At 41.5% G+C, this 144,179-nt stretch overlaps 1 protein-coding gene and 1 non-coding gene across 6 annotated transcripts; one reads left to right on the top strand and one right to left on the bottom strand.

Moving 5' to 3' along the window:
* Positions 1-6,687: 6,687 nt before the first annotated feature.
* On the bottom strand, positions 6,688-6,760 carry TRNAE-UUC. The gene has a single exon. It is a non-coding gene; the product is annotated as a tRNA-Glu (tRNA).
* A 36,897-nt stretch (positions 6,761-43,657) lies between these two features.
* On the top strand, positions 43,658-124,750 carry KATNAL1 (katanin catalytic subunit A1 like 1). 5 transcript variants are annotated; one of them, XR_004346718.1, is made up of 13 exons: positions 43,690-44,050; positions 53,934-54,106; positions 55,924-56,084; positions 74,966-75,134; positions 92,000-92,127; positions 92,524-92,629; positions 97,048-97,206; positions 97,940-98,066; positions 99,336-99,470; positions 114,027-114,153; positions 115,545-115,820; positions 119,823-119,909; positions 120,516-121,231. XR_004346718.1 is itself a non-coding variant. In XM_032611620.1 (11 exons), exons 2-11 carry the CDS (start codon positions 53,945-53,947, stop codon positions 115,741-115,743), a joined length of 1,473 nt encoding a protein of 490 aa, XP_032467511.1. In that variant the 5' UTR covers positions 43,658-44,050; positions 53,934-53,944; the 3' UTR covers positions 115,744-121,231. The 5 variants fall into 5 exon arrangements, 1 of the variants encoding a protein (XP_032467511.1); XR_004346716.1 differs by adding an exon at positions 45,070-45,176 and having other exon boundaries at positions 119,823-121,231; XR_004346715.1 differs by having other exon boundaries at positions 119,823-124,750.
* The last annotated feature ends 19,429 nt before the right edge of the window (positions 124,751-144,179 follow it).

The raw sequence follows: 144,179 nt of genomic DNA, 5'->3' as shown, positions 1-144,179 counted from the left end.
GAGCAGCCGTCCGCGGGGGGCCTCCGCGCCAGCTCCTGGAGGCCCTCTGCTGGGCCGTGTGTTCCCCGCCGGCTGGCTGTGCGGTGGCGGGAGGTGTCGGGCGAGCGGGCTGCGGCTGTTTACCGACCGGTGTGAAGTGTTTGCACACGAACGCGTGGTGTGGCCGCAGCGTCTCACAGCAGCGGAATGTCGGTCTGGGGGGCCCCGCATCAGAGACGCTGGCCCCGAATGCCTGACCGCCGCCTCGAGCTCCCTGGGCGCTTATTCCAAATCACTCCCAGCGTCGGTGGCCTCACCCCGTTCCCTGGCAGAATCGCAGATGTTTGTTTCCCGCCCCCACCCCCCGCGCAGATTCGGGCAGTGCCCGGATGTCCTGGGGAGCAGCTGGGTGCCTCCTGGCCTGTGGGACTCGTGTGCGTGTGGCTGACACTCGAGGAGCCGGCAGCTTTTGCTTTACCGGGAGGGATCTTTCTCTTGTTTCCTCACCCTCTCCTTCCAGGCTGACGTGCAGCTGGTGCCTCATCTCAGCAGGAATCCAGGGTTTTGTCTCTGTGAAGAGGAGGGGCCCACGCTTCCAGAGCCACTGACAGATGTCTGCGGGAAGGGGCCTCCACACCTGCCAAACCGACAGCTTCCTTTCTCAGTCTCAAGGGCTCTGGGGAACGGGAGCATTTGGAAAATGTGTCGTATGCCCTGCAGTTTCCACTTTCTCGGAAGACCGGCTATCTCATCTGAGAGTGAAAAATCAGGCAGCCAGAGTTTCCTGAGATGGGAGGCGAGAGGTGGCGTGTGAGACAATGTGCATGTCACCCGGGAGCCTCCCTTCCTGAGACCAGCCTGGGATGGGGCCCGGGGGTGGTTAGACGCCTTGTCCTGAAAGAGGAGACCGTAAAGATCCGTCTTCATTTTCACGGTCTGAAAACTTCTGGCGAGGCTTGAAATGGAGCGCTGCGTTTTATTCTTATTTCTATACATATTACTTTTTCTTCTAATGTATATAGTTTTAAAATTCACATGTGTATGAGGCTTATAGAAACATCACAACCCAGTGCTTCCTGCCTCACCCATTCTTACCTCCAGTTACTGTTCCCCAGAGCCAACGGCTGGCTGTGCTTTTAGTGGTACTCCTGGTATTGGCAGCAGTCGTTCTAAACAATATGTTTATAAAACTGCATCTTTACTTTCATAATTTTAGAAATGTTCTACTGACATTGCTGTGGAAGATGAGGGTTTAGCTTTCGTCCCCCCTCCTAGACACAGGTGTTCATACTTCTCCCTCACTTCCCCATAGAGTTCTCTTCCCATCTTAGATGCCATCCATTATAAGATGTACCATTATTTATGAGTCACTACAAAAGCATGAACATGCTCCCAGTTAAACTTAGAAACAATACTTTCTTATCACATTGACCATGAGGTGCAGTCTGACTTCCAAGACGTTAAAATGTGAGAAGTATGTGCATGTTAGGATATTATAAATTATGGGACGGCACAATTTTTGATTAAATCACTCTCAGTATTTGCATTATTTTGACTGTCTACATCGTGCGCTATAATTACATTTTGGTTCTTGTACATCTCCCCGCGCCCCCCCCCCCCCGAGTTAATAATTGCCTTATCTATTTAACTGTGTAGTTCTTTGGGTGTTTATGAGTAATGCATCCCCAGACGCTCCTTGGCGTGATGAACACTGATTAGTAATCTCTCAGTTGTGTTTCCCTCCCTGTGGGGATGTCTTCCTTCTCCAAACTCGGGGCTGGTTCCCCCTTGGCCCACTGCAGTTACCAGCTCAGAGCTTCCCTTTAGCATCATCCTGGGAATCCTCTTTCCTTCTCTCCTATGTTGGATCCTCTGTTTCCTGGGGCTTCTCTCTTCTTTCTTAGGTAATTCTTTGTTTTGTTGAAGCACATCCTTCAGTAGATTCCTGAGAAAGGGTTCATGGCAGGTAAATGTCTGGGGACCTTGTAAGTGTCTTTATTCGACTGTTGCACTTGATAGCTTGTCTGGATATAGAATTTGACTCTGCAGATAATTTTTCTTCATGTTAGAGGCTTCCTGCCAATGTCTGGTGATTTAGTGCTCACAGTAAGGGGACGTGTGCCTGGGCGAAGTTTATGAACCAGTGGGCTCCGGGTTGGTGATTCTGCAGCAACCTGGATGTTTCATTAGGGGATCCTGCTAGGCCAGTGTCTGTAAGTCTTTTCTCTTGGACTTGCCAGCTTCCCTAGAGATGAATCATCTGATCTGCCTGTGGGGTATAAGCCTCACTGCCAGCATTCTGGGAGCCAAGAGAGGGGAAGAGACTGCAGGGTGTTATAATCCAAAATACAGACTGTCATTTAATCCTGTTTCAGCAGCGGGTCACATGCCAGCTCCCAGCTGTGCCCACTGTCCAGATGATCTCTGATTCAACCTTTTCTCCCAGGGCTGGGCAGGGGCATGGCCTGGCTGCACAGGTCTGTGGGAAGAAATAGGGAGTCTCCTCGTTCCTTGCACAAATTTTCAACACATTTGTTTTCAGTGCACCCGCACCTATATTCTGCACAAAGGGAACCAATTTCTGTTTCTTTCTAAGGCTCTGTGGAAGCTGGCTTGCTTCTTCCAGGCTCCCTCCCTATGGGCTTGGGTTTTGGCTGTATCTTCTCTGCTAAATTAATTAACTCTCGTTCATCTGCTTGTCTAGTTTCCAGAATATCGTTGACATTGTTTTGTCTCCTGTTGTCTCCATTCCTGTTCTCTCTTTGTCCTTATGGGGCTAGACAAGGTGTGTTGGTCAATGTTTGACAAGTGGCTCCTGGGGGGAGGGGGAGCCCTGATTTGTAGCAGTCCAGTTTCTGCGGTGTAAATGCTCCTACTCTGGCTATTTCAGGCAACCAAGAGGATATCACTGAACAGGCAGATGGGAAGAAATACAGAGAAGCACATCATTACAGATACGATAGACATAAACACTAGCTATACAAAACCTCAAGAGAATATATAATCGTAAAATTACTATGAAGTGATAAGTTTTGAGAAATTATTAGCTTTGTTTTCAATGTAATTTTTAAAATTGTAAGCTTATATAATTTAGCTTCAAAAATAACTGTATTTAACAACTGGTTCAAAAAATTCCTAAAAATTTAACAATCAGTTCTCACAAGTCAGTATCAGCTGGCCCCAGCATACCACTGGGTTAATGCCTTTTTAACAGTTTAACTGTCATTCCAGTACATTATGGAAAAACTGTTTTTCAAATGAAAACACTAATTCAAAAAGATACATGCACCCCAGTGTTCATAGCAGCACTATTTACAGTAGCCAAGACATGGAAGCAACCAAAGTCCCATCAACAGATGATTGGATTAAGAAGATGTGGTATGTATACAGAATGGAATATTACTCAACCACAAAAAAGCATGAAATAATGCCAATTGCAGCAACATGGATGGACCTAGAGAATATTATGCTTAGTGAAATAAGTCAGACAGAGAGAGACAAATACTACATGATATCACTTACATGTGGAATCTAAAAATTAATACAAATGAGTGTATATGCAAAACAGAAACAGACTCACAGATACAGAAAACAAACTAGTGGTTACCAAAGGGGAGAGAGAAGGGAGGATGGTCAAATTAGGGGAATGGGATTAACAAACTACTATATATAAACTATGTAAGCAACATGGATATACTGTATAGCACAGGGAGTTACACCTATTATCTTGTAATAACCTGTAATGGAATATAATCTGCAAAAATACTGAATCACTGTGCTGTACACCTGAAACTAATGCAATATTGTAACTCAACTGTACTTTAATTAAATAAACTGTTTTCAATTTGCTGCTCTGTAGCATACAATTATCTTTCCTCCTATATTGGGGTTTCCCCCCAGTTTTATTGAGATATGATTGACATATAACTCATATGATGTTAACACAATGGTAATTCATCCAAAATTCACATTATCTAACTATAAATCTCCAACTGTGGTGAGGGAAGGATGACGCCTCCGTGGAATGGATGATGCTTGACCTGAGAGTAAATAGAGGAGTTACAATGAGGAGAGGGTACGTAATCAGTACAGGTGGTACTCAGGGGAAAGGGCTGTCAACGAGATCGGGCAGGAGGTCCTACTAGGACAAGGCAGTAACTGGGCCAAACTTTCTGTTTTGATTTAATCTCCGTTTTTAAAAAGACGGTTTAGTGTATCTGTGTTTCTTAGCAGGTCTCTGAAGTAGTGCCAACCAACTTCTCACTCCAGACACACAGGACCATGTAATAGCATTGAGTGACTGCACGGAGGGTTTCATTAGCTAAGCTCAAAGCATTTTACCCAAAGTGCCTCATTAAGTCTCACCACATCCCGGTGTGGGAGTTGAAGGGGAATAGCATTCTCCCCATTTTACAGAAGCAAGAAACAGAGGCCTTGAAGCAAATCAACAATAGCTGAGACTGGCTCGTCAGCCTGCAAATCCAGTATGCTGTCATTTCATAACAGGATCTTAGGCACTAATTTATGTTTTCTGCCTCTATAAGTAAGGGTGCAAGTTTTGTTCTCTGAAATATCAAAAAGTTCTTTTAAGTCTAAATTGTATGATTCTGGTTTTGACCTTTGTTGACCCTCTCACACCTTCCTACATGCATGATTCTATAGTATGTTATGTATATTATTCAGCATTACTCTGGTCTGGCTGTAGGAATAGGGGCAGGTTGGCAAGAGCAGAAGGCTGTGCCATTTGGGTAGCAAGTAGAAGAGCAGATACTGTGGTTTGGTCTCCAGACTGCGCAGATCACAGGGCACTAACAACTGCCAAAAGAGACAATAGACTGTTTGAGCGTTTACTGTGCGCCACGTGTGGAACTGAGCGCTTTACATGTGCTATCTCATTTAAACCCGTTTAATCTTCACAATAGCAAGTTGTGGCTGGTGTTAATATTATCCCTCCTTTACACACGAGGAAAGTGAAGCTTACAGGGTTGAAGGAAACACAGCCAGCTTCTTGGCTACAGTGATTGGTGTAGAGATGGACCTGTCACCCAACAGAGTCCCAACTCAGGGTATACTGAGCTGGACCCAGAAGAAGAACCCTTCCTTCTCTGGTCAAAGGGTCATTTGACTGGGAACCCAGTGAGGTGGGCTCCCATATCCACTGCTGTGTGAAGAAAGGTCTCTGTAGGAGGAGAGAATGAAGTCCACACACAAAAAAGCAGAGACAAAACGGGGAGAAAGAATTACTACGGAATTAAAATCCTTGCCTCTGAGTCCCTGCCTCCCTTATCTAAGCTAGTGTAAGTTCAGTTTGTCACTTGGCCCCTGCGAGAGCCTGACCAACACCAGTGTTTAAGCCCCTGCTATCCCCTTGCTAGACATTACCATATTTACCCCTTTGGATTTACCCCAATCTCTGTCAAACCTGCAAGCAGGTAAACTTTCCTCACAGTACCACCCTCCTTCTACTTCTAGACACATTCCACGTCTCATCCATAAGATTCTTCTCCATCTCTTGTTACTTGGCTCAAGACTCCTAATGCAAATACGCTGTATGCTCAGCTTAAGAGTCCATATGCATGACTTTGTCTTCTGACCTCAAGAGGCAAGAGAAAAGCCATGGTACTAACAGTACAAAGATACGATGGCCCATTGGCCAGAATTTCACAGGCCGGCCTCTTTTTTGATAGGGTGAGGTTTGGGGGAACATAATAGAGTAGTCAGCCTTTCATTCGGCCAGATAAATTTAGAAGGCTGAAATTTTTCCTTCTCCAACTCTTCATTCATGTGTACCTTTATTAACAAGTCTAGTAAATACTCTGCTGTAAGCCCTGAGGGTATAAAGCAACCTTACAGTCAAGTCACTAGATGACTATAAAGGTCACACTAATTCTTCTTCCTAAAATTCCATTCTTCCCTCCACTTGATACCTCTGGTTACCTTCCAAAATTCAGGGCAGAGTATAAGCAGATTGTCAGTCATTCTTGTTGGCAATAATTTAAAAAACGGGTTGGAAGCCAGGAAGGGAAAAGGAGGTGAAGAGGAAGCCCTGGCAGTAGAGACTGAGGCAGTGCAGCCCTGGGCCAGGTGTGGGGAGCAGTGCAGACAAAGGGCACAGCCTGCCCTACAGGGGTGCCAGCCCAGGAGCTAAGGGAGGTGAGAGGCCTCTGTGCTCTGGCTTTGGCATGAAGTAGGTAAGGGTGATGTTGAGGCTTTATAACCCTGATGTTAAGCCTTGAGGGAATGTAATCATTCTCACCTTCATGTAACTGAATAGTAAACTGCATTTGGCCAAAGTTGTGCCTTTAGGACTAGAGCCAAAGCAAGACTCAGAGCAAATCAATGAGAGAGGCACTCACATTGCACCAAGGACCAGACACAGAAAAGGCCTTCTTGGTGTACATAGTATCTGTATCCAACGAAGCAATATAAATTTGTAAGAATCTCCTTAAAATTGCTGGCAAGGGAATCTGCAAAAGATTCTAGTAAGCGAAGCATAGTGAAATGGAAATTAATTGTACAGCACCCATTACTTTTAATGTGCCCTTGATAAGCTCTTTGTATACTATATTGTCTAGTGTTTTATTCAATGAAAGTAAAAATTACCTATTAGAATTTTGTAGATTTTAATTTAATTTTATCTTATCTCATCTTGTTTTATTTTATTTTATTTTATTTTTTGGCCATGCCGCGCAGCTTGTGGGATCTTAGTTCCCCAGCCAGGGATCGAACCCGGGACCACTGCATTGAAAGTGCCGAGTCTTAACCACTGGACCACCAGGGAATTCCCTGTAGATTCATTTTTAACCATGGTCCCCCAACTTTACTTCTTCTAGGTGGCTTTTAGTTTCTGAGCCCCCAGTTCTCTGGCTGAGGGGGTTTCAGTGATGTAGCACTTGGGTTGGGGAGTGTGGTAGGCAGCCTCCAAGAAGACCCTTCCCGTTGTTCACACTCCTGCCTGGTCCCTCCCACAGTATATCAGAGTTGGTCTGTGTGACCAATAGGATACAGAAGTGACTGGAGTTTATTTCCAAGATTAGGTTTTAAAACACACTGCAGCTTCCATGTCAAGTGCTTTCTCGCTCACTCTCTCCTGAATCCCTCGTTCAGGAAGCCGGCTGTCATGTCACGAGGACACACCGTGTACGGAGAGGTGCGTGAGGCAAGGAAATGAGGCTTGTAGCTAAGAGCCAGTGAGGAGCTGAGGTCCCCAGCTGTTACTGACCAGGGTTCTTGGCCTCCTTAATCAATAGAAATTGATCAGAGGCCAGACAAGAAATTCAGGCAGGACTTTATCGGGGCCCCTGCTGCAGCAGGGGGGAGCGAGAACAAGCCACAGGTTTCCTTGCTTGCCTGCTCCCCAAGGGGACGGCATGGGGGGAGGGGAGGGGCGGGTCCAGGGCTTGGGCCGGAGGGCTGGCTTAGGGGGTCTGCCCACCCTTTCGGTGGCGGTGTGTGCAGGGGGCATGCGCAGCCCCCTGCGTTTGCTCCTGGCTCCTCAGGAGTGGCGGTTGGATTTTTGGTCTCTTTGTATCTTGTTGTCCGTAACTTGCCCTAACTGCCTTGCACGCAGTTAGTTTTAGCCTCTGATAGTTTCTTTGCATTTTGTTGCTCAAGGAGACCTTTGTCCGGGTGCAAGTATTGCGGCACTGCCGCAAAGGGCCCCAGGTCCCAGGTCCCAGCCGGTCTCATAACAACTGTGTGGTGCCCTGCAGCGTGGCTCCTCCAGCCCCAGTCGAGCCTCGCGATGACGGCGGTCCTGGCTTGACTACAGTCTCGTGAGGGGCCTGAGTCAGCCACTCTGTGAGCTCACTCCCAGATTCCTGACTCTCAGAAACTGTGAGAGATCATACACGTCTGTTGTTTTAAGTTCCTGAGTCTGGGGGTGATTCGCTGTGCAAGAATTGGATAATTAATACAGCGAGGGGAGACAGTATTTATTCCTGCTACCCTTATTTTCTCAAGGAGTTCCTCCCTCCTTCTGCAGGGAGAGATGTCCAGGTCCCCGATTGTAGGGGTCGAGGCATCCTCATTTCCTTTGCTGTCATTGTTACACCTTTGTTATCCCCTGGATGTTTGGACACGTGGATGAGGAAGTACACACAGAATCTACAGGATGACACAGACAGTTCTTCTTGTCCCTGTCCCAACTGGGAGGAGTATGAAAAGAATTTTTGTGCACATGTAGGCTTTAGAAATGGGTATAAATAAGAAAAAATAAACTTTATTTCTTATTACAAAAGCAATAATATATGTGGTATAAAAATTCTTTAAAAGCAAGACCATTAAGCACCCGTAATTCCAATATGCAGGTATATCCAATAAATGCTGTTAATAATTGAAGCATTTCTATAACTATTTCTATCTCTATACATTTTACACAAATAGAGAATATAATAAGTGCTAGTTTGTGACTCGTTTTTTCATTAAATATATTGTGAACCTGTGTTTATGTCATTAACCTATTAGGTCATCTACAATTATACATTTTTTTTAAAGAAAGGGAATTTATTTATTTTCACTTATTTATTTTTATGGCTGCATCAGGTCTTAGTTGCGGCAGGTGGGATCTTCATTGAGGTGTGGAGGATCTTTTGTTGTGGCGCGCGGGCTTCTCTCTAGTTGTGGCGCATGGGTTTTTCTCGCTCTAGTTGTGGCACATGAGCTCCAGACCACGTGTGCTCTGTAGTTTGTGGCATGCGGGCTCTCTAGTTGAGGCACCCAGGCTCAGTAGTTGTGGCTTGCGGGCTTAGTTGCCCCATGGCGTGTGGGATCTTAGTTTCCTGACCAGGGATGGAAGCTGTATCCCTTGAATTGGAAGGTGGATTCTTTACCACTGGACCGCCAGGGAAGTCCCTACAATTATAATCTAAAATGACTGCATAGCACTCCATTATACAGATACCATAATTTTTTAAGCCAGTTCTTTTTTTTTGCGGTACGCGGGCCTCTCACCGTTGTGGCCTCTCCCGCTGCGGAGCAGAGGCTCCGGACGCGCAGGCTCAGCGGCCATGGCTCACGGGCCCAGCCGCTCCGCGGCATGTGGGATCCTCCCAGACCGGGGCACGGACCCGTGTCCCCTGCATCGGCAGGCAGACTCTCAACCACTGCGCCACCAGGAAAGCCCCTAGCCAGTTCTTTTTGTTGGACATAAATGTGTTTCTACTTTTGCTCTTATACGAAATGCTATAAGGAATATGTTTGTAGCTAAATATTTGTACCTCTCCTTGACTTTTCCCCTGTGGGATTAAATTATTAAAGTAGAATGGCTGGCTTGAACACTTATACATTTTTAGAGCTTTTCCTACATATCGCCAAATTGCCTTCCAGAGAGATCTACCACTTTATAGCTTATTCATGTGTCGAATTCTTCATACCCTTGCCAGCACTGAGCAACTGTTTTTATCTTTCTGGCCTGGTATCTGAATGGGTAACACAAGGATTTCAGGAGAAGTCTAACTCACTTACATCCCGAAATTGTCCGCATCCATGAGTCTGAGCAGGCCCCACCCCAGCCCGATGCCTTGTCAAGGGCGAGGGGAGTGAAGCGATGGGCTGAATGTCTGTCCCCAGCTACGCTTAGAAGGTGAGGAGGGCAATGCTGGGACTCATACGTGTGCGTTCGGGACGTACGGAGGACAGCCAAACATGACATATTCAAACCCTTTGGTCCGGTAATTGTGCTTTTGGGAATTTAGCCTAAAGAAAAATCTCACTGAAAGGAAAAAGGGTATATACTTGAAAACCGTTTATTGTAACATGACTTATAGTAGGGAAACATTATAAACAACTCAGCAGAGGAGAAATGGTTTGAGAAATGGCTTAAGAAATTGGGATCTATCAACTTGACGGAATATTATGCAGTCGTTAAATTAGCAATTATAACAACTATGTAGAAACATGGGAATGTATTCATGATATAATGTTAGATGCAAAAGAAGGTTATACATTTTTCGTATTTAAAACGATACACTAGTTAAGTCTTTCCAGGCAAAGACTGGAAAAAAGCATAGAAACTGAAAATAGTTGTGAGAGAGAGTGGTACCCCACGTTTGGAATTTTTCTTTAAAGTCATCGTTGTGCGATTACAAGGAAAAGTAACAGTTTTGAAAGAGGTGGGAAGAGGTTCATGGAAAGAGGTAAGTGAATGTGCTAGAGGGACAGTCATGGAAAGTGCTGAGTCAATCAAATATGTTACTTAGGGAGGCTTTGCTGAATATTGGAAAGAGCGAGGCGCTGCCGGCCAGCAGAGCTCGGCTGGAAGCCAGGCTCCACTTCATACCAGAAATATGAGTCCAGACAAGTTAACTTCCTGCAGGTTGGTTTACGTGGCTGTAAAAATGGATGAATAATGCCTACTTGTGCAGATGTGGGGGGTGGGAGGGGAGGCTGTATTCTGGAGGCAGGTCCGCGGTAGGGGCTTGATGAGGGGCGATGATTATCAAAAGCGATGCTGCTCTTCTGTATTCATCTTTTCATAATTATTGATACTACAGTAGAGAGAAGGAAGTCCAGCCAAGAGGAAATACTTGCACATCTATTTCTGGCAAATGTAAACCACACGATTCTGTCCAGGACAGAAGGGAGTGAGTGAGTGCAGACTCTTATCTCAGCTGCATGGTTATGGAGCTAACTCAGCAGTGTCTCTACAGCCTCCCTGTTAAGTGATTTATCTGGACACTTTGACTGATGATGACATAGTATAAAAAATACCACAAAACTGCCAACCTTCTGCTGTGTACCGCGGCAGCAAAACTGATCATGAAAAGGTGACGGACAGAAAGAAATTTCGGAAAACCTTACATCGTATCTATCCCTGCGTTATTTTAAAAAAATGGATTATACAGTCTAATTTGGGGTGTGTGGGGGACTCAGTGCCGGCTCTTGTTAACGCAGTGGTTTGAAATCAGCCCCAGAAGAGCAAGCAGCACTGCAGTTTGCTCTCTGTGATGTCAAGACCGTTTGCCAATCACATCTGGATTTGCAGCATCTCTAGCACCAGGGAAAGCTCAGAAGGTGGAGAGAGAATGGCCTGACTTACAGACACTCAGCAGAGAGACTCAGTGGCCACCCGATGCAGAGAAATCTGTGACCTGAAAAGGTCCATCTGTCTCTCTTCGGGGACGGGGACAATTTCTCAACTGTACCCACCCCTTTTGTAGGGAAAAAAATCAGCACCTTGTTTGTACCGAGTCCTTTCCGACAAATTCCTTGTCATCTTGAGAACCCTTTTTCTTCTTCCTCTTCAAAAATCTTTCAGCAGTAACAGCAGCTCAAATAACTGGAGTTATTTCGGCATTAAAATACAGGCTTTGTGGACCTCTGACGCAGACAGATGCAATTTCAAAGGAAACTTCTTCTGCTGGGTATTCAGTGTTACACAGGGATTTGGGGAGTTAATCTTCACTGTTTCTGTTGTTGGAGAAAAGGAAAGAAGAGCTACTCTTTCTAACCACTCTTCCCTGTGGGCCTCTGGCTCCTTTTGTACCCTGGAATTATGGAGATGGAGGAAACCCGGGAGCGGTTATCCCCCCCAGCCCCTTAAGGCGGGCTGGGCTCTCCTTAAACCTCCAAAACAGATGGTTGTTGATCAGAGTTTTAAAGATCCCGGGGTAGACATTCTGCAGCCTCCCTTGTTAACTGGTATCAGTGCTCAACCTGTTTTCATGCGAATAACTTCTTTTTTGTGTGTGTTACACCAACAATAGTGGAAAATTTTTAATTGCAAAAATCTGTGCAGAAGTTCCCATAAATCACCTGCAGCCATGTTGCTACAGTTTACATTTACTGCAGAGACAGCTGGAGTTTAAGAGCCGGGGGTTTTTCTTTGAGAGAGAGTTACAAGTACAAATCAGTCCTATTCCTCCTGGGGCCAGGGCAGCTTCCCCAAGGGTCCTGCCGTCAGAGCCGCAGTGAGGAAGCAGGTCCTTGCCTTACGCCACGTGTGTCCTCAGCCTCCGGAGGACAAATTCCCCGCTGTGCTCTGCTTCTCTGTGGGTTGGGCGGGAAGCCCTGTGGCTCATCAGGTGTCTACTGGGGACCAGGCGCACCAGGGTCTGCAAGACTCTCTTGGATTAAGGGTCGGCAAACTACAGACCAGGGCCCACAACTGGCCCGCCGCCTGTTTTCACAGAGCCTGTGCGATAAGTTTTTTTTTCTGTTTGTTTGTTTTAAACTTTGAAGTGGTTGGGAAAAAATCAGAAGAAGAATACTGTTTTGTGATGTGCGAAAATCATAGGAAATGGAAGCTTGTGTCCATAAATAGCTCTATTAGAACACAGCCTTGCTCCTTCGCGTGTGTCTCCTTCATTACGCCTGTGGCTGCTTTCACTGAAATGGCCGTGTTGAGCAGCTGGGACGGACACCACTCTGTATGCCCAGCAAATCCTACAGTATTTCATCTGGCCCTTCACAGAGAAAGTTCACTGACATCTGTCTCAGAGCCTCCCATATCACCTGCGGATCCATCTCCTCGCTTCCCCCATGGTAACCTGTCCTCCTCGACACTGCAGCTGCCGCTCCAGAGACAGCACACCCCGGACGCCGTGGCTCCTTCCCTAGGCTGCCAGGTTGACATCGGGGCTAGGGGGGAGCACAGAGCAGGAAGTGGGGAGGTGTCTGCCCAGCTGTTTGCCATCATCTTTAGACTGAGATTATCAAGACTTGCTGCTTTTCAGCTGTAGGGTCTAATCCTCATTCTGAAGAATTAAAACCAACAGGACATGGGATGCAGGAGTCAAGGACAGCTCCTCTGTTTCGGCCCTCTGCTGCCGTGTGTGGAGTAGGGGAAGGGTGGGGAAGGAGGGGTTTGGGCAGGGACAAGGAACCCTCGAGACCCCGCTTCCCATGGACCAAGTTTGTGATCCGTCGAGAGGACAGTTAGACTACTGGTCACCTGCGTCTGGGATGGAGGTCTGGATTTGTGAGTCATCAGCAGGCGGATGGTGCGGAAAGCCTGGGTAGCGGACGACATTGCCAAGGGGGTGAGTGCGGAGAGAAAGAAGAGGTGTCAGGACTCATCACAGGCCCATCAACATTTAGAAGTCAGGTGCCCAGCAGCGGATGCAGGGCCTGCACACACCATGTGCTCCACAAATTACGTATTCACTCTGTAAGCGAATTAGAATTCCAGTCGACTAGAATCATCCACTCCCTGTCTCTTTCTCATCCTGCCTCGCCTTCCCTTTCCTTCTGTCTTCTCCTTTCTTCTCTGTCATGTGTTAAACGCATCGGGAGCACCCAGACACCCCAGCCACACTTGGGCATCCTTGCTTCCCTTGCTACAGCTCCGGATAAAACAAGTGATGATCCGGTGAATTAGTCAATAGATAATATCCTCTTTTTTGTCTCCATAGGCTGTTTAAAAAAAATGTCACACGTGTTCGTGTTGAGCCTCACTCACCCTCTTTATGAACTCTGTGCTCGGTTAATGCTATTTTGACTTCTGTTCCTGCCTCTTTACTAATGCCTCACAACTTGGTGTCATCTGTGATCTTAATTCGGAAGTTCTCAGTTACATCACTGGGGTAAAGTTAGAGATGCTCAGCATGAGCTCCAGCTCTGACATGTGTGAGATCACGCAGGATGCTTCCAGGTTGAGGCTGAGTCATCGATAAGCCACTTCTTGGGTGATGTTATTCAGCTCTTAAGAAAGAAAAGAGTCTTATTTCTTTCTACCTCATTGATGAAAAGTCATTGGCAACGGAATCTGAGGTCATACTTCAGGACAGAGCGATTACATCTCCTGCTCATTCCTTACCTACATGGCCTACCTATCATGGAAGAAAATTAAATTGGCCTGCCGAGCTTTGATCTTCACATACCATCGAGGTGAGTGCAAATTGATTGTTTGTTGTTGCTGAACTGACTCTTGACACTGAAGAGAAGTGGACTTGTATTGTGACCTGCGTGGGCGTTGCATGGGGTGGGACCAGGGGAATCAGAGAGACCTAGCAAGGCTCAAGGTCATACTTTGCACCAGGCATTATGCCAAGCGCTTTACAAAGATTTCCTTGTTTAATATTTGCAACAGCCCAGGGAGGCTGGTATGGTTGTTCCTGTTTTCCAGTTAAGGAAGCTGAGGCTCGGAAGGTAGAGGATCTGGTGCAAGGCTACACAGCTGGTTGACAGCATTGAACTTGAACTTGAACTTCAAGTCTTTCACACTGACTCCCAGCAGTTATGGACTTGTGCTCACCTGAACAGGATCACATTGTGGGAAAGACTGTCTTTAAACTCCTAAGGCTTCAAACATTGCCCGGGCACAAACGACTTCAAAGTTTATAATCTGCCCTCTGCGACCTAGCCCCCATCTCCAACTGCCTCCTGGACATCTCCACTTGGATCTCATTCTAAAAACTACAGCTCCACGTGTAAACTCAAGCAATGATCTTCTCTCCAAAACCCAGGACCTCCCCACCCCTCCCATCACTGTCCTGTGCTTTTCAGTGGTACAGTATTCTTTCAGTCTTCTCAGAATCAGAGTTATTCTTAAGCCCCTCCCTGCGGATTCTTTCTCTGAAATATTTCTTGCCTCCATCTCCCGTTTCTATTTCCACCATCCTTTTTGCTGTGATCGCCGAGGGCTTAGATTACTGCAACAGCTAAATACATCTTTCACCAGCTGTTATAGTTAAACTCTGTTTAATCAAGTCAGTTCCTTCCGTGAAAGTATGGCCCTCGACTGTGTTTGCATACTGGAATTACCTGGGGAATTTTAAAAGTACTCAGAATTATATATGTTTTCAGTCTTCAGCATTACAGCGCTGAGATATCAGCATTGCAGGAGCCACATCAGGATTCTATGTATCTCTGAGACCAAGGATGTTGTCCTAAGGTTCTGGGGATCAGACACAGTCCCCAGGCATTAAGGAGTTGTGTGACTCTAATCACACTCTTGTCTCTTTGGACTGGATGAGGGCAAGCAGGCTTGACTGCCAATAAAAAGAGTCACGTAGGTAAAGCTTAGCATTATTGCAGCCCCTGCTTTCCAGTAGTCCCTCCAAAAGGTATTTGCTGTTTTCCAGTGACTGACTCAGGTGAATGGTGCCTCTGTGAGGTCTTGGACCCTCTCATTAAAGGGCCATGCTTCAGACTTGACAGTTTCACAGTTTACATATTACATATTTTCTGACCAACTTTCACAGAATTCTCTGATGGAGGAGAGTTGGTTAGCAAATCTGATCAATTAATCCAGAATATAATGGCTTGATGCAGTGTTTTAAAAGTTGTGTTCCATATAACACTAGTACTATAAGGTGCTCAAAAAAAAAAAAAGAGAGAATTTCATGCCCACATAATCTTAGCAAATCTCTTGAGATGCACTTTAGCATATTAAAGGCTCTGAGAAGGTCTGCATTCAAAACTTTTGTTTGAATTAGTTTATTCATTACTAATAAGTTCCCCAAACTTATTTGACCATGGAACCTTTTTATTTTCAAGTACCATATTCCAAAATTAAGACACCAGTGCCTATAAGATGCATTATGATCTCAGAGATATTAAAGAGAAAAATGATCAATGATGATTATATGGTACATCGATTATAACAAACATCCTGATTTCAGAGATGTTAAAATGTGAAAGACTGTACATCTTAGTCTTAAGTAAATCCAGTAATACATAGTAACTTCGCTTGAGACGAGGGTTTTGTGGAATGCCTTGTGGGGAATTACTGGGCAAGAGAGCTCTATTTTCCCAGGGGTGTTCTGATTATGCTCCAGTGGTAGAACGTGGGCAGTGTGGTGAAGTCCAGTAGAGGAGGCATTTGAGGGGAGAAGGGATTTCCAGAAGCTGCCATTGGTCTATTTTCAGGAAGACCGGCCTGGAAAGAAAGGGACAGGGTCCTCATTGCCAGAAACCTAGGGTCTGACTGACTGGCAGAAGAACACGACGGTCCGGTGCTGAATAGAAGAATGGCAGAGACTCCAGGGGAAGGGAAAATGCCTTTACCACCTGGCTTTCAAACACTGAGAGAGCCTCTGGCTTGCCCAGTGTATCATGGAATTGCAAAATGTTCATTCATTGATAATCAGGTGGCAGGGGACGGGAGTAAGTGCTGGATACCAGCTATGCCTTATTCTGGCTGTGCGAATTGGCTGAGTTTCTTTACCTATCTGAACGTTAGTATCTTAATACGTAAGTCAAATTATCATAATAATAACCACTGTCAGATAGATTACATTCGGGCTGTTTGTAACAGAAGGCTGACTATGGGGGTTTAACCAAGTAAGGCTTTCTTTTTTTCCACTCTCAGGAATTCCAGAGGCAGGCGTCTGGGGGAGGGTTGGTGACACCAGGAAGGTCGCTTTTTTCTTCCTGCTGCGTGATCCTCAGTGTGAGGCTTTCGTCCTCACGTTCGTGTCCTCTCACAGCTACCTACCTCCCACTAAACAGGAAGGTGAAGCAGGGAAAGGAAGGAAGGGCAGCCCCCCAAACTGTCTCAGAAATCCCCAGCTGACTTCCAGCTAGTACCCAGTGGTCAGCATCCATCCACACGGTCACTCCCAGCTACGAGGGCATCTTAGTGAGCGAGTGGTAGCGGGCACTTTGTGAATAAAATTGGGATTCTCTTAGAAAGAAAGAAGGTGAATGCAGATACTGGGTAAGTAGCTAGTAGCGTTTGCCACAGACGCTGACCTCTCAGGTGTGCATTAGATACGCATAACAGAGAAAACACCCCGTGCCCGCCCGGGAGTAGATGTGCAATAGATATTCTTCTTCCTACATTCCCCACAGCAGATGATGGTTGATCTCTTCTTCCCTTTCTTCACAGTTGGAAAATACGTTGTAACGGGTGGTCGTACCACAAGGCAGCACGTGACCTGCAACGAAGAGGGAGTCAGAAACCTGGCCGTGAGTCCTTTGGCCCCTAAAACAGTGGAGAAGGATGGACAGGACGGTTTGCAAAGGAAGCCCGGGGAGGGGGGGATGCCGACTTGTATCTGGGACTACAGAGCTGTCATCGGTACAATGTTCTGTTTCGGTTAGAGAAGCCAGTGTCTGGGTCACAGTCCTTACCTGGTATGTGACTCCTCTGTACCCCCCAGCCGGAGCGCTGCAGGAGCTACCTGTACCACTTTATGACACTTCTTTTATTGTTACTTCCCTGTGCTCACGACAGCCACACTATAAACTCCTTTAGTACAAGGCCTGCCCCTTGTTTACCTTTGTCTGCTGCAGCCGCCACCCTAATCCTCCCGAAAGAAAGCTCAGGGCCTTTGAGAGCCAAGCCAGGTAAACTGTGAAGTGTGAAGCGGGCCTGGGGTAAAAAGGAACAGCACCCTGGCTGGTACCCACCACCTGCCCAAAGGGGCTCATGTTTAAATACAAGCCAAACATTAGATCAAGCAGTGGCTACTCACCTGACTAAAAGAAACACAATTTATCTGGTGCCTGCCTATAGAAGCACTCATCTAAGGAGAATTCTTGTCAGAAAGTCAAACCCGAATCTGATCAAGCTTCTAGATATAACTACCAATTTACAGGAAAGAAAGGAGATAGGGGAACACGTGAAATGATACCACAGGAATGCAGTTAGCAAGATGCAGACTGTGGGAAGCCCTACAGGACAAAATGACTCAGTTTCTGCAACAGAAATGGCAAGCAAAGTAAAACATTGGGAGGGCAAACCTATAGACTAAGAGAGACTTAATCAACCAGTTGCAATACACGTTATATGCTTCCTGATTCAAACACACTGTAAAAAAATATTTGAGACAATTAGAGAAATTTGAACACCGACTTGCTTAGGGAATTATTTTCCAGGTAATGGTATTGTGGTTACGTTTCTGAAAGAGCCCTTATCTTTTAGAGGTGCATACTGAAATGTTTTAGGGATAAAATGATGCTAGAGATTTGCTTCAGAATAACACGGTGCGTGTGGAGGCGGGTGGATGGGACTGTGGATGAACTGATGCTCGCCAAGGACTGATCGTTGTAGAAGCAGGATGGTAGGTGCATAAAGATCATTGTCTTCATTGCTCTAATTTTTGCTTCATTACAAATGTTCATAATAAAAACGGGAAAAAAAGGCTAAAAGAGGAAAAATCACTGGGCCAGCCAGCACAAACACATGGCAGACAGAGGTAGATTTACCATGAAGCTGATGAAACCCCATTTTCAGACCTCTCACCACCCAGGCCCTTCCAAGAGAATTTTGTGTTCATGCTTTTTCTTAAAGAGGGGTCTCCAAATTGTAAGAGCTTCAAGCCTCACAAGACTTGGATCTACCCCTGATAGCAGGCAACCACTTAACCCCTGTTGTAGGCATTCAGTAAATGTTCACTGATAAAATTTTAAAAACACTTCTTAATGAAGACTTTCAGACTTACACAAAAGTAGACATGTCATATAAAGAACCTCACGTTCTGGGGCTTCCCTGGCGGCGCAGTGGTTGAGAGTCCGCCTGCCTATGCAGGGGACACGGGTTCGTGCCCCGGTCCGGGAGGATCCCACATGCCGCGGGGCGGCTGCGCCCGTGAGCCATGGCCGCTGAGCCTGCGCGTCCGGAGCCTGTGCTCCGCAACGGAAGAGGCCCCAGCAGTGAGAGGCCCGCGTACCACAAAAAAAAAAAAAAAAAGAAAGAACCTCATGTTTTTTCCCCAAATTCAAACTATCAACATTTTCCTATATTTGCTTCATATGTCTCCTTTTCTTTCCTCCTCCTCCTTCCCCTCCTCTTCCTCTTCTTTCTCTCTCACCCCTAAACACTTCTCTCTGTTTCTCCATTTTCTTTCGTAGCCAGAATATCATGATCATATTGAACAAAATAACAATAATTCTCTAATGTTTTCTAAGACACAACCCATGTTCCAATTTCCCTAAATGTCTCAAAACGATTGGTTCTTAAGCAGAGATCTCCAATTAATGTCGGAAAGATGAAATCAGAGCCATTAATGACTTATCTGCCTCTTTGCATTTAATGTTTTTTTTTTTTGACTGCACCACTCGGCATGTGGGATCTTCGTTCCCCGACCAGGGATCGAACCCCCGTGCCCCGCGCGGTGGAAGTGCAGAGCCTTAACCACTGGACCGCCAGGGAAGTCCCTGCATTTAATGTTAAAGTCACATATCCCCCTTCTTCATGCGTGGGAGTGTGTGAAAATATCGACTGAGCCTGCCCTTTTTGGGAAATGTATTGTGCTTAGAAAGTTAGCAGTTGTATTTCTCAATGGCCACTAAAGGTGAGTAAGCAAGACATTCACACATCCGCTAAAAGAAGAGCTTATTTAAAATATAAACAAAAGGACCCATGCCTTTGCACTCTGTTCCTTGTTTCTACCAATAACAGCTAGCATTCTGCCTTCAGTGTGACCTTTACTGTTAGCTCTGCCACTCTGTAATTATCTAATGTTTCACATATGCTTTCTATCCTATTGTTATGGACAAAACCCTGTCTCCCCCAATTTATACGTTGAAGTCCTAACTCTCGTGTGACTGTATTTGGAAATGGGACTTTGCAGGAGGTAAGGTTAAAATAGGTCATAAGTGTGGGGCCCTAATTCGATAGGATAGGTGTCCTTATGAAAAGGGGGAGAGACACCAGAGGGCTCGCCCTCCCTCATAGAAGAAAGGCCATGTGAGGACACAGGGAGAAGTCAGCCGTCTGCAAGCCAGGAAGAGAGGTCTCACCAGACCCCAACCCTGCTCGCACCTTGATCTTGGATTTCTAGTCTCTAGAACCGTGAGGAAATAAGTTGCCCCCAGTCTGTAGCGTTTTGTTATGGCAGCCTGAGCAGAACGATACACCGTGTGGACTGCAGTGTGTAGAACAGAATGTGTGTTCTGCACAGAGCCCTAAGCACACCGCACTGGCGTGGCTTCCAGGCGTAAGAAGATTAAGGACCACTAGTAAACGGCACGTGTGTACACATACACATCCTCGAATAGAGGGCAACGAGGAGGAGGGAGGGGGAAAGCCCATCTGATCTGAAATGTAGGCCTTTACGGAGCTTATGCAGCACGCTGCCTCCGTGGCATACAGACAGGAAATACACCTCGGAAACCATTCAGGGGTAGATAGGCTTGTAAGTGGATCACTTCAGGGGGCTGGATCAGAAGGGGAAGGGTCACTGTCAATTTGGGGGGATGTGCCTATTTTGAGGAGAATGAATAAGTGAATGGGGAACGCTGAACGATAGATATCAGATCTGGAAGGAATCTCGGGAAATTATCCGGTTCCACAGTGGAAGATGAGGGTGAATGCTGATGATGAAGGGGAACACTGATTTCCAAGTGGGGACGGGGCTTGCCCCCCGAGATGGGTGACGTGCTGGTCCTGCATAGAAAGGGGTGAGGGAAGGTCACGATTTTAGAGGTGATGAAATTCACGTGAAGATGCTGGCAGGTGTGGGGAACACTCATATGCCCTCAATCGCTTCCAAAGGTGATTCGGTGAGGTGCCCAACGTAAGAGGAGGCGACGCGTGGGCTTGGAGCTTGGACTTGAGGGGTGAAGGGTCTCCCTGGATCCTTTGACCAGGATGACCAATTTACTGTCCACGCGGGGAACACGTGTGAAGCGGGATCGTTCCTGGCGAGTTGGATGGATGGGCGCCCTGCCACTGACCCTCTGCTTTCTGGCTGGAGATTTGTTTAAGGTTTCTCTGACTGTTTGCAGTGTGGACAGGCACTTGTCCTCTCCCTTTCAGAAACCATGAAGGAAATATGCCCTCCTCAGGGCCTCCTGGGGAGCAGTGAACCAGTCAGCCTCTGAAACTGGAGAAGCAGGAGAGGCCCTTGCCCTTGGGTGACACTAGTGAGCTGGGCAGCTGAGGCTGAGTTTGATTCTTTTCTTTGTGATACAGAATCTGAGAGAGTTTTACTGTGTTGGTTCTTAGGATGAAGGGAAGATCTTTTCCCAAATGGTGCCAACAAAATAACTTTCTAAAACAGGCAGGAAAATACTTGCCCCAGGGCCCAGGTTTAGAAATTAACAGTGTATTGAGAAATTTAAAATTTCTTGAACTCTGTTTTTTAAAAATCTCCTGATTTTAGAATTAATTCCCCTTGCTCACAAATTAAACTTTGGAGGAGCGTGGAGGAAGGATTTCTGCTATCATCATTCAAGAAGTTCACACATAATTGTCAAGAAGTTTGAAGAGACTGAGCTTTTACCCCACTTGCACGCTAACAAGTTAGTGGCTACAGTTTCATGGATACGGTAAAGACAGGAGACTCCTGGGTCAGGGAAGGCTGTTTATTATTCACAGCCATAGCGGTAGAGACTATCAGCACGTTTGGGGTACCGATCTCTCAACCCTCAATTCCCAGAGGGCATTGCAAAGAGGGCTGGATTATACCTGCTCCTGCAGTGGGTTGCATTTCAGGAGAGGAATCCTGGGTTGTCAAGTGAATCTTTTATAAAAAGCAATAGGCATATAATGCCCTTTGCTTCAGCGATAGACATTATCTCTATCTTACAAGGATGTGAGCAAACCTGCATTTTGCTCCAGAGGGAGACACTGTCTCTCTTCATCAAGGCTGGTCATTACGTAAACATCCTTCAAAAGATAGTCCAGAACAAAAGGCAGTCAGTTTCTCTGCTCAAGATGTGCAGGAATTTGAAAGATCCGTGAAGAATTATACCCTACAGTAATGTCTTTATAAGCTTAAATTCTTAATAAACGGAGTTGGAATGAATAAAATTATCCAGTACCTTATCTTTGCTTTGACCCCAAATTGTCTACTCATTTCTCCCTTTTAGAAAAAGTGATGTTGGAGAGTTTTATTAATATCTTGTCATTATTGATGTCCCCAGAGCAGAGAAACTTCTTAAACACTGTGGGAGTCTTGGTACACCATTGTCTCTGCTTTAATCGTTTTAACTTTGGCATCTCAGCTTCCTTCTGGCTTTTTCACGCCTCCATCCACATGGCTGCCTGCTGGCACCTCTTCCCCCACCCCCTGGACTCAAGGCTGCCTTCTGTCTTCCTACTCCCAAACTTTTCAGGTCTTTCTTGCCCTTCTGGTTTCACTTAATTTGCTTTTGTCTACAAGATATACACAGAGGGCTTCCCTGGTGGCGCAGTGGTTGAGAGTCCGCCTGCCGATGCGGGGGACGCGGGTTCGTGCCCCGGCCCGGGAGGATCCCACGTGCCGCGGAGCGACTGGGCCCGTGAGCCGTGGCCGCTGAGCCTGCGCGTCCGGAGCCTGTGCCCCGCAACGGGAGAGGCCACAGCAGTGAGAGGCCCGCGTACCGCAAAAAAAAAAAAAAAAAAAAATTATATATATGTATATATATATATATATATATACACACACAGAGAAGACAAAACAATTACACTTCTGAGGCCTTGGCCATATTCTCATAGTGTAAAGCTGGGAGAAATCTTAAAAGCTATCTAATCATACCTGCTCATTTTATAGATGTGCAGGGTTCTGTTGTCAAGTGAATGCAGGAAATACTAAGTTTAAAAAGTGAAACAGGTGCAACCACTTTGGAGAACCATTTTGGCAGTTTTTATGAAGTTAAATATATCTGCCCTGTGACCCAGTCATTTCTCTCTTAAGTATTTATCCACGAAAAATGAAAGCATATGACCACAGAAGAACTTGCACGAGAATGTTCACGCCTGCCTTATTGATAATAGGCAAGGCCCGGAAACAATCCAACTTTTGTCAAAAGGAGGGTGGATAAGCAGACCATGAGATACATGTATTTATCCATACACAACGGAATGCAGCTCAGCAATTACAAAAAAGAGGATGAGCTGATATACACGATAGCTTTGGTGAGAGTAAGAGATCTCGCACTGAGCAAAAGAAGCCAGACCAGCCACCCACACACAGAGAAATAAACACATGCAACATGATTCGATTTTTGTGAGGTCTAAGAAGTAGCAAAGCCAGACTATGGTAATGATGAGAAGTCAGACACTGTTTACGGCTGGACCAGGAGAGGGGATGGACTGGAGCGAGGAGACTTCCTGGGGTGATGGAAGCGTCTTGTATCTTGTTTTGGGTGGTGGTAGATGCATTCAACTTTTACAACTCATTGACCTGAACACTTAAGGTGTGCGCCTATGCTAATGATACCGCAATTAAATCTTTCAAAAAGTGCAACATACTTCTTTATGGTGGGACTTTTCAGAGGAGTTAATCCAGCAAATATGTATCATAAATCTTCAAGAAGGAGACACAGGACAGAGTGCTTCTTAACCATATTTGAAGACGGGCCACACTTTGAAGGCCCATCCAGGGAACAGAACATGCTTTAGAGGACGGTGGGGTTTGCACGTTGACTTGGTGCATCTTATCCGCCGACTCTTTTCTGCTGCTTATTTCCTTCCTCCTCGACCCAGAGCGGGCAGCTCATGCCAGTGCCTGGGGCTGGACGGTGAGTCACCTGCTGTGGTCCGATTCTCCTGCCTCCCCCTGGCCAGACTAAGCCCCTCTGTTAGACCCTTGTCTCTCCTAGGCCACCGGGTCACCACTGCCCATCACCTCCCATCAGTGGCAAGAGACAAGGTTAGATGGGGGAGCTCGGCACCTGATATATTTGCAGGACTTGTCCTCTATCAGCCATGCAAGCCCGTTTATTCCATCATGTTTGTATCCATGACCAGCTTGCAGCCCACATTGATGCGAGCGCCTCTGTCTGTCACTGTGTCCATCACTGGAGACGCAAGACCGAGGAAAGCAGCATTCCTGCCTTAGGAGGAGAGAGTCACATTAAGACAACTTTTAAACAATGTGGTATCCGCAAGGTGCTCAAGACTTTGCTTTCATCTTACTTCTTCCCCTGCAGACGTGCAGATCTCCTCTTCCTCAGGTGGGTCTGTCAAAGGCAAAAATTGTGATACCAACCACCGAACACAAAAGGAGGATCATTACTTTGGCTGAAAGGGCGTGTGTCGTGAGAGAAATACTCTACCCGTCACACCGCAGTGGTGCAGTGGGGGAGGGGCTCCGGGGCCCGCGGGGTTTTGCTGCACTTCAGTGGGTGCAGCTGCTAAGAAGCAGCCCCAGAAGCCTGTGCGCCAACGATGAGGGGTCGTGTAGATCCATACGCCCTGATGCTGATGCAGTGGGTTTTTTCTTGTTTGGGGGCAGGGATGGGGGGAGGTCAGCTTTACAGTTTTCGTAGAACTCTCACGCTGTCAAAATGACTCCTGACTTCTTATTCACTGCCCAGTTCAAGCATGTGATACACTCTTCCCTGGAACTGGGAGCCAGGCAGGTGGGGAGGGTAAATCCAGCTATCGGCTGCACTCAAGGGCAGCAGAAACAGCCTGGCCTTGACCATGGCCATGGCCTTATCAATTGCCCTTGCAAGCGGGCGTCCAAGGGAGGTGGTGAAGCCGCAAGTATTATTCAAAGACCAGGCGGTTCTTAAGGAGCAACATCTCTGTTTGTTGACTTTTTATTATTTATTAATTTAAAAATCTGCATTTTATTAAGGACCACCTACGATGACAATGCCAAGTTTTTTGTTTGTTTTTTGCGGTACGCGGGCCTCTCACTGTTGCGGCCTCTCCCGCTGCGGAGCACAGGCTCCGGACGCGCAGGCTCAGCGGCCATGGCTCACGGGCCCAGCCGCTCCGCGGCACGTGGGATCCTCCCGGCCCGGGGCACGAACCCGCGTCCCCTGCATCGGCAGGCGGACTCTCAACCACTGCGCCACCAGGGAAGCCCTGTTGACTTTTTAAAAGAAATTAATATGGAGCAGTATTGACTTTGTATGTATCTGTCTGCAGAGTCCCATGCGTTTTACTGCATGTAGAGATCTTTATAACCACCGTCACAGTCAGGATACAGACAGCCTGGTCCTTCCAAACTTCTCTCCTGCTATGCCATTTACTCACACCCTCATCCCACCCCTGACTCCTAGCAACCACTGATCGGTTCTCCGTCATCATAGCTTTGTCTCTGAGAGCATCATGAAATCGTTAGAATGCATAACCTTTTGAGTCTGCCTTCTTTCACACAGGGTGATTTTGTCCGAAGATCTTTCTTTAGCCCTTCAGCAATTCTTCCGGAGCAAGTCTGCTTCTGATGAATTCTCTTATTTTTCATTCACCTGAGAAGCTTTTCCTTTCACCTTCATTCCTGAAGGATATTTTCTTGGAATATAGGATTCCAGGATGACAGTGTTTTTTTTTTTCTTTCTGCACATAAACACTTTTGTTCAACTACTTTCTCTCCTCTAGTTGTTTCAGACGAGAATTCCAGTTGTTCAACAGTTGTTCCAACATAATATGTTGTTTTTCTCTGAGTGCTTTTTCAGCAGCTTAATTATGATGTGTCTGGGCATGGATTTCTTGGGTTTATCCTGTTTGGGGTCTGCTGAGATTCTGGAATCTATTGGTTTATGCCTTTTGATAAATTTGGGAAGTTTTCAGTCTATTTTTCATCTGTCTTGCTGCGTCATACGCTTTTTCCTATCCTCTGGGACTCTAATGCCACAAATATTAGACTTTTTGGAATTGTTCCATAGGACTCTGAAGTGCTGTTCGTTTTTGTTTTCAATCTTCATGCTCTCTCTCTTTTCAGTTTTTTATTTTTTCCTGTCTTTAAAAAATGTTTTTTATTGAAGTATAGTTGATTTACAGTGTTATGTTAGTTCCAGGTGGAGTGTACAGTAAACTGATTCAGTTATACATCTCTCTCTCTCTATATATTCATTCTCTCTTGTTAAGACTGGATAATTTCTATTGCTCAATTTTCAAGTTGACCAACTTTTCCCTCTGTTATCTCCATTCTCTTTTTTAGCCCATTCAGTGAAGTTTACATTTTTGTTCATGTATTTTCAGTTCTAAAATACCATTTGGTTCACCTCCTATTTTTTTTTTTTTTTGCTGAGGCTTTCTAGAGTATTTGTTTCTACTTCTTGGAGCATTTTTGTAATTGTTGCTTTAACGTCTTTGTCAGATAACTTTCGCATCTGGATCATCTTGGCACTGATATCCATTGGTTGCAGTTTCCCATGTGAGTTGAGATTTTCCTGGTTCATATGCCAAATAGTTTTGGATCATATCACAGACATTTTGAGTATTATGAGATACTGGGTCTTGTTTAAATCGGGCAGAGAATGTTGTTGTTAGTTTTTTTTAAGCAGACAATCGACACCGTTGGGCTCAGTCTGCAAGTTCTGACCAGATTTCTGTGGGCTGTGGTTTGAATGTCAGTTCCACTTTCAAAGTCTTTGCAGTGCTCTTCACATTTCTCCTGAATGCCCACCATCTCATGGTCAGGCTGGGACCTAGATGGTGAGGTATCTGTTAATTCAGTTCTGGGTCTTTGTTACGCTGTTTGTGATCAAATCCAAGCACGCATGGCGTGGTGGTGAGCCCAGAATTTAGCATATAACGTTATGGTTTGTTTTCCCAAACTCCTTTCTCTCTATAATCTCCCTGGTATTTTCCAGTTTCCTGGGGTTTCCCTTTATGGTTGTCCATCCAGAAAGCTGGGCTTTTATTTTCCCTGTTCTCCTGTGCCATTCTTGTGACTCTGCCCATGTCCAGGGCCAAATGGTGGGGGCACTGAGAGAGGGAAAACCATACTCTTGGGACCACCCCTCCTTTAATTGGAGAGGAAGTGTCCCCTTCCCCAGCATTCTCCATGCTGCGTGCCTTCCATGTTTGTTAGAGGAGGTGATGGAGAGGATGTGACCTCCTGTTGACCCGCGAGCTGGACCGGGGCAGGCAGAGGCTCCTAACCCCCTCCCCTCCCCTGAAGGTACATTCTTCCCACCACTCCCGCAGTGGGAGCTGTTCCAAGGACACAGCCTTGGGAGTCAGGTGTTGTTGAGACCATCTGGACAGTATACGTGACTGGACCCCGGTAGGGCTTCTAATAATCTTTTAAGAGTCTGGCGGGCGGGTGCAGTGATGCGTTTGTCTTGCGGCCGCTCAAGGTGAGCATCTTATGTAAGTCCCCTTGCTTATTAAACCTGCCACCTACCGATCTGGAGGAGTCAGCTTCTTTCCTCTGTCTCTCCCTGCCCTCTCTGTACAGGGGCCGGTTTCAGATTTCACGGCAGGAAGCTCCCGAGGCTGTGAACTTACACTGCTGTCTACACGGCCAGAAGACTCCTTTCTCACACCTGGAGGCTGAACTAGAAGATTTCTGCTGGAGTGTTCTCGGTCCCACTTCTGGGCTTCAGGCTGCCTTGCGTCCCTTCCAGGGAATTCCAGGGGGAAAATGGTGGATCTGCAGACAGCTGATGGTACTATGAATTCATGTTTTCTCTCCCCATCAACCTGCTTGGTCCTCAGATAGCTGGCCCCTGCATTCTGTCCCGGAATTCAGTGGGTGAGCCAGGGTAGAGAGAGGGAGCTTACTCCATCTTACCCAGATCTAGAAGCTGTTCACTGACTTTTGCTGAGCCATTTCTCCAGATCTCTTTGGTGTGAGAACTGGGGACTCCTTCCAAAGGGAGAATGGACATGTCATCATAGGAGTGTATGAGGGCAGTTGTCAAATACGTGAGTTTGTGCTACTGAAGTGCTGAGAAAAGACATTGCAGCTTCTCGTGGGCAACATGGAGCCTCTAAAGAGTGGCCCAATCCTTGTCCCAGGCTGGAGGAGCAGCCACCCTCCTCTTATTCCCACACATGGCTGACGGGAGCACAGCCGGCCCTGCCTGTTTAGCGTGACGGTACCGCAGGCAGCTCTCTTCCTAATGGCCCATGGGGTGCATATCATATTCCAGATGCACAGCCGTCAGCCCTGCATCTCTTCCCAGGTCCCTTAGGAAACTTTCTTTTCTTCGCTTTGCTTTTTAACATGTCTTCTGCCAGCCCCTTTTATGGAATAATGTGACCGTAGGAAGAAATGAGTAGATCCAACGGACCCAAGGGGACGGGTGGAGCGTTTACCGGAAGAAATGAGGTTCTTAGGTGTTAGTAAACATTGTGATCTTGTCTGGGGCAGTCTTTTGTGAGGAAGGAAGCTGTAGTGCAGGACACTCTTGATTGATAAAGATATAGTTGTTCTTGCCAATGTCACCCAAGGGATAAACAGTTTTGCCCGCCATAAAATCTCATTAGTCCTGCCAGGCGAATGAAGAAATGTAAAGATTTGTGGCCCCAGTCTAACTAAAGCCATTATCTCAAGAATGTCTCGGCGATGCCTTAGGGGTCTATTTGAAGATTTCCATTTACCTGTAGTAGGGTTTGCTTTCCTTTCTTCTACTGGAGGAAAACATTCAGCCTGTTTTATTGTTTTGGATTCATTTTTCAGAAGACTGAAACTATCAGAGCTAGCCCTCCCTCCAGAAAAAGTGAAAAGCACCAACCACTTGCCTGTTGCCCCCCAGCAGGCGCAATCATAGAGGAGATTTCTGTTTGTGCAGTGACAGGTGGGGTGTGTTTGGTGCGCGCACAAGTTGGAGAATATGACTGACGCAGTCGTGAATCCCTTTGTGCTTGAAAAACAGGCTGAGAATCTAAGAAAAACTCAGAGTCTCTCTGAAAAAGAGACATTATGAGCATTGCACTATTTTCCTTTTTTATACATAAAAGGAAAATAGTGAGCATAGGAAACGTTAATTCTCTCAATGAATGTTTACTAAGTGTCTCCGTATGAGGTTGTGTGTTAAGAGCTGCAGGAGATGCAAAGAATACGCTAAGAGTCTTGTTCTCCTCGTGAAGACGAGGCGCACTCATAGGTAGTGGTGGCCGAGCATGGGATCCTCCCGGACCAGGGCTCGAACCCGTGTCCCCTGCATTGGCGGGTGGATTCTTAACCACTGCGCCACCAGGGAAGCCCCTTAACAACTTTATTGAGGAACAATTTAGGTACAATAAACTACATCCATTTAAAGTACATACTCTTCTAACCTTTTAAACTACTAACTTACTAATGACTTGTTAATTAAAAATTATTCACCAATTCAAATAAAAAATAATTTTAAAACCCTACACAATTGGGAAATACTATATGACCTTCAGAGGGAGCAAGACGAATATGATTTTATCTTACTGCCTGGAATCTGTGAGACACACACGTACGACAGAAGGGCAAGAGGAAGCAGGTGAGAATCAGGACGAGAGGGTCCACCAGGACGCGGGAATTGTTTCCTGGGGGCACCTGGTGTGCTCCGGTAACACAGTCTAGGGAACACTTTGGCTGCGAGAATGAAGTGAGGGGGACAGTCATGCCTTTCATGACTGTCCCTTTCTGTTCCCAAGGTCCCCACCTTGGTCCAGGACCTCATCGCCTCATGTTTAAATTATTATTAAAAGCCATCCAACGTTTCTCCTTGCTTCTGGTCTCTCCCCACATTAACCTGTCTTGCATGTAACTGTGTTTAGGCCACTTCCCAACTAACACAATTTCAGGAACTCTTGGGGCGAAATCAGACGCTTCAGTCTGGCATTTGAAGCCCTCAGCCATGCAGCCTGTACCTGGAATGGCTTTGTCAACCCATCTCACCTAATTCTAAACACAGGCCGTCTGTTTCAGGTGGGTGGTTCCATTCACTTGCCCACATCTTCATGGCGTCCCTCCTGTGGGAACATCCCTTCATCTTCCTTACCTGTGTTTCGTGCTCCACGTGCTATTCTCTGTCAACTTTATGTACACAATGAAGACTTTGTACCCTCCGAATTCTTGCTCTTCCATATTTTTGTAGCTGTTATGGCCTGAACTACTCACTTTATACAGAATCACGAGCTGCTTTTGATTTTTAATGAGCGTTTCATGAACCTATATTCTCTTTCTTAAATAACCAGTATAAACAGGTTGAGATCAGGGATCACATTATAGAATACTTCCTGGGCTTTAGGATTATATGTAAAAAAAAAAAAAAATCCTCTAAACGTGTAATTCAATGGTGTGTGGAGACTTTCAATGCAAGCAAATCCAAGAATCTGAAAACAATCCTTCGTTAGACCATGCATCTTTTAAAATATACGCATATATCTTAAATATTTTTTGTAAGCACTAAGGAAATGCAAAGTGTGGTGATAACAATAGTAAATATTTATTGAGTTCTGACTGTGTGTCGGACACTTTCCCAAGTGTTTTTCCCATAACTGCTGTAATTCTCCTGACAACCCACTGAGGCTGTTATTCCCATTTTACAGCCAAGGAAACCAAAGCACAAAGTGGGGAAGTCATTGCCAAGGCCAGAGAGTTTGGGCCAAGCAGCTGGGCCCGGTGCCCAAGAGTTTAACCACAACACACAATGCATCTCATTCATATGAGGAGCATATGAAATGTAGACAATGTTGAGGAATAAGAAGCTGAATTGTAATTAGAGGCCAGAGGAAAAGATCTTGACCATGTCAAGATTTATGCCCGAGAGATGGTGAGATGGAACGTACCGCCTGTATGACAGAGGTGTTGGATTCTAACAAACTCTGGACAAAGAACAGCTCATTATCTGTAGAGCCTATTTTTAGATTCTTTTCCTTAGGTCATTGTAGAGAAAATATAAAGTCTCTGATTACTCTGTGTATGATAGGTATGATCTTAATTATTATTATTATTTTTAAAGATGTCATACAAGTCTGCACTTCGCTGAGTTTTTCATTAAAAATCTCCTTTTCGGACTTAGCAGATGCTAATCTTTTCCACTTAAATAGTTGGAAATTCTCCCCTGGGCGTCCTAGCTCTTTAAATATTTTTAGGTTGCCTGATTTCTTCTGTTGACTCTCCAGGAAGCCAGTTTCATTCCTAAACCCCAGAGAGTAGCCCTGCTCCATCTTTTGCACCCTCACTGCATCACGATGAAGTGCTGTCTAATTACTGCTTTTGTGGGGTCACAGAGGCCGGGAGGATTTGTCTCCAGGCCATTGCTCTGGACCGTAAACTCTTCTCAGATGAGGGATAAATCTCTTCAGTATTTAAATCTCCAGGATTTGTAAGAGGCGTTTACTCCAACCAAATTGTTTCAATTCTTGTAAGAGAAGTGATCAAATGAGACAATGTAACTCAGCCTGAGATAGTTTCTAATGGGACCAGTTTAAGGGTAGGGATGTCCCCCCCCACCTGTAAGAGTATAAAAATCTGGTGGCCACATCTAAAGGGGGATCCTGAAAAATCAAATCATTTTATTTACTTTGTTTCTCCATTTCTGGTATGAGAAGGGAATTCAGAAGTGAGTAGTTGAGGAAGTGTTACGTCGTCTCCTATGAAGACACAAAGGCTAAGTTCTAATTATAGTGATACCCTGGCTTTTTGTTGGATATTTTCTTCCAGTAATGGAAATTTCTTTAAGAAATTTGAACCAAACAGCTAAACCTGTGTTTTTACTAGAAACTAAATACTTTAAATAGATATGAAATAAATGACACTTGTAATTTTATGCTTATTTGCTTAACTCTAAAGTGAAACATGCAGAACATGTTAATTTGCAAGTGCGTTGGAATTGAGTGGAAGAAGTTAACATTAAATAACACACGAGTATTTCCTTATTATCGGTGGGAAAAATTATAGGATTGGCCACTTGTAGAATATTTGCTTATTTTCTGAGATTTCTTTTTTAAAATAAATGTATTCACTTTTCCAGTCCTTACGATGTAGGGAAGTTACTGTGGAAGCAGTAAGTTACTGAGAAGCAGACCTTTGATAGAGGAACAGTGATGAGGAAAAGGGTGCTCTGCACTGTTCAGGCTTCTCCCGTGGGTTTAGCATCTTTCCCACCACACACATTACCCATGCTTTCCTCCAAAGGTGCCAGTCCAGAAAGGAGGTCTGCTGCATATGTGATGGTGGGACTTTAGGATCTTTGAGGTCCGAGGTCCAACTTCTGGACCGCTTTCCCAAGTGACCTGAGACATCCTCAGGTTACGTGCTTCCATCTCTGGAACAAGTAGACAGACCTGTAGTCTCTACAGCGGTGGGTCCCAAGCTCAGCAGCAAATTAGAATCTCTTGGGGAACTCTATTTATTTATTATTTTTTAAACTTTTTATTTTATATTGGAGTATAGTTGATTAACAATGTTGTGATACTTTCAGGTGTACAGCAAAGTGATTCAGTTATACGTATACATGGATCTATTCTTTTTTCAATTCTTTCCCCATTTAGGTTGTTGCATAATATGGAGCAGATTTCCCTGTGCTCTACAGTAGGTCCCTGTTGGTTATCCATTTCAAATATAGCGGTGTGCACACGTCAGTCCTCTTGAGGAACTTTAAAAACTCCTGATGCCCAGTTCCTGCCCACCCCCAGATTAAAATTTAATTGGCCGCAGCGTGAGGCCTAGACGCCTGTATATTTAAATTTCTCCAGGTGACACTGCTCTAAATTCATTCTAGAAGAAAGAAACTTCCTCCTCCCTCATTGGCCAGTTGCTGGCATACCTGTAGAGATGGTAGCAACAGGGGTGTTTTATTGGTAATAATATGCCGCAAAATTATCAAAAAGCTGCAATGAAAGGCCCTGTCAAAGTAAAAAGATAACAACTATTACTCTCCTTATTTTGTTAGAAAAGATTGCTGAGACCGGACATCTGTGGAACACCCTGCCAGTTATAAAGCACGTTCAACATACCACCAGCTTTGTCCTCAGAAGGACACTATGAGGCAGCCGAGGAAGGTATTATTATGTACTTCTTTTTTCTTTTTTTTTTTTTTGGGTGGTACACGGGCCTCTCACTGTTGTGGCCTCTCCTGTTGCGGAGCGCAGGCTCCGGACGCGCAGACTCAGCGGCCATGGCTCACGGGCCCAGCCGCTCCACGGCATGTGGGATCTTCCCGGACCGGGGCACGAACCCGTGTCCCCTGCATCGGCAGGTGGACTCTCAACCACTGGGCCACCAGGGAAGCCCATATGTACATTTTTTACAGGTGAGGAAATTAAGTTCAGAAAGGCTGAAAGGCATGTCCAGGATCACACAGCTAAGTAGCTAGCAGCGCTGGGGTTAGAATCCAGGTTTCTGATTGCTATTCCCTTGTAACAAGTGGTCGTATTATGACTTAGAATCCCATATAGTTCTAGTTATTCACTCACTGTGTGACTGCGTGTGGTTGTGTGACCTCTCTTTTTATTCTTCTATAAAATGGGGATACTACGTGGACCTACCTCACAGGGCCGCTCTGGGATGGAACGGGATAAAGCTTCTCACAGACTGTAAAAGTCAGTACAAGTGTAAAGTGCTGCTGTTATTATTACCTACAGGGAAAGAGCAGTGGTTTGAGAGAGGTCAGGTTATTTATAATGCTGTTTTCCTGCACTTGGGACTTAAAATTAACTAGTAAATTAGAAGCTGTTACCTGACAATACTTCATTCTTTCCAATATAGTCTGCATATGTTTTTGGTCTGCTTTGTTCACTGATTTACCAGCCGGGATTGCAGGATTGATCAGAGCAGACTGGGCTTCCCAGGGTCAAAGGAACATCTGAGTGAGACACTGAATCCACATTGGAGTCGCACTTCCCTTCCCGCTGCGTTTCTGAATTTCCTGGCTCACGATGGCATCTGAAGCAGCTGCTGTATGTGTCCTTAACCAAGTTAAGATCTGTAACGTGTCACATTACTTCACTGGGGCTCCCTGGGCCTGTTTTGTTTTGTTTTTTAGATTCTGCATATGAGTGCAATCACATGGTAGTTGAATTTCTCTGTCTGACTTATCTCACTGGGCACAGTATCCTTGAGGTTCATCCATGCTGTCCCGTGAATGGCAAGATCTCATTTCTATTTATGGCTGAGTAACATTCAATCATATACATATATTCCATCATGTGTGTGTACATATATATCACATCTTCTTTATCCATTCATCCATTGATGGACACTGAGGTTGTTTCCGTATCTTGGCTATTGTGAATAAAGCTGCAGTGAACATGGGGGTGCATATATCTTATCTAATCAGTGTTTTCATATTCTTTGGATAAATACCCAGAAGTGGAATAGCTGGATCATATGATGGTTCCGTTCTTAATTTTTTGAGGAACGTCCATCGTGGCTTTACCAATTTACATCCCCACTAGCAGTGCACGAGGGCTCCCCTTTCTCAGCATCCTCGCCAACACGTTTAGATAATAGCCATTCTGACAGGTGTGAGGTGACATCTCACTGTGATTCCTGGGCCTGTATGGAGGGCCCTGAATTAGTCGTGTGGGTACTTGATCAATATCACTTGAACAGCTCTGTTCTTGGCTCAATACTGGGCTTTGCCGTTGGAGAGTAGACCTGGGTTAGGAGAGAGATGTCTGAGGAATGTCTGAGGTTTGTCTCCTAAGAGATAAAAATAGGGAATCAGTTAGGAGAAGGGATAAAAAAATGCGTTCCTTCAGTCCCACTTTGATCGTCCAATGCGCTGTCAGTGAGAAATCTGATGGCACTTCGTTGTATATAGAGACACTTCTTATTTATAAAAACAGGTCATTTTATACCTATTTAAAAAAATTTATCAGTGTCAACTTCCACTGTTTTTTCCATAATTCTCTTCAGCACAATACATGCAATAGATTTTCAGTAAATGTTGGCAGGAACTTTTTTCTCTGTGACATTCATTCATTTATTTATTCATGTAAGAAGCATTTCTTAAGTTTTGACTTGAAGTCAGGCATACAGGAGCGGGGGGGTAAACAGCCGTAAAGACATGGTTCCCATTTTTAAGGAACTGATTGTTTCGTGGGGAAGCAGAGCGTGAACAGTGACTAGAATCAGCATAAGTGTGTGATGGTGGGAGGCACACGGAAGGGGACTGGGGGCCAGGAAATGGGTTCCAGAGGGAATGCCTAAGCCGGTTCTGGAAGAGCAAGAGGGGCTGGGAGGTGAGATGGACAGTTGGGACGACAGGTGACTATAGGCACACTTATAGGAGTTACATAGGCACAGAGGTCAGGGGAGGAGGCTGGAGTGCAGACAGCAAGCAAAAGCAAGCACAGCCGGGTCACCATGTACCCTGGATATCCAGTAGGCCAGTGTTTTCCCACATTCCTTAGTAGTTTATGAATTAAATATAAATGAAACAGAACAGGGACTATCAGAGACTATGATACATAGCAAGGGTGAGTTTTGTTGCATGAAACTTATGTTTCCGTTATAGGTGTGTGTGTGTGTGTGTGTGTGTGTGTGTGTGTGTGTGTACATAAAAATGTATGCCTGTACTGAGTATAGGTAAAAAATGTTTGAGATACTCTGTTGTAGGCTGGGAGTGCCACTGAAAGGTTTTTACCCAGAGGAGCAACATGATTAGGTTTGCATTTTAGCACAACTGTGCTACTGTTATTCTGGCTACAGTATGTAGAATGGATTTGAGTGGTTGGAATGCAGCACAATGGCAAGTGCTGGAGCAGCTCTCTTGTATAATGAGGTAGGAGCCACATGTTGTGAATGGCAGATCAATGAGACAGAAGGAGCATGGTTCCCTGATGATTATGGAGCTGCCATACCAGCCCTATACTGCCTGTCCAGACTTCTAAATTTGAGAGAAATAAAGCTCTAGTCTTGTTTAGCTCACTGTTGTTTGGGTCTGTAATGGTAGGCTAACCAATATCCTTAACCATTATACCTTCCTGTGGCAGATGGAGCCTAAGATGACCTGTAATGATCCCCACCTCTTGGTATCACATTTCTGGGTAATTCCCTCCCCTACAGTATGGGTGGGATCTGTGGCTTGCCTCTAACCAGTAGAATATGCCAAGAATGATATTTTCACGAATAGATCACTTAAGATACTGACTTCCATTTTGTTAGCAAGTCTTACTTTTGCTGGCTTTGATGAAGCAAGTTGGCATGTTATGAGTTGCCCTATGAAAAGGCTCAGAGGGCAGAGAACTGAAGGCAGCTTCTGGCCAACAGCCAGCAAGTAACTAAGGCCCCCAGTCCAGCTGCCTGCAAAGATCTGAATCCTGCCAACAACTAGGTGAGCTTGCAACTGGGTCCTTCCCCAGTTAAGCTTTCAGATGAGACCTGAGCTCTGGCCAACACCTCGATTATAGTCTTGGGAGACACCCTGAAGCTGAGAACCCAGCTAAATTGTCCCTGGACTTCTGACCCATAGAAATTGTGATAATAACTGTGTGCTATCCTGAGCCCATAAGATTGCGGTAATTCATTATGTAGCAATAGATAATACACTGTCTAATTTATATTTGACTTCCTCTGCCTCCTTGGTTTCAGCCTCATATTCCTGACCAGCAACACTCATACAGAAACACGCATTTCAAACCCAAATACACCTTCATACTTCCATACTTATTAGACCAGCAAAATAAAAATGCTGGATAATTCCAAGGTATGGTGAAGCAGGCATGCTTTTGCACTTGTGACTGTAAATGGAATAACCACTTTAGGAAATAATGGGTAAAGTCTCAGAAAATTGAAGATGAACATGCTTTATCACCCATTCTTCTACTTCTTGACATAAGCCCTAAAAAACTTTTATACATATGCACAAGGTAAGATCCAAGAATATTCACTGTACAATCTTTAGTATCAGTGAAGTCCCAGGAGTGGGGTGCTGCAGTAATAAACACTCAAAAATGTGGAAGTGGCTTTGGAACTGGGTGATGGGTAGAGGCTTGAAGAGTTTTGAGGTGCCTGCTAGAAAAAGCCAACATTGCCATGAACAGACCACTAGGGGCGATTCTGACGAGAGCCATAGAGAAAGCCTCAATCCTCTTAAGTAATCCTGAACAGAATGTTGTAGAAATAGAGATGGAAAAAGCCATTCTGACGAAGGCTCAGCTGGAAATGAGGAACATTTCATTGCACAATAGAGGAAAGGCCGTACTTTTTATAAAGTGGCAAAGAACTGAATTGTGTTCGTGTTCTAATGTTTTGTGGAAGTTAGAACTTGCAAGCAATGAAGTTGGATATTTAGCTGAAGCAGTTTCTAGGCAAAGAGTTGCAGAAGTAGCCTGATTCTTCCTGACTATTTAGGGTAAAATGTGAAAAGAGAGAAATGACTTAAAGACGAAATTGTTACTAACAAAAGGAAACAGAACTTAAAGATTTGTAAAATTCGCAGAGTGTCCATATTGAAAAGAATGAGAAGGGCTCTTTGGGAGAGAACACTAAGGATGTGGCCAAGCGAGCATTCGATAAGGAGGTGGGTATGGATCCGCCACCTCCATAGAAGCCAGGAGGTCTTCTCCAAGACAACGGAAGAATAACCCTCCCCCCGCAAGGTGATGCAGAGATTGTCAGGGCTGCCGCTTGCATCACAGGCCTGTGTTCAGGGCGGGAGAGAGCAGGAGGGGCCGCTGGCGCTCTCAGGAGCTCAGGGATAGCCGGCAGCACTGCTTTACCTCACATGTCCGCAACCTGCACTCAGGCAGGATGCCCCTCGGCTGCCCCAGGTGCGGCTCGGGCAGCAAACTTTGGCAGCATCCATACTGCCCAAAGAGTGTAGGCGCCCCGGGGGCATGGCTGCCTCCAGCTAGGCTTCAAAGGATGGGACCAACAAGGCATGGAGCCACAGGGGTGGGACCTGTCTCTGCTTTCTTCTTTCCCATTTCTCCTCTTTGGACTGGGAATATCTGTCCTGTGACCATCCTACCACTTTGTATTTTGGAAGCACAAGGCACGTTTGCTTTCACAGGCTCACAGCTGGGGAATTTGCCTCAGGATAAATCTTACCTTGAGTCTCACCCATATCTGATTTAGATGGTATTTGGAGGAGATTTTGGACTTTACACTTTTGAGTTGACATGTGAGTACAACATAAATTTTGGAGGGCCAAGGGTGGACTGCTATAGACTGAATGTTTCTGTCCCATCTCCCCAGTTCATAAGCCCAGGGATTACTGCCCTTTTAAAAGAGACTCCAGAGGGCTCCCTCTCCCCATCTGCCATGTGAGGACACAGCAAGAAGACAGCTGTCCACGACTAGAAATCTCACACCGAATCTGCTGGTTCCTAGCTTCCAGAACTGTGAAAAATAAATTTCTGTTGTTTACATGCCGTCCAGTCTATGGTTTTTTGTTATAGCAGCCTGAATGCCCGAAGACATCAGGGTTGAAAACGACCTAAATATCCATCAATAGAAAATGGACGAACTGTATTATATTGTTACAGCAATTAGAATGAATGAACTGGGCTTCCCTTGTGGCGCAGTGGTTAAGAATACGCCTGCCAGTTCAGGGGACATGGGTTCCAGCCCTGGTCCGGGAAGATCCCACATACCGCGGAGCAGCTAAGCCCGTGTGCCACAACTACTGAAGCCCGTGCGCCTAGAGGCCGTGCTCCGCAAGAGAAGCCACCACAATGAGAAACATGCTCACCACAACGAAGAGTAGCCCCACTCGCCGCAACTAGAGAAAGCCCGCGCGCAGCAGCAGAGGCCCAACGCGGCCAGAAATAATACACAAATAAAGGAAATAAAATGAATGAACTAACTTTATGTTTATAAACATGGATCAACCTCAGAAACACAACTTTGAACAGGAAAAGGCAATCTCAAGAAAGCATAGTATAACATTTATATAAAGCTTGAAAACCCATAAAACGATATTATAGAATGCTTACAACATAGAGTAATAGTAAAAAACATGCATCTGAAAGATGATCAAAATGCAAATCAGGATGTGGTGGGTACCAGGTGTTGTTGTTATGCAACTCTATGCTTTTCATGTATGTTTTACATGTTAAACAAAACAAAACTGAAATGCTTATTGGCCGTGAGGCTGTAAATCCTGGCACAGATCAAGAAGACACTTTACAAAACTTGTGTAATTGCTGTCCTACTTCACGTCATTGTAACTTCACTTTCAGAGAGCGGGAACAGGTAAGTTGGGGGGAAAAGGGAGAGAGATGAGGTTGAGTAAGGGCTGTTAGAATTCTTTATCACAGCTCTTAGTGAGGGTTTTCTGGAAACATGAAATTTGAGGTGAGATTTGAGAAAGGAAGGCGGCAGCCTGGTGAATACAAGCAGAGAATACCAAGGAGAGATGGGATGATGAACGGTTTGCTTGAGTAGTTAACCATTTAGGAATGATTCATGCAGCCAGTATTTATGATGTCGTAGCATTTATGCACATAAATCACAAAGAAGACCTAAAATGTAGCAGAAAAGCAAGAGCCAGAAAAGGAGATGGAATTGCGCCTCCCAGCCCCATCATTCTCCGTTCTATAGTCACAGTAGAACAGGACACAGGAAACCAGGGGGGGAAAAGGTATTCCAGGAATGGGAGGGTCCCTCTAGAGTGGCCTGTATTTTATTGCAATGGGAAGGAGGAAGGGGATCTCAGCTGAACTGTTCCGTTTTTCATTCAGACCTGCAATGTTTCATGGCTGGGGTTGCTTGCCACAAGACTGCCTTCTAAGAATAGAAAACCTGATCACAAGCTGCTTTTCCTCTGTGACACGCCACCTACATCGTAACATGCTTCAGTGGCTGAATCAGAAGGTGACGTGCTTTTCAATTCGCTAGAAGATATTCTGCTTGTCACAAACGAAGTAACTCTTGCCAACATTTTCGAGTAATGCACATTTGGTTATGTATCCTTCTACTAAATATAAGGTCCTACAATAGTTAGGGGAAAGAAGCATTGCGAATGTATTAGCACCTTGCAGAGTATTCACGATGACTTACTGCAGTGCTCAAAGAAATCCCGTGACTCCAGCTGTCACAGGGGACTATGGGTTCATTCATTGAGTTATGTACCCACAACACTCCAGAGTGCTACAAATCCACTTAACAACCTTGAATCCTGAGTTTTCTGTTCATATTTCTAAATCAGCATAAAGAAATACAGAATCACAAGCAAGGAGAATCCCCATAGGCTACTGCCAAGAGGTTTTCTGTTCATTTTGGCACACATAGGAAATATTCTGAATCCCTAAAATGGGGAGCAGTTCTTTTCATTAGGAATATGTGATTAAGTGAGGCTGGTCTTTAAAGAAAGTCTCACTTCTAACGGGAGCACTGAAGCAGAAGTACAGTTCGTGAATAAAACAGAGCAAAGCCTCATTTTGGCTGGATAAGACAGAAACACAGGTTCACTTTATGAGGCCTCTGGTACCACTTCCTGGCTTTTCGCATCATTAGCTATTTGCTTCCACTTGCCAATGAGGAATACAAGGGTAGCAAGTGAAAAAGCTGAGTTTCCACATTCTGAGAGAGGTCAGATTCCAGACGAAGCTTGGGGTTCAGGCCAAGCTCTGGGAGAACACTGCAGGCTCATTGGCAGTGAGGCTCAGGGGCCAGAGCAGGCCTGGGGTCCAACAGAAACAGCTTCTGTGGAGGAGCTGGGTCTTCGCTTTTCGCAGACCTGAAATGCACAGCACCTCTACCTGTCAGGACTGGTCCCTCGACGTGCAGGACACCTGCTTGTTTATTTAAGAACCCCGACTCCTCTAAGGTAGTGTTCTTGGCTCTTTTCCACCGACATTCACAGGAGGAAATATATTTTACTTCACGATCCATATTGGTCAGGATCCACCAGTTCAGGATGTATTAAGAAGCTGCAAGTGTCCTGTATAGTACTAGAAGGGGGAGGACCACCAGAGAGGCGGTTGCCCTAAGGAGAAAAGCTAAGGAACCACCAATCAAAAATATTTGTGTCCTTTTTACAGAAAAGGTATTATAAAGATGTTTTGGGGAATACCCGGAAATGCACATCAGAGGAGCTTGAAAGCTAGTGAGGAGAAAAGACAAAAGCCAATGAGTAATCAGTACATGATCTGTCACGAGGCAGTATGGTTAGTTGTCCGGGGGGTGACACAGGTGGGAAATATTGTGAGTACAGGGCAGGAGAGTAGGAGTGTGAGCAGGAATGATCTGGAAAGGTTCCATGTAAAGGCCTGGGTTAGTTTTGATGGAACAGGTAGAATTTAGTGGAGGGGGGAGCATTCCAGGTGAAGAGAACATTAGGAACAGTAGAACAAGCCCCTGCGTGCTTGCTGCAGCCCTGAGACCTGGGGGCCAGAACCAGTGAGGGAAATCTGAGTGTTGCTCGGGGCCGAGGCGAAGCCTTGTACATGGACAGGCTCTATGGACTGAACGCTGGGAACCATTCCCACGTTTAAGGAGCAGGTAGAAGAGCTGGTGAAGAACGCAGTGACGATGCTTTGAAGAGAACCAAGGTCACGGGGCACAAAGGAGGGAGGTCGGTAAAGTCAAAGGCTACCAAGGCCAGGGGACTGAGGACTAAGGGAAAACTTCTGGCTTTGAACCAGAAGCGCCGAGTCTCTCTCTCTCTCTTTTTTTTTCTTTTTGGCTGTCTTGTGGCTTGTGGGATCTTAGTTCCCTGACCAGGGATAGAACCTGGGCCACAGCAGTGAAAGCGATGAGTCCTCACCACTGGACCGCCAGGGAATTCCCGCAAAGTCTCTTTAATGAGGGCGGTGGCTCTTCACCATATCTATCTCGGGAGATTAATCTGTTATTACTTTCAGCCCCATCTTTTGAATTTGCACAGTGTGTTTAACTATCACTTCAACTGGTAGAAAGTATCCAGTGAAAACACCCAACTGAAGTTTACAGGCAGTCCCCGTAGTTTCCCAGCCGTCCAGAGCCACGCTGTTTTTTAAGGCTGTGCTTCAGTGGCTCGTGGTCTTCCTGTGCATGACTGCCCTCCTTCAGCTTCCTGCAAAGCAGCTGTTTCCTTTCGCTGCTGTCATCCACTCTCCTCAAGGGGCTCGTCCTGCTGCATGGAGGCTCTGGGATCCCAACTTCAGAAAACAAGGAGGGTTATGCGTTGGGACCTTGCGTTTGGAGACCTCTTCATGGTTGTAGGCTGCACTGCGACCCCAGCCAGCTGCTTTGCAAGTGCAAGTGACTGTGAACACAGGAAACCAGGTGAAGGATCGATGGATCAGGTGAACCTGTCACCCTGACTAGACATGTGTTCAGCTGGGAGTCGATCAGTATCATCTTCCCCAGGAGTAAAGGAAAGTCTATTTATAGCCTTAAAATATAGGCACAGTTGTGACCAAATTGCTAGAGGTGACAGGTCCGGGTGTTGCTTCTGTGCTTGCTTCACACTCAGGTTTTGTTCTGGATTTTCTTGTTTGAATGCTGTCATTTCTTCTGCACAACATAAGCTGTGACCACGAAGACTTTGGTTTCTTTTCTTTCTCTTGGACATCAGATTCTAGCTACTATCAACTGCTTCCTAACTTATACTAAATAGTTCTCATAATTGAATCCACTCTGTAGGTAGCCTAAACACGTCATGTGCATAAGCTGCTTACTTATTGAGTAACTATAATGTGGGCTGAATCAAATACAATATGCAGAAATATTCTGGGGTGAAGACAATTATTTTAATAGCTGGCATTACAGTTTCTCTTGGCAAGGCACTTTTTTGTGTGTAGGAAAATACTTTGATAAACAGTTTAGGAATGGAAGGTGACCCTAAGTATAGATTCGGAGACAGAGATAAGTAAAAGTACTATATAAGGAGAGAAAATAGGAGGGGAGGGATGGGACCACAGAGATGATGGAGAGTGGGAAGCAGCGGTCCATACTAAAAGAGGATGGGGGTCGGTGGATACCAAGGCCGCTGGGATACTGAAGGACTTTTAAGAGCAGGGAATTATAATTTTAGGTTATTTGCATCTTTCATTCAGAACGCTTTGGTTGCTACAAACCTTCAGAAGAGTCTGCTATACGAACAACCAAAGAAAAGAGTCTGCTTTCCACATCGTGTGTCAGCAGGAGAAAAAAGCGTTGCAGGAGGTGAGATGTGAGGCAGTCTAACTATTTAGAGAAAACAAGAGCTCAGAGCCAGAAGTGACCCTGAAATTGTAAGCCCCCAAGGAATATGCAGTCTTGGAGAGAACACTGGCCTTCCACAAAACCTCTATGGACAAGGTGACCCCGACTGAAAACTGATGACACACGGCAGCTTGCTATTTTCAATCATAAATTCTCAAGAGGCTTTTATTACTAGAAAATGACAGGGTCAGTAATGCCTCCTTCCTCCTCCATTTACTTAAATCTATATGCCTCATTTTCCTCACCTGCATACTCTGGAGATTGGACCTAGAATATGTCTGTGGTCTCTATTAGGGTCTACAGCTCTAATAATAATAGCTGCTATTTTAATGTTCTTTTTTTTGAGGTAAATTTACCTACAGTGAAATGTACAAATCTCAAGTGTAGCATTTCATGAGTTTTGACAAATGCATATACCCTCGGAACCCAAATCTAAGCAAGATATAGAGCTTTTCTATCACTACAGAAAAATTCCCTCTTCAGTCAAACCACACCCTCACCTCCAGGCGCCCACCCTTCTGGCTCTTATCACGATGGATCAAAGAACTAATATTTAAGAGTTACTGTTGAATGCCAGGCTTTGTTTTAGAATGCTTCACCAGCATCAGTGCTTTTATTTCTCACGAGCACTGTGAAATGGCTCTTACCTCCATTTTGCAGATTAAAACGTTGAGCATCAGACCAATTAAGTTGCCCCTGGTTTTCAGCCACCCAGTGTAGCGGCAGGGCGTGAACGAAGAAGTGGGTTTTAGACTCAGGGCATCTCTGAGACGGGTCATGGCCAGCCCACATACGATTATTTAAGAAATATTATAGATCAATGTTCAAGTGAAATCAATGCCATTTACTAATTCTCAAGCCTCCCGAATAATCCTAAAGGCCGCATGCATTACACTTTACTAAATGATTCGTTTCTATCCCACACAGAAAATGGCAGAAAGGAGGTGTGAGAGGTTGCAAATTCTGTTTTACTGGTGCAAAAACTCAAAAGAGGTGACTCAGGTTCCAAACATGCCTCGAGGCAGGGCCTGCGGCGATGCCAGGATAGGCGGCGAGGGAAGGGCTGGACCAGCGACCTTTAAAGAGCCTGGCGCCGCTCCTTCCTCTGACGCCACAGGCATCGTCTCAGAATAGAGCAGGCTCGACGCGCTCGCCGAGAGAATGGACATGCGTCCTGCCACGGCGATTGGACGCTGCCGCGCAGGGCTCATCGGCAGCACCGGAGGTCAATTCGTCACGCGTCTCCCTCAATGCCACCGTCTCCCTCCGCTCCTAGGCGCACCCTAGTGCCTCCCTGCCCCGGCACCTGGGTGGGTTCCCAGGCTCCTCCCCAGAGCTGACTTCGAGCCCCACGCCCTACAGGCCCACGGCTGCCATGGCAACCGTACGCCGCCGCCGCCTCTACACGCACGTCGCGAACTAACGGACTCCGCGGCGGCGGCGGCCTATGCCCCACCCCAACCCCACCTGGACCGCAGCAAAACGGTCGGTCGACCTGCGGCACCTAGGTAATAAATCGGAAGGAGACGGGCGCCAGCTACAGAGCCGGTGGTGGGGTATCCGGTTTGACAGCCCCACCCCTGCTCCCGCCGCGGGAGCGGCGGGGGCTGTGCGCGGCGGGGGCTGTGCGCGGCGGGGGAGGCAGTGCGTGCCGTGCGGGACGGGGAGAGCCGCGGGCGCGCATGGCATGATGGGGATTGTAGTTCAGCGGCTCCTTGGGCTCGCGGCCTTGGCGGGGCGGCCTGGACGGGAGAACTACAAAGCCCGGCGTCCCCGACAGCTGGGAAAGACCGATAAACTTTGAGCCGAGCGGGGAGAGACAATCTTTCTCTTTGTGTTGAGGGGGGTTCTGGGGTGGTCGCGGAATTGGGTTCTGAGCGCTGGGAAGGGGAAGTGGAGGTGAGACTCGGGCTTTCCGCCCCGCCATTTGGCCCGCCCCGGTTGCAGAACTGGCCCCACCCCGGCCCGGCCACCGCCCCGCGTAGTTTCTGGGAGGAGCGGCCGCCCAGGCTGCAGGGCCTCAGGCCTTCGGCGCCTCTCCCCCTCAGGTTGCTGCCTCTCGGTGCAGAACCGTATGTATGGCACACGTTTGATGGGAGACCCGAAAAACTATATTTTAACAGGCGTTTCTCCTTTTCCCTGATTCCCTCCTTTATTTCTAGGTTTTTGATCAGATTTGTTCTGAAGTAGTTAGGAGGTGTTTGCATTAATTAAACCCATTGATTAATAATTACTCAAAGGGCATTAATGTTTAAAGGTTAAGTGTAGAAGTAGAGAAAAGATACCATGCTGTTATATGGTAGTATCTGATATTTTTACCGTTTTGCGTTTTGCATTTTATTTATTGAGGGTCAAGATCCACCCCTGCCTACTAGCCTGAACACTGCCGACACATATTTTGATTCTATTTGAAACCTCAGTTCAACTTAAATCACTAATGTTTTTGAAATACAGACTTGTCTTTTTATTTCATTTTTTTTTAGCAGTGGGTAGTAATAATTATTTTATTTTTTATAACATTTTTCAGAATTTCTCGGGACCATTTTTCAGAATGAAAAGCGCCGTGTTCTTTCTTTCTTTCTTTTAATGCTCTGGAATACACCTTAGCGCCTGAAGTTTGCTCAGGCCCTGGCGGTAAGGAAGCTGACACAGATTTAGAAAACTGCCTTGTCTACCCTTTAACATTTTTCGATAGGTAGAGTACCATCCTAGAAATTTGGCATTTTACAGTGGTATGTTGGGAAATTATTGATGTATTGTGGGCTTATTTTGTGTGTGTATGTTTTAAAACAAGAAAACAACATAAGGCCACTATAAAATTCCTTTTATTTCCATTAAATGAAGTGGGCCTCTGTAAACTATACTTAAAGTAGCAGTTTCATAGGAGGAGATAAAAAGTAGGTTTAGTAAGACCCCTAGAAAAAAATCAAGACCTTACGGTATACAGTATAAGGATTTGAAATATTTATTCATTCAAGATTTGTTAAGGACCTGTTATGTGCCAGGCAATAGATGCCAGGTGGTGGGAAGTAAGAGATGATAGAATATAGTCTGTGTCCTGCGTGGGCACACATTCGTGTCATCACAGTAGGGTGGGAGAGAGGTGCAAGTTGCTGTGAGCCTCCAGTGGGAATACGTGGTAATATCACAGTGACGTGTATTGAATACTTACTCTGTGGGAGGTACTCTGGCGTATTTTGCATGCAACCCCACTGCTGTTATCAAGAGATGAGGAAACAGCCTTAGAGACCTTGCCCAAAGGCATAGCTGATAAGATGTGAACCTGGGATTTCAACCCAAGTGGGTCTAGCTCATCTCAGTCATGATCTCAACCACTCATGCCGTTCTCCACACCCTTTGGAAGAAAGATCCTGACTCTGTCTAGGGAGATTCGGAGAAGCCTCCAGAATGATGTGACATTTGACTTGTGTTAGGAAAGTTGCTTAAGCTTTTACTGGAGAGAGGCTGAGGAGAGTCATTCTAGGCAAATGGCATTACAAAAGCAAAGGAAAAATTGGAGTGCTTTGTGTTTGTGGAACCCTAGGTCATTCTGATGACTAAATCCCAGAATACTTGCAATGTAGTGGGAGAGACCAGGTCTCGAAGTACTTGGTACCATGACAAAGTGTTTAGAATTTTTTCCTCAACATGGGGTGACTGTTGAAGAATTTCTGATGGAGTAGTGCCATTTATTGGGTTTGGATTTTAGAAAGACCTCCGGCTCCAGTGTGGAGAATGGATCCAGGAGAGAGGTGATAGGAAAACCAGTTTTAGGGGGGGAAAAAAAAAAAGTCCAGTAAGGAAAAGAGCCTAAAGTAAGCAGTCGGAGTTATGGGAAGAGATGGATTGCAGGAGTATTTAAGAGGTAAAATTGATATGACTTGATAAGAGTTTGGATGTTGGGGGCTAGAAAGATTTGGAATCCTAAGACAAATGATTCTTAGTTTTCTGGCTAGGATCACTGATGGGATATTGAAACCACTGATTGAGACGAGGAGGAACAGGTTTTTATCAGGGGCAAAAGATAAAGATAAATCGGTTTACTTTTGAGTATTTGTTCAAGGTTCCTTGATATTCAGGGAAGGAGGCATTTGTATCCAGAGTTCCGGACAGAGCTCAGGGGTAGAGGTTTACGTGTAGATAAGTAGTTACAGGAGAGAATGGACCAGCTCACATAGGAGGAATGTGTAGCTATGAAGAAAGAAGAGGTTTGGATGTGGATCTCTTGAGAAACAGCAGCATTTACAGGGGGGTTGAGTTTCTGGAGAGAGGGGGGTGTGTTTGAAAGGAAGTGGGAGCCCACAGATGAGGCTGAGAGGTCAGGAGGCAGAGAGCAAGGAGAAGAACTGCAGAAAGCATCATAACAAATGACAAAGGAGAGGAAAGTAGGAAGCAGGGAGGGAGTGGTCCAGGTGCCTCGGAGAGGGTAAGGCAAAGCTTGAAATGTGTCCAATGGATCTGGTGACTGCACATCATTTCTAAACTTTGCAAAAATGAAGAAGAGGAATCTGGGCATAGGCTACTTGAAAAGAGTTTCCGTATTAATACATATACAAAAGAAAACAGAATAATGAGCCCCATGTAGCCATCACCTAGCTTGGAGAATGAACACATGACCAATTTTGTTTCGTCTATAATCTCTGCCCACAGTTGGATAATTTTATTTATTTCTTTTTTAATTAATTTTTATTTTTGGCTGCATTGGGTGTTCGTTGCTGCGTGTGGGCTTTCTCTAGTTGCAGTGAGCAGGGGCTCCTCTTCGTTGTGGTGCGTGGGCTTCTCATTGTGGTGGCTTCTCCTGTTGCGGAGCACGGGCTGTAGGCGCACGGGCTTCAGTAGTTGTGGCTCGCGGGCTCAGTAGTTGTGGCGCGCAGGCTTAGTTGCTCCGCGGCATGTGGGATCTTCCCGGACCAGGGATCGAACGGTGTCCCTTGCATTGGCAGGCGGATTCTTAACCACTGCACCACCAGGGAAGTCCCATGGATTATTTTAAAGCTAGACTCAGATATCATATCTTTTTATCTGTAATTATTTCATTATGTATCTTTGAAAGTTAAGGATTCTTTAAAAAAAAAAATAGAACTGTAGTATTGCCTACTTAAAAAATTCAGCAGTACTTCCTTAACATAAAATTTCCAGTCACACTTCTTTTTAAAGAAGCTTGACTGTGAAGAAAGAGTTGAGGCAAACTAAAAGAGGTTTATAGGTTTTTTTTTTTTAAAGATTGATGACAAGCTATTAAGGAAAGAGCCAACAAAGAGGAAATGTGTGACAGTGTAGGCGACGAAGAGCGAGGAGAGAGCTGATTGAGATCCCTGAGAAAGTAGGAAAGGATGGGATGAGCAGGGTGGAAGAATTCGGCTAGAATGAATTTGGTACGTTTCATAAGTTCTAGCTGTGTTACTAGGCAGCATGCTAGTGTTGATAGGAGGGGAGAAGCTCTGAAAAAGGAAAAGATGGGAATAGATACAGGTATTTATAGGTTGGGTGGTAAAAGGTGAGAGTTCAAAGCTTATGGCCCCTAAGAGGTGGACAGAAGTAAACGTCAATTGATGAGAGATGAGATTGGGGTTAGGAAAGGAGAATAGTGGAGATTAGAAATAGCCACTATGGAACCTGAGCTAGGACAAGTAAGGATTGTTTCATTGATTAGATGACAGCAAAACACCAGGCGGTGCAATTTTTTTTTTTTCCTTAAAATTTGTTTGGTTTACTTAGGGGAAGCTTAAAAGAGTGAGGAAACCAATATCCTAATGTGTTCCTGAAGAGAATTCAGGCCAAGAACTTATGATTGGACCATTGCTCAGTGACTTTAGATTTATTCATTTAAACTGATAATTGCTATTTGTATAAATATCACACTAAAACTAGAAAGGCCCTTACAGATCTTTTGGATCAATACTTTATTTTCTCAACATACACAGTGATATTCTTTTACAGAGAACATTTCTCCAAGGATCATTTCCTGAGTGTGGTGCAGTGGGAGGTGTCAGATAGATCTGTTGTCCACTTCTGGAACTACAGCTTATTTTCCATGTGATCATGCGCATGTTTCCAGACCTGCGCCCCACTCAAAAAAGATGTTAATGCTATCTATAAGATTTTTGGGAAGATTAGACAGTTTAACGGAGGTAAACCTGAAGTGCTCCGTAACCGAAGGCCTTTCTCTCCCCCTTCTCCCCCTTCCTTACCAACAGCATGGCAGGATTCTCAGTTCTCTTTGACAAAAGGCCATGTTCTGTGACTTTACTTGACCACATTAAGCAGGTAGATCAGGTAGTAGTTACGTTACAAAATGATAATTTGATCTATATAAAAAGATTCATCGGGCTTCCCTGGTGGCGCGGTGGTTGGGGGTCCGCCTGCCGATGCGGGGGACGCGGGTTCTTGCCCCGGTCTGGGAAGATCCCGCATGCCGCAGAGCGGCTGGGCCCGTGAGCCATGGCCGCTGAGCCTGCGTGTCCGGAGCCTGTGCTCCGCAACGGGAGAGGCCACAGCAGTGAGAGGCCCGCGTACCGCAAAAAAAAAAAAAAAAAAAATTATACTGATTGGTTTTTTAATAGAAACCACCTTGAATTTTTGGTATAAACCCCACTTGGTCGTAATGTGTTATCCTTTTTATATACTGGACTTGATTAGCTAAAATTTAAATATTTTTGTATCTGTGTTCCTGAGGGATACCGGTAGGTAAATTTCTTTTCTTATAATGTCTGGTTTTGGTATCAGGGTAAAGCTGGCCTTAAAGTATGAGTTGGCGGTTTTTCCACCTCTTCCTTTTTCTGAGAGAGTTTGTTTGGAATTGGTTTATTTTTTCCCTGAGTACTTGAGAGGATTCACTTGTGAAACCTTTTGGATTTGGAGTGTTTTGGGAGTTTTTTTTTTTTTGGGAGTTTTTTTGTTTGTTTTTTTGGGGGGTTTTTTTGGTGGAAAGATTTTAAATTGCAAATTGAATTTCATTGATTGACAGAGGACTATTCAGATTAATTACTGTTTCTTCTTGAGAAATAGCTTTGGTATGTTGTGACTTTCATAGAACTTGTCCATTTCATTAAGCCCTCTTTTGCCTTTTAATAGCTCTAAAGTTTGTAGTGATAACCCCTCCATCATTTCTGATTTTGTTAATTTGTATTTTCTCTCTCCCTTTCTTGGTCAGTAATACTAGAGGTTTAATCATTTTTAATGATCTTTCCAAAGAACCAGCTTTTGGCTACATAGAAATTTCTTTTTTTTTTTTTCTGTTCTATTTTACTGATTTTTGCTCTTAACCTTATTATGTTCTTCCTTCTACTTCTTTTGGGTTAATATGTGTTTATTTTCCTAGAGTCTTAAGACAAGCTGAAAGCAGGAGTTGGCAAACTATAGTCTGGGGGCCAAATTCAGTCTGCTCCTTATTTTTGTATGGCCCATGAACTAAGAATGTTATTTTCGTTTTTTTTAATGGTTAAAGAAGTCAAAAGAAGAATAGTGTTCTGTGACGTGAAAATAAATGAAATTCAGATATCAGTGTCTGTAAATAAATTTTTATTGGAACACAACCACACTCATTTGTTTACATATTGTTTATGGCTCCTTTTGTGCAGAGTTCAGTAGTTGCAGTAGAGACTTTGTGATGTTCTCGTTGCTTTGCACTGCTCCTTGGTGTGCGCTATAAGCACAGTGTTTCACGTGCCCTGCATATTACTGTTCTGTGACATTTTACTTCATTTATTGTCAGCGGATTCCCGTCATGTCAAAACAAGAAAAGATGAGAAAAATGGACTTGACATATTTATACTTTTAAAGCACAGTGTGGAGTGTAGAATATCGAACTAAATGACAAAGCATTTTGATTATTGTGCAATGACACCATAGCTGTGCTAAAGACATACAATTTACACTGACATTACCAGAGTAATCACTCGTCATGGTATTCCCAATTCATAGGAAAGCAGTGGTTAGAAAACTTAAAAAGGAATATCTTTTTAAGCAGAATTTCTTCACAAAATTAAAAAACGAAAATCAGGCTGCACCCAGAGTAAGTTTCTGAGTGTCTCATTTGTTGGCCAAACAAGGAAGTCATTTACCAATGGTAATTTAAGTAAATCTTGTTTGATTGTAGCAGCCAAAGAAATGTGTCTGGAGAAAATAAACTTGCTTATGACTGTTACCCTTCTGGTGAGAACAGTTGCTATTGAGGACATCAATAATCAATTAAATAAAACAAGGCAAATGATTTTGATTGGTTTTCCTTGGCTCTTGATGAATTGACAGATGTTACCAAAACAGCTTAAGTGTTTATTTGAGAAGTCAATGCTGAGTTTGAAGTTACTGAAAAATTACATTTTATGAATAGTATTTGTGGAATAGCTACAGACAGGAATACTTATAAAAAGTTGAGAAAACACGAATTCTGTACAACCTGAAGTGGAATCTGTTAAGATGTGTTGAAACTTGGGGTGGCAAAAAATATGTGTAGAACAGGAAAAGGCTTAGGTGAACAAATTTACAAAGCTGTGAAAATGTAGCATGGTTAAAGTTGTTGGCTCTTCACTGTTTTTTAAAAATTTGTTTATTTTTTATTTTATTTATTTTTGGCTGTGTTGGGTCTTCGTTGCTGCACACGGGCTTTCTCTAGTTGCTGTGAGCAGGGGCTCCTCTTCGTTGTGGCGCATGGGCTTCTCATTGCGGTGGCTTCTTTTGTTGCGGAGCATGGGCTGTAGGTGCATAGGCTTCAGTAGTTGCAGCACGCTGGCTCAGTAGTTGTGGCTCGTGGGGTCTAGAGCACAGGCTCAGTAGTTGTGGTGCACAGGCTTAGTTGCTCTGTGCCATGTGGGATCTTCCCGGACCAGGGCTCGAACCCATGTCTCCTGCATTGGCAGGCGGATTCTTAACCACTGTGCCACCAGGGAAGCCCTTCACTGTTTTTTTTTTATCAGCAGGTGTTTTGCAGAGAATATTTGAATCTATCATGCAGTAAGGAAGCATTAGTGCCTTAAGACTCGAGTGTTGCTCTTGAGGACTTAGCCATTGTCAGTTCCATGAATCTTTGTCAGAAATAGACTTGCCCCTGCCACACAGCAGTTTGGTGGCTTGTAGTGGTAAAGTTCTATTGTAATCGTTTGAGCTAAGGGCTGATTTGAAATTTTTCTGAATGAGGGGAACTGCTCTCACCCACTATTACTGAACACTGAATGGCTTTGGAAATCAGTTTGGCTGCAGACTTAATAATGTTTCTTTATGAATCAACTGAAAATTACAGGACCAAACAGTGCTTATATGCAAAACTAAAAGTTATTTCAATGCCAACTAATGTTTGAATCACAAGTAATACCAAGCTATTTTATATAGCTTTCCTTGCTGTCAAAGCTTAAAGCAAAGAAGTGAGATCTCCATTCCCACCCAGATTTTCAGTATATTTTTTTGAGCTCAAACTACTTTGATGCAAGTGCAAAGGAAATTTCCATATTATGAAATCCATTTAACTGTGTAATTGAGATACTTCCACTTACCCTTCAATTGGAAGTGATTAACATGCAAAGTAATGACATGCTAAAAGACGTTATCAAGAGAAGAATAAAATCTTTAAATGCTTTCCAAACAGTGAATATGCTGGATGAAATCATATGCTTGTGATTTGATATCATTATGTGACAGTACCTATCTGGGTAAAAAGACACTTTTAAACATGAAATGCATAAGTATTATTAAAGAACAGCATTAACATACGAACATTTGCAAGTGATTTTGATGATAGGGAACAGTAACTTTGAATCTGAACTACATGAAATATCCCCCCACAAAAGAGTTCCATTCTTATTAGTAGACCTGTTTTGCAAAAAGTTGTACTCAACTATTACTACTGTAATATTTTGAATTTTGTCGATAAAAATTGTGGACATTTTTGTCTCATTATGTAAGTACTTACATAATATCTTCGATTTTGCCCATTGCCCCTCAAAGCTAAAAATATTTACTCTCTGGCCCTTTACAGAAAAAGTTTGCTGACCCCTGCTTTCCATCGAGGTATTTCCAGTCTGCATATTTGTGTACCTGTACATATTAGCAGAATTAATGCTTTTGTCTCACAGTGACTAATTTGAAGAATTGTTCTAATTTGAAGAGGAGGCTTTCCGTGGTTGTCCTATTTTCTGTGGGTAGATCTACTGAATGTTGACATTTCTTACTGTGTAACAGTCGTGTACTCTTTGCTGCAGTGTGATTCTCAAGTAACATAGATGCTGCCTTCAAGGAGCCTATGCCTGGAGAAGGGGCAAATAATATGCCAAAACACATCAAGGAAACAATTTTATTCTCAGAAATGTACTGGAGTCAGCTGAAATGACTAGAACTAGAGACAGTTAATTTTGAGGAAGAGTTTTTGAGCCCCTTAAGAATAGATAAGAAGTAGAGAGGAAGGGCCAAGCTACCCACATCAAAATTTAATTCCCTCAGGAAGGCATGGAGAAATATTTTGATTTTTCTCTACCAAGTGTATTCATTGGTTTACTGTTCCAGGAAATAAGAGTAGGTCAATTTGGACTCTTTCCCAAGATGTCATTCTCCTGTATCTCTGGACTTCCTACTCTTTGTAGTTTTCGGTGGAAAGCAGCTTTGCTTAGAAGCCTTGGATGATCTTGGGAGACTTTAGAGAAGCCTGGAAGAAAAGCCAGAATTATTGGGCTGGAGGGCTTTGGTGGAAACCAGAGGTTCAGATGATATTTTTTCCTAGCATCTTATAGAAGGGGAAAGATTAATGATAGTTATTTGCACAGACAAAAAGCTACAAATGACAAGGTCATAGAAGATTACAACATGAGGAGCAAAAAGAGCTCAGGTAGTTTAATTCATAGGTTTTTGCTTAGATTTAAATTGTATGGAACAATTAAATGTATACAAACGATGCATGGACAACTATAGGCTGTTCTTTTAAAATGTGTTCCTTAAGTCAAAAAGTTCCTTAACTTTTTGTTCTTGGGGCCAAATAGTTTTAGTGAGAAATAGTTTCTGCAGTTTTAATTGTTGATGTCATTGGAAAATGTGAGACATTCATATATTTATTTTTACATTGTCAAGAATAGGTGGACTAAAATAAAGCAAGTTCATCTGCGTGTAGTAATTATAAATGAGCAAGGAGAACTAGTGTCTAATTTATGTACCTGAAACATAAATCGATAGTTCAGAGCTGTGTAATTTGTCTCCTTATTATCTCTTTGTGTGTTCTTTTGTGATCTCCTTTGTATTTCCAAAATTGGGAATTTTGTTCAGTATTACAAGATGCATTCAGATAACCTCAAAGAGTGAGAGAACCATTTTGACTTTCAAAGTAGTTTTAAGCAGATCTTTTAAATCATAATAAGAAATGCTTTAAAGTCAGTACTGAAAACTTAATAAAAAGTCATATTTTATGTTTAGGTCTCTGAAAGATGAATTTGGCTGAGATTTGTGACAATGCAAAGAAAGGAAGAGAATATGCACTTCTTGGAAATTATGACTCATCAATGGTATATTACCAGGGGGTGATACAGCAGATTCAGAGACATTGCCAGTCAGTCAGAGACCCAGCTGTCAAAGGCAAATGGCAGCAGGTAAGGTCACGTTCAAGTATTCAGTGAATGAGGGCAGCGGGTCTGTTATACTTGAAAGATAAGAGTTAGAAAATTAGTTTGAGATTTTTGTAAATAGCTCTTATTTGTCTGAATACTGAAATATATTTAAAATGTACTCTGAATAGTTTTCTGTCTTTCCCAGTTAATATTTTATATACTTTTGATAATATATTTTATGAGACATATTTTGAAGATATTTAATTCAAATTGAATCTACTTTTAATTCTTTTCCCTGATAAGTTGACTAATTGTGTGTGATCACAAATTTTTGAAATAAGGTATTTCTACTTGCCCTTTCCCCTTTCATTTTACATGTAATTTTGACTCATTTCATAAAAACTTTTCCTTTAAGAAGATTTCCTCCTCTTTTGAAAGACTGCTTATAAATACAAAGGAGTCAGTAATCTAATAAAAAACACTAATATGTTTGCTGTGTCTCTTGACTATACAACTTGGTTATATAATATTACAATTAATAAAAACTTAAATTAGAATTTCCCCACTTACTCTTAAAACTTAAAATCCTTTTAAAATTAAAAGTACAAAGTCAGGCATTTCTTTGAAGTTTCATTTATGTGCTAATGCCTTTCAAGTGTTTCTTTTAAGTTTTCCACTGGTCAGAAATTGATGGTTTACTAAGTTTTCAGGGTAAATTTGGCTTATTTTCCAACTTAAGTGTTAACCAAATTATGTTGAGTGAAAACAATACACTCGCTTTAACTCAAGTTGAAATTTTTAGTTGTGTTCTATCCTACATCCTAGCCCCAGGCAAGAGTTGTTTATTAATCTAGCATGGAAATATTTTTGACCTGTTCTTAATTGTGTTAAATAGTGACCATTTCTGTTCTGGTACTTCTACTATGTTTCTTTCTATTAGGTTCTGAAATTTCATTTCTCTAAGTGTAGCCTATAATTGCATATATTAGTTGAATTTAGATTTTTCTTTGGTTCTGTGACTCCCTTCTATGTTCCTTTCTATATATTATTTGAGATAAAGTTAAGGGAAAGTTTCTTACGCTCTGCTTTATAGGAAAGTGTGCTTTCTGGTTAAGAAAATTAAAATTGTTAAAATTAATTTATAAATGTAGTTTTCAATCTATTACCTCCTTGTCTTTGAAAATTAGTTTGGGCTCAAAGTTTGAAAACATGAGAATTTCCACATAGTTGGTCCTCAGTGAAGGTTTTTAAATATGGGAAAAATCTTGCCTTTGAGCTCAAAATAAACTTTAGCCAGGACTTGAAAGATTTTAAACAAGGCGAAAAGAAGTCAGACCTTGGTGAGGCAGAATTTAAATTGGAAATGGGTAATTCTTAGTATCAATATTACACAACTTCAGACTTTCAGATGCTCATGACAGGCATTTTGTATTTTGTGATATTGGGGATAGGAAATGCTGATTTCCTATCAGCATTTTGGCTGACAATTTTTGAGGAAGCTATTTACAAATATATTAAAAGTATTTAGCATAACATTATAGATTTATGGGAATGGTTAACTTCTTACTAACTTAGTTGCTTGTTTTAAATTGTCTTAATGGTCATCACATTCTTTGGTAGAAAGAATTTCTTCATGAAAGATATATAACGACTTGCACTAAGAAAAGATATATATTACATGTATGTCTTCAAACCAATTCCTGGCCTCCTATGTAACGTTAAATAGTTGTTTTTTTAAACTATGTTTTAATTACCCATTTTGCATACTTTGAACAACATTAAGAAAACTAGAATTCTATAGCAATTTGTTATTTGCAATTTATATAAATATTTTATAGCATAAAGGCTATTTTTTTAAGGTTCGGCAGGAATTATTGGAAGAATATGAACAAGTTAAAAGTATTGTCAGCACTTTGGAAAGTTTTAAAATCGACAAGCCCCCAGATTTCCCTGTGTCCTGTCAAGATGAACCATTTAGAGACCCTGCTGTTTGGCCGCCCCCTGTGCCTGCAGAACACAGGTAACTGGGACTTTACATTCTCTTTAGGTACTTCTATAGTTAATTGATATTCAGAGTGAAGAGAGTAACGCTTTATTTGAACAAAGTATGAAAAACTGTTTTGGGGGGCATGTAAATTTAATACCTATTTATAATTTTCACACGTATGTTTACAGGGTTTGTATTTGATAAAGAACAGAAGTATATCATTTGTCATCTGTCTTGCTTTTGGAATGTTTTACTACTGTAATCAAAACAATAGCAATCTATTGCTAGTCCTAAATTTTAGTTTAACTGATACATTTATCAGTTAAGCAGGTTCTTTTAGATTTCATAATGTCAGCATCAGAGCTTTTTTGCTTTAAAAGACTAACAACTTTAGATGAAATGGTGGACAAATTGGGTTCATCCGGTTGGGCATACAGCCAGTTTCCTGAACCTTAGTGTTGAAGGAACCTAACCTTTCCCTAAATGTTCCCTAACCTTTCCCTAAATTTGCCCTAAAGGGCAAATTCCCTAGTGTGTCAATAAGGCTTGAAGTTTATCTCCTTGATGCTCTGTCTGTGCATCATCTGCGTTAAACCTCTCTCTTCTTCTTCTTTGCTGTCTTGCATAGTCTGTTCTTCCTCAAGGAATAACCACAATCCCCATCTAAGCAACTCATATTCATTCTTCGAGTCTCAGCTAAACTGCTTGTCTTCTCTGCAGCCTTTTCTGGTTTCCCTCGCATAACAGTGTTCATCCTAGTTATGTTGTGTTTCTTTGTCTCTTGACAGGACTAGGAGTTTTGCAAGGGCAAGGACCATGGTTTTATTTACTCAAAACAAATAGCAAACTTCCACTGCTCACACAGTGTTTGGCACATAGTAGGCATTCAGCCAACATTGAATGAGTAACTTCATTAATTCCACAAGTAAAGAAACTGAGGTTTGGGAGACCTTGACCTGTAAGTTAGGCTAGACCAGGAGCTGAGCTTAGGTCTTTCTGGCTTTCAGTCCCCTTTTTTGTGAAGTTGTATATTGTGGCCAGAGTGTTGCATCATAGAAAATAAATATCCCTTTGGTAGTAGCTGTGATCATGTATTTAGCTTGTTGATCTCTTAAAATTTCCTAAAAGCATTTAAAGAACTGTGAAATGTAGTTAATTTATTCCTTCAGGATTTTTTTCCACTGAGTTAGAGATAATTTTATGATTCCCATTATAAAAACACTAGATGATGATTCTTTTCTAAGGTCTACAGTAATATAGTGCTTTCCTTAGATGTAGCCACCCTCAGGTGTTTTGGATTAAGGTGACTGTTAGCCCTCAAAGAGCACTGTTTCAAGAGTCATAGGAAGTTCCAAAGTAAATATAATGGCATTTTGATGGATCAGACTTGAAAATTTTATGTATGTATAATAAATACCTTGTTTTTTCCTGAAAGTCATTAATTTAGAAATACATTTCTTGTTTAAAGCTAAAAGCTGACACTGTTTTTATTTAGATATAATTGACATAGCATTGTGTAAGTTTAAGGTGTACAGTCTGTTGATTTGATATGTTTATATATTGTGATAGGATTATCACAGTAGCCTTAGCTAACACCTCTATCACGTTACATAGTTATCATTTCTTTTTCTGGTGGGAATTAAGATATAGTGTCTTAGCAACTCTGAAGTATGTGATGCAGTATTGTAGTGTTTAATCGCTGTGCTGTGCATTAGATTTCTAGGACTTATTTAACTACTGGTTGCAAGTTTGTACCGTTAAACACCATCTTCCCAACTCCCTGCCCCCGCCCCCATCTCCCAGCACCTGGTAACTACCCTTCAACTCGCTGTTTTTACAAGTTTGGCTTTTTCAGATTCCACATATAAATAACATGCATTAGTCCTTCTTTGTATGACTTAACTCACTTAGCATAATGCCTTCAGGGTTTATCCATGTTGTTGCAAATGGCAGGGTTTCCTTCTTTGTCATGGCTGAATAGTATTCCATTGTAGTATATGTGTACCACATCATCTTTATCCTTTCATCTGTTAGTGGTCATATCCTTTCATCTGTTAGTGTTTTCATATCTTGGTTATTGTAAATAAAGCTGCAGTCAATGTGGGAATGCATATATCTCTTCAGTATCCTGTTTTTATTTCTTTCGGTTATATACCCGGGAGTGGAATTGTTGGATCGTCTGGTAGTTCTATTTTTAATTTTTTGAGGAACTTAATACTCTTTTCCATAGTGGCTGAACCAATTTTCATTCCCACCAACAGTGCACAAGGATTCCCTTCTTTCCACATCCTTGCCAACCCTTATCCCTTGTCTTCTTGTTAATAGTCATTCCAACAGATGCGAGGTAATGTCTCATTGTTGTTTTGATTTGCGTTTCCCTGATGATTAGTAATGTTTAGCATAGTTCCATGTACATGTTGGTCATTTGGATGTCTTCTCTGGAAAACTGTCTGTTTAGTTCCTCTCCCCATTTTCTAATTGGGTTGTTGTTGTTGTTATTGACTTGTATGAGTTCTTTATATATATTTACTTAACATTTTGGATATTAACCCCCTATCTGATTTATGGTTTGCAAATATTTTCTCCCATTTGGTAGGTTGCCTTTTTATTTATTTATTTTTATTGCTTCTTTTGCCATACAGGAGCTTTTCAGTTTGATGTAGTCCCCTTTGTTGATTTTTGCTTTTGTTGCTTGTGCTTTTGGTGTCATCTAAAAAGATCATTACCAAGACCAATATCAAGGAGCTTCCTTCCTGTGTTTTCTTCTAGGGTTTTGCAGTATCGGGCCTTATGTTTTAAGTCTTTTAAATCCATTTTGAGTTCATTTTTGTGAGTGGTGTAAGACAAGGGTTCAAGTTCATTTTTTCCGCTGTGGTTATCCAGTTTTCTCAACAGGATTTGTTGAAGAGATTATCCTCTCCCCCATTGAGTGTTCTTGGCTCCCTTGTCACTATTATGTGACAGGGGTTTACTTCTGAGCTCTCTATTCTGTTCCACTGGTCTATGTGTCTGTTTTTATACTGTTTTAATTACTATAGTTTTGTATCAGTAGTGTAGTTTGAAATCAGGAAGTGTGATGCCTCTGGCTTTGTTCTTCTTTCTCATGATTGCTTTGGCTATTTTTGGTCTTTTGTGTTTCCATACAAATTTTAGGATTCTTCTTTCTAGTGCCGTGAAAAATGCCGTTGGAAGTTTGACATGGATTGTGTTGAATCTGTAGATGGCTTTGCGTAGTATGGATATTTTAACAATATTAATCTTCTGATCCATAAATGTAGGATATCTTTCCATTTGTTTGTGTTTTCTTCAGTTTCTTTCATTAAAGTCTGGTAGTTTTCACTGTACAGATCTTTCACTTGGTTAAATTTATTCCTAAGTACTTTATTTTTGATGCCAATGTGAATGGGATAATTTTGTTTCTTTTTCAGATGTTTTGTTGTTAATGTATAGAGGCACAACTGATTTTTGTATGTTGAGCTTACATCCTGCAACTTTAGTGAATTCATTGACTAGTTTCAAATGGTTTTTTGGTTGAGTCTTCAGGGTTTTCTATATTTAAGATCATACCATTTGCAAATAAAGACAATTTTGCTTATTCCTTTCCAATTTGGATGCCTTTTATTTCTTTGTTTTGCCTAATTACTCTAGCTAGGACTTCCAGTATTATGCTGAATAAGAGTGATGAGAGTGTGGGCATTCTTATCTTGTTGCTGTTCAAGAAGAGAAACGTTCAATTTTTCATTGTTGAGTATAATGTTAGCTGTTGTCGTATATGGCCTTTATCATGCTGAGGTATGTTCCTTCAATTTGTTGAGGGTTTTTATCATGAAAGGGTGTCGTATTTTGTCAAATGCTTTTCTTCATCTATCGAGATGATAGTATGATTTTTATCTTTTATTCTGTTGATGTGGTGTATCATATTTATTGATTTGTATATGTTGAACCACCCTGGCATCCCAAGGATAAATCCCACTTGGTCATGTTGTATTTGAATTTGGTTTGCTAATATTGAATTTGGTTTGCTAATATTCTGTTGAGAATTTTTGCCTCCATATTCATTGAGAATATTGGTCTATAGTTTTCTTTTCTCATCGTGTCCTTATTTGGCTTTGGTATCAGAGTAATGCTGGCTTCATAAAATGAGTTTGGAAGTGTTCCCTCTTCCTCAGTTTTTTGGAAGAGTTTAAGAAGGATTGGCATTAATTCTTTTTTAAATGTTTGGTAGAATTCGCCAGTGAAGCCATCTGGTCCTGGGAATAATTTTCAGTATAGGAAGTACCTGTTCGTAATTGCTAGAGCACCATGATGTATTTCAGAAGGCAGTGGCCACAGATAATAACTCTAATATCTAATATCTGTGGCTCAGAGTGAATAGAAAGTGTGGCTGGCATTTTCCCATTGATGAACACTTTCCTGAAAACTTCTTCTCATTAGAGAAACGCCAGCGCAATTATTTCTTTTTCTTTGGCCTCCTGTAACTGCCCATAGCACAGATCTGACTTATTTTTATACTTGTTTTAATCGTTATTCTCAATGAAAGTGGAAGATGAATGGACCAGAATATGTTTCTCCAAACCTCCTTCCTCCATACTAAATTTTTAAAAAGTTTCCCTTGTGTGTAACCATTGTGTGTATTTTTTTTGTCTCTGTGGATCAGAAATCCTTAATAAAAGCAAATCTAAGACTGTATATTGCTTGGGGAAAAAAGATTCCCATTTCCACATATATCATCAACAACAATGGAAAAACACCCAGCAACTCCACAGGGTTCTACTAGTGAAGGAATTCTGTTTAATACCTTGAGTAGTATCATGGGATTAGCAGTTCTAAACTTTACGAATAAAATCTTTACATAAGCAAATCCACAGATCCTTCACCAAGTAATAACATCATAGTGATACCTACGTAAGGCAGATGTTAATGAAGTCAACTTTACGCACGTTTGTAGCACAGAATGTGTGCATGAGCTGATAGAATAAGCAAATATTTTTTTTTTTTTTTTTTTGCGGTACGCGGGCCTCTCACCGCTGTGGCCTCTCCCGTTGCAGAGCACAGGCTCCGGACGCGCAGGCTCGGCGGCCGTGGCTCACGGGCCCAGCCGCTCCGCGGCATGTGGGATCCTCCCGGACCGGGGCACGAACCCGCGTCCCCTGCGTCGGCAGGCGGACTCCCAACCACTGCGCCACCAGGGAAGCCCAGAATAAGCAAATATTAAGATTGTAAGTTTAGGGTTAAAAGTTATGGGAGGTTAAAATTGTATAATTTTTTCCCTTTAAAATTTTGTTTCTTCTACAGGTCGTATAAAACAAAAGTAATAAAATTTCCACCTAGAGATAGTGAAAAGTGGATATAGTCCTTAGGTATTCTTGGTGTAATGGGAAGACAATTGACTGGAGCCCACGAGATCTGAGTTTGAATTCTACTTCTGACACCTCTTTGCTTTATGACCTTGTGCAGGTTATTTAACCTCTAAACATTAGCTTCACTGTCTGTCAAATGGGGATGTCTACCTCATGGAATTAATTAAGAAAATTTAATGCTTAGGACAGTAACTGGCATGTAATAAGTAAAGTGAATCATCAACTCTGAAATAAAAGACTACAGCATTCTTTCAGAAAAATAGTAAGAGACTAACAGAATTTTAAAAATGACATAGCCTCATTTGTAAAATTCCTCAAGGAATTTTTTTTCCTTCCTGTACATTCTATATAAATCCTTAGTTTTCTGAAACATTTTGAATAACTCTGGCAGAGAGAATATGGTTTTTTCAATGTCCAAGTCTCATGAAGTGGGCAGTCTTTTTTTTTTTTTTTTTTTTTTTTTTTTTTTAAACAGTACGCGGGCCTCTTACTGTTGTGGCCTCTCCCATTGCGGAGCACAGGCTCCGGACGCGCAGGCTCAACGGCCATGGCTCACGGGCCCAGCCGCTCCGCGGCATGTGGGTTCCTCCCGGACCACGTCACGAACCCGTGTCCCCTGTATCGGCAAGCGGACTCTCAACCACTGCTCCACCAGGGAAGCCCGTGGGCAGTCATTTTTAGGAAGAGCATGATAACTAGTTATCGGTCAATTTATGTTTTACAAGCACTATCTTATTTAAACCAACAGTGATCCTCTGAAGTAGCTACTTGTATCGTGTACCCATGTTACTATTGCTGATCTATTGTTATGAATAAATCGTATGAAGCTGTCATTTTGAATCCTACGATTCATTCATATGAATCGTATGAAGCTGAGGAAATTGAAGCTTACAAAGTTTGTTATTTTCCCAAAGTCATCTGAACAAGAAAGTGGCAGAGCCAGGATTTGAACCCAGCTCTCCTCAACTTCAGGAGTCTTATTTATATCCACTCTGCCATGTTACTTTGCTACACATACTTGGTGGTATCTATGGGTCTATTTTGATATTTATCTATATATCCTAATAGATAATATATAGTTCTGTTAACCACTTGATTAAATTCTTACTAGAGGTGGTAGGAGAATAAAGAAGCTGAAAATGCTTGATGAAATAAATAATGTAATTTTAAAAATTTCTCTTTGAGAGTACCACACAGAAATTGTAGTGTAGACCGGTCGGAAAGTATAATTTACCTTGTTTTGTACAAAATGTTTCCGGGACGCATCTGTTGGGTTTATTGTTAGCCACTAGTTTGATAGCCCTGCTTGCGGGTCTGCCTTTTCACCTCATGGACTTTAACACAAAACTTCTCCTCTCTCCCTGTTACAGTACGGTGAGGCAATGTCCATTACCACTGGTGGTTTTCCGTGGTGGTTTTCCACATTGTTCAAAGTTATACCTTATATGTCACGTGTCCTCTGGGTTTAATCATGATCCTGTTTACCAGCAGCTGCTTGGATAAATCAGAACAACCTTTTAAAGTGAATTAGATTTATTGCCTTAAGTATGAGGAAATTGAACTACAAAAGTAGGATTATAATGGGAGGTTCTGGCAATATGAGAATTAAACTCCAAAGAGATGAAGCCTCCAGATCATTCTTAGTGTCCTAAGTTAAAAGGTATCTTGTATTAATTAAATTATTTTATAATATTTTCCATGTAAATTTATTAAGCACATTCTCTTTAATGAGGCCATTTAAAAATGATCTCTGCTGGTGAGACCTGAGGCCATGAAACTAAGATTTTCTGTATTGGAACAGTATTTGACATAGATTATATTCAATAAAGTATTCTTTATTCAACTTGAAAAATAAATGTGTTAGGTCTTTTAAAGTTACATCTTTTGGGAGATATGGCAGTAGCAACAGGATACACAGGCCTGAAGACAGTCATTTGGCTTATCCCATACAGGTTGAAAAAGAGAACTCTGCTAGGCTCTCTAACGTTATTTCATCTGGAACCAAGGGAAATGCCATAGAGTGTTCCTGTATGCAGATAGATAGGATGATTGATTTTTTATCAAATTTGTGCTATTCTGTAGCATTTCAGCAAAGAAGAAATTCTTGTTGACTTGGTATTAAAATTGTTGCTTTATGTTTTCTTTGGGTACCCTAATAGATTAAATAACTGCTCGCATATTAAATCCCAGTTTGCACCGGGAAAAGATCAGTTAAGGCCAAGGTCAAGTACCGATAGACAGTAAACTGCCGTCTCATCCTTACTGGTATCTCACCCAGGCTCTGGGAAATTTTCCTGGGATTGGGAGGTAGGAGAGCAAGCTTTTGTATCAGTTCCACCACTAATTGAGTGGTCCTCCAAGTTAATTTCACTTCTCTGCGCCTCACTTTTCACCTCTGTAAAATGTACATCATGATGAGATTGTTTTGTAAAATTGTTTTAAAGTCTTAGGAAGAAAAACACTATTATTGCTCTATCCAACGTATATTTCATGAGCATTCATCATATACTCAACTTTATTTTTGGCCCTGTGGAAAGTATAAAGGTAATAAAAAAAAAACCCCAGCACAGACCTTGGCCTCCAGAAACCATCAGAAAAATAATCCAGACATTGTGGAAAGCTTAACCTAGGATGCTGGCACCTATTGTATACCAAGTACTATGCTGGGTGCCAGTACTATGGTGGGGATACGGTGGGATGCAGAAGCAGATACAGTCCCTGCCTTCCTGAGCTTACAGTCTTGTAAAATGGGTGTGAGAGCCATTACTGAGGTAGAATGGACTGGATTTGGTGATTAATGATATAAGAGAATGAGAGAATTGGAGCAGGTAATTAAACATCTAGATGAAGCTGTTGAATAGGAATTGGAAGTGAGAACCAGAGTTTAAGAGAGATTGGGATTAGTAGTAGTTACTTAGGAATCGTCAGCAAGTATGGAATTTTAAGAAAGAAATTTTAAGGTCACTCTTCACATGGTGGAGTAGGTTATTGCTGAGTACGATTGGCAGGTTGAGATTATACTCATTTCTAAACACTCTGGAGTCATATTCTCTTCCAGAATTCTGTTTCTGGAGTGTGGGATGGACTCTATATTTAGACTCTGGGAAGAATTAGGTAGCAGTGTTCTGTTTAGTGAGGAGTTTTTAACTGTGAACCAGGTACTATGCTAATAAACTCTCTACATGGTTTTCTTCTTGGTCTTCACAACCACCCTCTAAAATAAGTACTATTAATATCATCCCTATTTTTTTTAGAAGAAATTGAAGCTTAAAGATTCTAAGCAACTTTACCAAATGTTGCATGTAGGTTAAGTAAGATAAGGATTGAGAATTGGATTGGATTTAGCAACATGGAGCTCACCGGTGACCATGATGAGTGGTTTTGGTGGAATGGTGGAGAATAATGGAGTGGGTTCAGAGAATGGGAAGAGAGGAATTGAAAACAATGAATGCGTGCAGTTCCTTCAGTGAGTCTTGTTGAAAAGGGGAGCATAGGAATTGAGTGGTAGTTGGGGAAGTGGAATCAAAATTTGTTGTTGTTTCCGAGACTTTTGTATGCTGCTAAGAATGCTGCAGCAGAAAGGGGAAGATTGACGATGCCTGGGAGAAAGGGGCGCTACTGGAGCAATGTCCCTGAGTAGACAAGAGGAGGCAGAATCCAGTGTACAGGTGGGGCGGGTGCAGGATAGCTGATTCAGAGGAGCTGGAGGGAAGGCAGTTAGTTATAAAGGCTGTGGACGCAGAGAAGTGGGCAGATGTGGAGGTGAGCGCTTGTGGAGGTTCTCTCCTGATTATTTCGATGAGGGAAGAAAAGCAAGCAAGATCATCTGAGAGTGAGGGTGGGGTGCAGGTGTTTTCCAGGGTTTAAATTCTCACCTAAAGTGTCCCAAGACGGGACGTCCATTCCATTTGGCTATTTTATTTCTTTTATGTAAGTTTTCTAGGAAGCATTTGTCTTATTTTGCAGAACTCAGTAGTCATTCATTTGAAATCTTATTTTGGAATCCTAGGTATTTATTACAATGAGTGCCTAAAAACTTGGTATTTCTATCTTTTTTTTTTTTTTTTTATGTTACAGAAAAGACAACTGAAAGATAGAAATTTTAATTCATTAGAGATAAACTAAGGAATGGGAACAAGATAGTGGTAAGTCAGAATGAAATCATAACGCATCAGTTTTGTTTTTCTTGAAAGAAATATTTGCCTTGCTGCACTTTACCACTGTTTTCTCCCTTCTTCTTTCCTCTGGCAAACTGCTGTGATGCGTACTTTCCCTGTGTTGCCATTCACTGCTTCTCTTTCCTTAATGAGTAGAAATCCTGGATCTCTAGTCACTGCAGTATGGGACTGACTTCTTGAAGACAGCTTCCTAATTTAAAATGGAATATGCCAAATTCTCAGGAGTTAAGGTGTTTAACTTTTGTAACAGTTGATAGTATTTACCATCTTTCTTCTTTTGGCTTCTGTTACACTGTACTATTCTTTTTTCCTTCCTCTTTTTTTTTTTTTTTTTTTCCTAACTGTGGCCCCTTCTTCTCTTGTCTCCTCCTCTTCTGGTTCCCTAGTGCTGTCCCTCTGCTCGTTCTGTATTCACTTCAGCTCCTTATATCCAGCCCCACTCTCTCTCTGCTTTGCAGATGACACTAGTGATAGGAGGATTGTGCCTTCTGGTTTGCACGAGCAGTCTAATTGTCGTTTGTAGATAACTTCTCTTTTCTCATTGTTTTTATGATTTTATTTTTTGCCTTGATGTTACATAGTTTCACTACAGGTTATCTGAATATGGATTTATTTTTATTTAACACTACTTAAGACTTGTGTTTCTTTTGTTTCAAATTCTTTTTTATGCTTTTAACCATTTTAAACATTCATTTTTATAGTTCATAACTGATAGTTCTATTATCAGAAGTTATTTGGAACCTTGTCTTTTTGGTTATTTCTGATGGCTCTTGTTTGTGGTAAAGTTGAGAGTGTCCCTTCAAGGTTTGAATCATTCTAATATGTGGCTTGTTTAGGGGGATATCACTCCTCAGAGGGTCTGTGTTGGGTTCAGCTGGGTGCCTTCAGGATGTCACCTGCCTGGACCACTTTTAGGTAAATTTCTTCACTTAAGGGAGTATAAAACTAAATCCCAAGTCACACGAGTGCAGGCCCTGGTTACTGTTTCTAGGGGAGACTTGTACCTTACTCCACACATATAGAACATAGGCTCAGATGGACAGACGTACTTGTTTCTTCCATGTGCGTGTTTAAAGTCTGCCCTTTGAGAGTCCTGGCTTCACTTGCCAGTCTCAGTTCAGCTTTGACATTTGTAGGCCTCAGGCCTTGTCGCAGGCCTCACTTTGTGCTCATTAAATCTCAAGCCCTTAGGTGGCTGAGACCTGGAAACCCTCAAGGACTGCCATGCCGTCAGCTGTATTTTATTTATTTTTTGACTGTTAGGTATTTCTCTTATCTTCTGGTAAGATCACCTATATATAAACAGGATATTTGTTACATTTTATCCAGAATTTTTTTTTAATGTTACAGAAAAGAAAACTGAAAGATAGAAAATTCAGTTCATTAGAGATAAACTGTATCTATATATTTATCATAAGTTCTTGAGGGTCTTATCCTCCAGTTTGTTGTTTTTGAGGACTTTTATTTATGGTTTAGTTGGGAACTCGTCTTCAGCAAGGCTTTAGTTGCAGGATTTATATGTGGATAGAAAGGGATGTCCAATATAATACATAAAATATGTATATATTTTTAGCTAAACTATAAGCTTCTTGAATGCATAGACTATATCATATTTTTTTGTATTCCAGTGTTTTGAAAATCAGTAGAATATTTTCAGAACTTGACTATAAACTAGACAAAGAACTATGAGATATTTAAAGTTCAACTGATAGTATTTTAATATAATCTGTAAAAGTTGTGTAGTCCCTATACTCTGAAAGAGTGCCATTGTCCATCTAGTTTTAAGGTCTTTAGAGTTAGACATAAGAGAAATTAAATATTTTAAGTTTTTCAAGTTCAAAGCTCTTTAGAGTTAAATGGAAAAGGCAAGGGCCTATCTTTAGATCCAAAGAAGAGCAAGGTAAAATTAAATAATCAACCTGCCTGGGAGTAGTGGCATCCTACCATTAGACGAAATAATTAGTAATGTTATCGTCCCCTTCCCCTACCTTAGAAGTGATAAAATGACTGGCTTAGCAACTTTAAATAAGGATCAGTATGTCCCATCAGAGTCTCTGACAAGAATCTCGCCCCTGTTCTTGCTGAAATACCTAGTTGTGGGTAACATCAAAATGCTAAGAGGGCAGCCCCCGTGATATTAAATGGGACTGTATAATATTTGGTGTGAGAAGTATGTCTGCAGCTCCAGATCTCATACCAGCTGAAATTTTTGGCTAAATATTACCTTGGTTAACTTGGATAATTGTCTTCTGTAGTGGGTAAGCATCTTTCAACTCCAGTGACATTTAGAATTAAGAGTAGAAATGTCTAAGAGACTCAAAACTGTAATAGTAGTACTTTTTGTTAAGGGATATGTACATATTTATTTATTATTTTTATGTACTTGTAATTTAAGACAATATGGCTAATGAGGGTGATAAGCATGCAATTCCAATTTTAAGTGTATTATGGAATAATTTAGATCTGTGATTTTACATGAAAATTTATGTTAAGTACTTTTGGGGAACATTTAGGAGAAATTAGGCTTACCTCATTTATAAGTTTAACTTGCTAAGTTTATGAAAGTATTTATATGTAAGTTATGTTTTGTTAAGTAAGACAATTGAAGAACTAAGAAGGAAATAAAATATATTACATTTATAAACGTATGTTAAAAATTTTAGTGGCATTTAATTAGCCAGGTTTGTAAATGGCATCAAGCATTATTCAAAAACCTCTTAAAAGTGACTTCTAAAATCTGCTACTCTTGTACATAAAAAAAGATTTGTAAGTGAATCTAAAAGCTTTAAGGACTAACTGAATTTTTGCAGTTTTAACTTTAATAAATTGAATATTTAAAAAATCAAAGTAAACCTTTGAAGAGATTTTTTTGCACAAAAAGTACCTTTGAGGATATAAAACGACTCGTATCAGCATGGCTTATAGTACTCCATGTGTTTCTGAGTGTGGTTGATTTGCTTGTTAGATAGTGAGGGAAGACTTAATCCAGTATACAAAAAAGCCTTTTCTATTACGTAGTGTAGTATCTTGCATTCATCAAAAGTTCAGATATTTGTTGAAAAATTAATATTTTGAACTGACTCTGGAATATATCATACTAAAATATTTGTTTATAATTTTCTGATAGCAAATAACTAAAATTTCTAAAGTTCTTTTTAGAACTGGAACTTATTAAAGGTTAAGTTCTATGGAGTCACGTGATTTATGAAGAGGCACCACTGCACTTCAGTAGGGAAAGGTGGGTCTTGTCAGTAAATGCTTCTGGGTTAATTGAATGTCCATGTGGTGAGGAAAATCTTAACCCCTTACCTCACATCATATAGAAAAACTAATTTGAAATAGATCACCACCTAAAATGTAAAAAGGTAATAAAATAAAACTTCCAGAAGAAAACATGGAAGGGATATTATCATCTTCTTGGGATAGCAAAGATTTATTAAACTGGACAATAAAGCATTAAAGATAAAAGATCAGTAAGTCAGAATTCTAAAATTATGAACTTCTTTTCATCAAAAGATACACCATTAAGACAAGCCATATACTGGTAGAAAGTAAAAAAAAAAAAGGAAAGCCATATACTGGTAGAAGATGTTTGCAAAGCATATGTATGACAAAGGACTTGTATAGAATATATAAAGAACAACGATCAATAAATCAATAAGAAAAAGTCAGGCAACCCAGTTGGAAAAAAATGGACTAAAGACTGGAACAGATACTATACAAAAGAAGATATTCACATGGCTAATAAGCATCTTGTTGAAAAGGTGTTTAACATCTGTAGCCATTCAAGAAAGGCAAGGTAGAACCACAATGAGACACCATTACACCCCACCCCACCCCCAGAATGACTAGGGTGGGACAGCTGGCACTCTCGTACATGGCTGTTGGGAGTGTAGAATGGCATCACTACTCTGGAATACCGTTGGCTATATTTACTAAAGCTAATCTTACATACACTTTATGATGCAGCTATTCTGCTCCTGGGTACAGATCCCAAAGAAATGAATGCTTCTGTTTACCATGAGGATAATTCCCATATTCATAGAGGCTTTAATAATAAACAGAAAACAGCTCAGGTGTCCATTCATAGAATTGATAAGTTGTATATTTATGCAATAGAATACTCCACAGCAGTGAAGAAAGATAAACGGCTATATACAGGAACATGGACGAATTTCACAGGTAATGTTGAAAGAGTATGTACTATAGGATTCCAGTTTATGAAACTAGAACAGGCAAACCTAATCTATGATAGTAAGGTCAAAATAGTGGTTACCTTTACCAGCTGATATTTACTAACAGGGGCCATGAAAAAAACTTTCTGGGGTATTGGGAAATGCTCTTTGTTCTACTAGTGGTTATACAGTACCAAAATTTATTGAGTTATATACCTAATATATGTACATTTTACTGAATATATGGTATACCTCAGTGAAAAATAGATTTTAAAAATTCTGTTAAGTATTAGTCATCCCCATTTACAGAGGAAGAATATGAGGCTTGTAGATGTTACGTGGTACGCTCATATAATCAGTAATTGGTGGACCTGGGAGTAGGAAGGCACCCAGGGTTTAGGATTCTAAATCTAATGCTAACTCCGGATCACCATGCTGTTTCTCTGTGAAGGGAGGAATCGTGTTTGCAACGTTTTTATGTCAACAGCCAGTGTAGTTCCTGTCCTTATTAGATAAACATATATTTTCTGATTTAAAAAAATAGCAGTCATATATTTGATGAGAGTGGACATTAAAATTCTTAATCATTGGACTTCCCTGGCAGGCCAGTAGCTAAGACACTGCACTCCCAATGCAAGGGGCCCGGGTTCAATCTCTGGTCTGGGAACTTGATCCCGCATGCCACAACTAAGGATCCTGCATGCTGCAACTAAAAAGATGCAGCAATGAAGATCCCACGTGCCGCAACTAAGACCTGAGGCAGCCAAATAAATATTTAAAAAAAAATTCTTAATCATTAATTTCAAATAATAAGTCCTCTAATTTCTGTTTAAGCTTTGCTTTCTTGCCTCCTGATTTCTTACCAAGTAATTTCTCTTGGACTCAAAGTCTCATATATTGACCCCAAGTCCTTATAGTAAAAATATCAGTATGACCTACTTGGAACTCGTGTTTTTTTTTCATTAGCTATGGAGAGGTATGTTTTCCTGTTTAATTCATATAGATTAATGTCATAGCAAAGTAAGATTATTTTTCTTCCTTTTCCAGAAGTTTCAGTAATTTGATTTATGTTCTTGGGCATATATAGGACCTGTTCCAAATTTCTTTTTCTTATACTAGAATTCTAACAATGTATGAACAAACAGATATAACCAAAGAATTTAGAATAATCATGAAACAGAAAGCTGGAAGAAATAGAAAGAGCTGAATAGATGGGAATCTTAAGAAGGTGCCTGTATAGCAATTGGAGAAAATTGTGATAGTATCTTTGACCCTGTTTCTAAATATGGTGTGGAATGAAGGCATCTTCAGAAGAGGTCTCTTCCCCTTTGACTTCTGGAACCCTGGATGCGTGGTGCTGTCTGACAGACGGTTCTATTTCTGTTGCCCAATCTTTTATGGAGATTTGCCAGGCAGTAATACAGTAGGTTCAACTGAGGATGTGTACTCTGAGCCCACATCACTACCACATGTGTGTTTCTAGAACATGCCAAAAACTTTGTAGCAACCCTATGATTTCATTTTCTTAGGTGCTCAAATAATTTAATTAGTGCTATTGTTATATTCATCATATTTAAAGTTTATTAACTACCAAGTAACTAATATGAATAATAAAATTTATGTAAGGAATAAGGAGTTATAATACAGTAGGATCTATGTACCCACCATGGAGTTTAAGATAAAGAACATTAGCGTTACCTTGAAGGCCCCCTATGAGCTCCTCTGCATCCTGTTCCCTCCCCTCCTCTTTCAGAGTTAGCCACTGTCCTGGATTTGGGGTTTATCATTCCTTTGCCTTTCTTTATACTTTTAGCACATACATTTTAATCTCCACACAGTATCTTGTTCTGCTTAGAATCATACTGTATGTGTTCTTTGAACTTACTTTTTCACTCAACATTGTGGTCCTGAGATTGATCTATTATTATTGCATGTGGCTGTAATTCATGTTCACGTGAATATAGTATCCCATTATGTGAATGTATAATAATTTATGCATCTGTTCTGATACTGGACCTTTGGGTTGTTTCCAGGTGTTTACTATTACAAGCAGTGCTGTAAGAACGTTTACATATAATATTGATATTTAATATTGCTTAGAAAGGGAATATTGGCTTTTGGAGGAAGTCAGGCTTATTTGCATATGATAGGGTAAGGCATCTTTCTTCCCGTTCCTGCGGGGAAATATCCTCCAGTAGGAGAACTGAGCTCAGTGTAGACATGCTACTCTTTTATCTGCAGATTTCCAGTTATTCTCTGTATTTGAAATGCTGTAAGCTAGCAGGTGTCAGCCCGTGTTTGACCATTGGGGCAGAGGCTGACGATGCTGTGCAACCCTACTAATAAGGTGTCTTTTTAAAAAGAGACCAGTAAAAGAAGCCCTGAGACTTATTTTTTACAGCCTGGAAGCTGTCACTGAGTCCTTAAATTGAAGCATGCCATTGGGCAATGATGCCCTAATGGAGGAAGAAGTACAGAACAGAGTCAAGGGTGTCCTTTGGGAAGCTGACAGTCTGTTTCGAATGTACTATCAAACTGCGGTGAGATGGAACTGAAGACCTGCAAAGCACAGGCACGCTTCCTGTGAGACGTGGGACTTGCCACAAATGCCACATCTGGCCTCTTGAGCAGTTTCCTTCAGACCGTTTATGAGCCCGTCAGAATACTGAGTGGCAGGACAAGGTCAGCAGCAGCGAACACCTGGAGTGCAGCCTGTGAACGAGCTTTGACATAATTCTCGCAGCACAGCTTTACTGAACTGGCTGTGTGTGCAATGTGGACTGCAAGCAGGACTCCTCAGTGACCGCTAAATAGCAAGCTGAGGTGGGAAAGCACAAGCTGAGGAGGCAGAAGAAATGTTTCCAGAGTCCCTGCAGTTCACCCCTCCTCAGCGAGGCCACCGAGCAGCCTGGCACGCAGCTGTAAAGGATGGGCTTGCTGTGTGAGCAAGAGCTTCGGGCTGGCTGTGCCTCCAGAAAGCAGGACCACAAACAATGACAGACTATTTAAATAGCAGGCGCAGCTGCTAGCAGAAGGGCAGACTTGACGTGTGTTCTGTGTGGAAGAGATTGTCAGTCGCTTTTTATTGTCTTTGGCCAGGAATCCAATTCAGGAAAGACATTATACATACATACACACACACACACACACACACATATATACATATATATATATATATATATATATATATATATATATATATATATAAAAAACAGTAAAGTTCTGCTCTTCTACTTTACACCTCTTCATCAAAACCAAACAGAGGGCTTCCCTGGTGGCGCAGTGGTTGAGAGTCCGCCTGCCTATGCAGGGGACGCGGGTTCGTGCCCTGGTCCGGGAAGATTCCACGTGCCGCGGAGCGGCTGGGCCCGTGAGCCATGGCCGCTGGGCCTGTGCGTCTGGAGCCTGTGCTCCGCAGCGGGAGAGGCCACAGCAGTGAGAGGCCCGCATACCGCAAATAAAACCCCAAAACAAAACAGAAATTCGTTCAAAAAACAATGGTTGCAATGAAATACTAGGAACAGAGCAACATAACATTTTTAGTTTTTTAGTCTTTACCAGTCTCATTACATTTTTACCTTATTGACAGAATACTTAAAAGACTAATAATGCGCTAGAACCAAAAACGTAATAATACCTTTAAATTTGAGAATGCCTTATAACTATTTCACTATACACGATTTTCAAGCTCCTTTTCTGTGGATGTTTTCCCCACAGGGTTGCTTATTCATCTTTGTCTCCTCCTAGGGCCTAGCACAGTAGAGGATATATACCTCCTAACAGGTGTGGGTGTTCAGTAAATAACTGTTTAACTGGATTGGACTCCAAGGATTCAGATGTCAGTGTATGGTAACCTAGTAGAAAGACATACACTTTTCACCAGCCTCTCTCATCCTCAGCACTTTCATGTAGCGGTCTAATCCCAGAAGTCTGAAGATGCTGCAATATGTTAACTGTTTTTTACCTTGAGTTTTCAACCTTCCTGGCTTTTCATCCATTTTCCTGTTTTCCTGAGTTCATTGAGTAATACACATGTGAGACTTTTTCTGATACCAGGAAGAGAAACTCCGTGATGAGTTAGATGAATTAAAAGCATGAAGCTGGAAAAGGGATAAGAATAGATTTTGGCACATGGGTGGAAAAGGAACACACATATGGAATGTGAAGGGCTGCAAATACAGGCAGAGCTGTAAAGAGAGTAAAGGTAGGAAAACAGAGGCAGAGGCAGTTCAGGGAGGAAGAACTAAAAGCGTAGACACAAAGTGATGGAGTCTTCCCCCAACACCCAGAGAGAGGCAAATAAATACTGTTCTGAGAAGCCCCATAATTTCACTATTTGAAGAAGACATGTTTCACATTACATTAGACAAAATATGCCACTTTGTAAGCATAACTATATTTATGTACTTTATCAAAATTCTTTTTTAAAATTGCTGTATAATTGACATGTATTACATTAGTTTCAGGTGTACAACGTAATGATTCAGTATTTGTGTATATTGTGAAATGATCACCACCATAAATAGAATTAACATCCTTTGCCACATATAGTTATCAAAATTCTTGATTCCCATTTGGGGGCCTGTATAATTTGAATGATCCTCTGATTTTTGACACCCTCAAAGCATGAGTAATATTTTTACACATAAACTTTGCACATAAATTAAGAAGATTTCATTAAACCCTGGTGTTGGTAATTTGATGAATGAAATGGTTTTTCCAACATGGAAGCAGAGAAAATCATTTTGGTTGTAAAGGATAAACTAGTAAGCTATGCAAATAAATATATTTTGAATTCTTGTCCTTTCAGCTTTTAATAATTTTTTTTTAAAGTTACTTATTTGGCTTAGGACAGTAATGAATAAAGGAATTGATTTTCTGTTAACACTATTAAGATTATTAGATAGGAATAGTCTGTATTGCCCTCTATTGGTGAGTGTTAGTTTTGACAAAATAATTGCTGCTGTGTGTGTCATTTATATGTATATTTAATGTTTGTATCAACCAGAAAAGCACTTTAAAAAAGCACTTTACAGAAAAGCACTTTAAAAACTGACCTAATAGTTGTAGCCGTGAATTGGCAAAAGGGGGAAAAATTGACCTTGTGGGCTTATTGATTTAATAGTTTTATTGACTAATGTAGTATTGAAATACTTTTGCCTTTGATTAATTTTAATTTTATGTATTTATTTTTTTGTCAGAGCGCCACCTCAGATAAGGCGTCCCAATCGAGAAGTAAGACCTCTGAGGAAAGAAATGCCAGGAGGAGGAGCCCGAGGACCTGTAGGCCGAGCACATCCTATATCAAAGAGTGAAAAACCCTCTACAAGTAGGGACAAGGATTGTAGAGCAAGAGGGAGAGATGACAAGGCAAGACTACCTCTTTGTAACCCACTCACTTTAAGCCTGTGATGTTTGTTGCTTATTATACTTTTAGTGGGCTTTTCAGAGGACCCTGGTTTTGACATGGAAGAGATTTTTTTAAAAACTTTGAATCAAAAACCTATGCAGTCTTTGCATTTTGAAGGCCATTCTGCACTGTCAGTAACCTCAGAGGTGTATATATTTCTTAATACACACACACAGAAATCTTAAGTAAAATGGAGCTTTTCATTCTTTGAATTTCAAAATTGTATTAAATATCATCACAATTCTGATAATTAAAGATAAAAAATGACAAAATTAAATAGGAAATAATTTTGAATCTTAAATAGTAGTCCACGTTCACTTAGAGGAGGATGAGGAGGTAGTTTGAATTTTCTTTTTTTCCCACCCCCCTGCGGCTTTCCCCCTTGGTGTCCATACGTTTGTTCTCTACATCTGTGTCTCAACTTCTGCCCTGCAAACAGGTTCATCTGTACCATTTTTCTAGGTTCCACATACATGCGTTAATATACGATATTTGTTTTTCTCTTTCTGACTTACTTCACTCTGTATGACAGTCTCTAAATCCATCCACATCTCAACAAATGGCCTAATTTCATTCCTTTTTATGGCTGAGTAGTATTCCATTGTATATATGTCCCACATCTTCTTTATCCATTCCTCTGTTGATGGGCATTTAGGTTGCTTCCATGACCTGGCTATTGTAAATAGGACTGCAGTGAACATTGGGGTGCATGACTCTTTCTGAATTATGGTTTTCTCTGGGTATATGCCCAGGAGTGGGATTGCTGGGTCATATGGTAATTCTATTTGTAGTTTTTTAAGGAACCTCCATACTGTTCTCCATAGTGGCTGTACCAATTTACATTCCCACCAACAGTGCAAGAGGATTCCCTTTTCTCCACACCCTCTCCAGCATTTGTTGTTTGTAGATTTTCTGATGATGCCCATTCTAACTGGTGTGAGGTGATACCTCATTGTAGTTTTGATTTGCATTTCTCTAATAATTAGTGATGTTGAGCAGCTTTTCATGTGCTTCTTGGCCATCTGTATGTCTTCTTTGGAGAAATGTCTGTTTAGGTCTTCTGCCCATTGTTTGATTGGGTTGTTTATTTCTTTAATATTGAGCTGCATGAGCTGTTTATATATTTTGGAGATTAATCCTTTGTCCGTTGATGCGTTTGCAAATATTTTCTCCCATTCTGAGAGTTGTCTTTTCGTCTTGTTTATGGTTTCCTTTGCTGTGCAAAAGCTTTTGAGTTTCATTAGGTCCCATTTGTTTATTTTTGTTTTTATTTCCATTACTCTAGGAGGTGGATCAAAAAAGATCTTGCTGTGATTTATGTCAAAGAGTGTTCTTCCTATGTTTTCCTCTAAGAGTTTTATAGTGTCTGGTCTTAGATTTAGGTCTCGAATCCATTTTGATTTTCTTTTTGTGTGTGGTGTTAGGGAGTGTTCTAATTTCATTCTTTAACATGTAGCTGTCCAGTTTTCCCAGCACCACTTATTGAAGAGACTGTCTTTTCTCCATTGTATATCTTTGCCTCCTTTGTCATGGATTAGTTGACCATACGTGCGTGGGTTTATCTCTGAGCTGTCTATCTTGTTCCATTGATCTATGTTTCTGATTTTGTGCCAGTACCATATTGTCTTGATTACTATAGCTTTGTAGTATAGTCTGAAGTCAGGGAGTCTCATTCCTCCAGCTCTGTTTTTTCCCCTCAAGACTGCTTTGGCTATTTGGGGTCTTTTGTGTCTCCATACAAATTTTGAGATGATTTGTTCTAGTTCCATAAAAAATGCCGTTGGTAATTTGATATGGATTGCATTGAATCCGTAGATTGCTTTGGGTAATATAGTCATTTTCACAATATTGATTTTTCCAATCCAAGAACATGGTATATCTCTCCATCTGTTTGTGTCATCTTTAATTTCTTTCATCAGTGTCTTATAGTTTTCTGCATACAGGTCTTTTGTTCCCCTAGGTAGATTTATTCCTAGATATTTTATTCTTTTTGTTGCAGTGGTAAATGGGAGTGTTTCCATAATTTCCCTTTCAGATTTTTTATCATTAGTGTATAGGAATGCAAGAGATTTCTGTGCATTAATTTTGTATCCTGCAACTTTATCAAATTCATTGATTAGCTCTAGTAGTTTTCTGGTGGCATTTTTAGGATCCTCTGTGTATAGTATCATGTAATCAGCAAACAGTGACAGTTTTACTTCTTCTTTTCCAGTTTGTATTTCTTTTATTTCTTTTTCTTCTCTGATTGCTGTGGCTAGGACTTCCAAAACTATGTTGAATAATAGTGGTGACAGTGGACATCCTTGTCTCATTCCTGATCTTAGAGGAAATGCTTTCAGTTTTTCACCATTGAGAATGATGTTGGCCGTGGGTTTGTCATATATGGCCTTTATTATGTTGAGGTAGGTTCCTTCTTTGCCCACTTCTTGGAGAGTTTTTATCATAAATGGGTGTTGAATTTTGTCAAAAGCTTTTTCTGCATCTATTGAGGTGATCATATGGTTTTTATTCTTCATTTTGTTAATATGGTGTATCACATTGATTGATTTGCATATATTGAAGAATCCTTGCATCCCTGGGATAAATCCCACTTGATCATGGTGTATGATCCTTTTAATGTGTTGTTGGATTCTGTTTGCTAGTATTTTGTTGAGGATTTTTGCATCTATATTCATCAGTGATATTGGTCTGTAATTTTCTTTTTTTGTAGTATCTTTGTCTGGTTTTGGTATCAGGGTGATGGTGGCCTCATAGAATGAGTTTGGAGTGTTCCTTCCTCTGTAATTTTTTGGAAGAGTTTGAGAAGGATAGGTGTTAGCTCTTCTCTAAATGTTTGATAGAATTCACCTGTGAAGCCATCTGGTCCTGGACTTTTGTTTGTTGGAAGATTTTTAATCACAGTTTCAATTTCATTACTTGTGATTGGTCTGTTCATATTTTCTGTTTTCTTCTGGTTCAGTCTTGGAAGGTTATACCTTTCTAAGAATTTGTCCATTTCTTCCAGGTTGTCCATTTTATTGGCATAGAGTTGCTTGTAGTAGTCTCTTAGGATGCTTTGTATTTCTGTGGTGTCTGTTGTAACTTCTCCTTTTTCATTTCTAATTTTATTGATTTGAGTCCTCTCCCTCTTTTTCTTGATGAGTCTGGCTAATGGTTTATCAATTTTGTTTATCTTCTCAAAGAACCAGCTTTTAGCTTTATTGATCTTTGCTCTTATTTTCTTTGTTTCTATTTCATTTATTTCTGCTCTGATCTTTATGATTTCTTTCCTTCTGCTAACTTTGGGTTTTGTTTGTTCTTCTTTCTCTAGTTCCTTTAGGTGTAAGCTTAGATTGTTTATTTGAGATTTTTCTTGTTTCTTGAGGTAGACCTGTATGACTATAAACTTCCTTCTTAGACCTGCTTTTGCTGCATCTCATAGGTTTTGGATCATCGTGTTTTCATTGTCATTTGTCTCTAGGTATTTTTTGATTTCCTCTTTGATTTCTTCAGTGATCTCTTGGTTACTTAGTAACGTATTGTTTATCCTCCATGTGTATGTGTTTTTTACATTTTTTCCCTGTAATTCATTTCTAATCTCATAGTGTTGTGGTCAGAAAAGATACTTGATATGATTTCAATTTTCTTAAATTTACTGAGGCTTGATTTGTGACCCAGGATGTGATCTATCCTGGAGAATGTTCCATGTGCACTTGAGAAGGAAGTGTAATCTGTTGTTTTTGGATGGAATGTCCTGTCAGTTAAATCTGTCTGGTCTATTGTATCATTTAAAGCTTCTGTTTCCTTATTTATTTTCATTATGGGTAATCTGTCCATTGGTGCAAGTGAGGTGTTAAAGTCCCCCATTATTATTGTGTTACTGTCGATTTCCTCTTTTATAGCTGTTAGCAGTTGCCTTATGTATTGAGGTTCTCCTATGCTGGGTGCATACATATTTATAATTGTTATATCTTCTTCTTGGAATGATCATTATGTAGTGTCCTTCCTTGTCTCTTGTAACATTCTTTATTTTAAAGTCTATTTTATCTGATATGAGTATTGCTACTCCAGCTTTCTTTAGATTTCTGTTTGCCTGGAATATCTTTTTCTATCCCCTCACTTTCAGTCTGTATGTGTCCCTAGGTCTAAAGTGGGTCTCTTGTAGACAGCATATATATGGATCTTGTTTTTGTAACCATTCAGCAAGCCTCTGTCTTTTGGTTGGAGCATTTAATCCATTCACGTTTAAGGTAATTATCGATATGTATGTTCCTGTGACCATTTTCTTAATGGTTTTGTTTTTGTGGATCCTTTTCTTCTCTGTGTTTCCCACTTAGAGAAGTTCCTTTAGCATTTGTTGTAGAGCTGGTTTGGTGGTGCTGAATTCTCTTAGCCTTTGCTTGTCTGTAAAGCTTTTGATTTCTCCATTGAATCTGAATGAGATCCTTACCGGGTAGAGTAATCTTGGTTGTAGGTTCTTCCCTTTCATCACTTTAAGTATATCATGCCACTCCCTTCTGGCTTGTAGAGTTTCTGCTGAGAAATCAGCTGTTAACCTTATGGGAGTTCCCTTGTATGTTATTTGTCGTTTTTCCTTTGCTGCTTTCAATAATTTTTCTTTGTCTTTAATTTTTGCCAGTTTGATTACTATGTGTCTTGGCATGTTTCTCCTTGGGTTTTTCCTGTATAGGACTCGCTGTGCTTCCTGGACTTGGGTGGCTATTTCCTTTCCCATGTTAGGGAAGTTTTTGACTATAATCTCTTCATATATTTTCTCTGGTCCTTTCTCTGTCTCTTCTCCTTCTGGGACCCCTATAGTGTGAATGTTGTTGCATTTAATGTTGTCCCAGAGGTATCTTAGGCTGTCTCCATTTCTTTTCATTCTTTTTTCTTTATTCTGTTCTGCAACAGTGAATTCCACCATTCTGTCTTCCAGGTCACTTATCTGTTCTTCTGCCTCAGTTATTCTGCTATTGATTCCTTCTAGTGTATTTTTCATTTCAGTTATTGTGTTGTTCATCTCTGTTTGTTCTTTATTTCTTCTAGATTTGTTTTAAACATTTCTTGCATCTTCTCGATCTTTGCCTCCATTCTTTTTCCAAGGTCCTGGATCATCTTCACTGTCATTATTCTGAATTCTTTTTCTGTAAGGTTGCCTATCTCCACTTCATTTAGTTGTTTTTCTGGGGTTTTATCTTGTTCCTTCATCTGGTACATAGCCCTCTGCCTTTTCATCTTGTCTATCTTTCTGTGAATGTGCTTTTTGTTCCACAGGCTGCAGGATTGTAGTTCTTCTTGCTTCTGCTATCTGCCCTCTAAAATGGAGCTTTTTTTGGGCCAGATTTTAGTTCCCCGACCAGGGATCGAGCCCGTGCCCCCTGCAGTGGAAGTGCAGAGTCCTAACCACTGGACCGCCAGGGAAGTCCTGAGCGTTTATAGAAATATTCAAAATAAAGTTTTAAAACTTAAAAAGTATTTTAACTAGTATTCTGAATTAAAATGAAAACATAATTGTAGGGGAAAGATTTATAAGGAAGTAGATGTGTCTACAGTGTTCACAGAATAAGATGATAGATACGCTTTACAATTGATAAAAAATTTTTAAACTTTGATTTATCTTTAAATTTTAGAGTAAAACAAGATTTTTTTTCTTAATGAGAAAATTTCTTTTGGTTTGGGTTCAGTATGTACTTTTACTTTATCTGGGAAATTGATTGGTGAATAAGCATAATACTGGGTAGAAATTCTGTGCTGTCCTAAAATGGACTTTAGGAAAATGTGCTGAAAATAATTTTTCAGAGTAAGGAGCCAGGATGACCTGACATTTCTCTTAGCCTTAATTTTAATGAAAAGACAAAAATTAATTTTTAGTGATAGCATTTCCTATTTCCTTTATGATGTCATAAATGAATGAGGATGTTATTGAATTGCCACAGAGAAGTTTTATTTTCCTAGCTAGGGGTTCTATATGTCATCACATTTATGCCGTGATATTTATTGTGAAAATACAGCTTATAACTAATAGCAAATGGTTATCCTTAAAAATTACATACTATATTTGAATATTTTTACTCTATATGATTTCAGTCAGTGGTAAGGACTCTACACAGACCAACTTCCTACACCTTGTGGTTTTTTAGACCATAATGGAATAAAACTGATGTTTTCTGAGTATTTCTATTCAGGAGATAGAGCCAAAGACATATTCTCTCTACCTCACTAGGACACTGAAAATGAATTAGATTTTTTTATGTTTGTAATTTGTTCAAGCTGTTATGTCATAAAACAGTAAGTGATTCCATTTCAGATCCTTTTGGGATTAGTGAGGGGTACTAATAAATAAATAAATTTTCCTGCTGATGAAATTGAACTGGTTCTCCCCATTACCAAAAGCTGCATAATGGATACTTAAAAATCTGTATCTTATATATCATCTTTGTTTCTTCCTCTGTTCTTCATTTTTGTGCTGCTAACCTTGGTTTGCAGTTTAGAGAATGAAGTGGTGGCTGAAGTCCACCCATCACTCTGCTAGTAGCTTTTAGGTAAACTTTTAGAACCAGGTAAGGAACTTTCAGTCTTTATCTTACCTTCACATAACACAAGAGAAGGATATTGGTCGTGGTTTATTGGATGCTTCCCATTTGGATGCTAGGTACCATTTGGAGTGATTACACAATAATTTATGAAATAATCCCAAGTAGTAGGCAGTCATTTTATCCCCATTTTTACAAATGAAGAAACTGAGATAGAGCTAAAGTATCTTATCCGAAGTTATAGAGTAAGGAATGGAGCTTTGTGAATCACAGATCTTTTTCCTCTTTATTTTAGTATTTTTCATATTATGTAGTATCCCTACCAAGTCTGGTTGGATTTGAAAAGAGTTCCAGAAAAATTAAATAAATGTTGATTTTGAAATGGGATTCTTAAGCAAAGAACAAAACAGCCAGGCATTTGTTGAATGTCAGATAAATTTCTCTGGATATTGTAAATTGTCTTTTACTTAAAAAGTTCCAAGTAATTTTCTAAATCTTAGTTGTTCTTCATTCACATGTAAGTACTCAGAATGTCACTGGAAAATAAGCCCTTTAATAAAAGAAAAAGAACAGTTGTTTGAAGATAAAAGAGACTTTCTGAGTCACTCTGGAAACAAAAGGGATTACAATTAAAAGAAAAAACTCATAGAAACTTCATTAGAATTTGAAAGGTGTGCTTGGTTCAGTTATGATCATTGTAAGCACTCAGATATTTATTAGAACACTGGAGTCCTTAAATTCACTGGAAGCGGTGATAGGGTTTGAGGCAGTTCAGATGAAACTGACAGATATCCATTGCCATTGAAAGCTAATTTGAAATCGAGTACTGAAGGGTACTCAGTGTTGTTGGTTTTTTTAAATCAGTTTTGTGTGTTGCAACCAGCTTAAAAAGAAAAATGAAATAGACTAGAAAATTTAGACTGCATTGCCCATTATAAGGACAGTATTATTTTGAGAAAAGAATTTGTTATATAAGTATGTAAAAATTTAGTTATATATTTGTATACACTAGCTCATGATTTAAGATGAATTTATTACTTTGTGTCATGGTCAAAAGTTTGAAAGCTGCTTTTCTGCTCTAGCCACTTAACTTTATAGATGTTAAAAAAAGAGAGGACAGGAGAAATTACATGTTTTGCTTAAGACTCTCAGTATCTTTGGATTCTTAGTTTAGTCTTGTGAACTGTATGAGGAAGCAGCTAGTAAGAAAAGCAGTAGCAACAGGTCTTACTCTGCTTTGAGCATTCTTAACCTGTCCCAGTCCTTCCTACAAATTCCTGTGAACTCAGGGTTATTTTCCCTGTACTGTGTACGAAGAAATTGAGACACTGAAGTTACAACTGCAAGTAGGTGGTGGAACTAGGATTTGAACTCTAATACCTGAGCTTTTAACCATTTTGCTATGCAGCCTCTTATTTGAAAATGCTTGCTGTCTTATTTTAATGTATCACAAATATCTATTTCTTTTAAGAGTACCAGTTCACTTTCTGAGAGTGATTAAGTCTTTTTCGTCTTTTTTTTTTTTTTAAACTGCTAACAGGCTTCAAGTTAGGTCCAATCTTAAAAATGCTATTTTTCAATAAATAACAGTCACTGTGTATGGTGATCTGTTATTCAAGCCTTACAGTTTTTTCCCCTGAGGTACAGAGTCATCATGAGGCCAGTTTGTTAAGCCATTTACTTAATGTACCTTTATTAAGTGCATACTTTGTGTTAGTCATACTTCTAGGTACTAGGAAGGCAAACTTTAATATGTGACTCCTGGCCTCAAGTTGATTGTTATTGATGAGAGGGGATCAGATGAATAAATTAACCTTTACAGCCATATTTTTTAGTCTTATTTGAATGTACCTGAGAAAAATGGTTATTTTTACTTTACTAAGTCTAGAGTCAGTGTAGAAATATACATAGAAATAACAAATGCATTTTTTAATTTAAAAAGGATAGTCTAAAAGTAAAATATTAGGTAACAGAATAGCTGTTTTGATATTATAAACCAAAAATAAATTTAATTAATAAAATTCTGATTCTCAAGTATTTATAAGACTATGGCTTTATGGTTAATTAACTCTTAGTGAAACGAGCAGTGCTTCCATTATGATCTCATGATTAAAGCTGTATGTGCTTTTAGATAGAATTCAGATTAAAGTATGGTAAATCATCTTCAGAGACTTAATTTAAAGCTATTAAACTTAAAGGACTTCATTTCATTGAATTATAACAAATGGCCATTTTTTGAATATTTTCCTTCTCTGATTAAATGTAGGGATGTCTGATATGGAGAGACATTGTAAACTGAGTTGGAGTATTCTTTTAGATTTATTTATTTATTTAGGGCTATGTTGGGTCTCCGTTGCTGTGCGAGGGCTTTCTCTAGTTGTGGCAAGCAGGGGCCACTCTTCATGGCGGTGCGCGGGTCTCTCACTATCGTGGCCTCTCTTGTTGCAGAGCACAGGCTCCAGACACGCAGGCTCCGTAATTGTGGCTCACGGGCCCAGTTGCTCCGGGGCATGTGGGATCCTCCCAGAGCAGGGCTCGAACCCGTGTCCCCTGCATTGGCAGGCAGATTCTCAACCACTGCGCCACCAGGGAAGCCTCTGGAGTATTTTTTTGAGAACTGTGGATCGGTGGTTATACAAGTGAACAGTGACTTAAAAAAATCTTTTTATTGAAGAAAAGTGTATACATTATAAGGGTATATTTGATGAATGATGATCATCTAACCAGCAGTGTACTGGTAAACGTTTAATAACTAGTTTTCTGAAGGAAAAAAAAAGTGTATGTGTATATAAACTTGTACATATACACACACAAATTTATTATAAATCTGACTGATATAAAGGATGTGCAGCATATAATTTACAAATAATAAAATATACAGTACTCTTTAGTGTAAACTTTATAGAGCCAATGGACCCTCACCGAATGCCTTTGCTGCTTTTTGCTTAACTCTTGCAAATGTAGGTACCTATGGTTGCAGTTGACAGATGATTCGGAAGGTAGTTCTGTTAGGATATTGGTTGATATTTTGTTTTTATTAATGAGTCAGATGAAAGCGAAACAACAGAAACATATGTGGGAACTTCACTCATTGATCAATCACTTGAGCAGCTTTGATGAATCAGATCATGGTTTTCAAATACTGGAAAATTATTTCCTTCATTTTTTGTGCTATTTACATTGTAACAACTATAGAAATGACACACTTTTAAATGTAATATTTTCCCCATTACTTTAAGTCTAGACAGTTAACAAAACAAGAAATCAAGCCCTGTTTTGTAGCATTTTCTGGTTTCTCTGGTATAAATACTTTCACTGTGATGGATTTCAAGCTACCGATATGAGGTCACTGAACTCAGAGTCAAGATAAGATGGGTAGTAGCCTACCATTCTATAGTGTAGACACAGTAGACTTAAGTAACCTTAAGTGCATAGGTAATAGTTAAATAGTTAGAAGTGAGGAGTTTTGAGTAATTGCCACTTCTGTTTTTTTTTTGTTTTTTTTTTTTTGCGGTATGCGGGCCTCTCACTGCTGTGGCCCCTCCCGTCGTGGAGCACAGGCCCTGGACGCGCAGGCCCAGCGGCCACAGCTCATGGGCCCAGCCGCTCCACAGCATGTGGGATCCTCCCGGACCGGGGCACGAACCCGTGTCCCCTGCATCGGCAGGCGGACTCTCAACCACTGCACCACCAGGGAAGCCCGCCACTTCTGTTTTTAATATAATTTATTCTGTTTGTGTAATTTAATTTTTATCAATGGCTGTTTTTTATAGAAAAATTCCTGCAAATTTAATAATTGGCTCTTACAAACCAGTGAGAGTCTGCTTTGGCTGACTGCGTTTAACCTCTGTAACTACCATGTAATCCATGTAACTATCACTCAGGGGTCAAGAATAGAACATTTAGCACCTCAGAAGCCATACTCAGGATCCCTTCTGATCCCTGACACTTCTTTCTCAAAAGTAACCACTATTCTGCCACTTTGTTTCCAAAGATAACCACTATTCTCATTTCTAATACCATAAATTAGTTATACCTTTTTTGAAACTTTACATACAGTAAGTAATCTTTTTTTGTCTGGCTTTGTTTGCTCAACATATGTTGGTGAGATTTCGCCATCCTGTTGCATATCTCTGAAGTTTGTTTATTTTCATTAATATACAGTATTATACCACAGTTGAATCTGTTTTACTATTAGTGAATTTTTGGATTGCTTTCAGTTTGAAACTATTATTAATAATGCTACCTTGGATAGTTTTGTACTTATCCTTTGGTATATATGTGAGCATATATACCTTTCTAGTGAGCATATACCTAGGAGTGGAATTGATGGGCCATAGGTTATGCATATGTTAAACTTCAGTAGGTAACACCAAATAGTTTTCCAAAGTGATTATACCAATTTCCATGTCTGCCTGCAGAGCACAAAAGTTCTAGTTGCTCCACATCCTCACCAACACTTGATATTGTCTCTCTCTTGTGGGTGAATCTCATTGTGATTTTACCAGCATATCTACCATGTATTGTGTACTTATCTGATAACTTCTGAGTTTAAAAGTTCTTTAATGGGCTTCCCTGGTGGCGCAGTGGTTGAGAGTCCGCCTGCTGATGCAGGGGACACGGGTTCGTGCCCCGGTCCGGGAGCGGCTGGGCCTGTGAGCCATGGCCGCTGAGCCTGCGCGTCCGGAGCCTGTGCTCCACAACGGGAGAGGACACAACAGTGAGAGGCCCGCGTACCGCAAAAAAAAAAAGTTCTTTCCTATGTTTAGTGGCCATTCGTATTATCAGTGACTTGTTTTTAAGAAATATCCTGTTCTGTCCTTTGGATATTAAATCACTCCACAAATTTTTTCTCTCATGGCAGCTGATTAATAGTGTTGGTTTTTGCTTTTATTTTTATTATTTTAAATTTTATTGCATTAGATTATAGTAAAGTGGTTACTTGCTGTTCTGTCCCTAAATGTTTTACTGTGTTTTACTTGTTTGTATGTTGTGTCCCCTAATGTGAGTGTATGCCTCTGAGGGCAGGATTTTTGTCTGCTTGGATCACTGCTATTTCCCAGTACCTAGAATAGTGACTGGTACAGAGTAAGTATTCATAAATATTGCTGCAAGAATGCATTTATTGATAAGTAAGCAGAATGCTATGGATTCGTTATTTCAACTTAAATATATTTTGTATTAACACTCCAATGCAAGGCATGACACTGAAATTAGTCAGCATTTTGCATTTATCAACGTACTTTCCCTTGTAAATAATAAAGTCTTATTTCTAAAATATCAGTTTAGAGATCTTGTCTAACTTTTCCTGTGTTTGCTTCTCACACTGCAGTAGGAGTAGCCCAAAGTGTGCAGCCTTATGCCATAGTGTACAAAGGGGTTGAAAGCACTGGTTCTGAAGCCAGACTGCCTAGGATCTAGCTGTGTGTCCTTGGACAATTTACTCAAGCTCTTGGTGCCTCAGTTTTCTCATCTATGAGGTAGAAATAATACGAGTACCTAACTCATAGGACCTTTAAGATTGTTATGTCAAGTGCTTAGAACAGTGCCTGGCATATAGCAAGCTGTAAACGAGTGTTAGCTGTAAAGGTAACATGACAGTGGGGAACTAACACAGGTATGATACAGAATAAAGATCATGTAAAAAAAAAAAAGAGAGAAACAATGAGATTTCCAAGCAATTTTGCACTTGCCTTGGGCTGTTGAACTCAGGAAACAGATGAATAAGTGGGCAAGTGAGAGGCAGTGGCTTTACCCAAAGAACCAAAGGTCATCTATCATTCGGCTCAGACATCCCTGTGATTGGGGGCCGGTGGTTTTTATTATTAATTAGCCAGTGATTCTAACATCGGGTAGCTCATTACCTACAAGAGAGATGACTCCCTTGATGGATGGACTCATTGTTAGAAAATTCTTTCTTTTGTCGATCTGAAATTTACCTCTTCTGTCACTTTGTACTGGTCCTGGTTCTTTCCTTTGGAGTAATATAGAGTACATACAGGTAAGGAGGTCAGTTGGTTGTGTTGCTCCGTTAACATTTTCTTCTTCAGCTTAAATGTCTCTAGGGTCCCTGAGCTTCCTCCATATGACATGGGTTTTGAACCCTTTATTACTCTTCTCTCAGTATAATTTATTTGTCAACATTTTTCTTAAAATGTAAGACCCAGAGCTAGTAACTGAGCATGTTTCTCTTAGATGGCACACAGTGAAATATAAAAACTATTATTTGCATTTTAGGCCAATATGTGTCATTAATTGACTCTATAATATTGAGTTGGTCATTAATTTTCTCATCTTCCTCAAATAGTATACTAATGAAAGATCATAAACAAACTTTTTGATATGGGTAATTTAGATACTTGTAAAAAGAAGCTAAAATACTTCGCTTTAATGAGAAAAAGTATATCAGCCTTCATGCTAATAATCAAATTTTTGCTAATTAATTAATGTGAAAATTTAAGCAAAGATTTCTAAGATCATTTCAGTGATGTTGCAGCTATTATTATTATTATAAACCGTACAGGTAATAATATCTTGGGTGAGGTTAGCTTTATTGCCTGAAAACTAAACTTCTTTTAGGTGTTGTAGTTAATCTAGTTGGTTAACTGAAACCAGAGCTACTAACTTATATTTGATATCCCTATTTTAATTTATCTGAGTATTTGTTATGAAGGATAATTGTCACCCATTTTGTGATTTCCCAATATAACCAAATATATTATTTATTTTTAGTTTCCTTAATTTGTTGTTTAGTAACCTCACCATTTTGGTTTGAAAAAGTTCTAGAATCTTCTTTGTAGTACTTACTTTGTATTCAGGTCTCATTTCTACCATTGAGAAACTTTGGGTGCTAGGGCACGTCCTTTGACTAGCTTCTTTTTTTTTAACATCTTTATTAGTGTATAATTGCTTTACATTGTTGTGTTAGTTTCTGCTGTATAACAAAGTGAATCAGCTATACATATACATTTATCCCCATATCTCCTCCCTCTTGGGTCTCCCTCCACTCTTCCTATCCCACCCCTCTAGGTGGTCACAAAGCATGGAGCTGATCTCCCTGTGCTATGTGGCTGCTTCCCACTATCTGTTTTACATCTGGTAGTGTATATATGTCCATGCCATTCTCTCACTTCGTCCCAGCTTACCCTTCCCCCTCCCCATGTCCTCAAGTCCACCCTAAGTCTGTGTCTTTATTCCTGTCCTGCCCCTAGGTTCTTCAGAACCTTTTTTTTTTTTTTTTTTTTTGACTAGCTTTATACACTGTCCTCTTCTGTGAATTGAGAGCCTTAACCTTGACTACTGCAATAGGTCTTTGTTTTTCTGCTTCTCCTTCTCCCTCCAGCCCATCCTTTTTCCAAATCGCAGCTAGCAGGGTCATTTTAAAATGTAAATCAGATCCTGTCATTCCCCTGCTTAGTACATTTCAAAAACTTCCCCGTGTACTTAGAATAAAATCTAAATTCCTTCCCATGGCCTATACGGGCCCAGTGAGCTGGCCTCTGATCATCTCTCCAACTTATTCTTTTTGCTCAATACCTTTTAGCTATAGTAAATAGCTATAGACCATAGCTATAGCTATAGACCATTCAGTTTTTTCATAGCACTTAACAGTTTATACTTATGTATGTTTTGGGTTTGTTTACGTGTTAATTGTTTCCACCACAAGACTGGATGCTCAGTGAGGGCAGGTAATGTATTTTCATTCACTGATCTGAAACTGAATGTGTTGGACATAGATGGTCACATATTTATTGTTCTTAAAATCCTATGATTCCTATTACTTCCAGATAAGTGTGCAGCTTTTCCTTTCCCTTGGTAGTGTTTATCAAATCCTCCCCCACCACTTGGACATTCATATTAAAATGACTGTCTGCCTATATATTTTTTTTTTTTTTTTTTTTTCTGCGGTACGCAGGCCTCTCACTGTTGTGGCCTCTCCTGTTGCAGAGCACAGGCTCCGGACGCGCAGGCTCAGCGGCCATGGCTCACGGGCCCAGCCGCTCCACGGCATGTGGGATCTTCCCGGACCGGGTCACGAACCCATGTCCCCTGCATTGGCAGGCGGACTCTCAACCACTGCACCACCAGGGAAGCCCTGCCTATATTTTTTAATACTAATTTTTTGGTAAGTCTAAAATTACAGTGTCAGGACTTCCCTGGTGACGCAGTGGTTGAGAATCCATCTGCCAATGCAGGGGACACGGGTTTGATCACTGGTCTAGGAAGATCCCACATGCCAAGGAGCGACTAAGCCCGTGTGCCACAACTACCGAGCCCGTGAGCCACAACTACTGAGCCCGCATGCCACAACTGCTGAAGCCCACGTGCCTAGAGCCCATGCTCCGCAACAAGAGAAGCCACTGCAATGAGAAGCCCATGCATTGCAATGAAGAGTAGCCCCTGATCGCCGCAACTAAAGAAAGCCCATGCGCAGCAGTGAAGACCCAACGCAGCCAAAAATAAATAAATAAAATAGTTACAGTGACATATCAAAGCTGGTTAAGTCCCAGATATATCAGTGTCTGTTGCATTCTTTGGTTGATTTATTTCTAGAACAGTTTTAAAATGATTACACAGTGTTCCCAGTGATTTGTTTGAATGTGACTAGCCTTGGCCTATCATTATTATAAAATGTGATTCTAGGCTGTGCTTATTTTAAATTTGTTGATGTTATTTTTGTTGCGTAGGCATGCCAGCAGTTTATTCCTTTTAAGTGTCAGTATTGGGATCTGTCATCTGAAATACAAGAATCTTTCTGAAAACTTAGCTTAATTCTGTTGCCGTGCTACCCAGGGACAGTAAATTATTCATTTTGGGGTCAAGTCACCAGAGTCCTGTTTGGTCATTTACCTAGTGGCTTAAAGAACTAGAGTGTTTGCCCAAAGGGAGCCATTTAGGCCTCTCTCAGCACTTAGGATCTAGTTTATGGTCTATCTCAGATGGAGTGTGGTAGGAGAGGTTCATCCTGTTCTCTCTCTTCAGATTGAAGCTTAGGAAACTGACTCATTTTTGGACCATATTTCCTTTCATTTTTACATTAACAGTAACTGTGGAGCTGAAGCTCTGGGGAGGTGCTTGGCTCTGTCTGCTGAAGTAGTTCCAGTGGTTGAACTCTCTCTGGCAGCTGAGCATGTTTCATTTAAAGCTCTTCAGAGCGGAGTAAATCTTGGCAGAACTCCATAGAAACCATAGCATATAATTCTTTTTTAAAGCTACTATATTATTAAATAAAGAATTTGGGGTAAAGTGATTGCTTTAATGGTCCTAATGATACTATTTTAAAAGGTCCTTTTATCATTGTCATTACAGTGACTTTATGATGTGGTCCAAGGACCTTACTAGGAAGAAACCCTCAACCCTGAGTGGGTACTTACAGGGACAGGGAAAAGGCTTTGTAAGATGCCGTTCAGAGTGCCACCTCTTTCCTCATCGCTGCCTCTTTCTTGGATGCTTAGGAGAATAGCTCTGCCATACATAACCTAGTCTTTTGGTTTTTTTAATGAAGTATAGTTGATTTACAATGTTGTGTTAGTTTCAGGTGTACAGCACAGTGATTCAGTTATACACATTATATATATATATTTTTTTCAGATTCTTTTTCCTTATAGGTTATTACAAAATATTGAGTATAGTGCTATACAGCAGGTCCTTGCTGGTTACCTATTTTATATATAGTAGTGTGTGTATGCTAATCCCATCCTCCTAATTTATCCCTCTCCACCATAACCTGCTTTTAAGCTTTAAGCTGATTCAGCCAGGCATGAGGTGGTCTGATGCTGTGAAAAAGCATGGATCTGTGGAGTCAGGAAGATCTTAGTTAAAATCTGTACTCTGACATTTAATAATTGTGAACTTAAGTTCCTTAACTTTCTGAGACCCACTTCCTTATCTGTAAAAATAGGGTTATAATACCTACCTTGTAGGGTAGTTGTATTAAATGAGATAATATATGAGAGATTTCTTGCCATGCAGTAGGTTTTCAATTGATTTCTTTTCTTCCTCTGTGTTAATACTCAAGTATTTTTTAGTGGTGGTAGAAATCCCATGCATCCGCAAATTTAGAGGTATGTAGCTCATTTCAGTCTTACGTGCAACTGTCCCCTCGAGAATGTAAATTTGAAGTGTCTAATAAAGTTGGCCAGTTCATCTATTCCTGATGAATTAAATAGGGGAGGATGGCATTTGGGTAATTAGCAAACAGTATTTAAAAAAATAGCCATTTAAAATGGTTACATTGCAATATTTTGAAAGCTTAATGATGTTAATTAAAATTATCTTGTTATTGATCAGCATTTTTTTGTACCTGTCCCCAGGGAAGGAAAAATATGCAAGACGGTGCAAGTGATGGTGAAATTCCAAGATTTGATGGTGCTGCATATGATAAGGATCTGGTGGAAGCCCTTGAGAGAGACATTGTCTCTAGGAATCCTAGCATTCATTGGTTAGTCTGTTAAGTTCTTGAATTACAGTAGTGGAGAAAACAAATTGTAGGTTGGCTTGGTGTGAGTCTTGTCTTGTCATCCATTCATCTCCTGATTATGACCTCATCCGTAATATGAGTGTGCAGAATTGGTAGGACAGTTCTTCTCCAGAATATAACCAAGACATTTTCAGACTAATCTGACGCGGACATAACTGACAAAGGTTGTTGATGGAATAACATGTCCTAATTTATAATTGCAATATGTTTTCACTGATCATTTTATACAGTAAAAATTAGAATAATGTTCTTAATGTAAGAAAAATTTCATAATTTAAAAAAAATTAAAAGAATTGGTATTGATCATAAATCAAAGATGTCCCTGAATAAGCATGAAACTTTGCTCTTCTTACAAAGGGATGACATAGCAGATCTGGAAGAAGCTAAGAAGCTGCTAAGGGAAGCTGTTGTTCTTCCCATGTGGATGCCTGACTTTTTCAAAGGGATTAGAAGGCCATGGAAGGTGAGAATTTATTGAAGTAATATAGGTATAAAACTGCTGCTTGCGTGGTAAAGAACGGCAGCACTGTAGTTTCTTTGTGTGTTTATTAACACAGTTTGTAAAGGTTGGGGGAGGTTGGGCAGTCCTCAGGTACCTGGATTTGGATTTGTGGTTGCGATATGCTGCCTCTGCCTGGCAGGAGAGGGGCCTGGAGTGGTGGAACTATAGTCTTTAAAGTCACTTCCCTCAGGGGCGCTGAGCTAGAGATGAGTTTTAAGAATTTTCTAGATGTCTGTTTTTGTAAATAAAAAGTTAGCAAGGGGCTTCCCTGGTGGCGCAGTGGTTGAGAGTCCGCCTGCCGATGCAGGGGATGTGGGTTTGTGCCCCGGTCCGGGAAGATCCCACATGCCGTGGAGAGGCTGGGCCCGTGAGCCATGGCCGCCGAGCCTGCGCATCCGGAGCCTGTGCTCCGCAACGGGAGAGGCCACAACAGTGAGAGGCCCGCATATCAAAAAAAAAAAAAAAAAAGTTAGCAAGCAAATTAAATAGTAATAGTGCATAGTCATAGAATAAGTGTTTGATCAAATAAATTATTTTTTTAAAAGCCGGCGTATTTCTCAGTAATTAATTAGTTTGAACACGTCATCTAGGCTTGGTGTAATTCTCAGATGTAATCAGAATGTTTATGTCTTTTTAGCTTGCCCAGGACTAGTTCCTCCTAAGTTCAGTGTTTTCATTTTAGCATATTAAAAACCCTTCCGACAGCTGCTGCCTGGAACTTTTTTTGGTCTTAGCCATAGGCAGACTCTTTCTTTACTCTGACTGGTAGAGTGAAATAAAAGCGTGATCTTACTTTGCCCTTCCGAATTAGCTGGGAAGGTCTTTTACCTTCGCAATACCTCTTCCTTGTTTGATGTGCCTAAAAGTAGAGAGGAGGAGAAATCGTGTGTTTACATAAATGGCTTGGAACACCCATGGCATTTTGATTGCCTCTCACAACTTAAAAACTTTTACAGACTGTTTGTTATAGATTTACCTGGTTTGGGGACCATATTACCATAAATTTCCCCTTTATTATAACTTTAAAAACAATGTTTAAAAGAAATAATAAGGCCTTGATAAAATAGGTATTTAAAGGAGTTTTAAACCAGCTGGAATGGTAGGTATAACCTATGTATCATGACGAGCCCTGTACACTTTTAGCAAGAGGGTAATTTGCAAATGTATGAAGATCACCTTGGCAGCAGTATGCAGGCTGGATTGGAGATGGGCATAGATGGATACAGAGAGGAGTCTGGTCAGGAGGCTGTTGCAATAATCTAGCCAAACGATGAGGACCTGAACAAAGGCGTTCGTTACTTGGCCAATGAAGAATGAGTGGATCTGTGAGAGATATTTAAAAGGTGTAAGTGATAACATTATGACATGATGGTTTATAGGGGTAGGGAGAGGACTCTTAGATTCCAGGCTTGAATTACAGGAGTATGCAGTTGCTCAGATACCAACTAACCAAAATTGGGCCAAACTTCACAGGTTGAGGTCAGTTTTCCACAAGACTGCCCTCACTTCAGATGCCAACCACAAATTTGGGGGTCCCCAGGTCACCCTCACTCTGACAGCTGGCTGTAAATTTGGGGGTTCTCACTGCACCCTCAGGTTTGATAATTCTCTAGAATGACTCACAGAACTCAGGAAAGCATCGTACTTCCGATTATAGTTTTTGTTATAGCAAAAGGAGGCAGATCAGAACTAGCCAAAGGAAGAAGTGCGTAGGGTGAGATCTGGGGGGATGCTGACAGTGTAGCTTCTGTTGTCCTTTCCCTTGCAAGCAGGATGCTTTACCCTCCTAGCGCATGGATGTGTGACAGTATACACAGTACTGCCAACAGGGAAGCTCACTCAGGCTTCAGTGTCCAGAGGTTTTACATAGTCATAATGTAAGGTTGCATAGTCATAATTGATTGAATGGATGCCCATATGTCTCAATCTCCAGTCTCCCTTCTCTCCCCAGAGGTCTGGTTGACATCGCATGGCTCAAAGCCCCAGCCTGCTAATCACAGGGTTGGTTTTTTGGGCAAGGCCAGCCCCCATCCTGAGTCATCTCATTAGCATAATCTATATAGGGACCCACCATGAGCCACCTTATTAGCCTAAAATTTCAGGGCCCAACATGAACAACATGAACAACAAATTTCAGGGCCCAACATGAACAACAAAGACACTCCTTTCACTTGGGAAATTCCAAGGGTTTAGAGTCTGCCTCCCAGGAACTAGGGAAAAGGGCCAGCCAAATTCTTCATTAAATAGGGTACAGTGAACTGATACTGGAAATGAAGGAGAGGAGCAGATGTAAATAGAAACAAAATATATTTAGGTGAAAACTCAGTGGGTAATTGGAAATAGAGGTCTGAAGCTCGTGCTAGAGTTTAAGTTTAAATTAAAATTGTGAGATATAAGTGGTGGTTGATAATTTAGGTATGGATGAAATTGTTCAAGGAGTTTTATAAAGGGTTTTCAAAAGAGCAAAAGATTTAGAATTGCTTTGGGAATATAAAGGGCAGGGGCAAGAGGAGACCTGAAAGCCACTGAAGATGGTCATGAGTAGGAGAAGCATCAAGAAAGAACCGTGTCATAGAACCAACCTAGGGAGCAGGGGTTTCAGGGAGAAGGCAATGAGCACCAGGTATCGGCACCATCCAAGGTCAGAGAGAGGGAAAGAAGCTGTGAGTTGAAAAGTGACCATCGGTTGGGACTTCCCTGGACATCCAGTGGTTAAGACTCCGTGCTTCCAAGCAGTGGGTGCGGGTTCGATTCCTGGTCAGGGAACTAGGATCCCGCGTACTGTGCAGTGGTGTAGCCAAAAAAAAAATATGTAAAACTCAAAACAGAAAAGGAAAGAAAAGTGACCATTGGATTAGTAAATTAGGTATTTTTAGTGAAGGTGTAGAGGCAGAAGTCAGACTGTAGCTTGTGAAGAACAAATAGTAAACATAAACCATTTCTTTAAGAAGGTTGGCTGGGAAGGGGAAGGAAGAGGTAGATAGTAGCCAGAGGATTTGTAGGGTCAAGTGAAGGATTTTATTTTTTAAATAAATAGAGCCCACAGAGGAGGAGATACAGGAAATAGAGGAGATAATTGACAGGGTAATGTCATGAGGAGGGGAAGTTTATAAACGCTGTACTGTATCTATGAGCTGTGTCTGCGCACAGATGCTAACCCTGGAAATTATCTCCTGCTGGACGTGACCACATTAATGACATTACGGGAACTGAGAGGGCATTGAGAGGGGATGGTGGAAAGAGAAATAGAAACTTTTCTATAGCTGTGCCAATACCATTAGTTGTCTTTACAGTTTTCAAAATATCAATCTCATGTATAAAGCCTTCTTGCAAAGCAAAAATTTTTCTTGTAAAACTAGTGTTTCAAATCCTAGTGATCCCTGGTTGTCCTGGGTGTCAAAATTCTATAGCTAGAAGAGCATTTGGACGGTTTCTGAATTTAGAGTTTATGAAACTTTGATATGCACATAGTTTTCAAAGTTTAAATCCCCCAAAACTAATTGAATTAAATTAACAAATGGCTCCAAATTCCTCTTAAGATCACGAACTATTATGCAAAAGAAATGTAGTGTTAACTATATATCTGAACTCTCATTAAAAGTGTTAGAAGGAAATAATAAGTATTTAAAAATCCGTTAGTCTTCAAGACTAGAGGATTGGTGTTCTTGGATAATTTTTACTCCTCATTGATTTATTTTTATGGAACGTTTTTCTGTTTGTTTCAAAGGTGAGAAGTAACTAAAATTTATATTTTAGTCTATGTAGTGGCCTTTTCATTACTAACACTATCTTATGTAAACTCTTAACTGCCTAGCACAGTTAAACTGATAAAAGGCTAATTTGATTATGTTTGAATCACCACTAGATTTTAGCTACCTTATTTATTAACTGATGAATGGATCTTTATTTCTGATTAAAAGTGTATATTGTAAGTGTGTTGTTGAAGATAGGTTTTGTACCTTAGGAGGGCGAGGGATATATAATTCTGCTCCATGTGGTAGAGAATGTCATCTTATTTTCATTGCTTAAACAGAGCAGTCACTCTTAAGCGGTGCTCAAGACCATACATATTTGTCTTCTGCCAGGTTCAGGAAAATCGGTGGGCTCTTTCTAAATGTACCAGGAGATTCTTTGTTGTCTAGGCCCTTTGTTAGCCCATCTCTGAGTACCTCTGATTTGAGACCTTTTGTGAAACCATTCTTCATTTTTGTTTTTTCTGTCTGTGAAATGGTATTCGTGCCCAATGCGCCATGAGTTTACTGTGGCAGTTGAGCTTATCTTTTGATGGGAAGGGTTTCGTGTACAGTAATCATTGCTGATATTCTATTAGAAAGCACATTAATCTGATAAATCATTTCGTGTGTCCTTTGGAATTTCAGGGCGTGCTGATGGCCGGGCCCCCAGGCACCGGTAAGACCATGCTGGCTAAAGCTGTCGCCACTGAGTGCGGTACAACATTCTTCAACGTCTCGTCTTCCACACTGACGTCGAAGTACAGAGGGGAATCTGAGAAATTAGTTCGTCTGTTGTTTGAAATGGTGAGTGATGTTATATTCGGATTTCAAAGCACTGTTGGTGTAGGCACATGGTATCCCTTTAATCTAGATCCGTTCACCCAGGGATCCTTTTAAGAAAGGGCAAGTGTACTTATAGTTTCACAGTTCTTGACACGCTAATAAGACACGGGGCGGTGGGTTTTGTGGAGTGGTTGATGTGTCTTCAGCATACCTTCCTCTCTGAAGTAAAAGCCCTTTGGCATCCCGTCCAGTTCAGGTAGAAGAGACTTTGGAAATGTGTGTGGTTTGACTGATATTTCTGGATCTCTAATGAGCTGGTGAGCGGAAGTATATTTTAACATATATTTTGAAAATCAGAAATTGATCTATCATTAAAGTTTGTTCCTTTTTCAAAGTAGTTTGCATTAGCTACTTAAGACTGCATATTTGAGGATAGATTGGTGATTTATCTTTAGGAACTTTTTGTATTATGGAAATTTTCAAACACAAAAGTAGAAAGAATAGTACCGTGAATCCTCGTGTATCTGTCACCTGACTTCACCAACCATATAACTTATCTTTTATGTTTAGAAATTTTTCTGTTTCTGATATGATTGATTAATTTAACCTCTGTCTATAAGCAAGTGATGGCATTAAAGCAGTGAGAAATTTCTGCTCTTTTTCACCATTGTTTTAGTCGGAGAAAATGTCTTTTAAAAACTTCAGATTATTTCAGGAGGTCACTAAATGATTTCTTTAAACTATTTTCACAAAGGCTAGGTTTTATGCCCCCACCACCATCTTCATTGATGAGATAGATTCTATCTGCAGTCGAAGAGGAACCTCTGATGAGCACGAGGCAAGTCGCAGGGTCAAGTCTGAGCTGCTCATTCAGATGGATGGTAATTGATATTTAATTACTGTCTCTAAACTGTTTTGGTCCCTTTTTGAATTTTGTGTAGATTCATACTTTGGAAATTCTCAACGACCGGACTAGAAGGCAGCTGAATGTATTTGTAATCATTTATTCATCCACGCATTTGTACATTTGTTCATGCACTACAAAAAGCATCTGTTGCTTACTTGCACCATCTCAGGTTCTGAGGTTAAAAAGAAAAGGACTGTTGTGGCCTTCAAGGAGCTTACTATTTAGAGCAAAGCCTTTAGAGATATGGCTCAGGATCCCAGGGGCCTTTAAGACTCTTTTAAAAGGTATGCAAAGGCCAAACTATTTTCATAGTAATATCAAGATGTTATTTACCTTTTTCACTTTCATTCTCTCACAAATCTCATTTTTAATTTTTAATAATAAATGTTGATATACTACCTGCACACAAAAGCTCTTTGGAGGTCAGTAGTCTTTAAGGGTATAAAAAGGATTCTGGGACCAAAATTTTTGAGAACCACTGATCTAGCTGAGAAGCAGGCACTTCACAGACAATTACAATACATTATGAGTTCTGTGGTAGAACTAAACTCTGGGTTTAGTGAAAACATAGTACGAGAGGTAGCACCCGGACTAAGAGAGTCATAGAAGGGAATAGCTGACTTGGGCTTTGAAATATTGGTATAAGTTATTCAGACCAAGAAGAAAAGGCTTTGGGGAGCCATTGGAGGAAGGGAGTGATGGGCCCAGAGCTACTTTTTAGAGATATATCACTCTGGTAGTTGTATGGTGAATAGGAGGCTATTTAAGCAAATTATGAGAAAACATAAAGTGTGTTAAAAAAAGTATATATATATATATATATATATATATATATGTATGTATGTATGTATGTATATCCACAGTGCATTGTTTTAAAATAGCTGTGGTTATCCACCAACCATAGATACTAATTGAATACTTAAAACGTGTGTTGCATACGGTGCCAGGCACTATAAGATACATAAAATAATGTAGTACCAGGAGCTCCTTCCCTCAATGAGTTAACCGTCTTAATTTCTGTTAAAGTGTAATATGAGAGACAGGAGTGACTATGTTGTACTTGTTCTATAGCTGTCTGTTGACTTATCTGGTTCTGACACCATGCAGAGGTCAGAAGAACTGCGTCATGTTCGTCATTGAGCCTCTACCACCAAGCCTGTGGCCGATGCTTAGAAACGTTAGTTGAATGAAAGAATAAAGGACTGTAAGAAAAACGCTCTTCTTTCCCCCTTACCGTATATAGGAGTTGGAGGAGCGTTAGAGAATGACGATCCTTCCAAAATGGTTATGGTATTGGCTGCTACTAATTTCCCATGGGACATTGATGAAGCATTGCGAAGGAGATTAGAAAAAAGGATATATATACCTCTCCCAACAGGTATGATGCCTTCCTTTTACTATATTTTGATCTTTCTTTTACTCTCTGTTACATTTTTCTATTTCTGTAGGTCTTTATTCCCTTGGCATTCCACTTAAAGAAGTTATAGCCTCACAAAACCCATTTGTTATTTATGGAAACAGAGGCCTCAGTACTCTGCTGAAGTTTCTTACATTCAGAGGAGTGGTTGTGTTAATAAGTTGATAGGACATCTAAGTTTTACTTTTATTTATTTTTAATTAATTTATTTTTCTGGCCGTGTTGGGTCTTCGTTGCTGCGTGCAGGCTTTCTCTAGTTGTGGCAAGCGGGGGCTACTCTTCGTTGTGCTGTGCGGTCTTCTCATTGTGGTGGCTTCTCTCGTTGCAGAGCACAGGCTCTAGGTGCGTGGGCTTCAGTAGTTGCAGCACACGGGCTCAGTAGTTGTGGCACGTGGGCCCTAGAGTGCACAGGCTTTAGTAGTTGTGGTGTGTGGGCTCAGTAGTTGTGGCATGTGGGCTCAGTAGTTGTGGCTCATGGACTCTAGAGCGCAGGCTCAGTAGTGTGGTGCACGGGCTTAGCTGCTCCACAGCACGTGGGATCTTCCCTGACCAGGGATCAAACCCCATGTCGCTTGCATTGGCAGGCAGATTCTTAACCACTGTGCCACCAAGGGAAGTCCCTAAGTTTTACTTTGAAACTTGAGTCTTCATTAAAACTTACGTGGGGCTTCCCTGGTGGCACAGTGGTTGAGAGTCCGCCTGCCGATGCAGGGGACACAGGTTCGTGCCCCGTTCCGGGAGGATCCCACATGCCGCGGAGCGGCTGGGCCCGTGGGCCATGGCCGCTGAGCCTGTGCGTCCAGAGCCTGTGCTCCGCAGCAGGAGAGGCCACAGCGGTGAGAGGCCCACATACTGCAAAAAAAAAAAAAAAAAAAAAACAAAACTTCTGTGATACAAGTTTTTGTCCCTGTACTACAAAAAACAATGTACATTGATAAGAATGTAAAAATTTTAAAACATTTTTATAATGAAAAAAACTTCAGTGATTAAAAATAAAGTTCTCTTGGGATCTTTTTTGAAGTATGCTGCTTTGAAAAAATATTTCTTCTGTTGATGAATGTTGACATTTTCATAAGTGAGTTTTTTCTTTTTATATTGAGATAAAATTTACATACAGTGTGAAATGTACAAATCTTAAGTGTACAGTTTGATGAGTTTTGACAAATGAATACTCTTGTTTAATCGGTACCCTACTCACAATGTGGACATTTATTTCACCTTGAAAGTTCCTCTGTGCCCCTACCAGTTGACTCAAACCCCTAACAGTCATTCACCTTCCTGAGTTTTAACACCATAGATTAGTTTTACCTATTACTAAACTTCATATAAATGGAATCATGACATATGTACTCTTGTGCATCTGGCTACTTCCACACAACATAATGTTTCTGAAATTCATCCATCTGGTTACATGTATCAGTAGTTTATTTGTGGTGTGATTACATGACAATTTGTTTATTCCCTTTTTGATGGACATTTGAGTTATTTCTAGGTTTTGGCTATTATGAATGAAGCTATAAATATTTTTGTATAGATCTTTTTATAGATGAATATTTTCAATTCTTTTGGGTAATATAGATAAGAAGAGAATAGGTGGATCATAGGGTAGGTATGTGTTTAACTTTATAATGCTCAAACCATTTTCCTAAGTGGTTGTACCATTTTATACTCTCACCATCAATGAATGAGAATTCCAATACTTCCATATTTTTGCCAACATTTGGTATCGCCAGTATTTTAATTTTAGTCATTCTAGTAAGTGTGAAATGCCTTATTTTCTTTCAGTTTGTGGTTTGCCTTTCAATTTTCTTTATGGTGTCTTTTGATAAGCAGAAGTGTTAATTTTGATTAAGTCCTCTTGTCAGGTTTTTCTTTTATGGATAGTGCTTTTTGTATCTTAAGAAATCTTTGCTTACCACAAGGAGTCAAAGGTTTTCTCCTATATTTTCCTTTAGAAATTAGAGTTAGATCTGTGATCCATATTGAATTAATTTTTTGTATATGTGTCAATTGTTGGTTGAGTTTCATTTTTTTTCATATGTATATTGAGTTGTTCTAGCATCACTTGTTAAAAGGAGTTTTATTTTTCCATTGAGTTACTTTGGCACCTTTGTTGAAAATTATTTTGCTGCATATATGTGGGTCTATTTCTGAATTCTCTGTTCTGTTCCATTGATTAAAAAAAATTAGATATAGGGTTATCCTGTCAGGTTATCTATTTTTCATTGAGTAGGCTTTGGTAGTTTGTGTTTTTCAAAAAATTTGTCCCTTTCCTCTAGGTTGTCAGGTTTATTGGGATTTGACCTAATACAAACATGGAAGCTGACTAAATGGTTTATGTGAGGCTGTTGATTTCATGTCTGGTTCTGGAGCCTGAAGTCAGTAGGGAGGGCAGTAGGAAGAGAAGATGAAATGGTGGAAACAAGAACAAACTGTAACCTGTGGGGATGAGCTGGAACTCATGAGGATAGACTGGAACCCACACTGGGCTCTCATTGCCTCTAAGAGTTACAACTGATGATTGGGGTGTCCTTTAGAAGAAGCTGGCACTCTTTGTAACAGTACTAAAGGTACACCTGGCTTAGGAGTCAAGCTGCAGGAGGAAATCTGACAGGAGCTGGAAAGAGTTGGAGGCCCAGGTGCTGCCCCTCACTAAAAAGATGAGCCGGCAGACAAGCGACAATAGGCCTCAGCTGCAAATGCTCTTCATGCCCTGAACTAACTTTCTGAGTTGATCTCAGTTCTGCCTTTCACATCTTGTCCATAATGACTGATGTGGTCCCCACTAACCCAGAACTATGTAAAGAAGAGAATTCTGAGAAGTGAAATTCTAACTTCACTGAAGTTGACACAGTACAAATCCACACACCTTATTTTCTGTTTTGTCTGTATGATCTGTAATAATGGCTCAATTTTCATTCCTAGAAGAGGTAATTTGTGTTTTATCCCTGTTGTTCTTGATCATTCTTGCTAGACATTAATCAGTGTTATTAATCTTTTCAAAGAACCAGCTTCTTGCTTTGTTAATGTTCTGTTTTGTATTTCATTGATTTTTATCTCTTCTTATTTCTCCCTTATACTCTTGAGTTTAATTTTCTCTTTTTTTATGAAGTTAGAAACTTAGACTGTTGATTTTAAACCTTTGTTCTTTTTCTTTTAATATAAACATTTAAGGTTGTATTTCTCTTAAAGCACTGCTTTGGCTTCATCCCACAAATTTTGTTATATTTTCTTTACTATTCAATTAGAAATATTTAAAATTTTTCCTTTTTCTTTTTTTCTTTGACTCTTGAGTTATTTAGAAGTATGTGGTTTAGGGAATTCCGTGGCGGTCCAGTGGTTAGGATTCTGTCCTCTCACTGCTGAGGGCCCGGGTTCAATCCCTGGTTGGGGAGCTAAGATCCCACAAGCCATGAGGCAAGGCTGAAGAAAAAAAAAAAGTATGTGGTTTAGTATCCAAATATTTGAGGATTTTCTAGATGTCTTGTTGTTGTTGATTTCTAACTTAATTCCACTATAATTGAGAACTACTCTGTAAGGTGTCAGTTTTTGAATTTTGTTGAGATTTTATGATTCAGCACATAGCGTGTCTTGCTGACTGTTTCAGCGGCAGTTGAATAGAATATTTATTCTGTACTTGTTGAGACAATGTTCCATAAATGTCAGTTAGATCAAGTCGTTGTGATAGTATTGTTTAAATCTTCTAGATCCTTAATGATTTTTCGCTCTGGTTTTTTTTATCAATTATTGAGAGTGGGTGGTTAAACTTTTTAAGTATGATTGTGAATTGGTTTATTTTTCACTTTAATTCTGTAAATTTTTGCTTCATGCAGTTTGAAGTCCTGTCATTAGGTACATAAACAGTTATCATTATTATATCTTCTTGATTCTTCTACCTTTATGAAACATCTCTTCATCTCTGATTAAATCCTTTGACTTGATGTTTACTTTGATATTAATATAGCCTCACCATCTTTGTTTTGCTACTGTTTGCATGATGTATCTGCTTCCTTCCTTTAATTTTCACCTTGTACGTGTTTGTATTTGCAGTGCAGTTCTTGTAGACAGCATATAATTGGGTCTTACTATTTGTATAGTTTATCTTTGCTTTTTAATTGCAATATTTTGTCCATTGAAATATAATGTAATTATTGACATGGTTATGTTTAAGTCTGCCATTTTGCTATTTGTCCCTTTTGTTTGTTCTTTACTCTGTACCTCCTTTCTTAATTTCTCTTAATAGTTGACTCTTTTTTAGTATCCATTTTAATTTACTTATTGGCTTTTAGCTATACTTAACTGTGTATTTTTTGGCAGTTACTCTAGGGATTTACAATATGCATCTGTAACTTATTACAGTCACTGTAGAGCTAATATTGTACCACTTCATGTAAAATGTAAGAACCATTTGCCTCCCCCAGCCTTTGCGCTATTTTGTCATGTATTTTACATCTGCATACATTGTAAATCCAAACATATAATGGGCTTAAATTGTCAGTTCAAACTTAAATTAAGAGGAGCACAAATAGTAGTCTTTTCTGTTTACCTACATATTTAGCATCCACTGCTCTGCTTTCCTTTTTAAGGTTCAAGTTTCCAGCTGGGTCCGTCTCTCATTTGTCTAAAGAACTTCATTTAATAGTTAAGGTCTGCTAGCATCAAATTCAGTTTTTGTTTTCTGAAATGTCTTTATTTCACTCTTATTTCTGAAGGCTGTTTTTGACTGGTAAATAATTCTGGGTTGAAAGAGGGCTTTTTGTTTGTTTTTTGTTTTGTTTTGTTTTCTCTCAGTGCTTATAAAGATATCATTCTATAATCTTCTGGCCTCCATTGTTTTTTTCATGTGAGGTCAGCTGCCACTCCTATCATTGTATGTAATATATCATTTTTCCTCTAGTTATTTTTTTAAATTCAGCTTTATTGAGGAATAATTTATATATACTAAGCTTTATCCACATAAAATTTGATGAGTTTGACAATTGCATACAGCCATGAAACACACCACAATCAAGATGCAGAGCATATCTTTCATCCTGAAAGGATTTCTTGTGCCCCTTTGCAGTCCATTCTTCTCTCCCCAAAACACTTCCCACCTCAGGCAACCACTGATCTGATTTTTGTCACTATAGATTATTTTGAATTTCACATAAATAGGATCATACAGTATGTATTATTTTGTGACTGGCTTTTTTTTTTTTTTTTCACTCAGCATGTTATTGTTTTTTATTGGTGAGTAGTATTCTGTTATATGACTGTACCACAGATTATTTATCTATTCTCTTATTGATGGATATTTAGATAATTTCTAGTTTGGGACTGTTATAAGTAAAGTTGCTATAAACATTCATGTTCAGTTCTTTGTGTAGACATATGTTTTCATTTCTCTTGGATAAATACCTGTGAGTATATGTTTAACTATAGAAAACAAGCTGGTATTTTCTTGAGTGTTTGTCCTCTACAGCTGACTTTTTGGATATTCTATTTATCATTGTTTTTCAGCAATTTGACTATGATGTACCTCTGTGGGGTTTTCCTTTTATTTATCCTGCATGTGTGTTGGACTTTCTGATATTGCTGCACAGATCACCGGGACTCTGTTAAATTTTTTTTCAATCTTTTTTCTTTCTATTCCTCAGGTTGGTAGTTTCTGTTCACTTGTCTTCATGTTCACCGACACTGTTTTCTTCTGCCATCGCCAATCTGCTTTTAATCCTGTCCAAATCCTGTCCAGTGAATTTTTCATTTCACACGTATTGACATTTTGCAAATCTAGCATTTCTGTTTTGTTGGGTTTTTTTTTATAGTTTCCATTGCTTTGCTGGGATTCCTCATCTGATCATTGATTTTGTATATATTTTCCTTTAATTCTTTGAGATGTTTCTCTCCAAAAGGTGGAGCTTAATTCCCCTCCTCTTGAAAATGGATTGGACTTAGTGATTTGCTTCTAAGGAAAAGAATATGGCAGAAGTGATGCCATATGACATCCAAGGCTAGATCATAAAAAGGATTAAACCTTTTTATCTGAAGGCCATCTGCTGACAGAAATCCCTCTTTCTCTGGGGATCTCTTTTGTTCTGTTCAGGCCTTCAGCTGATAGATTGAGGCCCACCCACATTATGGAGCACAGTCTCCAGCAACTTAAATATTAATTTCATCCAAAAACACCCTCACAGAAACATCTAGAATAATGTTTGAACAGATATCTGGGCACTGTGGCCCAGCCATGTTGACACATAAAATTAACCATCACAGACCCTAAACCAGAATTTTCTAGCTAGACTGCTCCCAAACTCCTGATGCACAGAAACCGTGAGGGTAATAACTTGTTGTTTTAAGCCACTAAGTTTTAGTATAATATGCTGTTCTGAAATAGGTAATTGATATACTACTTTATAGTTTTTGTCAGCTAATTCTAACATGTGGAACATCTGTTTCTATTTGCTATTTAAAAATTTTTCATGTATGGGTCACATTTTTCTGTTTCTTCACACATTCAGTAATTTTTATTGTATGCTCTGCATTTTAGAGAGTCTGGATTATGTTGTTTTCTTTTAAACGGTGTTGAGATTTGTTCTGGCAGGCACTCAAATTATGGGCAGAACTTAAAAAGTCACTTTGCAGTTCTTTACTCTCTGTTGACTAATGCATGAAAAGAGTTGCCTGTTATATTTTAATAGTTGTTTACCATAGAAGGATAAGTCTGATACCACTTTTTTTTTTAACGATGGCCAGAAGTCATAGCCTCCCCTATGACTTTTGAAGCTTAATTATTGTAATATTCCTTATTCACTTTTGCAACTAGATCTCAAGGGTGTATATAAATAATTGGTAGATTTCTAGTCCACAGATTATCTTTCCTGACTGCTACTACATATTCTATTAATTCTAATATCATTACTTAAACAGAAAATATTTTCTTAAAATAATGCTTAACTTACTAATTGAGCTTATAGAATAATAAACTTATTTAAAGCAATAATGGAAGTGATTCAAACTGTCCTGAAATATTACTCCTCCCAGAAGCAGCTCCTTAGTGTCTGGCTTGCTCTTCTATTAGTCACATGAAGATTTGAAATTTGAGTGGTTTATTATCACTCCCGATTTAATAAATTTCTTCCCTTTCTCTTTCCCCCTTTTTTCTCTTCTTCCTTGCTTTCTAAACAAAATGTGTGTATGACACCTAGTATATTTATTTATTCATTATTATTTTTTTTGGCGATACGCGGGCCTCTCACTGTCGTGGCCTTTCCCGTTGCGGAGCACAGGCTCCGGACGCGCAGGCTCAGCGGCCATGGCTCACGGGCCCAGCTGCTCCGTGGCACGTGGGATCCTCCCGGACCGGGGCACGAACCCGCGTCCCCGGCAATGGCAGGCGGACTCTCAACCACTGCGCCACCAGGGCAGCCTGACACCTCGTATATTTATATGAAATCTTTTAACTTTGCTATTGTGCACAATGATTATAAATACTGATGGGGAAAATAAAGCTTTGCTACTTGAATTGACATCATCTGAGCTTTTGTACTTTGAACTTTAATTCACTATAGCAGACAGAAAAAATATAGTTAGAAAAATAATTGACGATAGGAATTTTATAAACCGCTGAGGAAAGCTTGGGTTGAGGAGAAAGATATACTTTATGGTACAAAGATAGGAATTCAGCTCTCTTTGAAACATTGGAGAAGAACATAGACCTGGCTGACTATTGGGATTTTTTCTAAACTTGTTTTCCTTTATGAAAAGGTTATGTTATAGGTAATGGTAAAGTAATAGTCATTATAGGTAATGACTTTTAGGTGCTTCTCTTTGCTCATTACTAGTCTGAATGTGTGTACCTCATGACCACAGAACTTGAGAAATTGCTTTCTCCTAAAGGACTCCCGAACAAATAATCATAATTAGAACTCCACCCTTTCTAACTTCTTCTTTTATCTGTGTTAATTAATTTCACAGGTGTTTATTTAGCTCTTTGCTATCTGAAAGACATTTATTAGGTACTGTGGGAATATAAAGTGTACAATCCTTGTCCTTAGAGAACTCACAGTGTGGTTGGAAGGGGGCATACACCTACCCTAACAGCAGGGAAACAAGGGAGCATGTGATACTGGAGTTGCCCGTAGTACTTTTGGGGTGGAAACGTGGAACAGTAAATTCTGACTGAGGTGCTTAGGGGAGACTTCATGGAGGCAGTTGCGTCTTCGCTGAATTTCCATAGAGAAGAACAGAAACAAAGGCATGGTTGCTTGAAAGTGAATGGCCAGCTGTTGTGGCCGGAGCATCTGGTGGGATAAAAGGGTCTGGAAGAGACAGAACTATAAAGAAAATTTGGAAAGATGAGAGAACTGAAAGAATGATTTGGGGGCTTCCCTGGTGGCGCAGTGGATGAGAGTCCGCCTGCCGATGCAGGGGACACGGGTTCGTGCCCCGGTCTGGGAGGATCCCACGTGCCGCGGAGCGGCTGGGCCCGTGAGCCATGGCCACTGAGCCTGCGCGTCCGGAGCCTGTGCTCTGCAACGGGAGAGGCCACAACAATGAGAGGCCCACGTACCGCAAAAAAAAAAAAAAAAAAGAATGATTTGGAAATCTAGGGTAAAATTAATGGAAAGAAAAGTAGATTATATTAAAGTAAAAAAATTGAAGGACATTTTATGAACAAAAGCAACCATGAAAAGCAATTTTTAGTTGGAAAAGGCAAGAAGTATAAGAATGAAAATAGATAAAACAAGGAAGGCCACCCAAAAAGGCGTATTGTAAGTTATGTAATTTACATAAAGAAATATGCAGATTTCTTTAAGATTGCGAGGCAATTAGAACTTGATGGCAAGAAAAGTCAGTGTATCAGTTACTCTTGCTGTTTAACATACCATTCCAAACAGTCTTCTTTTGCTCACAGATTCTGGGATCAGGAATTCAGATAGGGCACCACAGGGATGGTTTGTGTCTGTTCCATGATGTCTGGGTCACAACTGGAAGATCAGCAGCTGAGGGTGACTCCACATCTGGAGCCTGGCATCATCTGGAGTGTCTTCACGCACGTGCCTGGTGGCTGAGGCCTGGGGCCTCAGGTGGGGCTGTCTTTCTGGAGCACCTCTGTGTTACTTGGGGTTATTCCATGTGGCCTGGGCTTCCTCAGGCATGGTGGCCTCAGCTTGTCACATTTCATACGTGGTAGGTCAGGGCCCCAGGTGTGATTGTTCCACTGGAAAAGGTGGAAGGTGCATTGCTTCTTATGACCTAGCCTTGGGGGTCACGTAATGTCACCTCTGCTGTACTCTGGGTTGAAGCATTTACAAGCCCCCCCATTTTCAAGAGGAGGGGAATCAGACTACCTCTGGGTGGAGGAGTGGAAGGCCACATTGCAGAAGCGTGTGTGGGAGGAGAGGCTCTTGCACCATGTTGGTAAATACAATCTGCGGTAGTCGACAGATGGAAGAAGTCAGGTAACAGGCACAGGTGGAGCTTGGCCTTATACCAAGTCTCTTCTTACTTTATGCATCTGAATTATGGCCGCAACCACTGCTCAGCCTAATGAACTCCTTTCTCCAGCCCCCTTCACTTAGTTGTTTGGCTTTTAGGCCAACCTCCCCAAACCACCAAGGCACCACAGAGTCTCTTAGACTCTGAGTGATTCTTATTTCCTATCCCATCAGGGTCAGAGTACTTTTTTTTTAAACTGTAAGTTCATACCTTATCTATCCTATTTGTGTCTATTTGCATTTCTTAATACTGTGTTGTACTTTTCTACTTACCTTTTTTTTTCATTCGTGCTTCTTCCTGCTTCCATGTCATAATTTATGGTGCTCTCATTTCCCAGATTGTTCTCCCTCTTCCTTTGTATTTAAATTTTATTGATTTTTCAAAGTTGACATGAAAGCATACCAATTCTGTGAAGTCTTCTTTGCCGTGGTCTCTCTCCCTGTGTGGACTTCACTCCCCTGGGTGTTTCCTCTGTGCTATCTAACCCCCAGGTGGTCCTTAATAGAAGGGATCTGGCTTTTCTCCATCTCCCGCTAATCCTGTTTGTTGATTGACTGAAGGTAGTGTGCGTGATGGGGCGACTGCCATTTACTGAGCGCTGCCTGTGGACTGGGCTTTACGTGTATTAGCTCATTTAACCCTCACATCAGGCTTGTGAGGTAGATTCTGTTCTTATCTTTACTTATGAGAAACTGAGGCCCCGAGCAGTTAGGTATCTTGCCCGGTGCGGCAGAGCAGGGATGTGCGCCCCGGCCATTCTGGCCCCACAGCACACACTCCTTATCTGTCGTGCTGGACTGCCTCCAGTACTCAAGAAGAAGTTGTGTGATCCATCTAGCAGTGTTTATTTAAATTTCAAATGTGTATTAACTTGCTTATGTAGCATTGGCCGTTCTTTATACTGTTGTTAACACATTAACCCCTCGTTAAATCCTTTCACAAGCTTATTACATATCATTAATTCAGTTTTATAGAGATGATAAATCCTGCTTAGAATCTTCTGACAAATCATTGATACAACCAGTATTAAAAGTTATCTTTCCCAAATCATAGTTACTAGGGAAGAGGAGGATGCTTCCTACTAAGCTTCAGTCCCACCAGCCCTCACTTATGAGCAGCTTTATGCTCCGAAGTTCATTTAAGTCGACTGTCAAGAACTTTGCTTCGGGCTCCCCTGGTGGCGCAGTGGTTGGGAGTCCGCCTGCCGATGCAGGGGACACGGGTTTGTGCCCCGGTCTGGGGGGATCCCGCGTGCCGTGGAGCAGCTGGGCCCGTGAGCCACGGCCACTGAGCCTGCACGTCCAGAGCCTGTGCTCTGCAATGGGAGAGGCCACAACAGTGAGAGGCCCGCGTACTGCAAAAAAAAAAAAAAAAAAAGAACTTTGCTTATGGGGGCGAATAAGTTATATTAAACTTGATGCTTTAAGTTCTTCGGGCAGGCCACGGTAAAACGTTTTGATTTGCAAATACAGTGGTGTTCTAACATGGGAACTGAAAGAGCAAAGTGATGTTCGTTCACTAACATCCACCTGCTGTGTGTGGAGCTCTTGGGCTGAACTTGGAGCTTTCCCTGCGGCATCCGGAGCACGAGCGCCTCGTGCAGCAGTGGCCCTGTGAGCTCCCTCCCTTCCCCGTCTTTCTTCCCACGCCCCTCTGGCTGACCACCTGAGCGGAGGACTTCCTGGGCCCGCACCACCTGTGGGTACCCATGCTCACTGCCACATGCTTCTGCCTGTGGCAGAAGATGGTCAAGGATAGGAGCTCCCGAGGTGAAGGGATTCTGGAGGTCACAATTTTCTAGTCACACGCAGATCCTGCCTGCTTGCTGCTTCTCTTTTCACCCTGGCTGCTCTTTGCGTTGCTTTGCTCCACCTTACTGCAAGCGTGTGTGTGTGAAATATAACTCAGATACAAAAAAATCTGTTAAAATGTCCAATTTATCCAATAATTGGCAAAGCAAACAACCGTCGAAGCACCTGCTGGGACAGGAAGTGGAGCAGTGTCAGGCCTCCGCGCTCCGTAGTATGTTCCTTCCCGGCACAACTCCCTTCCAGTTCCTGCTGGTAATCACTGTCACTGCTTCTAGGGAAATAATTTATTGTTTTTCCTTACAATTTTATCACCTAGTAATGTATCCCCACACACAGTTTTGCCTCCTTTTAAACTTTACATAAATGAATCACATTAATTGTGTTCATTTGTAGCTTGCATGTTTTGCTCAGTGTGTTTTTAAGATTCATCCATGTTGTGACGCGTAGAGGCAGCTTGTGTTTGTGGCGGTGTGCTGTTGCATTGTATTAGTTTGTTAGGACTGCCATAACACAGTACACCCACAGACTGGGTGACTTAAACAAGGGAAACTTATTTTATCACAGTTCTGTAAGCTACAGGTCCAAGATGAAGGTGTTGGCAGGATTGGTTTCCTTCTAGGGCCTCTTTCCTTAGCTTGTAGGTGGCCATTTTCTTTTATGTCCTCATGTGGTCTTTCCTCCTGTTGTGTGTCTCTGTGTCCTAGTCTTCTTGTAAAGATACATATTGGATTAAGTCATATTGGATTAGGGCCCACCCATCTGACTCATTTTACCTTAATTACCTTTCTTAAAGGTCCTGTCTCCAAATACAGTCACATTCTGAGGTATCAGAGGTTAGAGCTTCAACATAAGAATTTAGCAGGGGACATAGTTCAGCCCATAACATCCATTATGTGATTGTCATATTTTTGGATGGGCGTTATGATTATTTCCAGTTTCAGGCTATTCTACTGCTATGAGCATTCTTCTACATGTCTAATGGTGCAAGTGCCTACGTCTCTTTAGGCCAGGATGGAGCATTCCATCCTAGGAGTGAATTGCTAGGTCATGTTGCATAGCTGAAACATCAGTGGATAAATCCAGGCCATCTTCCAGAGTGGTTGCTTCAGTTTCCACTCCTCCCAGCAATGTATGAGAGTTCCCATTGTTTCACAATTTTCCATCACTTGGTATTGTCAGACTTTTAAATGCGTACCAGTCTTTTGGTGTGCAGTGCTTATTGCGGTTTAATTTGTATTTCCTATATTATTAAAGAATTTGAACATCTTTTCCTTTATTGATTGGCCATTTTGATTTTGTGATATATTTGTTCAAGTTTTTTGTCCATTTTTCTATTAGGTGGTCTGACATTTTCTTATTGATTTGTAGGAAGTCCTTACATATTCTAGATATAAGTTTTTTGTTAAATCTGGTGTAAATATTTTCTCAAACTCTGTAGATTGTGTGTTCTCACTGTTTTACAGTCTTGATGAATAGGCGTTCCTAATTTTAATGGGGTCAGTTTATCCGTCTTTTTCCATGTAGTCGATTTTTTAATGTATCTTAAGAATATTTACTGTGAGGTCATTAAGATAGATTCCTGTTTTATCTTCTAAAATGCTTATAATTTTGCATCTTATGTTTAGCTCAGTAATATATCTGGCACTGATTTTTATGCATGGTGAGGATGACCCAGTCCCATTTTTTCTCTGTGAGTAGTCAGTTCTGGCATCGTTTATCGAAAAGACCCTCCTTTCTCCTACTGCCCCGAACCACCTGTGTCACAAATCAGGTGTCCATAGTGTATGCTCTGCTCTGCTCTGCTCTGCTCCTAGGCTCTCCATTCTGTGTCACGGATCTGCTTGTCTCTCTCTGCAAGAGTGTTAGACAGATTTGAATCCTATTGCTTTGTAGTAGACCAGTTCCTCCTGCCTTGCTATTGTTCTTCCAGAGTGTCTTGGTTATTCTTGGTTCCTTCCATTAACATTTTCATATCTGCCTGTCAGGTTCCACAAACAGACCTGTTGGGGTCTTCATTGGAATGCCTTAACTCTGTAAGATCATTTGGGGGGGAATTGTCAATGTCATGAAAGACAAAACAAAGTAACACTGGGGAACTGTTTGAAGAAGACTAAAGAGAGACAATAACTTTAATGTAGCGTGTAATGGTTTTTAAGAAAGTAATAAAGGCCTGGGACAAATGCGGACATTTTAATCTGGACTGTGTATTAGGTGATACTAATGCACCAATGTTAAATTTCCTGTTAAGTGTGATGGTTGTATGGATGCCTTTGTTCTTAGGAAATACATGCTGAAGAATTCAAGGTAAAGTGTTGTGTTGCCTATAGCTAGCTCTCAGTTCATAAATGAGAGTGGGGATGAGAGGAGAGGGCAAGAGAGTGATAATGGCAAAATGTTGACAATTGGTGAATCTAGAGAAAAGGTAAATGAGCGTTCACTATTTTTTTTTTTACCTGAAGATTTAAAATTTTTCAAGATAAAAATTGGGAAAATTAAATTTCGTTTTGTATATCAGGAAATCGTAGAGAGCCGGATCCAAGCTAATTCTGCATGATCTTCGTGTGCTATATTAAGCAGATCTGTCACAAAAACTGATGGTGAAACAGCAAGCAAGATTGGTTATTAAAAAATTCTGTTTGTTTCAGCTTACTCGATACACACTTCAATCATATTGGAACAGCAAATGTCTGTGGGCCGGCTCTCCAAGTAAAAAATATATTAATAAGTGTTAATATAATGCCAATTGCTGATTGCTAGGAAAAGAAAACTGGGTTTTTAAAAAATACTGGTTAGAGTTCTGGAAATCTTTTCCTAGGTCATACTAAAAGGTGAGCAAAGTAACTCATAGGAGTTGCACTCCATGCAGTCCAGTTTCATAAAGCTAGGCTAAATACTTTTTTTACAAAAGCAGTTCTGGTACTTGAATACTAATGTTTTTATTTTTCATAAAGGATCTCAGACCCTTTGTTCTCATAGCAAATATCTTCACAATCTATTAGGAAAGCTCTGAGTTTTGTTTCAGTTATTAGTTATTACAGCCAAGGCACACAGGAAGTTAAATGATTCCACTAGTCATGCAGTGAATTCGTAATATTAGTGGACTCACAGTTGTTGACTTTTCTTTGCATTAGACTCTTTCTTTTCCTGAATGTTAAATAGGTGATTTCTTATCAAAATGATTTGTAAAGTAAAACATCTAATAATAACAACAAAAAAAATCTTCTAACAGCAAAAGGAAGAACTGAGCTTCTGAAAATCAATCTTCGTGAGGTTGAATTGGATCCTGATATTCAACTGGAAGATATAGCAGAGAAGATTGAGGGCTATTCTGGTGCTGATATAACTAATGTTTGCAGGTATTTTTTGTTGTTGTTGTTAATGATCCGTGACGTTAGACATTAGTTATGGGGTTATCAGGAGGACTTGTCTTAAAGTCAGTGTGCAGTTGACCCTTGAACGATGAAGGTGTGAACTGTGTGGATTTTTTTCACTAAATATATCCTGTAGTACTACAGGATCTGCGGTTGGTTGAATCTGGAATTGTGGATAAGGAGGAATCGCTCGTTCAGAGGGCTGACTATAAGTTATTCCCGGATTTTCAACTGTGCCGAGGGTCTGCACCCCTAACCCCCGTGTTGTTCAAGGGTCAACTGTAGTTCACCTTTTAGAGCCTTTGATTTTTAAGAAATTGTTTTGCCCAACTTGGTCATAAATGGCTTTGACAACCTAAGGTTAATTTAGCCCTAAATTGGAGACTAGCTGCATCAACATAAAATAATATCATTTTGTTTTGGTTGGCATTATTTTACTACACGCAGATGAACAAAGGTGATCAATTTTGTGTATATATATATATATATATATATTTCCCTTTCAGTTTAGTGGCATCATGACTTTTAGACAATTCACATCACTCAGTGAAGACCATTTGTTTTTAGTACTTAACTTCCCTAACAATACTTAAATTGACATCAGTAGCCTTTCCTTAAAACCATAACATCTGTGTTACTCATTTTTTCTACGAGTATTTGTCCTATTCGCGTGTAAGTTTAGTGGCACTCAATAAGCTCACAATAGCTTCTACTGTTACCATAGAAAAATGTATAAAAATTTGAAGTTTTGGTTGGCTTGGCTGCCTAATAGCTTTTTCGTGAGCACTAGTTGTACACTTCTTCCTAACCTGCGTAATTATTTACAAGTGATCAGAATGAGCTGAAAATAGGATCCAGAGAAGCCAGATTTTCTCTCTTCACTTGCCCACAAATATTCCGTGTAGGGAATTCCACATCCACTGTATTTAGATATATTCATGCTCCAGAGAGAGAGAGGTTCCTGGCTTTACCTCCTCTAATTAGGTTGTAGACAAACTGGTATAAGATTTGAGTTATGTTAACATTAGCTGTATGTTTTATTTCCAAGTATGCAATTCAGTATTTCATAATTCTCCTTCAGTTTCCTAGACTTCTGGGCTGTCTTTGAGGAGCAAGTGGGGAAAAGAAAATTCAGTACCATCTGAGCCCAACCTAGACTTTTAGGATTCATTGCAGTACTTTTTATGTTTAAGTCCTTTGCATCTTGTTTTAACCTTTCCTGAGCCCTCAGGATGTCTCTGAAGTGGAAACTTCTGAGCAGCATGGTAAAAACATATAAAATGATCTTTTGAATGTTTTCCCTCAACATTATCACAATTGAATATGTTTAAAACATTTGCAACAAAAAGTATTCACTGATTTTGGTATATTTTTAGGGATGCCTCTTTAATGGCAATGAGACGACGAATCAATGGCCTAAGTCCAGAAGAGATCCGTGCACTTTCTAAAGAGGAACTTCAGATGCCTGTTACCAAAGGAGACTTTGAATTGGCTCTTAAGAAAATTGCTAAGTCTGTCTCTGCTGCAGACTTGGAGAAATATGAAAAGTGGATGGTTGAATTTGGATCTGCTTGAATTTCTGTCAGCTCTTTCATTTCTGGTATTTTTGTTTATAAAATGTGAAGAAATTCCAGCAATTTTTTAAAAAACAGGTTTGGAACTTTACATTGGAGAGATTTTCTCTTAAAGAAAAAATTTAAAACACAAAAGAACATACATATACTTGAGAAGTAAGAAAAGCTTACATAGAGAGCCTGATATCCGCATATCCATGCATTATAGTTGCACACCCTAACCAGAGTATTGGGGGCTGAAGAAAGCAACCAGTGTGCTATCGTAGAAACTTGTTTACAGAAAATGTAGAAGGAGCTCTTTTTCTCACTAGTGTTCATTGTGTTTTAGTTTTTTTCTGTTCTTTGCTCTGAACATGAGGGACCTATATCTGTTGGCTTTTAACATCAAAACTGAGTTTGTGTCAGATCTATTATTTGTTGTTAAGAATTATGGTTTTGGATTAAATAATGAATCTGCTAGTTAAATCTTTAGAATTCACCTACTACTGTTAGAGTCTATTATATAGTTTGAATTTTCCCTTCCCTTCCCTCACCATTCCCTCTACTAGCTACTTAATCACTTATTGAGCTTTATGGGGGAATAGCCTCATGCTTTGTGGTTTTTGAATCCTTTTGCCAAGTGGCTTCTCCGGTCTTCAGTATTTGTTTTGCTGGCAGTATTTTACCTTGGAAGGGTGGAAAGAACATCATATTTGCATAAGATGCTCTTTTTCACTCTAGACTTCTGAGTTTGTTTTCACTTTTCTTTCAATATGTTCAACAGATAAACTCTTGATTTTTCTCAGCTCAAACATTGTTTTTTGCTGAATCTGCCTTTCATATTCTAAATAAATGCTTTGGTATTCTAAACAAGTCCACTCTCTTGTGGCTAATGCAAAACAAACAAAGCAAAATCTTTATGGCTTTCGAGACAGCTTGTTTATTAACAAAATAACATCGTGCATAATGAACAACGAACGTTTAAGAATCATTCCTTGTCTAGGTTGAGTGCTTGTACGCACGCTAAGATTAGGTTAGAAATATGACATGCCCATTTTTTTCAGCAGGAATTAGACTGTAGAAGGAGGCCAGAAAAGGAGAGGCCACGTATCTAGTCACAAGTAGAGTAGCCTAGTGTTAATTTTAAAAAATTACATTTATCCTGTTTTGATTGGGCAACCTCTGCTTTAATAGTCAAGCTTTAAAAAATTTGTATTTGATGATATCCTGAATTTTCAATTTTGGACAGCAACTACTAGTTTAAAACCAGAAATAACATATAGCTTTTTTGACAGTTAAACTCTTAGCAGCTTCCTTAAGAGATTTCTTCCCCCTACTTAGAACCATATACCACAGCATTCATCTAATGCTTTAGATTACCCCCCTTTCCTCTGAGGCATAGATTTATAAGAGTTAAAATCATGAGATATCATGATTTTATTTTAATTGATTTAGTTCATCTTAAAAGTTGAAATGAGAGAACTTTCATTTTATTCATGAACTTTTAAAATAAAGAAATAAATAATCCCACTAAGATAATCTTGCAGACTATTGCCATCCAGTAAGTTATTTTTTTCCCGAAGTCCTAGGGGCAGTCATTGAAACCTTAGTGTTTTGATTGCCAAAACTTGTTTGCATAGTTTAGTCAGACCATTTTTCTGGATTTCATGTTATTTGTCTTGGCTTACATTTCAATTTTTTTCTGAATTCTTCATGCGTAATAATGTGGTAATTTTGATTTTTTAAAAACTATCAGTTGAGCAGTATTTGGAGACTCAAGCCTCCTAGGAGCTTATCTTTACTGTGTTAAGTCAGTCCGGTGTGTTATTTATTTCCCTTGTTTCTCATTTTGCTCTGTCAGTGGATGGTGAATGCTTTGTATGTATTAACTCCTTAAAGGATCCTGAGGAGATCCCTAGGGCGTTCTGTCCAACCTTTCCTGCACATGGTATGTGCATTGTCTTTATTGCAAGACTGTGTTGCCTTACCCAGAATGAGAGCATTTTTGTGTTTTATTTTATTTTTTCTGTTGTATTATCAAATTAGAAAGATTTGGTTCCTTTAATTCCTCTGAAAACCTGAGTGTTTGGGGTTCTTCAACACAGTGATGTCGGGACTAAATTTTCTACACTTCTGTCTCGCGGATATCTGATCAGATAGTCCTCCATCTTAGTAGGCTCATGTTGGTTGCCTACTGTGTGCCTGTCCCTTGGGTGGGCGCTCTGTGGCCACAGAGTTGGACCAGGCAGTGCAGTACCGACTGGGCACTTCCTGTAATTACACCGTGTAGCTTCTGGCTCCCACTAATGAAACAATTTCAGTTTATAAATGGAAGGCACAGCAACCTGCGAGTTGCTTTGGAAAGATAACATATGAACCTTTTTCTCTCTTTAAATTTGCTTTAAAATTAGAAGTGGTATCCATTTGCTTGAACAACAGGACTACTATAGATCTTGGCTATTTTCATGAACAATTTTTGTCATTTCCCAAGCTACATGTTTATTGTAAACACATACACGTGCAATTATGGCAAACATGTAAGCGTGTTACATGCTTATTGCAAACATTTTGCTTGCGCAATTCCTTTACTTTTAAAAGGAAATGAATATTAATGGAATGTGCCAGACAAATGGCTCTCTAATGGAGGCTGAAACCTTCTAGTAATCCACGTAGAAAATAGACGATGGCATCACAGACTTTATCTTCAGTCAGCAGCAGTGTGGGCATTCCAGAATGACCAGACACACTTTGGGCTTGGACCTCTACCTCCCAAAATGCCAAGACAGCTTGGAAGAGGTCGCATGTTGTGGTCTAGCTGCCTAACTGGGGGTTTCGTTTGGGCTCCAGAGACTGCAGTTTTTATGATGTGATATTTGTCCAAACATAGGCTGAAATCACTAATTACTCAAAAAGTGAGCAAGCAAGTGTCTGGTGAATCTGCCCTAAAAAAACATGCATGTACATCAGGAAAAATGTGTGTACACAGCCCAGATTTTCAATATAAGTGTCACTCTTTCACTTTGCTACATGCAGCCTGACTCTTCTGAACAGAAAGTATTGGTACTGTAGGTTTCAAACACCTTGAGTTTGTTTGAATCCCCTCCTTGGAAGTTTCTGTCTACACTGCCGTATCCATGATGAGAATCACAGACCAGTTGACGCGGTTCTGTTTCACTTTCCTTACCCTAGCAACCTTGAGGTAAAGTGAAGGATGAGGCAGGTATTGCTTGTCATGTGGGCTTTGGCTCCTTCTGTGTTGTCTTGATTATTGAATCTTTTGGCATAATAGTAGATTCCCACTCCTCCTTTTCTCTTGTGAATGATAAGTCACCTCAGGGTATTTCCTGTGTGATAGGCATAAAATGTTAAGGATAATTGTTGGCCTTTTCCAAGAAAGGGCCACTTTAACCGTATGAAGAAACAATAGTAATCCTTCTTTTAACATTTGTTTTGTATCTTCTGTTCCATAATGGTTTTGATTGTGTAGTAGTTTGTACATACCACTTAATTTGTGATGTACATAATTTTTTTTTTTTTTTTTTTTTTTTTTGCGGTACGTGGGCCTCTCACTGCTGTGGCCTCTCCCGTTGCGGAGCACAGGCTCCGGACGCGCAGGCTCAGCGGCCATGGCTCACGGGCCCAGCTGCTCCGCGGCACGTGGGACCTTCCCGGACCGGGACATGAACCCGTGTCCCCTGCATTGGCAGGCGGACTCTCAACCACTGCGCCAACAGGGAAGCCCAACGTACATAATATTTATGTGAATCTAAGAATCTGTCACAATAGAAAAGGGTAGAAATTATAGTTGGAGGGCGTGTTAGGGGAATACAAATATTTAAACCCCAAATGTTTTATTCTTATCTCTGCTAATTATCTTTTTTTTGCAGGAAAAGCTAAAAACTGTAATAATTACTATGTTTACTTATTTATACCTTTAAATTAGGCTTTTCGTACTTATTTATTTGATTTTTTAGGACGTTTGCTTTTAATATTGTTTTCTCTTGTGAAAACTATATGAATATTTAAAAATAAAGTCCCTAAGATAACACATATGTTTTTAAACATTCACAAATTAACAATAATTCTTTGAATTTTTATTAGGTTTTTTGGCTCCGGACAACTCTTTAACTTTAGGAATATTTCTCAATTTCCAGATGACTTGTTAATAAAAACAGGAAAAATATTAAGGTAACGTCATCAAATTTATTCTTTTTATTTTACCTTTCTCCTTTGTTGATTGATTTTATTTTATATGTATAGAAATAACCTAGATTCTGCTTTGTCACCAGCAGTGTGTAGGTTTCTATACATATGGAAATTTGGTAGGGAATTAATGTGGAGGTTTTCCTCCTATGAAAGGACTCCCATTTTATTTTATGTTCAAAATCATAAAATGCACTTTTGTTTTACAACCTCTGAAATGACTAAATATTGCCCTTTGGAAAACCTGAGTCTTTGCACGTGTTATTTCCAGAGTCTACCTCAGTCAAACAGGCTTAGTGTTAGGTGCAAATGAATTGAAACCATATTGAAATTCAGTTCGTCATCTCCACTCTATCTATGTGTTCGTCTAAGCGCTTCCTTCTCTCTCCTCTCTCACTCACTTTTTTTAACACTGAAATTTCACTTGAAAATATTTGTTGTTCTTCCTCTGGGAAAGCCATATATTACAAGTGAAGCCTCTACCGAATGTCTGGGTGAGTCTTCCCTTCTTTGTTGGGACAGCTTCATCACTCGATGTTCCTCATGTCAAGGAATGGTTTCAAACACAACACACCTCCCGTTTTCTCATAGCTTCATAAATACAAACTCATGTGACAGCATTAAAAGTCTCGGGACCTATCTGTTCCTGTACAAGGACCTAAGTACTTCATGGAAACACACTGAGGTGGACACGTGACATGGCTGTTCACACGGCAGCAGGGCAGCAGGCGTCGCCTTCGGTTAACATTGTGCGGACACAGTGTCCAGCGAGATCGCTATGTGCTGTAAGTGTTTTGTTAAGATTTTTGTTTCAGTGTCTGTCTCCCAGTATTTTGAACCTAATTTAAAGAAAAACACGTTTCCAAATTGTATTTATTAAATGTGCTTTTCCTTACATTTTGTGCGGCTACATCACTAGCTTCATGAGCTTAGCTGTGTCTGTGCATAGGTTGTAGTTTGGTAATAAATTTCTAGAGTGTGGCTTGTTGGTGTTTTCTTTGTGGTTCATATTTGATCTACAGTCGCTGGTCCACTTATTGCCACCAGTGGGAGTAACAAATCCCTCACTAGTATGGGATGACTTTTTCAGGAGTTTCAGTTCTTATAAAATCACATATTGTGAACCTGACATTTTGTGTTTGCTGTGCATTATGCTAATAATTTCAAGGTTGATGTGGCTAAGATAAGAATGGCTTTTCAATTAATTCTAACTGGTTTAACAAATACACGTATTTGTGTAGCACCATTGCAAAGTGGATGTTCCATAAGGTGAATTTTCCACGTGATGGTGTCTTTTTTTTTTTCTTTCCTGTTTCCATTTTTCTTTTTTAACATCTCCATTGGAGTATAATTGCTTTACAATGGTGTGTTAGTTTCTGCTTTATAACAAAGTGAATCAGCTATACATATACATATTTCCCCATATCTCCTCCCTCTTGCGTCTCCCTCCCACCCCCCCATCCCACCCCTCTAGGTGGTCATAAAGCACTGAGCTGATTTCCCTGTGCTATGCGGCTGCTTCCCACTAGCTATCTATTTTACGTTTGGTAGTGTATATATGTCCATGCCACTCTCTCACTTCGTCCCAGCTTACCCTTCCCCCTCCCCATGTCCTCAAGTCCATTCTCTACATCTGCATCACATGACTGTGTCTTATGTTATGAATTCTCCAAAACTATTTTTTTTTAGTTCACAGGCTTTATTTTTTGAGCAATGTTATGTTTACAGAAAAATTAACCTGTATATGAGGAGAGTTCTCATATACTTCTCCCCCTCCCCCCACCCCCCGCCATTTCCCCTTTTATCAGTATCTCGCTTTAGTGTGATTTGCTTGTTTTAGTTGGGTCAGTATTGATTATTACTAAAGTTCATAGTTTATATTACAGTTCATTGGGTTTTGACAAAAGCATAATGTCATATATCCACCATTACAGTGTCATATGGAATTGTTTCACTGACCTAAATCCTCCCTGCTCTGCCTGTTCATCTTTGCCCCTCCTGTTAGCCCCTGGCACCCACTGATCTTTCTACTGTCTCCACAGTTTGCCTTTTCCAGAATGTCATATAGCTGCAATCATGCAGTATGTACCCTTTTTAGACAGGCTTCTTTCACTTAGCCATATGCATTTAAGGTTCCTCCTTGTCTTTTTGTGGCTTGATAGTTCATTTCTTTTCATCATGGAATAATACTCCATTACATGGATGTGCCAGTTTGTTGATCCATCACCTACTGAAGGGCATCCTGGTTGCTTCCATGTTTTCGCATTTATGAATAAAACTGCTGTAAACATTCCGGTGCAGGGTTTTGTTTGGACATAAGTTTTCAACTCATTTGAGTAAGTCCCTAAGAGTACTGTTGGTGGAATGTATGGTAAGAGTATGTTTAGTCTTGTGAGAAACTGCCAGACTGCCTTTGAGTGGCTGCACCATTTGCATTCCCGCCAGTGATGAGTGGGCGTCCCCGTTGCTGCACATCATCACCGGCGTTTGGTGTTGTCAGGGTTCCGATCGTGCCATGCTGATAGGTGTGTTGTGGGTTCTCTTTGCTGTTTTAATTTTCAATTCTCTAATGACATGATGTTGAACATCTTTTCATATGCTTATCTATTTTTAATTGGTTTTTACTGAAACCTTTCTAAAAGATATCACACTTGTTCTCTGACTTTGTAAAGTAGAGAATTTGAACGTAACCTTTTCTTTGTCATTCAGAGTTCTCCTTGTGATGTGCTACCCTCAGCAGCTAGTGGAGGGACAGCAGGGCTTTTCTGCCTGTCACTCAGTGGTCTTTGAGTTTTGGCGTTTGCTTCTGTAGCGTTTTTACTCTTCTGTTATCAGGCTGTCAACCTTTATTTCTCTTCCAATTTCCGGCCTGCAGTCTTCAGTGAACCTAATGAAAAGAAACAGTTGTTAGGCGTGTTAGAATTGCGGGTAAATTAGGAGTCCAGCCATTTGGGGATGAGGAGTGATAGGGAGGTCTGTTCTTTGAGTGTTCGTGTTTGTGTCCTTTATCTAGGCCGTCTGTGCCCTTTCTAGCTTTATCTTTAGCTCCCAGAGTGTTCCAGGTAGACCAAGTGTGAAGTAGATATATATGTCATTATCTTGTCAGGTAGTTGTATAATATTTATAGCTGGAAGGCACCTAGCAACAATTTAATTCCGTGGCTCCACTTTTTTTCTTCCTGTCACCATTGAGGTTTTGATCTCTTAAAGGATGTGGAAAAAAAGAATGAGGTACAAAATTAATTAAGGACAAAAGTAGGACACATATGTGGCCAGGGCCTTCCCTTCAGTCCTTCCTACTTTCTCCAGGTGTATGGGCAGTGCCACCTTGAGATGGCTCACAGCAGAGCACACTGGATCGCTAGGGGGCCTGCCCAGAACCAGGAGTTCAGGTGGAAACGGCGAGGGAAGATAGAAGCGTTGCCTGGCCAGTGGCAGCTGCTTCCTTGCAAATGGATGGGCAGGGTGGGCTCAAGTCTCACCTGGCTGATTGCATCAACCCAGGCTCAGATTCAGGAGACTGGTGCACCGTGCTTTCCTCCCTGCCTGCCTGGGTATCACCACGGTCAGATGCTCCTGGCCCAGCAGACCCGAAGCTGGGAGCAAATGACTTGGTCCAGTCCCCTCGTGTCACAGGTAAAGGAACTGTGCCCAGGGAGATTTTAATATCTGTGTTCAAGATCACATTCTGAACTGGGAAATAGGACTTATATCTATTTCTGACCTTAACAAATGCTGCAGGTAAGGTATAATGAAAGCAAGCTAGACAGGGGAACATTCATTAAGGACCTTAAAGCCTCTGCGGCATGGTGCCAATACAGACTGTTCACCTAAGTTGATGATAGTTAAGAATAAGAAGTATCGGATAAATTAACATCATAGGACTGGCGCTAACATTTATAATGTTTACTGTATGCAAGATACTGTACTTTTATTGCTTTATTAAATCCACACATTAGTTCTAAGATGTATTTACTATTATTCTCTTGTTGCAGAAGAAGAAACTGAGGCTTATAGAGTGATTTGCTCTAGTCATTTGGCTCCTAAGAAGTAGAAGAAAAAATGGAACCTAAGTCAGTCTAGTTCCAGAGCCTAGTCCTTTGCCATATTCCAAGGTTACTTTCAACAACGTTAAATGCAAAAGTACTCAATTCTTGAAATAAATATGTTAACATTCACCCATTTTTCTGAGGTTATTAATCACCGTTTTACCATCCCTTTCCTGTAACGTTTTTTTTTACCAGGAGACTTTTGGGCAGACTACAGTGATATATTCTGTTACAGTATTTATGTTTATAATAATAGGAAAAAATAATGGCTTGTGTTGTGAGATTAACATGACTTTGGGAATATTGTTGCCCTACGTTATATCAGAGTGTAAATATACAGCTATTTCTTTCTCAGGGCCGGTTTTATGAAATGAACTGATCATTCTAAGAGTTTCCATGCATCATATTTAAATCACCAACTTAAGTGGTATAGAGCTCAGTCATTTATTTTTACTAATAAGATTCCTGACCGTGTTCTGCATAGAGGGCGGCAGCTCCAAAGTCCTCAGCTGTACGTATGGTCGCCATGAGTTACCAGGAGAGCAGCCCCGTGTACTTGCCCTGGCTTCAGTGTCTGTATTTGAAGAACGTTACCCCAGAGCTGAGTTTAGCTCTGAACGTTCAAAATGCTTTCAATCAGCACGTCTTAAATAACTTCTTTCAACAAATAACTAATCATGGTATGACTACTGTATTCCATAACATAAATCCTAAACTATAGTGTTAGTAATTAGTGTTGTAATTAGAGATGGGTGAATCAGGCTTCATTTGGGATTTGTAAAATACCTCCAGCTGTTTTTCAAACATTCTGAAATATATTTTATAACATTTCTCAAACATACTTTACCAAGCATATTTCCTTTAATTTTTAAACCCTTGTGTATTTCAAGGTGAATTCAATCCATAAGTTTACGATTCATTTGTGCTTAACTCATAGAAATTACTTTTTAAGCACAACTTGGTTTCTAAGGCCTTAGGAAACCCTTCTCATGAAATCTGTAAGCCTTTAAAAGCCTTTTCCCCAATCAAACTTTTTTTCCTCAAAGATAAATGTGTGTGAAATGTTTTAGTTTGGTTTACAATGCAGAGCCCATGTTTCAAAATCTAAGCTAGTTCTGAATTTAGAACACGTTATTCTGCCTTTACTGTAAGAACTGGCTTCGTTTGTGTCTCTCTGTAAAGAGCTGGTAATAACAGTGCTCTCTTGAAAACCCAGCGCACCGACCTTCCATGCCGTCTCCCGGAGTTGTAGCACAGGGGACAGACATGCGTTGATCAAACACAGCAAACCGAATTAGCTGTTCGTCAGGGATCTGTCGTGTGCTGAATGTATATACATGTTTGTACGTATTCAGATATACATGTACACACTCATAAAAATGCTTAAGTCCTTGTAGGTTGTCTTTTTTGTTTTGACCTCTATTTAGAAATTCTAACAAGATGATATTGTATTCTGGATTAAATTAATAATTTACTGTGAAATGACCGTAATTGTTCTCATCTCTCTTCAAAGAGAACTGTTTTTCACCTGAGATTTAGTTCACAGGTTTCTGTTGCCTAGCAGTGGGTCTTTGAGAACAGCTTTTTGTATAGTTTTAAATGAACGGGTTGATGGTGTGAAATCTTCTTAGAAGAAGTAAGGTTATTGCAGTGAAGGTAAAAGGAAATATGCTGACAACTAATTGGACAAAATGTCATCCAGCACAGTGGCTCTGGAAGAGATTTGCAGAAGCTAGCAACATAAGAATGGACTTTGCTCAAGGCAGCTAGAAACTGCATCCAGAAATATTCATGGTAAAAGAAAAGCACCATTTTCCTAGGTTCTCATTAGGGAATGGTATGAAATACATATTTGCTTATCATAAGAAACAACCTCATTAGTTCCTATTCTTAATGAAAACTCTCATTTTCCCCGATTTTTTTTAGTGTGGGATTATTAAACAATGAAAACATCTTTTCTTTGCTTTTCAAAGTATACCAGTTTCTTATATTATATTTTATTAGTTTGTACTCTAAATGAACTTTTAATATTTTAGAAAAATCTTCTATGATAGATGAATTCCTTTTGAAATTTAGCACCTGAATTTTTCTTTATTCAAACTAAAATGAAAAACCTCTTGCAGGAAGGGAGACTTTTACCTTTTGCTTTTATATGATAATTATTTTGCTTTACAAAGGAAATATGCTTACAAATATATTAAGGTGGTTTTTAAAGAGCAGTATTTATAGAAATCCAGTCAGTGCTTGCCTTTACTTCTGCCTCCTGAAAGCCCTCGGCCTGAAAGTCAGTCGTGGCTCTGGACCCCATTGCATGTGCCTTGCAGGGCAGGACTGTGCTGGTCATTTCGTGTGACCTGGGACAGTGCTCTGCAAACTCCTGTGACGATGCCTCTCCATCGGTAAGATGTTTGTGAGTTTTACACGATAGTTTACACTATATTACAATATATTTACTATACTGATAATCTACAGAATATTTGTAATTTATAAAATATGCACAAAATTAGAAAATTTAAGGACTGTAAATATGAAAACATGAAAAATAATTTTATTGGCACAAAATGCCCTCCAAAAATCATGAATAATATTTTTATCGAGAACCATGAGATTAAATATGGTTCATTTTTTTAAAAAAACCTTGGGCTAGACTAACTAGGTACAGCGATTTAGTTAATTTTAGTGCTTAGTTTTAGTGACTTTCGTAGATGAAAAAGTTACCTCACAAAAGTGTGTAGATCCAAGTGGAGGAAATAAATCATTGGCTGCAGTTATAAATCCTGAGCTTCATTTTTTAATCACAGCCACTAATTATGCAGAACTTTTCATTTAACTTTGGCTGTTAAGTCTGCATCCTCCCTGGTGTCAGTCAGTTCTTGCAAATTAATTGGAAGGTTGCATTTTGTATGAATAGTTTCAAAACCCACTGAACCTCTTCATTTGGAAGACTTTTCTTCTTTATCACCATTAGTTTACCTTTTACTTTATTCTAAAGAACACCTGTGTGCACGTGATGACGTGAATGACTGCAGTTCCACCGGTGAGGAGGATCTCACCCAACCGTGGTAATAGCTGGAACACAAAGTGGGTTCCTCTTAAGATGAATTTGCCCAAGATCTCTAAAATCTGTCTTTGTGAATTAGCTTCATAATGTATTACACAGGCATATATGTGTTTCATAATTTGCATTGTGAATAACATAGCCTAAAAACACAAAATTCCAACTATTTTCTTTATATAAATATATTCCTTCCATTCATTTGATCGATATTTTTTGAATAATTGCAATGTGGAAGATATTTAAATAGGGGAAATTGTTTCAAGTTTAGATTGCACATATTAGAGTTTCTAATAGGAAACTCACTGTTTTCGGCAACAACATCACAGAACAATGGAAACAAATCCTCGAGATCAGGGCCTGGGAGTCTTCCCTCCGCCTGCCACCCTGACCCTCATATGCCCATCAATTCCAGTTCTCAGTCAGTCCCACCGATTGTTCTCCTGATTCTGCTTAGTCTGGAGGTGATGGCCCTTGAATGACTCAGGACAAGTTTAATTCCCGTCCTGGGTTTTCATTTCTCCTCAGACTTGGAATAATTCCTGACTTCTGGATATGATATGAATATATCACTGTCCATTTCTTCCTCTTCATTTATCAGTGATCCCTGGGCCGCTTCCACCACGGTTCCTCCACTGCGTGTAGAAAGCATGCCCCGGGCGGTGTGCTCGCTGCTTCCTGCACTGGGAACGTTGGTTCCTGTCCTGGTTGGGGGGACGTGCAGGTAGCTGTCGCTCCCGAGGAGGGCGCCGCTTGCCGACCTGTCCTTGTTCACGGAGGGATAGAGCTGGTCATCTGAATGTGAGTGGGCTTGTTGGGGGACGAAGAGCAGGACAGAGGCTCTCGTTCCTGACAGGGAAGTGTAAAGGGGTGAGAGTCGGACTGGAAGGAAGAATCAAGAAGGGAGGAGGTTTGAGTTTTCAAAGAGAAGGAATCTCCGTGTGTTCTGTGACTGGGTGAGGGAGGTTGGCATGAACTGCAAACGTCTGGTCTTATTTGGGCCGTGCATACTCTGGTCATCGCACCATCCTGGCCCTTTGGCTAGAGATCTGATATTTTGGGAACAAGGATCTGTCCCAGGAGAGCACTGTGGGGTTGGGAGAACTTCAGCTCGGGAGTCAGAACCGGGATTCCAGCCTCAGCCCCACCGCTTCCCAGCTGGGTGACACGGGGCAAGTTGCTTATCCTCTCTGTGCCTCTGTTTTCTCACCTTCAGATGGAGATGATGATGATGGACCTTCCTTACAGGACTGCTGGGAAGATGAAATGAGATACTTGAAATATAAAGTGCTTATCAGTTTCTGGCCCCATAATAAACCCGCAATAAATGTGACCCGCGCCGGTGTGCTCGAGCTGGCTCCTCACAGGCTTCCTCAGAGCCAATTTTTTTTTTAAAGTTTATTATTATTTTTTCTTTGGCTGCGTTGGGTCTTCGTTGCTGCGCGCGGGCTCTCTCTAGTTGCAGCGAGTGGGGGCTACTCTTTGCTGCGGTGCACGGGCTTCTCATTGCGGTGGCTTCTCTTGTTGCGGAGCCCGGGCTCTAGGTGCTCGGGCTTCAGTAGTTGTGGCTCGCGGGCTCAGTAGTTGTGGCTCGCGGGCTCTAGAGCGCAGGCTCAGTAGTTGTGGCGCACGGGCTTAGTTGCTCCGCAGCATGTGGGATCTTCCCGGACCAGGGCTCAAACCTGTGTCCCCTCCATTGGCAGGTGGATTCTTAACCACTGCACCACCAGGGATGTCCCTCGGAGCCAATTGTTGAATATCTTAAAATGCTGCAAGTCTGTCAACCTGTTGATAGCTTGAAATTGGCTATGGTGAGAGTATTTACGCCGTGGAAATCGGCAAACAGCGCAAGTGAGGATTCCTCCTCCACACGCCCCCTTGCGGAGCCAGTTCACAGCACATCACTGGTTAGCTCTTTTTATTTAATATGGGCTTTGTTTCTTCCTGCAAACAAAGCAGCTCTGGATGCCTAGCCTGGCTCTTTGTCAGTGCCTCTCAGATACGTAGATGCAGTGGTGAGGAAGACTCCTGACCCCGTGCTCAGAGCGCATGGGGTCTGTTTGCTTGGCAGTGCGCCATTTGGACTCAAGGTGGGAATGGCTGCTTTGGATCTGCCACAATTGGGGACCACTCTCTTCCCTGAGCTAGAGTTTGCTCCGATACTTTTATTGTGATGTAACAGAAATCTTAGGACACCAGAAATAGACCAAAGTGTCCCACTACCCTTTCATTCCCTGACACACACAGCCTGAGCTGTGTCTAGGCGGTACCCACACTGCTTTCAGCCTTTCACCAAAGGTGAGATTCTGCAATCACCCCCATATTGGCGTGGCTTCCCTAGTGGTCATGATAGACCCGTGTACACAGAAGTGTTTTGCCAAATGCTTGTGAGAGCTCTTAGGCTATTTTTCCAGCAAAGGTAAGAGAGGCAGGATGAAGAGAGGGTCCTGTTCTCACTGCTTTTAGTACCTTTCGTGAACCAAAACACGGGTTGTAGTAGCGCTCTGCTCGAACTCTTGCCTCATTTAGCAGACTAAGGCTCAAATTTCTCCCTCTTTACAATAGGAACAAAAAAAAGCAAGCATCATTTCTGAAAAAGAGGCACTTTAAATATGGGATTTACAAACTACACACTGTCTCACTGTCTTTCCTTACTGCAGATACATGCATATGTCCTAGAGAAGGTCACACAGGTAGAGCTTCGTGTACTTCGCTTAAGAATCACAGACCAGAGTTGCAGTTTGTTAGTCCCATTTGCTTTTCACAGAAAGAAAAAGCATTACATGATGTCAGAGGGTTTCAGTTTCCATAAAGGGGAGTTTTCCAAGGTTTTCTGGGTAAGGAAGTTTTCTGTGTAATCCATGGGGGCTTGTGCACAAAGGGCGCCTGGAAAGGTCTAGCCAGGACTTATTTCTCCAGGTTTTCTAATTTGAATCTCATACAGATATTAATTGATTTATGTAGGTCTATTATTTAGACCTATATAAAGTCAGTTTAACTTACTGAATGCCCAGTAAATCTGAGGCACAGCCATTGCCTTAGGGAACTCGTCCCGGTAGAGAAAGCCCTGAAACCAACCATCACCGAATCCTAGGTGCATCAGCCACAGTGAGCATGTGACTGAGCAGCGGTGTGGAGGAGAAGCACAGAGGAGGTGGTGATGTCCTGAGTCACGGAGAGGAGTTTACCGCGTGGCGAGAGCGGGCATACTAGTCCAGTAGCGGTGACGGTCACCGTCTTCCTGCTGACTTGTGTTACAGTTATTAGTTGCCTTTTACCAGAGCAGGTTCTGTTACACACTAGACGGTGAGCTCTGGGAGGGCAGGGAGCGGGGGTCATCGCCGTCTCCCCCGCAGGTCTCCGCACACAGGAGGGGCTCCGTCCCCAGTGGGCAGTGAGAATCCTACAGGAAGGCTCTTTCTTCACTGTGACCCCGTAAGCAAAGACCTTGTGAAGAACACTGACACGAAGAAACATTCACTGTGTGATGATGGCAAAGTTGGATGTTAGTCTGTGGACCTGGCCTTAGTAAACACAAAACTTCATTTCCCTTCATTTGTATGTAGCTTAAAGGTCCCTTATCTTGAGCGCTGGTTGTGGAGTTGTTGCGAGACTGCCTTGCCGGTCTTCTCAGGAGGGGCGGTGGCCCGGCCATAGTCCCTGCCTGTACAGGCCCCGCAGCAGCACGCCTCGGGTGCTTTGGTTGTGACTGCCGTGGATGACGGCACTGCTCCGCAGTCACAGGGTCTTCTCAGTGCTACGAAATTCCCCTCCATTTCTCCGGGTCCGCATGCAGCCTGGGAGCCCATCTTGGAGTTGTCTATGGGATAGAATTTTTTCCACGTGTGGATCAAGCCTGCTTTATAAATCAAAAGGCACTTCTTAATTTGCAGTTGTATATTAACTTCACACATTTCAAATTGAAATTCACACAATCTATTTTGCGTTACTCACTCTTAATTTCTTTTGGCTATTGCCCTCAGGCTGTATAAGAATGAAAAAAATAGATTTGAGTTCTTTATTTTGACTGTGTTCACATGTAAATCTAATTAGTTCTCTTTCTCTTTTTTTCTCTTAAAGTAACATACACGTTACTCTGAACAAGGACTGATAAGTAGGCGCAGGGTTGCCATATAACCATGTTCATCTCACCCAGGCTGTGATGTCAGTTCACTTGGAAAATTCATGTTTTTCTGCCCTGATTTGCTGCTTCAAGTTGATGCGTGCCACTGATAGGTGTGGTATCCGCCTGTCCAATGGTGAGGACAGTGGTGTCCAGATTAGGTAATGGTTTAAGCCTGGTCTGTTTCAGAGCTGAAAGGGACCTTGCAGATCGTTGAACCTGGCGTTCCTCATCCTGAGTGAGAGAAGCCATTTGTTCTATGCGAAATCTTAGAATACTGCGTTTTCATTCAGATGAACAACCACAGAACAACAGAAGCACAGACTGGCCCCTGGAGATGACCTCTCTGAACTGAGAACCGCTGTGAGGTTTCAAAGGTGGCGTGACTTGGCTTCAGAGATAGGATCAAGGTTTTCTGCAGACACGTGGGAATTCAGTCATCAGGGAGTGGCCCGGCGCCTCTGGCTGCTAAGGCCAGGGTCCCTCTTTACCCCACTGAGCCCCACTTAGATGCATAGTGAATCGAGGGCCTCACCGGAACGGTGGCGTCTTGCCAGCCCCAAATTCCTGTCTGAGGCAACCGGTGCTGCAAATTCGGAGAGTTGCGTATTTCCGGTGTCCATGGTGCCGAGTTGCAAGGCGGCTGCCGCCAGGAACGCTCATGCAAAGAGCACACCTTAGCCAGGTCATCCTTGTCCTTCTTTGGGTGTTTATCAGATGTGCCCCGTGGAGTGGCGGGTCAGTCAGCTTTCTCTAGGTGAGACTGAGGGCGTGAAATGACCTCCACGTTTCAGTGGCTGCAGTAGCAAAAGTACGCTTCCTATCCTCATGTCATCTGCAGCCCTGCTTTCACTCTGATTCCGCTCCCTGCGCGGTGTCTTCTTGAGATCCCCAAAACCTTCAGTGGCCCCTGTCCTCGTGGCACACGGAGGAGAGCAGGAGGTCTCAGAAGCCCTCAGAGGCTCTTCGAACTCCTCTTGAGATGTCGCCATACATCGTGTCTGTTATGTTCCACTGGGCAAAACAAGTCACATGGCCAAACCTTTTGTCAGTGGAACTGGGAAATATTCTCTCCAAGAGGCGTCACGTGGCAGACGCTAGAGATGTATAATCCTCCTCCGGGGAGGGGGTGAGTAACTGGGAACAGGAATGCACTCCGCACAGGTGGTACCCACCCATGTAACTGCCCTTCACAGCCACTCGTCATCCTGGCTGACCAGGCTGTTCAGTTGGCTTTCTGTTTTTAATTTTCATTTTTGGAAGTTTTAGAATTAGAAGGCCAGAAAGCTGTAGGGCTGGATGGACATTTAGAGATCTCATGCTCTTTATTTTTCTAGTGGAGGAACTGAGGCCTAGGGAGGTGATTTGCCCAAGGTCACACAGCAAGACCTCACAACAGTACTCTCTTCATAACATCAACTTGTGAAAATCTCAGGGAAGAAGTGCTTTGCTAATCAGATAAGCAAATGCTTTTACCATTGCTGAAATCATACCCCTTCTGGAGACAGAAATAACACAGAACCTGAGTGGTCGGTCTTGGGATGAAAACTGGTGCAATTTTCTATCATTTTTTTTCCCCAGCCACATTCATATTAGAGGCAACTTATTTAAATTTACCACGTAGCATCAACAGAGCACCAGGAGTTGTTTAGTACAATAGTAAGTCACAGTTCCTGCCAAGGCAGATTGCATCTCTATTTTATAAGTAGTCTGTACCCTGTGCTGATTTGATTTAAAATAAAACCTGTATGGAGTATGTTTAGCCTTTGAGGGGGAACAGTAGGTGGATGACTGTCAATACTGGAGACGTTAAACTGTGTGAGGGCTGTTCGCTGGGGATTCCATGGGCTTCTAATGTTCTTGCGGGGTCCAGCTGATAAAAAATAGCAAGACCCAGCACTGCCTGTGGGAAATGTGGATAACCTTTAGTTAGCCACTGGCTCTCCTAGCACCCCACTTCTGCTCTTCAGAGATTTCAAGTTCTGAGGTCAGGGACCAACGAAAAAGTGATAAAGTAGATGGAAGTTACTGGAAGAGCCTCGTGTAGAGGACTGTGATTGGGACACAACAAAAAGAGGCAGAATAGGAGCTGCCTGTACTTTGGTGGGGGGGGGGGGGGGCGGGCTGGTTACCAGGGAGACACAGTGCCTATTGCATGAGAGGCTCACAAATAAGATTCAGAAGGAAAGCGAATGGGGTGACTGCCCACGTGCCCCAGGAAGCCTTCAGTGTACAGTGCCGTCCCTTTCTCTGCGGGGCAGCTCACAGGCAAGCAGCTACCGATGCACAAAGCTTGGTTGACAATCACACTTCACATTCGAAAATCTCTTAGATCTGTGACCAGCGTAATTTAAACATTTGTTTGCATTTGTGAGTGTGTTAGACGAAATAGGTCACAGAAGTACGGAATTTCTTGTAGAGCTGCCAGCGTAGTTGAGGTTAAGTGGCTCGTATGGGCTGTGCTCTAGGCTAGAAAGAGCGCCCCTCCCTGGACACAGAGTTTCCACCCTTAGCCTGTGGCAGTGAAAGGGAAAAGGGGCGGAAGGAGTTAACTGAAAATTGCTTTGGCTTCTGCAGACTAGAAAGCAAGATCAGTCTGAATAATTTTGAAAAGGCCTCTTTCCGTTTTATCACTTCCTCTCGCCTCCTGAAACATCTTCTCTCCGCAAATCAACTGCTCAGTTCCCTCACTTCGGTTTTCTCAAGCCTCATGTTTTAACATCCCACACGGCCTGCTCGATGCTGCATCACGACGAGCTCCCTCTTGACCGTCTCCGTCAGAGTACCTTTCCCCTGAGTGGTGGTAGGCGTTAGGAAAGCAACCTGGTTAAATTTTCTTACACACATTGGCATTGTAGCCCTTGGGGTTTTCTACTTCTTCAGCTTGCTTTCCCCAATCTTTCTTCTCTCTTTGGCTGTGATTTCTAATTACCCTTAGGTGCAGAATTTATCTGCATAAAGGTTCTAGATAATCAACTTGGGTAATTGTCAGGACCACTTAGGGAACTTTTAAAAATACACACGCCTCAACCCCCTTCCTTGAGCCATCTAAGAGTGATGTAGGTGCCTGAATTTTTAATGGGTTCCTAGATAATTTGAACTGACTCACCAGGTTCTTGAACAGGAAAGCCCGCTTTCCTCTTGTTGCTGTAATAGAGGGAAGGCACTGCCTTTCACCTTTTAGCATCTTAACAATACTCCTAGAATCAGCTCTAGTTGATTTTTGATTTTTAGAACTCTTCAGTTTCTTTTCTCTTAGAAGAGCTGAACAAATATTCTTAGACTCTATTCTCCCTGCCCAAATTCCCAGCTGGTAAATTTAGTCAGGGGCAGGGATTGGAAACTCCACAGTCTTTGGAATTGCTTGGCTTAAATAAGGGCAAAACCCACCCCTAACCCTGATCTTATTAGATGGCCCTAATTTCCTCCCCCTACCCATATCTTTTCCTTTTTTTTTAAGGATCTTTTTTTACCCAGTTCTCACCCCCAGGATTTTCTACTGTGTAAGAAAGTTATTTCAATTGCTGTTAATGTCTTATAATTCTATTTAATTACCATACAGCACAATCATGGCCGTGCATTTCATTAAAATATATTAGATTTACTTTGTTGTTTTATTTAATGCTAACAATGAACTCCATTTATGTGCGGCTCCGATACTTCTTGTCTATTCAAAAATTAATAAAACAAAGTGGGACAATTGTTTGGTAACTTTTCATTTGTGTTTGACAGTCTGGCACCATTTCAGCAAAACCCACGTGTAAACGACAGGCCTGAGTTTACTGTCATGGCTAGAGCCAGATAATTCGGTATTCTCATCTTACATTTTGAATTTTAAATCAACTGCAATCTCCTCAACCGTCTACCAAGATAGAAGTGTGTGTGTGTGTGTGTGTGTGTGTGTGTGTGTGTGTGTGTCTGTGGGGATGGAAGGAGGAACTTTGCCAAGGCATGTGATAACATCTCCAATGATGTCCTTATGGCCACTGTAGAGAGATGTAACCTCAGCGATAGTTACGTGGGTACTTGTCTGGTCAAACGACTACACCAAAGGGTATTATTTGGTGGATTTCTGCTGGCCTGGAAAGAAGACTTTAATACGTTTCTCTAGGCCTGTCCTTGACCATGTTCTCCAAGTGTTTTAATAGAAGGTGAAGATATCAAATTTCTAGATAACCCAAAGCTGGGAAGAACAGATTATATTTAAGGTTATTGAAACAATGTTTAAAAAGAGCTCAGGTGGAAGGAAGAGCTAGAATGAGCAAAATGAAATGTAAAGAAATGCAGTGAGTTAGGAACAGATGTAAAATCCTATACTTAGGGCTTCCCTGGTGGCGCAGTGGTTGAGAGTTTGCCTGCCGATGCAGGGGACACGGGTTCGTGGCCCGGTCCGGGAAGATCCCACATGCCGTGGAGCGGCTGGGCCCGTGAGCCATGGCCGCTGAGCCTGCGCGTCCGGAGCCTGTGCTCCGCAACGGGAGAGGCCACAGCAGTGAGAGGCCCGCATACCACAAAAAAAAAAAAAAAAAAAAAAAAGCTATACTTCGCAATTGCCTGATACACAGGTGAGGGAGGCCTGGTAGGATAGTCACTACAGGACAAAGGCCTGCATGAGAATGTGCTACCTGAGGGGTTCCTGTTTCTCAGGAGTTGGCCATGCGGGTCCCAGAGGACCTCCAGGCAGGTCAGTGGATCTGGGACCTCTTGAGGGCTCTAGCCATCTAAAGCTAGCAAGAAGAACCTTGGAAGCCCCCATGCCCACCCAGTAGCCACCATTCCCAGAACTTCGTACCCCTCTGGAGTCTAGCACTTAATCTCAGTGCATTACAGTTAGGTTATCTGTGTGTCTGTCTTGGCTTCTTAATCATAAACTCCAGGGTAAGGACCATGTTTTACCACTTCTGAGTTCCCATGGCCAAGTGTCTGACGCAGACACAAACTGGGGAGTCTAAGAAGTCCCCACAGGCAGGGATTTTTGTCTGATTCGTTAGTTTTGTTCACCATTGCATCCACGGGACTTAGAACAACGCTTGGCATGAAGTAGGTCTCAATATGTATTCGCTGAAAGAATGAGTGACACATACAGATGCTAAGTAAATCTTAGCCATTTGTTCTCAATGTGGTTGTGGCTTGTCCCGTTAATAGGTCATTACTTGGCCATTCTAAAGCTTTCAGGAACTTCACATCCTTTTTCTTTTACTTCTCAGTTCTTAGTTCATAGGACTAAAAAGCTTGAGATCCTTTGAAAAGACATACTCCAGATGTAATGAATTCAACGCCCTTTGGCAGGGAGTTAAGTGCACAGGCTGAAGTCAGATGGATCTGGGTTCAAGTTCCAACTTGGACAGCTGTTTAGGAGATTTATGACTTGGGAAAATATCCTATTTTCTTGAAGCCTTGGTTTTCTCCTCTGTAAAAATATAGATAAAACACTGACTCCAGAGGGTAGATAGAGTATGTATAACACAAAGCACCATCTTAATAAATGCCGCTATGATTATCGCTAGCAAAGCCTTTGCTCAAATAAGCCATGAGTAGAGAGGGAGAAAACTCTTTAGAAAGAAGCAAGGAAAAACAAATGAGAAATTGCTAAAGGCTTGCCTTCAAGGTTTACTTCTTTTGTATGTCAGAGCCCCTGTTTCTGTTAGACAAGTAAGCGCCTCTGATGGGGGAAGTAGAGGGCCTGCATAGCCCAGGGAGCTCTGGTCTCCATGGTAACAGCACATTAGATTCCGATGCAGGCACACCTGGTATTCTCAGGTTGTTCCACCATATGGCACCTCATATATTTCACCGAGAAAAAAAAACCCACCTTGACCTCCCCCTACTGTGCAGGCACACACACACACACACACACACACACACACACACCCCCTCTCTGTGTAATCCACGGCCGCCGAAGCCATATAAGCTTCAGTCATAGAGATTGGAAACACAGTTCTGAAAGCCATTCAGTCAAAGGGCCAGAACAGTTACTCTTGCTTCAAAAAGGTGCCCAGAAGCGAGGTACCTGACAAGTACACTTGCAACTTGCCTTCCTTTGCTGTGGGACTCACTCAGAATATCAGGTGACACCCCCTCGCCCCCAGCTGGCTAATAAACCAGCCCCATTCATAAACCCTCCCAAAGCAGAATCACATCCTTTACCATGACTCGTCTCATGACACCATTTGTAAAAGTGGCCTCTCAAACTCTCCCTACGTAGAAATGCCCGTTAAATGCTCTGCTTTGAACTAGTTTAAAAGGAAGAAGAAAGATTTCCTGGTTGGATTAAAAAAAAATACAGCCTGTAGTTGCCATGTGACACAACCAGAGAGTTATGGCTGCTTAGAGATTTCCTGCTCTGCTTCAGAAACAGATGTTTAAAAACGTCATGTTAAAAGAGATGTCAGAAATTGAGGACAAAAGTCACTATTTCTTGCAGCATACCAAAGTCCTCCTTTTCAGTGGGCATCTTATTGACTCAGTTTCTTGGCACCAAGTTCCCAGTAAAGCCCGTATCAGTTAACCGCACGTGCTGCTCCGTCGTGCTTGGTTGCAACCATGGTGCCTTGTGTATGTTATGCTTCATAAAATACCTTTGAAGATCAAGGCTGAAAAAGCCACAGTTAAGAAATGTTAGAATTTAGGTTCTAGAAACGTTGACTCACTTATGGTGTTCATGGTGGTGGTTTAAGTGCCTTGGGTTGCCTACTGAGTAATTAATAACAACCAAATGTATCCGACCAACGTGGGAAAGTGAGCTGTGCTCTATAAAGTTTGTAGTTTATGTTTTGAAACTGGCTCAGTGTGCAGGGTTCCTGGATCATGACTTAGTGTTAATTTGTGGGAAAGGCATTATGTTCAAAGCAATAAAAACTTCCTATCGTGTCATGGTAACCTTTTGGCAAGCTCACTGGCTCTTTCTCTTAGCTACTTCTCACCCCACTTGGTCAGGAGGGAGCTCTGAGATTGCCTGTAACCCCAAGGGGAACTATAGGTCTCTTGGAACATATCTGATCTTTCCTAAATATGCCAGGTACGGTCAGACTTCGGTTCCAGCCAAGATGAAGTAGCTGCATTCCTCCCACAACTAAAAGACTGTGGACATAACACAACAGAAAAGCATAAGAAGGCTTTGAAAGGCAGAAAGAAGAAAGCAGACGTCCCAGGGTCCTCAGGACTTGAGGAACATCACAGTGGTGGGTCCCTGGGGTTTCTTTATTGCCTCCAGTATATTCCAGACAGGATTCTACATAAACGTCCAACCTGGAATTGCCCACAGGCGCACCCAGACCGAAAATATCTTCAAGAAAAGCCTGTTCCCCATGGCCCAAAGACTTAGAAAGGGGTGACCTAACAACAGAAACCCTTTTTGGCAATACTCACCTTGCTCTAGCCAAACACCAGTGGAAGAACTACACCTCCACCCCCGAGTTTCAGCAGGGCCAAGCAGGGAGCCGGTCTTCTGCCATGACCCCGCTGCCCTGTGGAAGCAGACGGCAGCACTCTGATTACCCTGCTCAGTACAGCTAAGCAGAGGGCTAATCTTCCATCTCTGACTTGGTAGAAGCAGTGATGCTCTAATCCTCTGGCTGGGTGAGGTCTAGGGACCAAGTGGGTACTTCATCTTCTGTGCCCTGCTCAGTGGAAGTAGGCAGAGCTCCAGTTTCCCTGCCAGGGTAGTGGCGGTGGAGTCCAGTAGCTAGTTGAACCTCACACTCCTGTCTCTAGTATCGGAGACAGAATGAGGTGGGAAGCAGAATGGGGCTAGACGGCAGGCTGATTCACCTCTTCCCCTTCCCTGTGTCAGCAGGGCCCAACAAGGAGCTGAGCTTCTGCCCCACCCCTGCAGGAGCAAAACCGCATGAGTCAGCCCTTCACCTCCCCACTGCCAGGTGTCGCTGGGACCCTGGAGGGAAGCTGAGCCCACATTGATCCTGGGAGACAAGGGGCAGTGGGAGTAGGTGCCCTACTTTTGCGGGGAGGGTTACCAGTGGGGTTGAGCCAAGAATCTGTTGATTCAAGATGCTGAGTGAGATCCAAATGGGATGAACCCGAATGGTGTGAAACCCATGGCAAGACGTGTAATAAACTTTTAAAAGCTGAAGCCCAAAAAAAGAAAATTTTTGACCGCAGCCAGAGAGAAACAAGGCTTTACTTATAGGGAGACAATAATCAAATGACAGCAGAGTTCTCACCTGAAAACATGGTGGCCAGAAGGAAGTGGCACAACATCTTTCAAGTATTGAAAGCAAAGAACTGTCGACCACAAATTCTGTATCTATTGAAAATATCTTTCAGGAATGAAGGGGAAATAAAGACGTTCTCAGACAAAGAAAAACGAGGCGATTTTGTTGCTAGTAAACCTATCCTTTTAGAAAGTTCTCTAGACATGAAGGACATAACAGAAGAAGCCTCGGAGCTTTAACAAGGACCTCAGAATGGGTAAGGATAGGGGTAAGTAGACTATCCTACTTCTCATGAGTTTCTTAAAACATATTTGATGGTTGAAGCAATTATAACATCATTTGACTAGTATTCAATATATGTGGAGGAGGAAATGCTTAAGAAAACGCACTTTTAAAAATGGGGAGGGTAAGAGGACTAGTAAGGTTTCTGTACTTCACTCAGAGTGGCACCAGTACCACTGATACCAGTAGACTGTGATAAATTATATATGTATATTGTAAGGTCTACAGCAACTATTGAGAAAACTATGCCAAACAAAATACTCAAAGACGTTATAAATATATCAAGACGGAACCCTAAAAAATGCTCAGGTAACCAGAGGAAGGTAAGAAAAGAGAAGTGGTGGAACTAGAAGAAACAAACAGAAAACAAATAATAAAGTGGCAGATTTAAGCCCTGAAACATCAACAATTACCTTAAATGTGAATGGTCTAAGTACACCAATTAAAAGACAGACATTGAATGGATAAAAAAATCCAACATATGTTGTTTACAAGAAACTCCAAATACAACAGCATGGGTAGGTTGAAAATAAAACAATAGAAAAAGATATACCATGCAGATAATAATAAAAAGCAGGAGTGGCTATATTGACATTTGGTAAAGTAGACTTCATGGCCAAGAAAATTACTGGAGACAAAGAGGGGCATTACATATGACAGAAGGCTCAGGCCACCAGGAAGACAAAGCAATAAGATAAACCACTGCTCTGGCTTCCATGGCACAAGTCTCTCTTCCTCACAGGACCGTTAAGAGACTTTGAGGGCAGGAATCACACCTACTGGTCTTGCTCTGTCGCCCCAACTGCCCCAGGAGGTGCTTAAGAAACGGTTTTCATAAAATTTAGTGAAAGTCCATTGCAGTGCAGTGTGGCTCATAAGGACACCCCCTTTCCCAGGAAGAACCTGGAAGGAACTGGGGAGACTGCAGCCGCTCGTGGTGCCATGATGCACGACACCCACTGAGATGCCCTCTGTAGCAGAGCACGTGTTCACTGGCTCACTTTAGACCTGAGGTGGGGTGGGGACCCCGCTTTCCCAAAGTGCTCTCCTCTGGGGCTTGACTAGAGTCTTCCCTTGGGTAGCTGGTCCCTAAACGCGCAGAATCTGCCCTTCGGCAGCGCCGCGGCCCTCTTTGTGGGCCCTCCCAAGAGATCTAGGGCTTCTTATGCAAATAGCGCCCCAGCTCTCCTGACAGACATATGCAGATCAGGCCTCACAGTGACCTCACAGGTGAAACCATATCCATAAATAACCGCAACCTTAAGACACACCGGGGTCAACCAGCATACCATTCGATTAAGTAATGCGCCGAAATGCAGCGAGAGGTCCCATCTCAGGACTGGAACATAAATCTGAGAGAGGCTGGCCAGGAATGAATAGAAACCCGTCTTGGTTGTATCGTTACGGTACTTGGTGTTTGGAAAGGAGATTATTTCCTTGGGAAATCTCCACAGTGCCGTTAGGAGATCACTGGTACATTGCTAATGATTTCCACACTCCTGTTTTATAGCTTAACATTTGCTTAGTGCCCAAAATTTATAGGACGTGACATGGTGGCAGGTTTGCCCTGTCATCAGCACCCTCAGTGAGTGAGGCCACAGCAGGTGAGTCGGTGGCCGCAGAAGGGATATTTTCCCCGGGGCCTTTTAGGGAGAAGCCCGAAATCGTGGCCTCCCCGCCCAGTGGGATTCAGAGACCAGTCCAAGTGTTTCCTGACCACCTGCTCTCAAGGAGTCCATCCTGGTTCATCTCTCTAGGGTGCAGTTTTCAGCGCTGGTGGTCAGACTTCAAACACCTGTGGTCATCTTACCATATGACACCCCTGACCCAGACCTCCTCCTTGTGCCCAGCCCGACCCTGTGGCCTTCAGGTGGCTGACCTTTGGACACACCGGGAGGCTCCAGCTGGGCCGTCACTGCCTCTGCACATGCGTTCCCACCTCCTGGTTCCCTGTCCACGTTGGTTTCGGCCCTCAGTGGCTCCCGCTCTTATCCTCCACTTTAGGATGCATCTTGGCTTTCACTTGTCTTCTGGGTCTCTCTAGTTCTGACCCTTGACAGTCCCGCCGACGCGTCCACACTGGCCCCCTGGCTGCCCTTAGTCATCCCACGCGATCGCATCTTTGACCAGAGCCCCACGGGCGCCCCAGCTTCTCATTCCTTTCCCTCGTCCATCCTCGCCCTGGAAGAGTTACCCCCAAATCCAATTTAGCCTTTCCGTCACCCCACCGTGATGGGGCGACCATCCTCTGTGTCCTGCACACCTCACCCTGGCTTTCATGCTGAAGGTGGGACGGTGTGGTGGTTAAAAGTGGGCGCTCTGGAGGCCGGCCGCTGCCTGGCTCTTCACCCCAGCTGTCTCTCCCTCTAGCTGGGAGACCTGGGGCAAGTCGCTGGCACTTTTCAGCCCCAGGTTCCTTATCTGTTAAACGGAGATCATAATGGTAGCTACCTGAGAAGGTTGTTGGGAAGATTAAATAAATAATTCACATGAAGACTTTAGAACAGGGCCCAGCACATATTAAGTGCTATGCATTTACTATTTTTCTAAGTTAATCTTTAAAAGCTAAGCCGGCTGTAAAACACTGTTTCTGTAACTCTAGGAGCCCCGCTCTTGCTTCGTGCCTAGGGTGCCTGGCCGCCCAGCCTGGATGGGCAGGCTAAATCAAAACCAGGTGTAGGGGAGGGGGAGGGAATTCCAGATGCTCTTCTGTCTGTAATTTTTAGAAAGAGTTCTCTCCCCTAAAAAAATTGAGCTTAGTATTAACTCCTGAAGCAGATAGTTCTTGAAAAACAGCCATGGAACAAATGCCTACAAAAAGTTGGTACCATTTTCTCTAATTCTTATCCTCCTATGATCAACTGACTCAGGATCTTAGCTCCGAAGCTCTCCTGATGGGGGGTGGGGGGCGTGTTCTCTACTGCCTCTGGCTGTTGTCACCCGGCGGGGCTCCCATCCCTCAGTGAGGCAGGTTGAGCTCGCGTCAACCCCAGGTGGCCTCTACAGCCCGACAAGGAGGTTTGCATTCCTTGCAATGAAGGAATGCAATATATTTGGCATTCCTAATTGATTTGGCAATGTATATTTTTTAATTTGGCCACGCCACACAGCTTGCGGGATCTTAGTTCCCCGTTGAACCCACGCCCTCAGCAGTGAAAGAAGTGCAGAGGCCTAATCACTGGATGGCCAGGGAATCCCTACTTGGCAATATATTCTTGTGCTCCAAGTTAGTTTCCTTTCTCTAGCAGAGGCAGGAAGGAAGAAGTGCTTCAAAGATGCATGTCGACATTGAGGGCAAACAAATTCCCAGGGAAGGCCTGAAGCCACAGTGGTGCCAGCTCTCTCTGTTTGCACCAAAGCCCAGCCCTGCCCGCCTTTGGTGGTCTACGCCCAGCAGGACCACACAGCCCGCCATGGCTGTGGCAGCTGCTCCCGCCTGCCTGCCCTGCTGCTGGGGTAGCTGTCTCAGGCTTTGGCCTGGGACTGTTTCCTGCGATGGTGGGAGAACCTGTCCCTTTGTCCCTAACTGCCCTGGCCTCCCAGCAGGGATCTCTGCAGACTCAGTCCCACAATAACACTATCGAGTGGGAGGGGCTTGGCTAGAAGGGCCTGAAAGAAGGAGGGTCCCTGCTTCCTGGGACCTGGGCCTGGGGGCTGGGGGATCAGAGAGGCTTTCTCACCAAGGTGATGCCTGGCCTGAGTTTTATTTTTTTTAAGTTATTTTTAAAAATTAACTTTTATTGGAGTATAGTTGATTTACGATGTTGTATTAGTTTCCGCTGTACAGCAAAACGAATCAGTTATACATATACATGTACCCACTCTTTTTTAGATTCTTTTCCCATATATGTCATTACAGAGTATGGAGCAGAGTTCCCTGTGCTCTACAGTAGGTCCTTATCTATCTATCTTATCTATCTATTTTATACATACTAGTGTATATATGTCAATCCCAACCTCCCAATTTATCCCTCCCTCCGTTCCCTCCCTGGTACCCGTAAGTTTGTCTTCTACATCTGTGAGTCTATTTCTGCTTTGTAAGTAAGTTCATTTGACCTACTGCTTGAAGTAAGTGAGACAGAGAAAGACAGATATCATATGACATCGCTTATATATGGAATCTAAAAAAAATGGTACAAATGAACCTACTGACCTGAGTTCTAAAAGACCAGTGAGTAGGTGTTTACCAGTAGACGGTGGGCTGGGCGGGAGTGGGGTGAGAATTCCAGGTTGAGGAAACACCTCCTCCAGAGACGAAGCAGCCCAGGGGATGTGCATGGGGAAGTGTGCAGTGAGAGACGAGACAGTGAAGGGTGCCCAGGACCCCTGTGCTCACCCTGGATGGAGCCCCGACCCTCAGGAAGCTCAGCTTGATACCGAAAATCATTCATTCTGGCTGGTCAGAATGACCAGGTCTTTTGCCTGTTAAAGAAAGTGAAGTCTCCCTCCACAGAACAGGGTCATCTTTGGGGGTCTAGGAGATTTGAAAACCAAACCTTTAATCTCGGACACATTCCCTGCTTGACACTGGCTGGCACTGCTAGGCCGGCAGCCTCTGCGGTGGAAACCAGGGGAC

The sequence above is a fragment of the Phocoena sinus genome, chromosome 18 (genome assembly GCF_008692025.1).
Source record: "Phocoena sinus isolate mPhoSin1 chromosome 18, mPhoSin1.pri, whole genome shotgun sequence".
NCBI lineage: Eukaryota > Metazoa > Chordata > Mammalia > Artiodactyla > Phocoenidae > Phocoena > Phocoena sinus.
This window is presented reverse-complemented; position numbering and strand designations above follow the sequence as displayed.

Bases quoted from the DNA above. Each gene is read 5' to 3' on its own strand.
- KATNAL1 (XM_032611620.1), top strand. From the start codon at position 53,945: ATGAATTTGGCTGAGATTTGTGACAATGCAAAGAAAGGAAGAGAATAT. The intron at 97,207-97,939 runs GTGAGTGATGTT...ATTTTCACAAAG, and splicing joins TTCGTCTGTTGTTTGAAATG to GCTAGGTTTTATGCCCCCAC. The intron at 99,471-114,026 runs GTATGATGCCTT...ATCTTCTAACAG, and splicing joins ATATATACCTCTCCCAACAG to CAAAAGGAAGAACTGAGCTT.